At 37.6% G+C, this 139,396-nt stretch overlaps 18 protein-coding genes across 22 annotated transcripts; 2 read left to right on the top strand and 16 right to left on the bottom strand.

The window, feature by feature from the left end:
• The first annotated feature begins 1,307 nt into the window (after nt 1-1,307).
• On the top strand, nt 1,308-10,613 carry LOC116291432 (uncharacterized). 4 transcript variants are annotated; one of them, XR_016119021.1, is made up of 6 exons: nt 1,563-1,916; nt 3,253-3,322; nt 7,969-8,486; nt 9,981-10,098; nt 10,194-10,302; nt 10,377-10,613. XR_016119021.1 is itself a non-coding variant. In XM_031698604.2 (2 exons), exons 1-2 carry the CDS (start codon nt 1,867-1,869, stop codon nt 2,855-2,857), a joined length of 876 nt encoding a protein of 291 aa, XP_031554464.2. In that variant the 5' UTR covers nt 1,308-1,866; the 3' UTR covers nt 2,858-3,178. The 4 variants fall into 4 exon arrangements, 1 of the variants encoding a protein (XP_031554464.2); XR_016119022.1 differs by lacking the exon at nt 9,981-10,098 and having other exon boundaries at nt 1,564-1,916; nt 10,377-10,612; XR_016119023.1 differs by lacking the exons at nt 9,981-10,098; nt 10,194-10,302; nt 10,377-10,613 and adding an exon at nt 8,797-9,273 and having other exon boundaries at nt 1,567-1,916.
• LOC116291434 (uncharacterized) lies at nt 3,235-7,554 on the bottom strand. Its single transcript, XM_031698606.2, has one exon. The coding sequence runs from the start codon at nt 7,552-7,554 to the stop codon at nt 3,235-3,237; it is 4,320 nt and encodes a 1,439-aa protein (XP_031554466.2).
• A 422-nt stretch (nt 10,614-11,035) lies between the features above and the next one.
• On the bottom strand, nt 11,036-12,148 carry LOC148913863 (uncharacterized). Its single transcript, XM_089025918.1, has 2 exons — nt 11,970-12,148; nt 11,036-11,543 (listed from the first exon to the last, which is right to left on the bottom strand). The coding sequence occupies exons 1-2, from the start codon at nt 12,046-12,048 to the stop codon at nt 11,113-11,115; spliced, it is 510 nt and encodes a 169-aa protein (XP_088882044.1). The 5' UTR covers nt 12,049-12,148; the 3' UTR covers nt 11,036-11,112.
• A 1,688-nt stretch (nt 12,149-13,836) lies between these two features.
• LOC148913862 (hemicentin-2-like) lies at nt 13,837-30,995 on the bottom strand. The gene is made up of 23 exons (XM_089023978.1): nt 30,843-30,995; nt 28,833-29,183; nt 28,206-28,475; nt 27,825-28,097; nt 27,254-27,505; nt 26,878-27,156; nt 26,461-26,727; nt 25,714-26,049; nt 25,536-25,577; nt 25,317-25,415; nt 24,725-24,752; nt 24,566-24,599; nt 24,156-24,489; nt 22,171-22,548; nt 20,988-21,266; nt 20,241-20,519; nt 19,463-19,744; nt 17,222-17,563; nt 16,510-16,551; nt 16,163-16,261; nt 15,935-15,962; nt 15,307-15,346; nt 13,837-14,585 (listed from the first exon to the last, which is right to left on the bottom strand). Exons 1-23 carry the CDS (start codon nt 30,919-30,921, stop codon nt 14,235-14,237), a joined length of 4,764 nt encoding a protein of 1,587 aa, XP_088880104.1. The 5' UTR covers nt 30,922-30,995; the 3' UTR covers nt 13,837-14,234.
• A 7,987-nt stretch (nt 30,996-38,982) lies between these two features.
• LOC148913861 (igLON family member 5-like) lies at nt 38,983-41,872 on the bottom strand. The gene is made up of 4 exons (XM_089025886.1): nt 41,305-41,872; nt 40,477-40,860; nt 39,199-39,468; nt 38,983-39,123 (listed from the first exon to the last, which is right to left on the bottom strand). Exons 1-4 carry the CDS (start codon nt 41,384-41,386, stop codon nt 39,014-39,016), a joined length of 846 nt encoding a protein of 281 aa, XP_088882012.1. The 5' UTR covers nt 41,387-41,872; the 3' UTR covers nt 38,983-39,013.
• A 1,312-nt stretch (nt 41,873-43,184) lies between these two features.
• LOC148913860 (neural cell adhesion molecule 2-like) lies at nt 43,185-53,214 on the bottom strand. Its single transcript, XM_089025804.1, has 11 exons — nt 53,036-53,214; nt 52,239-52,616; nt 50,640-50,918; nt 49,886-50,167; nt 49,029-49,307; nt 46,590-46,931; nt 45,630-45,671; nt 45,282-45,380; nt 45,054-45,081; nt 44,421-44,460; nt 43,185-43,775 (listed from the first exon to the last, which is right to left on the bottom strand). Exons 1-11 carry the CDS (start codon nt 53,115-53,117, stop codon nt 43,362-43,364), a joined length of 2,265 nt encoding a protein of 754 aa, XP_088881930.1. The 5' UTR covers nt 53,118-53,214; the 3' UTR covers nt 43,185-43,361.
• A 697-nt stretch (nt 53,215-53,911) lies between these two features.
• On the bottom strand, nt 53,912-73,179 carry LOC116306908 (uncharacterized). Its single transcript, XM_089040944.1, has 24 exons — nt 73,001-73,179; nt 72,182-72,565; nt 71,502-71,771; nt 71,148-71,426; nt 70,782-71,048; nt 70,089-70,424; nt 69,840-69,875; nt 69,622-69,720; nt 69,481-69,511; nt 69,278-69,317; nt 66,373-66,712; nt 65,304-65,477; nt 63,981-64,331; nt 63,409-63,678; nt 62,071-62,343; nt 61,464-61,715; nt 61,085-61,363; nt 60,674-60,940; nt 59,932-60,267; nt 59,753-59,794; nt 59,534-59,632; nt 54,771-54,798; nt 54,618-54,651; nt 53,912-54,540 (listed from the first exon to the last, which is right to left on the bottom strand). The coding sequence occupies exons 1-24, from the start codon at nt 73,080-73,082 to the stop codon at nt 54,187-54,189; spliced, it is 4,923 nt and encodes a 1,640-aa protein (XP_088897070.1). The 5' UTR covers nt 73,083-73,179; the 3' UTR covers nt 53,912-54,186.
• A 2,335-nt stretch (nt 73,180-75,514) lies between these two features.
• Nucleotides 75,515-80,931, bottom strand: LOC148913859 (protogenin A-like). The gene is made up of 8 exons (XM_089040881.1): nt 80,634-80,931; nt 80,253-80,525; nt 78,703-79,044; nt 77,950-77,991; nt 77,602-77,700; nt 77,374-77,401; nt 76,753-76,792; nt 75,515-76,091 (listed from the first exon to the last, which is right to left on the bottom strand). Exons 1-8 carry the CDS (start codon nt 80,929-80,931, stop codon nt 75,678-75,680), a joined length of 1,536 nt encoding a protein of 511 aa, XP_088897007.1. The 3' UTR covers nt 75,515-75,677.
• A 152-nt stretch (nt 80,932-81,083) lies between these two features.
• Nucleotides 81,084-83,374, bottom strand: LOC148913858 (uncharacterized). The gene is made up of 2 exons (XM_089025919.1): nt 83,031-83,374; nt 81,084-81,623 (listed from the first exon to the last, which is right to left on the bottom strand). The coding sequence occupies exons 1-2, from the start codon at nt 83,107-83,109 to the stop codon at nt 81,214-81,216; spliced, it is 489 nt and encodes a 162-aa protein (XP_088882045.1). The 5' UTR covers nt 83,110-83,374; the 3' UTR covers nt 81,084-81,213.
• Nucleotides 83,375-83,787: 413 nt separating this feature from the next.
• On the bottom strand, nt 83,788-91,608 carry LOC116306903 (neural cell adhesion molecule 2). The gene is made up of 13 exons (XM_089025800.1): nt 91,363-91,608; nt 89,579-89,929; nt 88,709-88,978; nt 87,769-88,041; nt 87,279-87,530; nt 86,917-87,198; nt 86,505-86,771; nt 85,865-86,200; nt 85,684-85,725; nt 85,468-85,566; nt 84,985-85,012; nt 84,837-84,867; nt 83,788-84,759 (listed from the first exon to the last, which is right to left on the bottom strand). The coding sequence occupies exons 1-13, from the start codon at nt 91,439-91,441 to the stop codon at nt 84,406-84,408; spliced, it is 2,664 nt and encodes an 887-aa protein (XP_088881926.1). The 5' UTR covers nt 91,442-91,608; the 3' UTR covers nt 83,788-84,405.
• A 926-nt stretch (nt 91,609-92,534) lies between these two features.
• On the bottom strand, nt 92,535-101,614 carry LOC148913857 (uncharacterized). Its single transcript, XM_089040837.1, has 15 exons — nt 101,495-101,614; nt 101,138-101,416; nt 100,726-100,992; nt 99,942-100,277; nt 99,761-99,802; nt 99,545-99,643; nt 99,063-99,090; nt 98,903-98,936; nt 98,437-98,788; nt 94,269-94,604; nt 93,746-93,781; nt 93,527-93,628; nt 93,385-93,415; nt 93,178-93,217; nt 92,535-93,087 (listed from the first exon to the last, which is right to left on the bottom strand). Exons 1-13 carry the CDS (start codon nt 101,508-101,510, stop codon nt 93,390-93,392), a joined length of 1,953 nt encoding a protein of 650 aa, XP_088896963.1. The 5' UTR covers nt 101,511-101,614; the 3' UTR covers nt 92,535-93,087; nt 93,178-93,217; nt 93,385-93,389.
• On the bottom strand, nt 94,997-97,596 carry LOC116306907 (igLON family member 5-like). The gene is made up of 5 exons (XM_089025866.1): nt 97,400-97,596; nt 96,343-96,723; nt 95,658-95,927; nt 95,302-95,580; nt 94,997-95,137 (listed from the first exon to the last, which is right to left on the bottom strand). Exons 1-5 carry the CDS (start codon nt 97,473-97,475, stop codon nt 95,061-95,063), a joined length of 1,083 nt encoding a protein of 360 aa, XP_088881992.1. The 5' UTR covers nt 97,476-97,596; the 3' UTR covers nt 94,997-95,060.
• Nucleotides 101,603-103,156, bottom strand: LOC148913856 (uncharacterized). Its single transcript, XM_089025914.1, has 3 exons — nt 102,988-103,156; nt 102,178-102,561; nt 101,603-101,764 (listed from the first exon to the last, which is right to left on the bottom strand). Exons 1-3 carry the CDS (start codon nt 103,079-103,081, stop codon nt 101,619-101,621), a joined length of 624 nt encoding a protein of 207 aa, XP_088882040.1. The 5' UTR covers nt 103,082-103,156; the 3' UTR covers nt 101,603-101,618.
• Nucleotides 103,157-103,709: 553 nt separating this feature from the next.
• Nucleotides 103,710-104,288, top strand: LOC116306906 (uncharacterized). Its single transcript, XM_031717041.2, has 2 exons — nt 103,710-104,104; nt 104,216-104,288. The coding sequence occupies exons 1-2, from the start codon at nt 103,710-103,712 to the stop codon at nt 104,286-104,288; spliced, it is 468 nt and encodes a 155-aa protein (XP_031572901.2).
• On the bottom strand, nt 104,110-109,394 carry LOC116306910 (neural cell adhesion molecule 2). 2 transcript variants are annotated; one of them, XM_031717045.2, is made up of 11 exons: nt 109,226-109,394; nt 108,038-108,412; nt 107,649-107,918; nt 107,295-107,573; nt 106,929-107,195; nt 106,241-106,576; nt 105,999-106,034; nt 105,780-105,878; nt 105,649-105,679; nt 105,442-105,481; nt 104,110-105,352 (listed from the first exon to the last, which is right to left on the bottom strand). In XM_031717045.2, exons 1-11 carry the CDS (start codon nt 109,302-109,304, stop codon nt 105,011-105,013), a joined length of 2,154 nt encoding a protein of 717 aa, XP_031572905.2. In that variant the 5' UTR covers nt 109,305-109,394; the 3' UTR covers nt 104,110-105,010. The 2 variants fall into 2 exon arrangements, with proteins under 2 accessions (XP_031572905.2, XP_031572906.2); XM_031717046.2 differs by lacking the exon at nt 105,442-105,481 and having other exon boundaries at nt 105,194-105,352.
• A 1,012-nt stretch (nt 109,395-110,406) lies between these two features.
• On the bottom strand, nt 110,407-113,803 carry LOC116306909 (tachykinin-like peptides receptor 86C). Its single transcript, XM_031717044.1, has 2 exons — nt 113,728-113,803; nt 110,407-111,769 (listed from the first exon to the last, which is right to left on the bottom strand). The coding sequence occupies exon 2, from the start codon at nt 111,761-111,763 to the stop codon at nt 110,798-110,800; it is 966 nt and encodes a 321-aa protein (XP_031572904.1). The 5' UTR covers nt 111,764-111,769; nt 113,728-113,803; the 3' UTR covers nt 110,407-110,797.
• Nucleotides 113,804-115,815: 2,012 nt separating this feature from the next.
• LOC116306905 (pyroglutamylated RF-amide peptide receptor-like) lies at nt 115,816-116,802 on the bottom strand. Its single transcript, XM_031717039.1, has one exon. It carries the CDS (start codon nt 116,800-116,802, stop codon nt 115,816-115,818), a length of 987 nt encoding a protein of 328 aa, XP_031572899.1.
• A 7,551-nt stretch (nt 116,803-124,353) lies between these two features.
• LOC116306904 (pyroglutamylated RF-amide peptide receptor-like) lies at nt 124,354-125,427 on the bottom strand. Its single transcript, XM_031717038.2, has one exon. The coding sequence runs from the start codon at nt 125,425-125,427 to the stop codon at nt 124,474-124,476; it is 954 nt and encodes a 317-aa protein (XP_031572898.2). The 3' UTR covers nt 124,354-124,473.
• Between the last annotated feature and the right edge of the window lie 13,969 nt (nt 125,428-139,396).

The raw sequence follows: 139,396 nt of genomic DNA, 5'->3' as shown, positions 1-139,396 counted from the left end.
ACCGAGGTTCGAATTTCAAGTGAATATTATCTTTTACATCTGCTTGTAGTTGATTGTTGATATGATCAATTAGGCTAGTTATTGTTTTATAATATCCCTTGGAAAGAATTACGGTGTCTGCTAACCCTGTTGGTAATTGGTAATATAAACGCTCCGAACTTTCTGTAATATTGTAGAACGTTCTTGGCCAAATGATACTTTGTAAACCAACTTCGTAATCACCTTCCAAGATGATAGGTTCTGGAAGATGAACGGTATAGCTAGTCAAAGTATTATCGCTATAGAGATCAAGGGAAGCGTTAGAGGGTAAGAGCAGGAAAAACTGAGGTTCATCCATGTTAGCGATGTAAAGAAAAATGACAACAAGTTTGAAACACAAATAATTTTATTGATCTTTTACAAGTTGAAGTTCATTACCATACACAGTACCTTCGATTTCTTCCCCGTTTAAATCTTTGATTTTGTAAACGGGGGGTTTTCTCGCGATACGCTTTGAAATGACAAAAATTTCTTTCGTAAATGTGGTAGTGTACCCTTTTTCAAAGGTTCCTTTCAGTTTAGAAAGCCGAACCTTATCTCCGACATGAAACTTAAACTTAATTGGACCATCAATGAGATCCTTATCATAGAGAATGTGCCAGATATGATCTTCGTTCTCTTGAGAGACCAGACTGGGCTTAGTCTTAATGGAAGTGTGATAAGTGTTGTTGTAGCTATGAAAAATGTCCTGCAAGACATCAGTGTACTTTAAAGTATTCTTATGAGTAAAATACTTGTACAATTTTGCTTTCGCAGTTTCGATCACGCGCTCCGCGATAGCACTTTTCGTCTCGTTACCGGTAGTAAAAAAGTGAATGTCATTTTTTTCTAAGAAGTTCTGAAAGCGTTTGTTTAAGAATTCTTTTCCATGGTCAGTCTGTAGTTTTTCTGGCTTCCTTCCTTTCTTGAATATTTTTTCAAACCCTTGAATGATACATTCGCCTGTCTTCGCCTTCAGAGGTTCCCCCCATGCAAATTTCGATAGGACATCAATGGCAACTAATATGTATCTGTTCCCACCATTATATTTTTTAATTTTCTGAATATCAATAAGGTCAGCTTGCCACTGTTCATCGACTCGCCCCACAATGATTCGATTCCTTTTGAATTTTTTACGTGTTCTTCGGTGCAAGGTGTACGTTTCCTGGGAAGTAAGCCAATCATACACTTGTTTCCTCGATATTTTGTCTCCGCTTTTTTCTCTGACAGCACGATAAAAATTTTCGGGCGCAGTGAAACTTGCTGGTTGTTTTGGATCGTAGTACAGTTTCTCTAGATACTTTTGAATCTTGTTTTTCGCCATCCACAGAACTTATAATAATTGTACTTGAACAACAACCTACCACACATCTGATTTGTTTTAGGAATTTTTTTAGTTTAATAACCGGCAACGAAGAAAAGCACCCCATTATTATTGATGATCACGAAAGAATGAGTGTAATTTGATTGGAAATCATTGTTTTATACTATATTATTTTCGTTGTTGGGTTACCTGTGATAGCTCGCATTGTTGTTATGACAATACTGTAATTTGAGAGTACGCTGGTGTTGATATTAGCAAACACATCTACAAGTTGGCTTTCTTGGTCAGTTTTAAGTGTACTTTCAGTGTTAAGGAGCAATATTCTATACTACAACGTATAGTATTCACTTTTATTGAGATTTTGGGATAGTGGATTGATTCTGGATGAGAAAATAAGGGAAAATTGTACTTTGTTTGCACGAAAGAAAAAAAAAAGATAAGTATCCAACTGTTTTTGGTTTGTAAGCGTATATTGAAACTTTCCTAATTTTCACAAATTATTTGATCTAGTTCCCAGAGAAAAAATGGCTCGATATGTGTCAACCAAGAAAAGAAACTTTGTCAATTGCATAAGGTAAGTCTGAAAGATGTACATTTCATGTCTGATTTGAACCATACCTTCAAGAGATAAAAAAAATGGCGGGCTTGATGATCATTCTTCTTTCTTGTCTTCTTGTTGATGTTCGCAGTATTACCAACTGCAGTTATATCAAGGAATTTGAATTAATCGACTGTTCATCAAAAGGTCTAGTTTCGGTACCTCATTTTAAAGGATTCCAAAAAAGAGCAAGATCGCTGACTCTGAAAAATAACTTCATCACGGATGTAAATATCTCACGTATTAAGACACAACTACCGCTTATTCGCCAAATCAATCTTCATAAGAATCCTCTTCGCTGTACAAATAACATCTGTAACTTTGTGATTCTCAAAACTGATTGTGATTGTCCTCATCCGGCCATCTTTCCTACGATATTTTCACAGCCATCCTCAACTACGACTTATAGATTCAAACCTGTGAAAACTACTAAAACTGTTGAATCCTCCTTGACTACGAGTGAGAGATTCAAGTCTACAAAGACTACCACTTCAGTTTTGTCCACTGCCGAATCCTCGATTACGAGTGGTAGATTCAAGTCTACGAAGACTACTACTTCGGTTTTGTCCACTGTCGAATCCGTGACTACGAATGGTAGATTCAATCATACGAGGAATACTACTGCAGTCTCGTCCACTGTTGCGTCAACTAATGCATCAACTCGCATTCGAATTTCAAGTGACACTCTCTACTTTATCATATTTTTTCCATCTCTCGGATCAGTTTTACTTATAATGCTGATATACACACTAATTATTAAATTTCGTAGAAACACTGCTCTTGATGAAGTAATAGAACTTAATCAGATAGATAATCCAATGATCAACATCGATGATGAAGACGATGAAGTAACAGTTTATGAACATCCTCTTATCGCACATAATAGTGAAAACACTCAAAATGTGTCACGTATATAAATCAAACTAATTAGATGTTTTCGTCAGTATGGGAGTATCTTGGTGTTGTAAAGTTTCGTACAATTCTCAGCTGAGACCAGATTGGTTTTTGGAAAAAAAATAAAAAAATCACCAATTCACACGCAACAAAACTTTGAAATACCAAATATGAATCAACTGATCACACGTTGAGTTTTAAAATTGCACGTTTATTCATAATCACAAATTTTTTCTACGTTCTAAAATGTACAATCAACAGCTATTAAGATAAATGCTTAGACGAACAACTTGTGTTAAATATAAGAATAGGATATAGAATAATATGATTAAAAAAAGAAATGTTAAAAAAAAAAAAACGTTCATACTATTTACTACAAAGTTCCACAGTTGAAAAAGGTTCACATTTGGTTTTCTAGTGCTCTGTAGAAGGAAGGATCTTCGAAGTGATGATTGTCATCATCTGCAATGAAATCTATGTCTTCATGGGTAAGTTCATCTTCGCTTTCTTCTGATTCGGATGTAACCATCAAATCAATATCAACATCATTCTCGTCTTCTTTACCCGCCTCTCCACTGGTATAAGGAAATAGTTCCCCTAGAGTATCCTTGGGTACAATGTAGTGTTCAGAGTATAATTTTACGTCAGAGAAATCAAAATTCTCATGCGTGATTTGACCTCTGTTGACAGCTAAGCTATCATCACGAGGAGTCCATTTATATCCAAACGGTAAAGAATATTCACCAGCGTTCATGATAATCCTCTTGTCGTAAACGAGCTGGTACTTTTTCTCCTCTCTTTTATTCACGATTCTTCGGGTGATCGGTTCGCGTGTAATCTTGTTTTCGTTAACAAGAGTGATGACATGATTTAAGTTCATGTTTTGCACCATGCGTCTCATAGATTCCATATTAAGTTCTTTTGAATTTTCATAATTCAAAAAAAATCCTTTGACCTTCACTACACATGTTCCATCTGATACTTTGTAAGCGTAATTCTTAGGTCCACAGCAAACAAATTCTTGTATAAAATGTTCTTGGCCATGGTCTTTCGCTATCTCGTCAGTCAAACCACCAAGATAATCGCTGAGCTCAATGCTTGGGTCACCATGTCGTTCAACTAGGATGATCGAGTCAGTATCACAATAAAGTATTTGTTCTTTGTACCTATCGAGTAAACTATACAACTCTAACCTGGCCCATGATGTGGTAAAAATCGCAAGAAAAATATTTGTTACTGGACTTTCACGTTCGTATTCTTTTTTTTTCTGAAAAACTAATTCTACGACTTCGTCACTTATTAGATGCATATCATGCACGTCATGATCATCACCATTCAGGATATCGTAAAACCTCTTTGCATCGTGTATCAACTCCGATTCTATGCGATCTGTGTTCATCCCAAACCTCCCCCAAAGAGAATTAAGGCATAGTTTTGAAATCGCTCTTAAACCAGGGTTAGTCTGAATTTTTTCAGGTCGTAATCGTACACCTTCGTGCTCGAAGTAACTTTGTATATAGCGCGCTCTATCATCTTGCGTGACCACCCAAGAAGGATAATTTGAGCTTTCTTGTTTAGACCGTAAAAACGTATTCACATAGTCAGTGAACAAATCAGAAGAGGTTTCAGGAAAATGCCAAATCTCCTTTATCTCTAGGATTTGATATCCTTTCTCAATAGCTTTGTTTATCTCGGGAGTAGTCCAAGTTCCCCAAAAACTCCTTTCTTCTCTGGAATGTGAGCACTCATTTAAATGAGCAATGGCACATTCCTTACACAAGGGAAAATATAGCTTTCCATCTATCCTAACTGGCAATACCGGAAAATACAATCCTTCGGGAGCTAGAACCTTACACTTGACAAGACCAAAGTAGGATTCGATGTTTTCAAAGTCTTTGGTAAGAATGACAGGGTGACTCACCGGATATTTTTTTGTCTTTTGCACAAATGGATACAGTGAGGTTACATCAGCATATCGAATTTTTTCACCCGAAGTACACGAATAAAATAATTTAAATCCATTAGTACGACCACCGAAAAACGAGTCTTTAGGATAAAGGTTACCTACGAGCTCGTGTGTGCTTATGAAATGTCGAAAGGCATGGGATTGACTTGTTAGTGTCTTAAAGTCACACTCCCAAATAAAGCGAACTTCATACCCTAATTGACGGAGACGCTGTTCTCTTTTCAAAGTTTGTTCATAGATATCTAGATTGTTCACATTAGATCGAAAAGGATTGGGAGAAGTAGGATCACAGCATTTGTTGTGCGAATGGAAAACACACCCATAATATTCGTATACGATCTTATTAATGGGATCATATCCGTCAACCAAGTATTTTTTCCCATGTTCGTCGTCATGAATAACATGTTCGCCTGAGTTTTCTGCATGCTCGATTTCAGTTTTGGTAATATATGCTACGAATTCTAGCCATTGAATCGAATCTTTGGAATACAACTTATTGATTCCTCGATAGAGATGTTTTGGTACTATCGCAATCGTATTTGGTTTTAAGAACTTATGCCTGTAAATACCCATGACGGTAGCGGCAATGGTGACATATTGAAAAGGATCCGTTTCAGTTTCCTCAAGGAAAATCGAACGAAAACGAAGGCAGCTTTCTCTAAGAATATTGACATCTTGTTCGCAGTACTTCAAGATTTCTCGTTTGAAATCGAAGACGTAACCACTTTCACGCATCGAATTATGCCAATCAATAAGTCTCTCTCGCTTCTCAGGGAGTAAGCTATCCGGCGCATAATATTTTAAATCAGGGATTGGTCCTACATACTCAAAATTCTCAGCTCTATTGAAAAGATGAGGAAAAGTACCTTTGGAAAATTCACTCGTGTTCAGCCCAAAGGTCTTAGCTAGCTTATCTAACCCCATGCCGAACCAATTGATGGAATCTATAATCCTGATGTTGTAATCACGAACAAGGAGTTGCATGATCTTTTGTCCGTTACGAATTATGCTTAAATCAGCAGTAGGTCGATTCCGTAATAACCATCGTAGTACAAAGATGCTATCAAAGGACTTTGCATTATGAGCTATAGCTGTGTAATCTTTGTGATTTTCCTCGAAAAGAAAATTACAAAATTCGTCCAGTGCATCATACCCTTCAAAAACGAAAGTTTCGCCTTGGAAATTTTGAGAAACTGCAAAGTTGACAACGTGCTCATTACTCGACTGATCTGTTTCGAAAACAAAAAATAAGAGTCTCTCAGACGGTTGTTTTGGGTCTTGTGTCTGCATAAAACATTTGTGATCCAGTAAAACCATGTCTTTACAAATAGGACAACGGTATTCCCCACAACGATGTTGGAATTTTCGTTCAGAAGCAACCGTGCTGTTACATTGTTTGCAACGAAAACTTTTCTCACACTTTGACCTGAATTTCTTTCCGTTCTTTGTGCGGTCTTTTTTGTGTGCATCAAAACAGCCTTGAGAACGACAAAACTTATTGCAATCCTTACATTCTACGGAAGCCAAAGACCTAACGCAGGTTCTATGTTCGCAAACTCGGCACACATCGTTACAAGGATGTCGCTTTGCATCGTTGTAGTATTTATTACAAGTATTGCAATGAAAACGCTTACCAAAAAAAGCCGGCAGTTTCTTCGGATTAATAAGATCGAAATGACCCTCGTTAAAATACAATATGATTTGGTTGTCGCTCTCTTTTCCCTCAAAAATGATAGAATTATTCGAAGGAAAACTGATGACCTTTATTTGAAAGTTGGGTAAGACTTGTTGGAACTTTTGTATTTCTTCAAGCCCACATGGCCCTACTGGCACCCCTGCTTCTTCGTGTAGTTCTAATTCTAAAGCTAACCTCCTCTGAATTGGTCGCGCGTGTTTAATTCGACGAGCTCTGTGATCGTTAAGAGCCATCGCTTTACCAGTTACTATGGCACGAGCTGCACAAAGATGATCTTTGTTACGAATCGTTATTATGCTTTTTTTCAGTTTTGTGTGTTTCCGATAGTTAAGTACCTTGTACGACTTACCCCGGCCCGTAGGTGATTTAAGAGCAACAATGTCAATCGTAAAACTTTCATCCAATCTTAACCCCTCGTCCGACTGCAACACTTTAGCAATTTCTGACAGTATCAAAGAAGGGGATTGTTCTTTAACACTAACAAGACGACTGCTTAGAGGTTTCTTCAACTCTGATGAAGTAACCATGACACGCATGCGATCTCTAGTTGGATTGTCAAGCTTACATTTTTCTTTAACTTCAGAAATAGCTTTCTCGAACAAATTGTCTAACGCATTCATACAATCTTTCAAAAGGTTATCTGACCTATTTACATGACTAACCTTAGAAGTATATGCACATGCATGGGCCCCATATTTCTGAACATGTTTTTCCGAAACTAGTTTTAGTTCGTAAGACAGATTATTCGTTTGATTATTTTCTTGGGCAGTGACTTCGGGAGATGAAGCATTATGCAAGTCTTGATACGTTTGCCTTTCTTCGTGTTCATCAGAGGAGCGTGAGGGATGGAAACGTTCTGCGGAACCGATTCCATCAGCGACGTAGCTTAACAGTTTTGCTGTCTTCTTTTGGAGACGGATGACCTTCTGGAGATCAGGATTCGTCCTTTCTAACTCTCGATTTGTTCTTTTCAACAATTTTGCAGTCTTTTTCTGTGTTTTTCTTAATGTGATAGGATCGATGGGACGTTTCTTATTAATGTGTTTAGTCTTCCCCATCTTAGTCGTATGTGAGTAGTAGCAAGGCGTAGCCACAAATCTATACTTGGTTCGAAAGCACTCGAGTCATGTGTTAGCAAGTGCGAAACATCAATCACTTTCTTATTATTCATGAGTCATTATCCCCCTCCCACATTTCATTCTTTACCCACGTCTCAAACGTATTATCTATTGGCTCAAATCTTTCTCGATCTATCATCCTCATAATAAAAATACATACAGAACATGTTTGAACTTACAAAATTTTTATTGAAAAAAATCAAAGTCGTAAGCAAATCATGCAATTTACAAACTTATCAATAAGAAAGTTTAGAGATGCACTTCATTTGTTCATTTTTTGTGATGGTTCGTTGTCATGATTCATTTTCTTCTTCTTCACATATTCCTTATTCAAACTGACTTTGGTTTTCTTAGGTCTTGGTGGCTCAAGTACTTCATCATCATCATCAGTCATGGTGGCCTTATCTGCAGTAGCAACGGACCACTTCGCCTTCCTCTTCTCTAGGTTTTGCAATGTAGCAAAACTTGGAGATTGATCGCCCCATTGGAAAAAGCTACAGTTCTCCCTTTCTCCACACTTGAAAAACGGCTTCCCTGGATTCTTTTGACTCTTCGAGATCCAAAGGGTAGCAGGCATGAGATGATCGCATATTACTATCTGTAATATTTTGTATTCATCGAGTAGCTTTCCTTCTATGTTTGTGAGGTAGTCGTTCATGTCTCGTGCAGGTGTGAAAAAGCCACAACCAGCTTTTTTACATTTTATATATTGCTCTCCTTTCCTGCTTGTAAACAATTCCAAGCCAGAGGACTCAGGGCAAAAACATTTGTATTTTTCCAAAGACACCATGTTGATGAATAAGTAAAGATAGAAGCTTTAAAATTCGTGAACACTAGATGGAGTGAAAATCGTTGGAGTGAGGGCAATGAAAGTGAGTACGCGTACTTATAAGATTGAAGTCACGTGTTCTTGATGGGTGCGGTAAATGTAACATGATCCTGAAACCATGTGGAAGGATGGTGTGTGTGTGTGTGGGGGGGGGGGGGGGGGGTGGGGGTGAATTGAAGTATTGAATCGCTGTTGTTAACAAACCAACGAAAGAATGTTGATCCTATTGTAAAAAAAAAATCAAACACATTGATTGGATTAATAAAAAAAATGTCACTCTAGCTGTTGGAAAATTCACTGTGATACGAACAAAAAAAAAAAGTGCTCAAAACATGTTGGTACTTTTCATACAGTCTCTCAGGGAATCAAGAATGTGCTTACATAGATGAAGAAAAAAACCCAAACCTTAGGGAATAAAAAACGTTACTTAGATATGTGAGTATCGGAAGAAAAAAAACCAAGCACACTAGAGTCAACATACCCACGCAATGACGCACAACACACAAAAGAGCAAAACAGCTGTACCTATAAGAATGCAACGGAAAAAAGGGTAATTACCTAAGGATATGGGTAGTAGGGTGTAATGAAGGATGAGGGGTGAGGAAAATCGTACTTCTTACTATTCTTTTCAATAGAATTGTGCGCTTGTTTTTACCTAGAAATCGTAATGAACAGAATTGCGCATACAATATTAAGTGTATAACTGACGTTGTGTTGGATACGAAAACAAAAACAAAACACAAAAAACTATATTTGTGTATATAGCAACTCAAAAAGTAAACTATGTACGTCTCTTACTCTGTAAAGGCACGTAATTAGAAAATGGAATGGAATGCGCAAAAAAAAAAAAGGCCTATTACACATGTAATGCCGGTTTTTTTAGATTTTCACACTTTTTTTCTTTCTTCTAATTTCATTGTAAAAAGAAGATAAGGGTAAGGCGTATGGGTTTTCTTAAAACAAAAACTATTGGCGTCATCGTAACTTAGAAATGTAAACCTCAGTACGAAGAAATTGAAAAAAAGTGTCACTTAGTGATAGGTTTGTGTGTGTGTGTGAGAGACCGAGTTTGCGTAATGAAAAACAAAAGCTGAAGGATATTTCATATGGAAAGGGTGAATGTGAAAAAACACCTTGTACGCACAACATTTCTTAGGTTTCCTCACATGTTTCAGATTAATTTCGTTTTCTTCATGCTTCGAATTCGTGAGAAAAAATGTGAATCGTGATACGAAAACTATTAGAGTCATGGTAACTTAGAAATGTAAACTTGAAGGAAAGGAAATTAAAAAAGTGTCCAAACTGATGTCAGTTACACATTGTGGTGGGTGGGAGGGATATTTGGTTAAAAGAATCCCATTATAAGATACCACGTTAAGTGTACCCTCTCGGACAGTTGCAAAAAGATGTCTTCGAGCACACGTCCATCGTGTAAGTGATCTCAAAGTATCATCTCTCTTATCGTCAAAACTCTTTTTTTTCTTCCTCACTTGTCACCTACTTCAACTCACATGTATTCCCTTATCGTTTCCCACAGCGTGTGCTACACCACTTTGTGGCAAGGATATAAAAATATCCTTAGGGCCCTGTGGGCACATGCTTTGCCATGCATGTGCTCACAGAGCATTCGACATGGACAAATGTCCAATATGTCTGTAAGTTATTGTCACTTTTTTTCTTTTGCTTACCAGTAGATAGAAAAACTCAAAAGTAACATAACCTTTTTTTTCTTTTTCTTTTTCTTTTGTAGTAGTGAAATAGCCGTGGTAAGTCTCGTTATGGGGTCTATGATGGACCCAAAGCTTCTCGACGCCATTCATATGGCGTCCGAAATCGTCTTCAACAACAACAAAAAAAAGGTAAGCATATCTAATTTTCCATCATGGATCTTAACAATTGATCTAATCACTCTTCTTGTCAACTTGCGTTTCAGTGAAAACAAGATCCATATCAAATTTCAAAGGCTAGATGCTCTTGCTCCACAAGAAGTGTACCGAAAAAAACATCACCGTCTTGCAAATTGCAGTTCATCCAAGAATGCAAAGACTATACAAACTTTTAAAACTTTGACTAAGAAACTCTAGTCTCGTTCCCTCCTACTTTTTTTTTCTTAAAAAAAAAATCAAATAAAGCAATCTCAAATTAAACCTGTGCACTGATAAACGTAACTTGTATTATAGCCCTAAGAAATGAAAACGTCTTCTAAATAAAACTCTTTCAAAATATTTCATTGTCTCTTTTATTCTGCAGTGTCTTGGTAAAGGGAGGGAAAAAACATCAAACCTATATTTTTTTCAAGAGCGATAAAACGAAAAAAGAAAACTATTCTTTTTGCGCGCCAAAAAAAAATTATGAATAAATTAACCTTTTCGATAATTCATACAGAAATTAAAAATTCACCACCAAAGTGATAGGGGAGGGGGGAGGGTCCAAAGCTGCAGGTATAGTAGTGGTACGTTACAAAGATTAGGTTTAAATAAGCTCCAGCATATTAGCACAATGGGCAACCCAGTGCACGCTCCAAGAGCGTCTTGTTTATTTTCAGTCTGTCACTTATATTTTGAATTAAATAGCAACCAAAACAGTACAATCTTGTTTTTTGTTTACTTTAATATTTAAAACTGGTCCATGCCTATGGCAGAAAGACAACAGCCTGAGAAACTAAATGCTTAGTTGTTCAATACATGCAAATGGTGGTTTAAAGACTGGAAAATACCTGTCACTACTAGCTGTACTTGGTGTTTAATAGGATCCTTTGCTTTAAGCACCAGATTACATTGATATATTCCGTTATCAGCAGTAGTCACACTAGTAATGACCAGAGTAGCAGTGGACTCTCTGCTTACTCGATCAGGGTTCAGTAATCTTGGTGGACATGTTGCTCTATTGATGACAAGACTCCAGTTGTTGGTGAACCTGTCATCAGCACCGATTGTACTAAAATTGCGATGCTTCTGACTGTAGAAATACCATTGTGGAGATTCAATACTAAACTCTTGCTCTCTGTTGTCCACATGGTAGTCCCACACAAACCTGGCTGTTCCTCCACTAGATACGTACAACACACTGGGAGGGAAATGAGTGAAGCGAGCTGTTGTGTCTACAAAACAGCAACTTTTATTTAATATTGTTACTTGATTATGAAAATGAACTTAAATATTTCCCTTAAGTTTGAATCATTCGAAAGAAATTTGTTTTTCGTTTTATTTGGGCAAAATCAAGTTGATTATATTGTCTCAATATAATATAACTTCCGGGCTGAACTTAAGTCGACACAACGTTCGTCGATTACGAGTGAAGACATTGCAGTGTGACTTCCTTGAACTTTTTGAACGACAATGTTACAATGTTATGGTATCAGAATCGAACCGTTTTCATTGATAAACTGGATTTATTTTAATGATCATCAAATATTGATCATCAAATATTGATCGCTGTAAATTTGTAGAAATTAGGAATCACTGAAGAATGATTGAAGAATAACAACAACATGAATAAGTAAATCATAATTTAGTAATAGACTTACCTACGTGAGGAAGTAAATACAATCCACCGATGAAACCAAGAATGTAATAAGAAATGATAGATACCTGTCCAACACTCATCGTGGGGAAGAATTTGACATTCAGAAAACTAACACTTTGAAGATATGGTGGCTTGTTTTATACGAAATCCCAAAAGATGGCGTTCAGTATCAGCAAGTGTTCTGCTTCAAAAGCAAAATTTAATTATGCACATTCGTTTCTCGTGGTTGACCTTTTGTACTTCACTACACCGTTTGTCTGTTTTACTGGGTAACGCAAGCGCACTAGAAGACCTAAACTAGGATTGAATTTTTATAGTATTTGCCTATTAATAGCGCAGCGCACTGATTCTAAAAATAGCTTAAAGATTCGGACAAACATTGCATTCTGTTTAACCGCTACGAGAATTATACGAACCGATTTTATTATTTTTGATTAAAGTTACAATAATAACCCATGTAAACTAAGATCAACTGCGATCGGCTGTGAAAATTATCTGCTGAAAGTAAACTTGTAAGTTTGTTTGTCCGAATTTCGCCTTTGTCTTCGTTTTGATGACGTCACGGTTGCGCTGCGCTATTAAATCAAAATATTGTTATTCTTGTTTACTTATTTTGTCAGCTGTTTTCCTTTACTGCAAAATCGTTGTTTAACCCCAAATAAATTAACGTACTCTAGTAATTTAAAGGCCGTTCCATTTAAACTTTTCTTTGTTTATTTGTTGATATAACGTAACAAATAATCAAGTATCAAGAGTCAATATTCCTTATTCGAGTTGTTATTAGATTTAAAATGATACTTATGGTACTTATTTTCAATATTTCTGTACATATAAGGCCGTTGAATGCTTATTCTGACCATCTGAGGATCACGGCATGTCTGTCAACGATGTTTATGTCAGCGTAGAACAAGACGACGAAGATGACAAAGAAACCGTAACTAAGAAACCACTACCGGAAGATCCCTATGACGAAGCGACGAAGCTTTGACTTACTCAACGAGCAAAGTCACTGAGAAAGAATAGAGCCTTAAAATGTCGGTTCGTTTGTCTGAATAGATGTAAAAAATACTTGTTTTTGTGTGAAAATTAAAAAGTGATTGCAGAAATGTGGCATATGTTTGAGATGCAAACGAAGAACTCTGCAAAAGCTAGAAAATAGTAATATGAGATAAAATAAAACATGTACGCTGAGCTAAAGGAGCAGAGAAAGTAAGGATAAATGTTACGTTCAATCTTAATTATTCTTCGTTTGCACGTTACGTCATCGCGGTCATGTTGGTACCATTTAACAAAAGATTTCTCATTAGCATCCATTGTTAACGGTACCACAATGGCCGCCATGTTTTTGTCTTTTAACTGCAGCCCATCAATTGTTTATTCTATGTCATTAAAGTGCCTATCACCCTTCTGACAATATTTACAGTATTGATTCTACATGGGGTAAGATGTTGAATAGCACTAAAAATGGTATAGTTTAAGTGCAGCTTCTTGAAGTTTTAAAGGTTTTTCCATGCCATATGTTAATGCTGTGACGTTTGAGGAGTAATCATTTAATATACAAAACCTTACTGGCACAGATAACTTAAATTTAAAAAATCCGTCATTGTTTTCCCCATTGCTCTTATAGAAATGATTGCAAGTTCGTTTTCACATAGAAGCCGATATTTTGAATTACAAGGAACAACAAATAACCATAAATGACTCCATAGCTCTTCCATCATTTAAAAACAACAAGACTACAAAACATTATCGGCTGCATGTCAAATGTGCGCTTGGCTTGTCCGAATGTCAATCCCATGATGTAATGTTGTGACGTCATCTGTGGAAAACGCTATAGAGGTTTTGCACCATCACGTGTCCACGTCCATCATTCAGCTTGGACTGCCTGTCGTTAGTATTATATTGTTCCTGTCATCTAATATGGCTGCCGTCACGTGATGGTGCAAAACTTCTATTACAGCGACCATGACTATCACGAACATGAATCTTTATAGAGTCATTGAAGTGTGTACATCGATGTCATGTGCAGTGAGGTTTGACGCTGACCTTCATGAGGCTCTAAGTCTTCATCTAAACTTTGGTGCAACTTAAGACTCTGATAAAATCATCATCATTAATATTCTTTATTGAAAGACACATGTCTTATCATATAATGATACAGGGGAATTGAAAAAGGGGGCTGTCGGGGCCGGTGGAGGAAGTAAAAGTTCGATTAGGTGCTTATGTATTATAATTAATGCTTCAATACTGCAATACAGTAGTATGTCTATATAATGGACTGGTCATTCCTGTTGTTATCTAGCTGATGCATATTATTATAGGTCTTCAGGTCTTGGTAATCTGTAGGGTTTTGCCTGACACCAAGTGGCTGGTACGTAGTGTCTGGTATGTTCTTGGCAAGCTGAGCATCAGGTAGTTTAAACTGTGGACGGTGAAGGGATTCGTAAGCTGGACCTTGACCTTGATGCGATGAACCAGCTGTGTCAGAATGCGTGAGTGCTTGATAATGACTGGGTGTTTCTGTGGAGGGGCTGCTGTAGCCATCTACTCTGGATATTTCGATTGGATGATTATCACGATTAATTCTTATGGGCTCGTATTCTGCAGGTGGGGAGGTCTGTTGAAGATTTTGTGATACCGAAATGTGTGAAGCTTTGTTTTCTTCCATTTCTAGGGTGTTGTGTGAAAAAAAATCATTTTTGCGAATTCATTCAGTGAGAAGAAACAATTAAAGTCCGACCCGTTATAATTAAACTGTGGCATTTTCTCAGCAACCCAGCTTGTCTCGCATGCTTGAAAATGTAGTTACAAGTCGCCGAGGTGAGGTGTTACACTTCTACTCGATCTTAGCAACTTGCAACATTTTTGGTTCTTCGGGAATAAATGAGAAATGTGCGCATGCGCTCTTGAAAAATATGCCTTAAAGTTACGAGAAAAAGTTGTTGGAGCGATGATACAATTTGCAATACGTTGCCAGTTGCTGCAATCCGTTGCGAAAAATAGGACTGAACTCTACTTCTTGTAACGCTACGCGCAACAATACAACTTCGAGACAACCCTTTTACATTGTGCAATTCTGCAGCAACTTGCGTAACGAGACAAGGCAAACGACAATACGAGACAAGTTGCCAAGTTGCTGGAAAAATTGCAAAGTGCAACAGGGCCTTTAGCATCGATTGTTGTTGAGTGATGACCAAAGCACCAATATTTGGTTTGTTTGGAACTAATGATTTTCAATAGTACGCTTTTTAGTATTAGAATCAATTCAATGGATTCTTTTATGATTAGCATTGATGGTTGAAAGAGGTAAACTATGATGATTATCAACAAACACTCACGTCATAAACTGGATCTTCAACTGATTTGTTCCTGGTGACTCTTGAAATTAAAAAAAAATAATGAAGAAAAATGAAAGGATTAATTTTTCGTTTACACCTGACGTCATAGTCGCCATCTTGGTTGAATTTAACCAAATAATTGTCAATCAATTATTTTTGTTGCATCATCCAACATGGCCGCCGTGTCTTTTGTTATTTCACTCTTATGGGGATGATTGAAAACCAGCAATAGAACATTTTGTAATGGACAAAATTCCCTTGGGCGTATTGTTTTGCCAACTTAATGTCACTTGTCATTCCCTTGAGAACTGATAAGATTATTTGTCTGAGTTCTATTCATATTCATTTGTCATATCATGTGCAACCATTAAACAAAGAAATGATATTCTAGGGAATGACATGTGGTCTGTGATGGGAAAACATTATATTCACCATTTTCCATACTTTGTTTCACTGGCCAAACACAAAGTGCTCAAGCGAGGCGCCAAGGTACTTTCAAAGGATTATTCGAATTTGAACCTTGCAACCTCGACTGAATGCTTTGTGTTTGACCAGTGAACCGATGAATGGAAAATGGAGAATCAGAGGCATATTACTGACAGCAATGTAGTTAAATTCAACTAATCACCTTTTTGTATTGGTATTTCCGGTTTGCTCTTTTCAAGAGACATTATATGCAAAGGAAACGAAAAAAGAGTGTTAGAATTTCTGTCTAAGTTATTGTTAAATGATAAGATCTAACTGCATTTTTATGTTTAATAATTTCGTTTGATAGAGCTACTAACAAATAAACAGAGATTGCTATACTTATATAAGTAAGGATAATCATAAAAGAAGAAAAAGATCTAGAATATACCTTTTCTTTTAATGTTCCTCCAAATGTAAAGAAGCAAGAGGACGATAACAACCAAAGACACCGCTAGGAAAGATGCACAGACAGCTAATGCAGTGGAGCCTTGAGTAAAAAAGAAAAATGCTTTCCATGAATTAATAATCTATTAGCATAAAACGTATACAACGTTGTCACCCGGCAAAGAAAAAAAATTAGGGTAAAACAAAGAGGATGCAAAATAATAAGGGTGCTAGATACAAAACAAAGAAAATCTTCAACAATACGTCAAAAATTGTCAATTCTCTTTTGTCTTGAGTGTAAAGAAATCATCCCTTTTATGAATTTGTTTTAGGAAAAATAATTTTACTTACTGCATTTTTCTTGCTCGTCTGATTTATTCTTCGATTGCTCGCCTGTTAATTAATTGAAAAAAATTCTTAAATAAAAATAAAGATTTTTAAAATTTCCTTTTACTTTTTTAATTTATACATTTAAAATAATTATAGAATTTGAGGCTGAATAGTAAAAATGACGATTTGTTTACTCATTGATAATTGATAACTAGTGTTATGATATTAATAAATAAATTATATCAAATTATCACGAAGCATTACGTACTCCACTTTGTTTTTACCACTGCAACTTTTTGTTTAGTCCTCGACCCCGAATGGGCTATTGACTCATAGGCCATGAGGGCGAGAAGACTACAATAGCAGATATCGGAGTTACACCCTGTTGCCTTCAAACAATTGTTTCAAGTCGAGGCATTTGGGTCAATACAATAAATCTATATAAATTGACCCAAAAGTAACAATTATCCGAAGGCAATAGAGTTCAAATATGTAGATGCAAACAAGTTTTCAATTGGAGTTAAATTCAATGTCTTGGTTTTCAAAGCCGGCCGCACTTTTCGCTAAGAGTAGGATACAAATTATAGCCTAGTAGTAGCTTGTTCTATCTCGTATACGACTGAGCATCTTGCCCGGCCTTTCGATTTCCGAGTTCAATGTACGTGTTCTCATTACTTCAATTAATCAAATGTAAAATAAAGTAAAATCCATCCCATGTCAATACCTCACTTACCAATACCTGTAGTAGTTGCCTGGGTTGCTGTGGTAACCTGTTTTGGCAAAATATACGCTACATTACCCTTGTCATCTCCTTTTTCACTTTCTCCAAACTCGTTCGTTGCCGTGACAATAAACCAGTATGTCTGACCAGGCTCCAGATCCTTAACGTGTATAACATACGTCAAGTTGGACAAGTCACGTACGACATGTATACTTGTCCAGGGTTTTTCTATACCTTGCTTCTGGTAGATGTTATAATTTTTTATTTCAGCGCCATTTTCATCAGGTTTTGTCCAATACAATGTTATAGTAGCTTTACTTTTGATAAGACGAAGACTGGGCAAAGGTGGTGGACCTAAATGATGAAAGCACAAAATATCTGACTTTTATGTAAGGATTATATAATAAACGCGCAAGTGTTTTGTCCAATATAGAGTCCCGTGCAACAGACCCCTTGCATGTGACATGGAAGCATCTCAATCTGGGGGACTAATACAAAAGAATTCCAATCTTCTGAGAATTGGAACCTATTGTTTTCTCCCTCAGATTGAGCTGCATTTCAAAGTGCTGCAAGGGGTCTATAGATAGAAAGCCATAAGGGCGGAGCCCGAGGGGGATCCCATAGGACACTAGCGTTCATCAACTTAGAATATGATCACACCCACGAGACCGATTATCAATGAATTTGTTTGTCACTTTGATCGCTCCTCACGCGGGAAATATGAACTTTGAATAGCAGTAATGATACGACATATTTGTAAGCTTTGGAATAACAGAAATTAAAATAAGATTTACATAGTCAGTTGTCAAACATGACTGAAGAGACACAAGGGCGTAAGGTTTCTCTCAAGTTCAGTATAACTTCAGGACTGAATTGTAAGTACACTATTCAATAATGTACAAAGTCTGATACAATTTTAACATAGATATATATTTATTTCGAATTATAGTTTGACTATAGATGTAAGAGCGAAGGTGAAAGACAACCAGTTCAAGAATGAAGTAAGTGAGTATGTCCATTTGTCTTCTTATCGAATGTCATGTGGACATTGCCGGTAAGAAAGCTTAGCTTAGTAATACGTCAAAGAATGCGAATTACTGTTTGAATGCAAAAGGCAAACCGTGGTCCAGAATCAACTTAAAGAAATGCCTTCAAAAGTTTACATTTCGACCCTTACGTATAAACGAGACAATGCAATGTACGACCCTTCTCAAAAGTATCGGCCGTATCTTTTTCTCGATGGAATTTGTGGCATTTCTGCGATACACTTGAGTTAATTGTGTTAATTTATGTATTGTATGTGTGACATGCGCAGCCGACTTTGACGCCGGCCATCTTGGATATTCTTGGTTTGCAATCAATCTCAAGAGAGCACAATAACAAAAGGGATGTCCGCCATGTTGGAAGATATAACAAAAGAATTCATTGGAAAATCTTTTGTCAAACTCTTCCAACATGGCGGCTATGACGTCTATTGCAAACGAAGAATATGTGCTTTTCCAAAAATTGCTTGATTTCCTACTTAATACACTATAATTTCTTTTGCATTTCATGCTAGCTTATCATTCAAGACACTTTTAAGTATTGATCAGGGTCAATTCATTTCCTTGTATGAGTTATCTGAAAATGTGTGAAAGTATCCATACGCGTAGAATGTTTCTAAATATTGGGTCAAATATCGTAAATCTCGCTACCCTCGAAAAGTATCTGTTTGTTTCTGTTGATTCGCAAAGCACCAAAACCCAAGCAAATAAGCTTACTGGCTATCTAAACATACTTAGGAAGTAATGAATGCTAAATGCCCGAAACATGGCATGAACATGGCGCGGACACGGTAACGCCAAGGTCACGGCATGGCCAGACCGATCGCATTGCGCGCGATAAAAATCTCCAAATCAAAATTCTAGAAAACATCGCGGTCACGTCAAGGCTCGTATACGGCACTGACTTTTCACAAACTGCTCTAGTACAAAATAGCACCAATGAAACAATTGAAACCAAAAGAAATAGATGTTTTTAGTGCTATTTAGTTTTGGTGCTATTTAAAGGATATACGGTTTACACTCTATTATGAAAGCAATTTATGACGTATTACAACATCCTATAGATGTCAGTCAGTTCTACTGTTCAGTGCGTGAACTAGACGCAAGAACTGTCTAAGGGATAAGGTCGAAGTGTACGAGTTAAATAATGCCTCCAAACCCTTGTAATCTTGGTCAAGAAATTGTGTAACCTAATTGTATTTATTCTTACCTCTTTTCTTTGTGGTAAAGCTGATGATTGATGCATTTCCATAATCAACAACATTCCTTGTGTATACCCTGACTTCAAACCTTGTATTCTTAGTCAGACCAGTGAACTCGTGCTCCGTGCTTCGTGTTACATTCTTTTCTTGTGGTGGGTTTGTGTTGATTTGTACTTTGTAATCAATAACAGGACTTCCACCATCATAGCCTGGTTTGGTCCACCTTACAGTCACTGATGATGCTTGGATATCCTGGTCTAGTATCGTGACATTAGGGACACCTGGTGGGACTGAAGGGTATTTATTGTGCATTAATACGATGGGAAGGTTCACTATCTTTAATAAGCCATTTGAAGGAAATAATCACATGACTGTTTCTGGATGGCGAAAAAAATTGGACTTCCTTTATTTAGATAACTTTTGCTGGATTGCTAATGTCGTATCCAAAACCTTTTCAAAAATTTTTTTTTTCCCTTATAAGATACTTTCGATTTCGAGATACGAGGCATTTTACGGTTTGTTTGACATCCAGCAGAGTCTTTCCCAAAGGAATTTTGATCGAGGCTGAATTGATTCGTTATCAAAGTGATATCAAGCTTCAGCGGGGAAAAATCACAACAAAACTGAAGAATTAGGTGCTTTTTTTCTGTTGTCTTCCGTTGTGTTGTCCCTTCCCCTAAAATTTGGACTGGATCCACCCTTGGATATATCAATACATCGGTCGAAATAAAGGGATCTGTGCCGTACTAATATTTTAACGAATTCATTTAAATACAGCGTACTTACACAACTGAGTTACAATGATAACATGTTCAACACTGCCAGCGACGTTTGTCGTTTTACATTTATACAATCCATAGTCTGCACCATCTATCGTTGTTATTACCACTTGACTTCCTTTAGCGATAGCTGTGACACCTGTTGTTATTTGTTGATCACTGGGCTTGTACCACGTGATATCTGGTGCGGGTAATCCATCGCTGACAACACACTTGAGGGTCACCTGTCTGCCATTCCAAGAAGTACTATCACTGCTAGAAAGCTCTTTTGAAATCGTCGGCTTGTCTAAGAAAATACATAAAGAATAAATTGAGAATTAAAGATACATAATTTTAAAAGCGAAAAATTTTTCTTGTCTGACAAACTATCAATCCTTGTGGAATTTAATATAGAACTGACGTGAAGAATATTCGTTAATGCGACCGTTAATGGACAGAGTTTACCAAATTAAGACAAATTAATGCATTGCTGTGCATTGGAGTACGAATTACAGAATCATCTTATAGATGTGCTCAGTCCTGTTCCTGTTAACGACATTTTTGGTTAGCTCTTTACGTGAACACTTCAATAGAGCAACGATATCCGTCATTCTTGAATGCTTTTTTACAAGAAGGATGTGTCTATTTCATAAAAGTAAGATAAAATATATATAAAGTGAGGAAAATTCAGTTTCAGGAGTTTTGCAACTTTTGCCCTTTTGCAAATTCTAGACATTATAATATCATCTTTTTTCTCATTATTCCATATACTCACAGTAGACTGTTACACTTGTCCTTGAAGTGGTTGCATCTTCGTTTGGATTGTTCTTGGCCTGGCACTCATATACCCCAGCATGGTATCGGTTAATGTTGTCTATCTGCAGTACAGCACTTCCTGATCCTTGGCTCATGGTAACAATACTACCATCTGTGACATTCACCCACGTGATGTTCGGTGTTGGTGGACCAATAGCTGTGCAGTTTATCTTTAGATTATCTCCCTCGATAATCTGGTATGTGTTGCTTGGGCGACTTGGTAAGAATGCAGGTCGTACTGAAACGTAGAAGATGAAGTGTTAAATTCATAAAAGAAGTATGTTCCTTTTTATATTTCGTTCTTGTTTGTTCTACAAGAAAGTACAGGTATCTCAGATACGCTGGACATACAGTGCATGGGAACAAGGCTGATGCTTTTTATACTTGCTTCTAACCTATTTTTTTTAAATATAAATATATATTTTTAACCTGATTTATTTTTAACAATGTCTGAACATTAATTCACAAGAAATGTTTTTTTGCATAGCAAATTATAGTCACGTGAGCCGTCATTGTCTTGCAATGAACTTTAATTTGAAACGGTATGATGAACAAAATCAAGCTGACTCGTAAAGGCATAATAATAAAAGAAGATCACGTGACCTTCTGCTAGTAAGTTTCCCACTTTATTATATCTGTAGCAAATGTGATGAGTTAGAGTCATACGAGACCCTTTGAGGGCGATATAAGGCCTATTGAAAATGCGTCTTGAAAATACTATAATTTATTGGTTGCCGCGTGAATAAAATATCCGGCCTTAACCCTGCATATTTCCAAATAAACATTAGAAAAAAAGAGCGATAAGCATACCTCACGTGACTATCAATATTGTATAGCATGTCAGGCTAAATATATATATTAGATTGGTCTTCATTTACCCGTGAAATAAAGTGTACAAATTAGAGTGTGATAGTCACTAAAATAAAATAGAAAACAGTGGAAGTAAAGTGTGATAAAGAGCGTTTCACGGGTTAATGAAACCACTCTATAAACCATCCTTGTTGAACAGTATTGTGAGACACTATTATGATTTTTCTAGATAGCAATTTTGTATATAGTTAACGCATTAACATAACGCACCTGAGGAACTAAATGTTTTGCTAAATATATGCAAGAGGTTTAAAGACTGAAAAAATATATACCTGTAACTACAAGTTCTGCTTGGCGTTTTTTCGGTCCGCCTGAAACAAGGTTCAGCACACATTGATATATCCCGTTATCAGCAGTAGTCACACTAGTAATGACCAGAGTAGCATTGGACTCTCTGCTTACTCGATCAGGGTTCAGTAATCTTGATGGACATGTTCCTCGGCTGATGACAAAACTCCAGCTTTTGTACAAGTCATCATGACCGATTTTCCTATCAGTATTTCCATGATCTATGAAGTACCATATTGGTGATTCACTTTTAAACTCGTTCAATCTGTTGTCCACATGGTAGTCCCACACAAACCTGGCTGTTCCTCCACTAGATACGTACAACACACTGGGAGGGAACTGAGTGAAGCGAGCTGTTGTGTCTACAAAACAGCAACTTTTATTTAATATTGTTACTTGATTATTTAAATGAACTTAAATATGCCCATTAGATTGGAATCATTCAAAAGAAATTCGTTTTTATTTAGGCAAAATAAAGCTGATTATATTGTCTCCATATAATATGCCTTCCGGGCTGAACTTGACATCACTAGTCAACGTTCGACGATTAAGAGTGTGGACATTGCAGCGTGACTGCCTTGAACTTTTTGAACGACAATGTTTTCAATTCTGTATCAGAAATCGTTAGGGTTTCCATTGCTAAACTGGATTTATCTTTACTAATCATCAAAACTTTGGTTGACTAATTTCAAATATTGATCACTGAAATTTCACTAAGAATCAATGAATAATGTATAAAAACAACATGAATAAGTAAATCACAATTTAGTAATAGACTTACCTACGTGAGGAAGTAAATACAATCCCACGATGAAACCAAGAATGTAATAAGAAATGATAGGCACTTGACCAACACTCATCATGAGGAAGAATTTGACATTCAGAAAACTGACACTTTAAAAATATGGTGGACTGTTTTATTTGAAATCAGAACAGACGGTGATCAGTATCAGCAAGTCTTGCTGCTTCAAAGCAAAATTTAATTATTCACATGAACACGTTTGTCGTGGTTGACCTTTTGTACTTCACTACAGCGTTTGTCTGTTTTACTGGGTAACGCAAGGGCACTAGAAGAACTAAACTTTGATTGGATTGTTATAGTATTTGCAGATTAATTAAATCAAAATATTGTTATACTTGTTTACTTATTTTGTTCGTTGTGTTCCTTTAATGCAAAATTGTTGTTTAACTCTAAAATAAACGTATTCTAGTAATTTAACGGCCATTACATACTTGACTCTGTAAGTACCAACAAAAACGGGTTCATTATAAAATGGCTGATAAATATTGGCTTATGGAAACTGTTGCGACGTATAATATTTTGCCACGGGCTTCCTGTGGAAGTGCTGTTTGGTAGGGCCCGGGGGGAAGTCGAAGTGAGGAGTAGAGAGAGTACTGGAGTTGACTGTTATTAATGGCAGGAGATCGAGACTGAAGTTATGTTTTGAGTTTGGTAGAAGTTAGATTTACATTTTTATGCCTATAATGTTTCATCCACAGCGAATCGTGTATTCGTGTAAACTAGCAAAATGACCCTCGAACTACGTTTGAATAAAACTTTGAAAAAACACACGCATATCGACATCGACCGATTCCAGAGGTAGAACCTTCGAAAAAGCCTACAGAAACCTTACATTTATGTATTGTTGATGATTGTCTTTGTATTAAGCCTTTCTTTGTTTATTTGTTGATATGACGTGGCAAATGCTTACGTTTCAAGAACATATATCCTTATTTATGTTGTATTTTAAGACGTAATTTGATTTACAATTATTTTTAATATTTCTGCTCATGTTTGTAGACTCACTGCTATTAGCCTGCAGTGATTGATAGGTTAAGCAAAGGGTATGTTTACTGGTTCCAGATGATTCAAGGCTAGCACTCTTCACTTCCCTTTATAAATTCTTTCATTTCACCTTAACCTGAATATTCATTAACTCATATTATTGTCATATGGCCGACTCCCTGCTATTAGTCTGCAGTGATTGATAGGTAGAGTGTTGGTTTCTCATATTTAGGGGTTCATATGGCTGTTGCTCGTTATTATCATCAAGCCGCACATTGGGTTCCACGGATCTTGTTCGAAGTGGCTCGTACACTGGTCTTTGGACACCTTGTTCAGAGGTATTTGGGAGATTGAGTCCCTCATAATGTTTGGGATGATTAGGAGGAATTTCTTCTTGAGGACTTGCAATCTCATTTAGCTGTTGTATCGTTTCATATTCTGGTCCTGTATTACTAGGCGGCTGTGGAAGTGATGTTGTAACAGCGGATACCACTTTCTTATCCATCTCAAGTTCGTTCTTAAAGAAAGAAGAAGTCTCTAAATCAATGACAATATGAATAAATATATAGTGTTAAGGAAATGGTTTCACTTACAGAGTAGATTTCCTCATCCGCTGCTTTTTTGGTTCTGAAAATAAACAAAAAATAAAGAGGAACGATATATCATTTTGTATAAACTTAGACAATAATATATATGAGCATAAACATGTTTATAATTTTCTTATCCATGATGTTTTATTTATTATGTTTTACCTTTGGTTATGTTGCTTTTGTTTTCTACCTGAATGACAATAAATGTAATGTTAATGAAGAAAGCATAATTATATAGCATGTGCATGTTACGTCATAGCCGCCATCTTGGTTGGCGATAACAAAGCATTTCTCATTAGCTTCTCTTGTTAGATCAACCAACAAGATAGCGACTGTTTCATTGTTATTCATAGCTCAAGGGACTTTACATCATATGGTTGCACGCACTATATATAGCAAGTGAGAAGACTGAGAAGAGAAGCCCAGAACGGATACTTTCATTTTTTTCCGTTTAGAATTAAGCTGTTTATTTTGATATTATGTTGTTAAAAAGATAAAGTGAAATTCGCTGAAGTTTATTGCATTAGTATGTGACAGATAACAACTTTGCAACATTAATCAAGTTGCATTGTGCTTGGATCCGGACGGTTCTTGGTAAGTGTTTTGAATAATACAACACTGACAAACCAAACCCATTCCCCCATTCCCAGGAAATGGGAGAAGAACATTATTTGGCCATTTCTCATAGAAAAAAGATATCCTAAAGTACCTATAGTTAACTACTATTGCAAAGACCAGTTTGACGCACACTTACAAGGTAATCTGTCTTTTTTTCTCGACCACAGAAATTGCAGTAAATTCAAACCAAGAGAGAGAATGAGAATTGCAATAATGACACCAAGAACAGTGGTGACTGGTAAGAAAAAAGTCAAAATTTCAATAATAAACAACAAATGACTAAATAAGTTATATAACTGTGAGTTGAGTTATTCTTGTTGAATTGCATCGTATTGTTATCATTCTTAGGACTTACTGTACTTCGAACCTCCCATCGTACAGCTGTTGACTGATTTACCTAATAAGTAAAACAGTTTAAAAATAATTCAAAAAATTCTTTATGAGATCGTCGAAATGCAAATTTCTTTAACCCGACCATACCTCGCCCAGAAAGAAATATACTGTACTATAAAATACTAAGGCCATGTACATACCACTGGCATATGCAGTCTTATCTGCTGTAGTATTTACAGTCTTAACATTACGTTCATCCATTATACTTTCTCCATATTTGTTCCACGCAGTAACTGTAAACTTGTATGTCTTTCCATATTTAATTGTCGTTCCCACGATGTATTCCAATAAAAGAGAATCTTTGACATTCTCTATCTTATTCCAGTCAGATTGTTCGTTTTCTTCTTTCATGTAGATAGTGTAACGTGATATCGTTGCTCCATTGTCATCAGGTTTTGTCCACGTTAAAAGAACTTTTCTTTTAGATTCGGCTTCTATGAGTAGGGAAGTCAACAGTTCTGGAATGCCTGGTCTGCCTTAATTAAGAGCGACGTAAGGTAATCAGCAGTTATTTATTAAAATCATTTGCTAGTAAAATTACGGTTACCTCAAAATTGACATATAAACAGTCAATCTAGCTATGAGCGAATGGAAATCTAGTATGGCGTAGCTGTAGTGCAGTTGCTGTAGTGCAGTTTCTGAAGTGCAGTTGCTGTAATGCAGTTGCTGTAATGCAGTTGCGGTAATGAAGTTGTCCCCAGTGCATTTAACTTCCATGCCATATCAATCCAGGTCTCCCTCGGTACGAACCCAGCACTCGGTATCACAAGTGAGTAGACTATGTTAAGCCTCTTCCCTAATTTAAATGTTTTTTCCCTACACATATCAAGCAAAGCTTCACTCCATACATGGTATGATCAATTCCATATTTGATAGGTTTTACTTACCTGTTTTCTTGGTAGTGATTATCTTGGTCGATGACACTCCATAACCAATATCGTTCTTAGCATATACTGTAACCCTATACTGACTGTCCTTCTTCAAGCCTGTTAGTACGGTATATGTGTCAATTGTCCTTACAAAGATGTGGGAATCAGATTCCAGTAAGTAACCAGTGACAGCTCTTCCACCATCATCAGCAGGTTTGGTCCATCTCACATTTACGGATGATGCTTCAATCTCGGTTATCGTTATTGTAACAGGACCTGGAATAACTGGATGAGCAAACACTTCTTCAGTAACAGCTTAATGCCGTATAGGAAAATATAATTACTATCCTGAAGTTATTATGGTCGAGCCCTAAGTTGGATAATTTGCTGTTAATGGTATAATAGCTTTTCATGCATGACCTAATCTATACTTACACAGCTGGGTAACATTGATGACGTGTTCATCACTTCCCAGGATGTTTGTTGCCCGACACTTGTACTGTCCATAGTCCCCTTGGTCAGCAGTTGTCAATACTGTTACCTCGCTAACCCCGGGTACAATGTTGACACCTGTAGTGATCTGCTGATTTGTTGGTTTGTACCATGATATTCTTGGTGCAGGTAAAGCAGTTGCTAAGCATCTCAGACGAATGCTGTTGCCATTCCATGACGTTGAACTTAAAGAAGACTTTGATAAATCTATCGCCGGTTTGTCTGCATTTGATTAGAATCAAAGAAAGATATAAGTTTAAGTGATTTATACAGATCTTATTTAGTTCAACAGAAAAGCCTACATAGTATTTGTACCTACACTGCACAGTAACTTGTATTCTGGCCACTGCTTCTCTTCCTATCCCGTTACTAGCTATACACGTGTATGTCCCTGCATGTGATCTGCTGACTGACGGAATGTTGTAGACATTCCCATTGTGGACAGATGCTGTTGGTGTCTTCCATTTGATTGTTGGTGGTGGGTTTCCATCTGCATCACATTTTATACTCAGGGAGTCAGTCTCATCCACGGTTTGGTTAAGTAACTTTTCCAACATGATCGAAGGCTGGTCTGTCATGAATGAAGCATATGTTACAATCATAACCCGATTAGCAAGGGGATCACCGACAAGACAATGGACGTCATTTGTGAAAAGTACGCAGTAATAGGTGAGTGGAGGTAAGTGGAAAACATTGATAGAACAATACTTTAAGAGTGATTACCGTCTTTTCGATGAAATCAACATATTTCGCATTAACTCCTCGTCCTCTAAGGGGAGTCGATTAATACATACGAAAAATGAACTTAAAATAATTCAAATGTATCGAGAGATGATATATACACTGAGGAATTCCAATGAACTGAAATCCCGCAGCATAGGTATACTTACATTTTACTATGGCAGTTGCAGTTGCACTGTCATTGTGTTCCCTGCTGTCATAAGTGCTCTTTGCTGTACATATGTACTTGCCAGCATCTGTTTTGATAGCATCAGGTATTCTAAGTGTTCCCCCAGCTACTGTGTGACCATCTTTGATGACACCGTCAGCCTTTGTCCATGATATGGAAGGTGGTGGATAACCATCTGCTGTACAGCTGAGTACGATCTCATCACCTTGTACAACTGTGATACTTGGAGGAATGGTACTGCTTTGAGGAGGATCTACAATTACGTTTTTTTATGTAAATTTTTGATGAGCGCATAACAATAAAACAATAACAACAATAAACAAACCAAGAGCACTGAAATAACTGCATTGTTCATACTTACAATATACAGACACAACAGTCTGTGCAGTGATTAGATTCTCATTAGGGTTGTTGCTGGCCTGACACTCATACGTCCCATTCTGATCTCTTCTAATGTTTGGTATCCTCAGTGTAGCATTTCCTGTGCCTGTACTTTTGGTCACGTGACCTATTATCTGTACCCATTTGACGTTGGGTGTTGGTGGACCAACAGCAGTGCAAGGCACACTCAAATCTTGACCCTCTGCTATATTCTTTGCCAGTGGTGGCTGTGGCTGGAACTTGGGGGTTACTTTTGAACACAATGTTATAGAAGACATGATGTTAGTGTAAGCAAGTTGAATAGACAATAGTCTGCACTAACAGGTGACCTAAGCTCACTTAAGACAGCCAGTTCTTCAAAATGAACATCAAAATAAAAAAAGAGACCCTCTTGATATGTAAAAAGGCAGATCTATTTTGTCTTATAAACTTGAACTTTTAAGAACGAAATTAATTGATGATTATGATAAAAGAGAACTTAAGTAATCCCATCCTTTTTATTAAATCTTCCATCCTTCCCCTTGTAATGCTGCCCAACCACTCTCCTTTCAATCCGGCCTTAAGAATAATATAATTGCATATAAAAATTTGAGCAGAGGGTGCTTACCTGCCACAGTCAGACTCATTTCATACCTCTTATTAACACTTCCTTCTAGAATTAGCACAGCATATTCCTTGGTATCACTGATACTAAGGTTTGTTATTTTGAACCAAGCACGACCAGCAGGCAAGTCTCCCACGTAATAAACTCTTCCTTTATAACTCGATGCAGCTGGGGTATCCAAGGCAGCGCTATAGACAGCAACGTTGGCCCATTTATTGACGTATATGAACTGTGGATTTATTCCCAGGTTATCTGCCGGATCCACCAATCCCCATCTCACTTCATCAATACTTCCACTTGTTCTGTTCCACATGAAGACGACATCTTGACCAACATTTCGTATGATGCCATGTGCTATATTAAAAACCAAGTACGTTAATGATGGCTTGGTTGGGGGAAAAAGGTTCCAAGGATAATACAAGATGGCTCAAAGCTCGGTGGGAATCAGACTAAATATTTATGTTTGACTAAATTAATGCTGAGTGTGATGCATATTACTCCAGTTTCAAGTTCTCTGTTGCTCAGGGTTAGCCTTGATTTTGTGCAAAATATACATTTCTTCCACGGAAGGTCCGTGGAATTTTAAAGTGCTTGATGTATTGTTGAAGTTGTGCATTCTTTACTTTACCTTATTGGTATTGATGGTTTTACGGCGGCCATGTTGGAGGAACTTAACAAAAGAATTGTCAATGAATTCTTTTGTTATATACTGCAACATGGCCGCTGTGTCTTTTATTATTTGATTCCCTTGGGAATGGTTGAAAACTATCAATTTGTGAATATTTAGACATATTTAGGCAAATGAGTCTGTAATCAAGGAACACAGCACTGAGTAATTTGGAAGTCAAAAATGGTCTTTTACGCAATATGTGCACACTCTGTTGAATCAGTCAGATGTATAAATGTATAAATAAAGTAGATCCTTATCTCCCGTCCGAGGTAAAACCAATACCGCAAATACAGAGGTAAGGCAAATGCTCATTATTGGCGTTTAGAAAACTTTTAAGTTACATTTTTTAATGGGTGGTTTTCAAGGTGTCTCGAACCAAATCCATCGCGAACTTTGCGACCTTTTGAATTCGCCTTTATTCTCTCTATTCCATGTTGATTGTTATGGCTTTTTTACTTATAGCAAGTTTGACTCGAATTATGATGATGTAGCAAACGTTTGAGTGCGCTCGTTAATTTATCCGCTAAATTTATCCATATCAAACTTTCCACATAGAAAAGTTGTCGTTCCGCTCGAGCTGTTTCTTTTACCATATATGGAATGTACTTACCATATTAGGAAATTGGAATATAATTTTCTTTACTAAATAGGCGAATTTCTTGCTCAAAACTGCTCAAATTTACAGTAAATCGAGTGAAAACATCACTAACTAGTCAGCCATCTTGGTTTTGGCCGAAAAAAGACTGGAAATTGTGTAGGGGAGGGGAGCGTGGTTTGTCACCACAGGAAGCCCGCGAATGACAACGATTGTTTGATATGTACTTTCATCCTGTCCATATGGAAGTCTACTGATGATCATTGTGGTCTATCAAACATATTTTTGTCATCATTACTTATACCGTGTTGGTCAAGTGGTACCGATGTTAGACCACAAAGCACCAGCTAACTAACCGACTTAACATAGCACTATATATAAGTCAACTAAATGGTTCTAATGTACACGATGACCGCAACTATGTAAGTTGACTCAAAAATTGAACTTTTGGTTCCATGAGATTCCAACAAACAAATATCCTTGTTATGCAGACTCAAACTACAAGTTAAATTGAACGTGAATATAACATACCCTTTGTTAAACAGTCACACTTCAGATTTGCACGTAAATTCATTATAAAGTAATAGATGCTAAAACAATTTTTCAAATATTTTCAAGCTTTTATAAAGCTGACTAAAGGCTAAAGGTAGCAGAATTGCAATGTTTAAATTGAGTATTAGTTCTAAGGTATGTTGTGATGTAAAGGAAATCCATCGGATTGATTAAAAGAATAAACACATTGACTAACCTTCAGGAGAAAGTAAAATCAATACCCTGAAAACACAGGAAATAAGAATGTACACGATTGGGAATTGTAAAGCTTCCATCTTGTAAACTCGTTATAAGATCTCTGGAAAACGAAGAAATGCCCTGTAAAAAAGCGAGCGAGAGAGAAGTTCTATATTCTGATCATTACTTGGCTATAGTTGACCTTTTATGCTTGATCACTTTATGTAGATTATATTTGGTAACGCAAACATGAGAGTTAACACAGGTAGCCCAAAATATATTTTTTATCGAAGATTTTCCTCAGCTTTTCCTTTCGTTCTTGACTTTGATTTTATTGGTTTTCTTTCTTATTTGGTTCTTTTTCCCTGTTTTTTGTCTTAGATTTTTCCTCCTTCCCTTTCCTTTTCTTCTTCTTTTCTTTGTTTCATTCTTTTTTTTCTTAGATAAAAACTGGGTAAACTTGAAAAGTGAAATCTTCCTTTACAGCAATAGTTATTTCACTTCTTTATCGATAAAGGAGCACTAATGCTGAAGACTGCCTCTAAAACGTAAGAAAAAGCTGTAAATGATTGTTTGAAATCTATCTGATCCTCAGAAGAAGAAAAAGTAACATCGTGAAGTTTTCTTAGTTAAATGAGGTAACAGACAAACAACGACACAGCCATCGACGCGGTTATCTGAGCCACGTAAAGTTATATCTATGGGATGGGAGGGAGGGGGAAGAAGTGATGGCTGCCTGTTATAAAAATGCAAATCTAGTTCACATCCATACATTGTTGTTGTCATTTTTTGTTTTACATTCTTTCTCTTTGCATTAATAATTGTTTTGCTTTTTTTAAACACTAACAAAACTAACAAAACTAACAAAAACTAAAAAAAGCACCAACAACAATGCTTTTATTCATAACATAATAATATATTTATATATCTAGCGAAAGCTGTGGTGTATTTGTGTTTTATTATGTACGATCGTCATATATAATTACATTTCAATCAATGCAAATCTAACATTTCCTCCCTTCTTAGTTATGAATCACTGTGATAGAAAAAATAATTCAATAATAATGTCTCTGAATGTTCATATCTCTTATGACTGTCCTAATATTGTTCATACATATAACGTTTTGGTGGGCTTCTGTGCCTTGTTGGGTATCGATGTCCTTTGCCTTGTCCTTCTTGCGTCATGTTGCTCTTAGCGGGGGTAACTTTCTTGCTTGTCTGGGTTGTGCTGACTGATGGCTGTTCTACTGCTGATGGGCAGACATCTTCTGCTGGTCTTGGTTGAGGGTCGCTTTGATTTTCATCATGCTTCCTTTCTTGGATTTGGTCTGTGTGCCTTCTCCAATAACTTCCAGCTTCTGTTTTGACTTCATACGTCAATGGTCCTAGTTGTGTGTTGATGGTTCCATTAACCCACTTGTCTTGTCCTCTGTAGTCTCGAACTGTCACTGGCTGTCCATCATCAAACAAGCGTATAGGTGTTTTCTTCTCAAGTGCTTTCTTCATTTGTTTCTGCTGCACTGTGCTTTTTACATCTGGCTTCATCAAATCCAGACGTGAACGTATGTTTCGACCAAGGAACATTTTGGCTGGTGTTTCGTTAGTGGTAGCATGAGGTGTGTTGCGGTACATCAGTAGGAAATTTGCTATCTTCTTGTTTAAAGAGGCTGATTCTGATTTCATTGCCTTCATACTCTGTTTGAAGGTTTGCACGAATCTTTCTGCTTGTCCATTCGTTGCAGGATGGAACGGTGCTGATCTAAAATGGTGAATCCCATTGCTCTTCATGAATGTTTGAAATTCCTCTGACGTGAATTGCGGTCCGTTGTCAGAAACGAGCTGCTGTGGTACGCCGTTTCTTGCGAATACTGAGCGTAGTACCTCAATAGTGCTTGTTGCTGTGATCTCGTTCATTGGAAACACCTCTGGCCATTTAGAGTGTGCGTCGACTATAATCAAAAACTGTTTGTTTATAAATGGTCCAGCAAAATCGATATGGATGCATTCCCAAGGTGAACTTGGCCATTCCCAGGGGTGGATGGGTACCTTTGTTGGGTTGTTTCGTACTTTGTTACAACCAGAGCAGGTTTTGGTTATCTGTTCAATTTCGGAGTCGATTCCTGGCCACCAGATGTGACTTCTAGCGAGGGCTTTCATTTTCACTACGCCTAGGTGAGTTGAATGGATGACCTCCAATACTTGTTTCCTTAGGGTGTCTGGAATGATTACTCGTATTCCCCACATGAGACATCCCTGATACGTTGTGATTTCGTCTCGACGATTGTAGTACGCCAGTAGTAACTTGTCGTCTGGCTTAGTTGACCATCCAGACATGGTCTGTTCATAGACTCTACTTAAGGTCTTGTCTCTTGTTGTCTCTCGTCTGATTGTTGCGCTTGTCACTGGTAACTGTTCAAACTGACTTAAGTGAAAAATGTCAACAGCTTCTTCCTTTTGATCCTCTGGGGTTACTTCGAACGGTAGTCTTGAAAGGGCGTCAGCGTTAGTGTGTCGCTTAGTGTTCCTATACTCTATGTCGTAAGTATAGCCTGATAGAAACATAGCGTATCGCTGTAGTCTTGTAGCTGTGGTCACTGGTATGCCTTTGGTTGGGCTGAAGATGGTTACTAGTGGTTGATGATCCGTAACCAACGTAAACTGTCTTCCGTAAAGGTAGGTGTGGAATCGTTTGATTCCAAAGATGATTGCTAATGCTTCTTTGTCAATTTGAGAGTAGTTTTTCTCTGCTTTCGTTAAGGTGCGAGAAGCGAATGCTATTGGTCTTTCTTGTCCATCGATGATATGGGACAGAACTGCGCCGACTCCATATGGTGACGCGTCGCATGCTAAGCGGATAGGCTTCTTGGAATCATGATGACACAATACCAAATCTGACGTGACCATCTCTTTTACCTTCTCGAAGGCTTTGTCACATGCTTTCGTCCACTGCCATGCTTTACCTTGTTCTAGTAGCTGGTGGAGTGGTCTCATTACCGAGGCTAGGTCTGGTAGAAATCTGTGATAATAATTTACGAGGCCAATGAATGCGCGAAGCTGAGTGACATTCTTTGGTGCTGGAGTATCACGCACTGCTTTAATCTTTTCCTCTGTCTTGTGTATGCCGTGCTTGCCTATCTTGTGTCCACAGTATTCGATCTCATCTTGGAAGAACTGGCATTTTTCTAGGTTGACCTTGAGTTGGTACTGTTGCAGACGGCTCAACACACTATCCAGATTGTTAAAATGTTCGGTATTGTCCTTACCAGTTATTATCATGTCATCTAGGATGCATTGGACTGATGGTATTCCTTGCAGAATCTGTTCCATAGTCCTCTGCCATATTGCTGGCGCAGAAGCGATTCCAAACAACATCCGGTTGAACTGGTATAGACCCTTGTGCGTATTCACAGTTAAATACTTCTTTGAGTTTTCTTCCATCTCCATGTGTAGGTAGGCTTGCCTCAAATCGATCTTTGTGAACTTTTCTCCATCTGCTAACGATGCGAACACATCTTCTATCCTGGGTAACGGGTACTGGTCCACTGCAAGCTGGGAATTAACTGTGAGCTTAAAGTCTCCGCAGATTCTTACTCTTCCGTTTTTCTTGAGTACGGGAACTATGGGTGTGGCCCATTCGCTTGTTGCCACCTTGGATATTATTCCCATTTTCTCTAGCTCGTCTAATTCTCGCTCCACCTTTGGTCTCAAGGCATATGGTAGTTGTCTGGCTTTCAGAAATACTGGTTGCGGTTCCTCTTTGAACTTTAATGTCGCCTTGATGTCCTTCACTTTCCCAATTCCTTCTTCAAAGACTGTTGGATATTTGTTTAAGATATTGTCTAGTGCGTTGTTGGTACTTGCAGGTTCCTTATTCAGTGTTAACACGTTGTTTATCTCTTTCCATTCTAACTGTATCGCTGCTAACCAATCTCGGCCAAACAGTGCTGCTGTGCCTCTCTCGACTAGATATAATTCGAGGTTTTTCTCTTGATTGTTGTACTTTACCTTGACGCGTGTGATTCCTAACGGATGAATTTTCTCTCCTGAGTAGGTTTTTAAAACAACTTTTGTGGGCTCAATTTTAGCCTTGCCGACTTGCTTCTCAAATTCATCTTTAGACATAACTGAAACTGCTGATCCTGTGTCAAGCTCCATTGATACTTTCTTTCCATTAATATTTAATGGTAGTTGAATAGGCTTAGTTTTCTTCTCTTTTATCGAATTAATGTCTAAGCTTCCTACGGGAAGTTCATTGTCGCTGTCCGACTCGTCTTCGCTATCGGCATTGTTATCGAGGGCGTGTACATTCCGGCGTGTATGGCGGCGTGTTTGTTGTCTGCGTTTAGCTAAACATGCTTTCTCGATATGTCCTTTCTTCTTGCAAAAATAACATGTAGCTTCTTTATGTTTACATGAATTAGATGAATGACCTGGTTTATCACATCTAAAACACGTATTATCTCTTGGTTTAAGCTGATTTTCGGTTGGTTTTCTAGGCTTTGCTTTAGCTATCTTGTTTACACCAACTTCTTTGTGCTTACCTTGTAATTCAATGGCGTCTTTCGCGGCCATTTCCATTGCTACGGATATTGCGATAGCTTTTTCCAGTGGTAACGTAGATTCTGAAAGCAATATTTTCTGTATTCCGGTATTACGGATTCCACATACTAATCTATCTCTGAGTGTGTCGTTCAGGTTATCGAAGTTGCAGTGAATCGCCAACTTCCTTAGTTGTGCTACATAGTCGTTTATAGTTTCTCCTTCGTCTTGCATTCTTGTATGAAATCGGAAACGTTGAGTGATTACAGACGGTTTAGGCGATAGTTGTCTCTCCAAAAGGTGTACGATGGTATTATACTCAAGCTCAGAAGGCTTTTCTGGAGCTGCTAAATTCCGTAAGAGATTATAAGTTTTACTTCCAAGTAGCGTAAGAAGCGCGGGAACTTTCTTCTCTGTTTTGATCTCGTTGACTGTAAAATATTGTTCCAAACGCTCGATGTAGGCACTCCATGTTTCTGTAGCTTCGTCGAATGGTTCTATTCTTCCAATAAAGGCCATTTTTGTTTGTGAAAACCAAGGAAATCTCACATTATTTCAAGAAGAAGTCCTCCGAATTTTTACAATGTGGCCATCCTCGTCGCCAGTAATTGTGGTGTATTTGTGTTTTATTATGTACGATCGTCATATATAATTACATGTCAATCAATGCAAATCTAACAAAAGCTATTAATTTAATTTTTTTATGAAGTATTCTTACTTCTTACTTTAGTGTTTTCCCAATCCACAATAACTATTACGGTTAATCATACCGTATACAGTTTTACTATTCCAGATGTCTCAAGGCTAACACTCTTGAACACTTTCGTTTATAAATGATAATACCATTTTACGTTAACCTGAATATTCTTGAACTCATATTATTGTCATATGGCCGACTCACTGCTATTAGTCTGCAGGGATTGATAGGTAGAGTCTTGGTTTCCAATATTCAGGGGTTCATATTGATGTTGTTCATTATCTTTACGCTGCAGATTGGGTTTCGAAGATCTTGTACCAAGGGGCTCGTACACGGGTCCTTGGGCACCTTGAATAGACGTGTTTGGCATCAGATTGAGTCCTTGATAATTACTGGTATCACTAGAAGAGCCTGCCTCGTTAGGATTTGATTGATGGATGGTTTCATATTCTGGTCCGGTTTTGACAGCCTGTGGAACACGCGATGTCGTAACTGCCGATGTTACCTTTTCTTCCAATTCCAAGTCGTTCTGAAAAAAATTGAAATGAAAGATTAAATACACAACACTTAGAGAAAGGTTTGGAATTTGTTGTAATGTTTAACACGACGATGACTCACATCATAACTTTCCCTAGTAACAGCTTTCTTCTGTGTTTGTCTTCATTAATCAGCGAAAGAGAATGAGATTAATACAGTTTTATACTCACAAAACAATCCGCAAACTATTCCCCAAACAAAAACAACATCAACAACGAAAATAAGCAAGTAAATATAACAACCAGCTTATTGTTGCACATCAATTCATTCACTATTTCTTATAGTACCTGTTATTATGCGCTTGGCTTTCTTTTTTACCTATTTTAATAACAAGGGATAAAAACAGATATTAGGCGCCATCATGAGCAGCACTAGCTTGGTCTGGGTTCAAGATCAATTTATAAATGATAATACTTTATCAAACGTACTGCTTAGTTGGACCCTTCTCCTTAGATATACAATTTGTAGTAGGTTGAAAACAAGAGAGAGAACAAGAATGCCAAGAATGACTCCTATGGCTGTTGCAGCTGTGAAGATATTGAGAGAAGTTAGAAATGGCTAAAAAGCAAAAGCACTTTTTAAAATTGTATCGTTTTTCCACGAAGAAAAAGTTTTTTCTGTTACTTACAATACTTTGATCCTTCTTCAGTACGATAACTCATTGCTATTACGAGAGAGAACAGAAAAGATTTGTAAAGTGATCGTAAAAAGGCAACGGCAGAAACTCCGTCGTCTTTTCTAAATAGTGACCTTTCCACATATTTAAAGCAGAAGCAAAAGCAAAAAAGAAAAAAAAAAAAAAAAAAATCGTAATGGATATTATATTTTATTATATAGTTAGGATAATACGAGGAGCTGATTGGTCAAAACACTTTGCTTTGTTAGCGAACGGAGCACAGTACTGACGCCATCCGCGCGCGCGAAGTGCTACTACATCCTGATGCGACCGTCATTCATCTTGCGTAAATAAATTCAATACTGAAATGAAATTAGTAACTATATAATAAAAAGAATAGAACAGCTTTTCCGTGCTCCGTTCAGTAATAAAACACTTAGGAAGCGCCGTAGGCACTCAAGAAGTGTGAGGAGAACTCGCCTACGGCCACTTCGTGCGTGCTTTAGTACTGAACGGAGCACGGAAAAAGCTCTTTTATTTGTTAAATACAGACCATTAGTAGCCGTTGCTTCGTCTGCTGTAGTATTTATAGTCTTGGCACTTCCTTCATCCTTCCCACTTTCTCCATATTTGTTCCATGCAGTTACCATAAACATGTATGTTTTTCCATAGACAATGTTCTTTGTTAATCTATGGCCAACTTGATGTGGATCGTTGACGTCAACATATTTTATCCAATCAGCTTTATGTTTCACTTCCTTGATATAGATGGTATAGCGCGTTATGTTACCACCATTGTCATCTGGTTTTGTCCACCTCAAGAAGACTGAGAGCTTGGATTCTTTGCCATTGAGAATAGTTGATATCAGGTGAGGGATTGAAGGCTTGCCTACGAGAAAATAACAATATGGAAAATTGAATTTCAACTTAATGGTAATAACATTTATGGCAGTCGGGCTGCAATACCTATCACTCGGTATGTTGATTGGCTGGAATTTCAAAATGCTGCACTTGCTGTAATGTTGCAGCTATGTTCACACTATGAAATTTGTTGCGCGCAATGTTGCAAGAGTAAAACGCGCTTCAATTCAGATTCGTTGCATGCGATGTTGCGTGTAATAAGTTGCAGGGGAAGACACATGCTGCATCATTCCTGTTGCTTGCAATGTTGTGTGCATTGTTGTGTGCAATGTTGCACCGTGTGTCAGCACCTTTATCATAAATTTGCTAACTAGTAGTAGCATCATTTGGATATATTTACCGATTCTCTTTGTTCTGATAACTTTTGAAGACACCACTCCATATCCAACAATATTCCTGGCACAGACCTTGACAGTGTACTGTGTGTTTGCTTTCAGTCCCGTTATCACAGCATGGGTATTCACTGTGATCACTGGGGGCTTGATACTGACTTCCAATAAGTAACCAGTGACAACGAGTCCACCATCATCAGCAGGTGTGGTCCATCTAATAGTTATAGATGATGCTTCAAGCTCAGTTATTTCTATAACAAGAGGACCTGGAGGAACTAGATAAAAAAGATGATTGCTAATGAACTCGCAAGCCCGGACTAAGGACTAAGCAAGACATTTACTACTGCAATAGTAAATATATTTTACGAGATTAACTTACACAGTTGAGTAACATTGATGACGTGTTCATCACTTCCCACAATGTTTGTTGCGCGACACTTGTACTGTCCATAGTCCCCTTGGTCAGCAGTTGTAAGTACTGTTACCTCACTACCCCTGGGTAAAATGTTGACACCTGTAGTGATCTGTTGATTTGTTGGTTTGTACCATTATATCCGTGGTGCAGGTAAACCAATTGCTAAACATCTCAGATGAATACTGTTGCCATTCCATGACTTTAAAGTCATAGAAGACTCTGATGTGTCGATTCCAGGTAGATCTAACAGTTCAGAAAAAAAGGAGAAATTTAAGATTACTGACATTTACTTTGTTAAATAAGGAATTCTATACTTACAGTATACCACTACCATAGTCTGTGCAGTGACTGGATTCTCATTTGGGTTGTTGGTGGCCTGACACTCGTACGTCCCATTCTGATCTCTTCTAATGTTTGGTATCCTCAGTGTAGCACTTCCTGTTCCTGTACTCTTGACCACGTGACCTGCTATCTGTAACCACGTGATGTTGGGTGTTGGTGGACCAATAGCAGTACAAGGCACACTCAAATCTTGTCCCTCTGCTATGTTCTTTGTAATCGTTGGCTGTGGCTGGAACGTGGGAGTTACTTTTGAACAAAATGTCACAAAGTATATTATAATGATGACCATGGCACACAGTCAACCTAAAGACATTTCCTTTGGTTTTCTTAAAAAAAACTTAAATTGATGAGAAAATATGAGGAACATTAAACATAAAAATCAATTTCTAAATATTGTAAATAACTTTGGTTTGCATCATTGTAATGACCATGCATGTTACACAGTCGTGCTATAAACAAAAACCAAGCACAAGTTAGCGAAAAACACATCTTTGAAAAGCCTGTTTCTTTCTTAGAAAGTACGGCGGCTTCACTTTTGGTCAGCAGCTTTCTAAATTTATTGGTTCCGCAAGTAAAAAGTACCTAGGGCCTTTTTTTGAAGCAAACGCCCGCGTAAAAACGGACAGCGGAGTGCCCTATTTACGCAAGCATATTACAATTTTTTGTGATGCCGGCTTTAAAATGCCTGCTATTACTCATCATCATTTTCACAATCTATTTAAATCTCGATAAAACCCTTCCGAAAAATGCGTTCTTTATTATTGCTTCGCCATGATGAATCAAGCACAAGTAACGCTCGGGGCATACGCATTGGTTACATGGTCACACCGCTGACGAGTGGCAAATTCCACATATTCTTGGCCATGAAACGAGTCTTTGTCAGGTCAAAGGTTACTATGTAATTCAAGATGGAGAGAATATAATAACTTAGTGGCGTCAGTAACGCAACGTTGTTTTCTCCGTCTACCGAGTTTTTAGTGTTCCTAAAATGTTCCAAAGTACCCTCTCCCCCAAATAGCGGTACATAACAAAAGATTAGATGTTGAATAAGCTTCAGCATACCAGCACATTGGGCAACCCAGTGCACGCTCCAAGAGCGTCTTGTTCATTTTCAGTCTGTCACTGATATTTAAATTATTTAGCGACCAGTACAGTACAATCTTGTTTTTTGTTTACTTTAATATTTAAAACTTGAAGCTAAATGCTTAGTTGTTCAATATATGCAAATGTTGGCTTAAAGCCTGTAAAAAATACCTGTCACGACGAGTTGCACTTGATGTGCAATAGGGTTGCCTCCTTTAAACACCAGACTACATATATATATTCCATTATCAGCAGTAGTCACACTAGTAATGACCAGAGTGGCAATGGACTCTCTGCTTACTCGATCAGGGTTCAGTAATCTTGATGGACATGTTGCTCTATTGATGACAAAACTCCAGTTGTTGGTGTACTTGTCATCAGCACCGATTATACTAAAATTGCGATGCTTCTGACTGTAGAAAGACCATTGTGGAGATTCAATACTAAACTCTTGCTCTCTGTTGTCCACATGGTAGTCCCACACAAACCTGGCTATTCCTCCACTAGATACGTACAACACACTGGGAGGGAAATGAGTGAAGCGAGCTGTTGTGTCTACAAAACAGCAACTTTTATTCAATATTGTTACTTGGTTATGAAAATGAACTAAAATATGTCCATTAGATTTGAATCATTTGAAAGAAATTTGTTTTTCGTTTTATTTGGGCAAAATAAAGCTGATTATATTGTCTCGATATAATATGCCTTCCGGGCTGAACTTAACATCAGTCTACACAACTTTCGTCAATTCACTTTAGACATAGTAGTGTGTGACTACCTTGAACTTTTTGAACGACAATGTTTACAATGTTATGTATCAGAAATCGTTAGGGTTTTCATTGATAAACTGGTTTTATCTTACTAATCATCGAAACTTGGATTGACCACCTTCAAATATTGATCGCTGTAAATCTGTAGAACTTTATAGGAATCACTGAAGAATTAATGAAGAATGAAAACAACATAAATAAGTAAATCATAATTTAGTACTAGACTTACCTACGTGAGGAAGTAAAAACAATCCACCGATGAAGCCAAGAATGTAACAAGAAATGATAGATACCTGTCCAACACTCATCATGAGGAGGAATTTGACATTCAGAAAACTAACGCTTCGAAGATATGGTGGACTGTTTTATACGAAATCCCAAAAGATGGTGTTCAGTATCAGCAAGTCTCGCTGCTTCAAAGTAAAATTCAATTATGCACAAGAACACGTTTGTCGTGGTTGACCTTTTGTACTTCACTACAGCGTTTGTCCGTTCGACAGGGTAACGCAAGCGCACTAGAAGACCTAAACTAGGATTGGATTTTTATAGTATTTGCCGATTAATCAAATCAAAATATAATATTGTTATACTTGTTGACTTATTTTGTCACCTGTTTTCCTTTACTGCAAAATTGTTGTTTAACTCCAAATAGATCAACGTATGCTAGTAATTTAAAGGCCGTTCCATTTAAACTTTTCTTTGTTCATTTGTTGATATAACGTAACAAATAATCAAGTATCAAGAGTCAATATTCCTTATTCGAGTTGTTATTAGATTTAAAATGATACTTATGGTACTTATGGTACTTATTTTCAATATTTCTGTACATATATAAGGCCGTTGAATGATTATTGTGACCTGAGTATTCTCAAGCCCATTACCCGAATTACCATCTGAGGATCAATGTTTATGTCAGCGTTAAACAAGAAGACAAAGATGACAAAGAAATCGTAACTAAGCAACCACTACCGGAAGATCTCTATGACGAAGCGACGAAGCTCTGACTTACTCAACGAGCAAAGTCACTGAGAAAGAATAGAGCCTTAAAATGTCGGTTCGTTTGTCTGAATAGATGTAAAAAATACTTGTTTTTGTGTGAAAATTAAAAAGTGATTGCAGAAATGTGGCATATGTTTGAGATGCAAACGAAGAACTCTGCAAAAGCTAGAAAATAGCAATATGAGATAAAATAAAACATGTACGCTGAGCTAAAGGAGCAGAGAAAGTAAGGATAAATGTTACGTTCAATCTTAATTATTCTTCGTTTGCACGTTACGTCATCGCGGTCATGTTGGTACCATTTAACAAAAGATTTCTCATTAGCATCCATTGTTAACGGTACCACAATGGCCGCCATGTTTTTGTCTTTTAACTGCAGCCCATCAATTGTTTATTCTATGTCATTAAAGTGCCTATCACCCTTCTGACAATATTTACAGTATTGATTCTACATGGGGTAAGATGTTGAATAGCACTAAAAATGGTATAGTTTAAGTGCAGCTTCTTGAAGTTTTAAAGGTTTTTCCATGCCATATGTTAATGCTGTGACGTTTGAGGAGTAATCATTTAATATACAAAACCTTACTGGCACAGATAACTTAAATTTAAAAAATCCGTCATTGTTTTCCCCATTGCTCTTATAGAAATGATTGCAAGTTCGTTTTCACATAGAAGCCGATATTTTGAATTACAAGGAACAACAAATAAGCATAAATGCCTTCATAGCTCTTCCATCATTTGAAAACAACAAGACTACAAAACATTATCGGCTGCATGTCAAATGTGCGCTTGGCTTGTCCAAATGTCGATCCCATGATGTAATGTTGTGACGTCATCTGTGGAAAACGCTATAGAGGTTTTGCACCATCACGTGTCCACGTCCATCATTCAGCTTGGACTGCCTGTCGTTAGTATTATATTGTTCCTGTCATCTAATATGACTGCCGTCACGTGATGGTGCAAAACTTCTATTACAGCGGCCATGACTATCACGAATCTTTATACAGTCATTGAAGTGTGTACATCGATGTCATGTGCAGTGAGGTTTGACGCTGACCTTCATGGGGCTCTAAGTCTTCATCTAAACTTTGGTGCAACATAAGACTCTGATAAAGTCATCCTCATTAATATTCTTTATTGAGCTTTATTGAAAGACACATGTCTCGTCATATAATGATACAGGGGAATTGAAAAAGGGGACTGTCGGGGCCGGTGGAGGAAGTAAAAGTTCGATTAGGTGCTTATGTATTATAATTAATGCTTCAATACTGCAATACAGTAGTATGTCTATATAATAGACTGGTCATTCCTGTTGTTATCTAGCTGATGCATATTATTATAGGTCTTCAGGTCTTGGTAATCTGTAGGGTTTTGCCTGACACCAAGTGGCTGGTACGTAGTGTCTGGTACGTTCTTGGCAAGCTGAGCATCAGGTTGTTTGAACTGTGGACGGTGAAGGGATTCGTAAGTTGGACCTTGACCTTGATGCGATGAACCAGCTGTGTCAGAATGCGTGAGTGCTTGATAATGACTCGGCGCTTTTGTGGAGGGGCTGCTGTAGCCATCTACTCTGGACATTTCTATTGGATGATTATCACAATGCATTCTTATGGGCTCGTATTCTGCAAGTGGGGAGGTCTGTTGAAGATTTTGAGATACCGAAATGTGTGAAGCTTTGTTTTCTTCCATTTCTAGGGTGTTCTGTGAAAAAAAAAAACATTTTTTTTGCGAATTCATTCAGTGAGAAGAAACAGTCCGACCTGTTATAATTATACTGTGCCATTTTCTCAGCAGCGCAGCTTGTCTCGCATGCTTAAAAATATAGTTACAAGTCGCCGAGGTGAGGTGTTACATTACTACTCGATCTTAGCAACTTGCAACATTTGTGGCTCTTTGGAAAGAAATCAGAAATGTTCGCATGCGCTCTTGAAAAATATGCTTTAAAATTGCGAGAAAAAGTTGTTGGAGCGATGATACACTTTGCAATAGCGTTGGCAGTTGCTGCAATCCGTTGCGAAAAGTAGGCTGAATTCTACTTCTTATAACGCTACGCGAAACAATACAACTTCGAGACAACCCTTTTACATTGTGCAATTCTGCAGCAACTTGCATAACGAGACAAGGCTAACGCCGTTGCGAGTTGCTGGAAAATTGCAAAGTGCAACAGGGCCTTTAGCATCGATTATTGTTGAGTGATGACAAAGCACCAATATTTGGTTTGTCTGGAACTAATGATTTGCACTTGAAGTACGCTTTTTAGTATTAGAATCAATTCAATGGATTCTTTTATGATTAGCATTGATGGTTGAAAAAGGTAAACTATGATGATTATCAACAAACACTTACGTCATAAACTGGATCTTCAACTGATTTGTTTCTGGTGACTCTTGAAATTTAAAAATTAATGAAGAAAAATGAAAGGATCAATTATTCGTTTAAACATGACGTCATAGCCGCCATTTATGTTGAGTTTAACCAAACAATTGTCAATTATTTATTTTTGTATCATCCAACATGGCCGCCGTGTCTTTTGTTGTTTCACTCTTATGGGGATGATTGAAAACCAGCAATAGAACATTTTGTAATGGACAAAATTCCCTTGGGCGAAATGTTTTGCCAACTTAATGTCACTTGTCATTCCCTTGAGAACTGATAAGATTCTTTGTTTGTGTTGTATTCATATTCATTTGTCATCTCATGTGCAACCATTAAACAAAGAAATGATATTCTAGGGAATGATACGTGGTCTGTGATGGGAAAACGTTATATTCACCATTTTCCATACATCGGTTCACTGGTCAAACACAAAGCGCTCAAGCGAGGCGCCAAGGTACTTTCAAAGGATTATTCGAATTTGAACCTTGCAACCTCGACTGAATGTATGCTTTGTGTTTGACCAGTGAACCGATGTATGGAAAATGGAGAATCAGAGGCATATTACTGACATAGATAACAATGTAGTTAAATTCAACTAATCACCTTTTTGTATTGGTATTTTCGGTTTGCTCTTTTCAAGAGACATTATATGCAAAGGAAACGAAAAAAGAGTGTTAGAATTTCTGTCTAAGTTATTGTTAAATGATACGATCTAACTGCATTTTCATGTTTAATAATTTCGTTCGATAGAGCAACTAACAAATAAACAGAGATTGCTATACTTATATAAGCAAGGATAATCATAAAAGAAGAAAAAGATCTAGAATATACCTGTCCTTTTAATGTTCCTCCATATGTAAAGAAGCAAGAGGACAATAACTACCAAAAACACCGCTAGGAAAGATGCACAGACAGCTAATGCAGTGGAGCCTTGAGTAAAAAAGAAAAATGCTTTACATGAATTAATAATCTATTAGCATAAAACGTATACAACGTTGTCACCCGGCAAAGAAAAAAAATTAGGGTAAGGCAAAGAGGATCCAAAAATAATAAGGGTGCTAGATACAAAACAAAGAAAATCTTGAACAATACATCAAAAATTGTCAATTCTTTTTTGTCTTGAGTGTAAAGAAATCGTCCCTTTAATGAATTTGTTTTAGGAAAAATAATATTACTTACTGCATTTTTCTTGCTCGTCTGATTTATTCATCGATTGCCCGCCTGTTAATTAATTTAAAATAAATATCATAAATAAACGTATTAACACATGGATTTTTTTTAAATATCCTTGTAGTACTTTTTTAAATTCATACATTTAAACTGCTAATTATTAGTAAAAATGACGATTTGTTTACACATCGAGTTATAATTGATAACTAGTGTTATGATGTTAATGAATGCAATTATTTAACAATTATTCACCGAAGGCGAAGTGATTATCGGGGAATATTTACCCAGACGCGAGTCTTTGAGCGACGAGGTAAATATTCTCCGATATTCACTGAGGCTGAGGCAAATAATTGTTAAATACACAGGTGATTCTTTGCAAAAAAACCGGTAACAGCAACAAAGCGGCTGGCAGCCATTTTGGATTATCGCTAGCCTGCGTGGTCAGGCTCTTCGCTCGCTTTCGAAAAGCGAGCGAAGAGCCAGAACACGCAGGCTAGATTATCGCTGGATGTGATTATCGTGTGATAGTGTGGGTTTCTCGATCAATCAGCGCGCGAGATTTTCAATAATCACCTGTGTATTTATACTAAATCAAATTATCACAAAGCATTATGTACTACACTTTGTATTTACCAATGTTTCGTTTAACTCATTAGCAATTAGTGCTTAAGCCCAAATGGGCTATTGACTCATAGGCCATGAGCGCAAGAGGACTAGTTGTTTTAGCCGGCACTTTTCGCTAAGAGTAGAATATAACTTATAGAATAGTAGTAGCTCATCCAATCGGAACGCAGCATTGATGATAGACCGCTATTAGTTGGACTAATTTCTTGTAGTAGCTTGTTGTATGCTGTAAGAAGCATCTTGCCCAGTCTTTCGATTTCTAAGTTCAATGTACGTGTTCTCATTATTTCAATTAATCAAATATAAAAAAAAGAAAAATCCATCCCATGTCAATACCTCACTTACCAATACCTGTAGTAGTTGCCTGGGTTGCTGGGGTAACCGGGTTCGGCAAAATATACGCTTTCTGACCCTTGTCATCTCCTATTCCACTTTCTCCAAACTCGTTGGTTGCCGTGACAATAAACCAGTATGTCTGACCAGGCTCCAGATCCTTCACGTGTATAACATGCGTCAAGTTGGTCAAGTCACGGACGACATGAATACGTGCCCAAGTTTTTTCTACACCCTGTTTCTGGTAGATGGTATACTCTTTTATTTCACCGCCATTTTCATCAGGTTTTGTCCAGGCCAATGTTATAGTAGATTTACTTTTGATAAGATGAAGACTGGGCAAAGGTGGTGGACCTAAATGATGAAAGCACAAAATACCTGACTTGTAAGGATTATATAATAAACGCAAGTGTTCTGTCGGATACAGAGTCCCGTGCAACAGACCCCTTGCATGTGACATGAAAGCATCTCAATCTGGGGGACTAAAACAAAAGAATTCCAATCTTCTGAGAATTAGAACCTATTGTTTTCTCACTCAGATTGAGCTGCATTCCAAAGTGCTGCAAGGGGTCTATAGATAGAAAGCCATAAGGGCGGAGCCCGAGAGGGGTCCCATAGGGCACTAGCGTTCATTAGCTTAGAGTATGATCACACCCACGAGACCGATTATCAATGAATTTGTTTGTCACTTTGATCGCTCCTCACGCGGGAAATATGAACTTTGAATAGCAGTAATGATACGACATATTTTGTAAGCTTTGGAATAACAGAAATTAAAATAAGATTTACATAGTCAGTTGTCAAACATGACTGAAGAGACACAAGGGCGTAAGGTTTCTCTCAAGTTCAGTATAACTTCAGGACTGAATTGTAAGTACACTATTCAATAATGTACAAAGTCTGATACAATTTTAACATAGATATATATTTATTTCGAATTATAGTTTGACTATGGATGTAAGAGCGAAAGTGAAAGACAACCAGTTCAAGAATGAAGTAAGTGAGTATGTCCATTTGTCTTCTTATCGAATGTCATGTGGACATTGCCGGTAAGAAAGCTTAGCTTAGTAATACGTCAAAGAATGCGAATTACTGTTTGAATGCAAAAGGCAAACCGTGGTCCAGAATCGACTTAAAGAAATGACTTCAAAAGTTTACATTTTGACCCTTACGTGTAAACAAGACAATGCAATGGACCCTTCTCAAAAGTATCGGCCATATATCTTTCTCGGTGGAATTTGTGGCATTTCTGCGATACAATTAGGTTAATTGTGTTAATTTATGTATTGTATGTGTGACATGCGCAGCAGACTTTGACGCCGGCCATCTTGGATTATATTCTTGGTTTGCAATCAATCCCAAGAGAGCACAATAACAAATGGGATGTCCGCCATGTTGGAAGATATAACAAAAGAATTCATTGAAAAATCTTTTGTCAAATTCTTCCAACATGGCGGCTATGACGTCTATTGCAAACGAAGAATATGTGCTTTTCCAAAAAGGAGACTTGTCTTGCTTGATTTCCTACTTAATACACTATAATTTCTTTTGCATTTCATGCTAGCTTATCATTCAAGACACTTTTAAGAATTGATCAGGGTCAATTCATTCCTTGTATGAGCTATCTGAAAATGTGTGAAAGCATCCATGCGCGTTGAATTTTTCTAAATATTGGGCCAAATATCGTAAAAAATGAAAGATCGCTACCCTCGAAAAGTATCTATTTGTTTCTGTTGATTTGTAAAGCACAAAACCCAAGCAAATAAGCTTACTGGCTGTCTAAGTATACTTTGGAAATAATAAATGATAAATCGGCCCGAAACATGGCATGAACACGGCACGGACACGGTAATGCCAAGGTCACGGCATGGCCAGACCGATCACATTGCGCGCGAAAAAAAATCCCCCAATCAAAATTCTAGAAAACATCGCGGTCACGTCAAGGCTCGTATGCGGCACTGGCTATCTAAATGTATTTTGGAAATAATGAATGCTAAATGCCCGAAACATGGCATGAACACGGCGCGGACACGGTAACGCCAAGGTCACGGCATGGACAGACCGATCGCATTGCGCGCGATAAAAATCCCCAAATCAAAATTCTAGAAAACATCGCGGTCACGTCAAGGCTCGTATACGGCACTGACTTTTCACAAACTGCTCTAGTACAAAATAGCACCAATGAAACAATTGAAAACAAATAAATAGATGTTTTTAGTGCTATTTAGTTTTTGTGCTATTTAAAGGATATGCGGTTTACACTCTATTATGAAAGCAATGTATGACGTACTACAACATCCTATAGATGTCAGTCAGTTCTACTGTTCAGTGCGTGAACTAGACGCAAGAACTGTCTAAGGGATAAGGTCGAAGTGTATGAGTTAAATAATGCCTCCAAAACCTTGTAATCTTGGTCTAGAAATTGTTTAACCTAATTGTATTTATTCTTACCTCTTTTCTTTGTGGTAAAGCTGACGATCGATGCATTTCCATAACCAACAACATTCCTTGCGTAGACTCTGACTTCATACCTTGTATTCTTAGTCAGACCAGTAAACTCGTGCTCAGTGTTTGATGTGTTCTGTTCTTGTGGTGGGTTTGTGTTGATTTTCACTTTGTAATCAACAACAGGACTTCCACCATCATAACCAGGTTTGGTCCACCTTACAGTTACTGATGATGCTTGGATATCCTGGCCTAGTATCGTGGCATTAGGGACACCTGGTGGGACTGAAGGGTATTTATTGTGCATTATTACGATGGGGAGGTTCACTATCTTTAATAATTAAGCCATTTGCATGAAATAATCACATGACTGTTTCTGGGTGGCGAAAAAATTTGGACTTCCTTTATTTAAATAACTTTTGCCGGATTACTAATGTCGTATCCAAAACCTTTTCAAACATTTTTTTTTCCTTATAAGATACTTTCGATTTCAAGATACGAGGCATTTTACGGCTTGTTTGCCATCCAGCAGAGTCTTTCCCAAAGGAACTTTGAGGCTGAATTGATTCGTTATCAAAGTGATATCAAGGGCGGATCCAGGGGGGGGGGGGCAAAGGGGGGCTGAAGCCTCCCTTCAGCGGAAAAAAATCACAACTAAAATGAAGAATTAGGTGCTTTTTTCTATTGTTTTCCGTTGTGTTAACGGAAGAAACTCAATTAGCCCCTCCTAAACTCAATTAGCACCCCCCACCCCTAAGATTTTGGCTGGATCCGCCCTTGGATATATCAATACAACGGTCGAAATAAAGGGATCTGAGCCATACTAATATTATAACAAATTCATTTAAATACAGCGTACGTACACAATTGAGTCACAATTATAACATGTTCAGCACTGCCTGCGACGTTTTTTGCTCTACATTTATACGATCCATAGTCTGCCTCATCTTTCGTTGTTATCACCACGTGACTACCTTTACCAATAGCTGTGACACCAGTTGTTATTTTCTGACCACTGGGCTTGTACCATGTGATATCTGGTGTGGGTATTCCATCACTGACAATACACTTGAGGGTCACCTGTCTGCCATCCCAGGAAGTATCACTATCACTGCTAGACAGCCCTTTTGAAATCGTTGGCTTATCTAAGAAAATACATAAAAAAATAAATTGAGAATTGAAAATACAAAATTGTAAAAGTAACACATTTTTATTTCTGACAAACTATCAATTCCGTTGTGGAATTTAATATAGAACTGGTGTGAAGAATATTCGTTATTGCGACCGTTAATGGACAGAGTTAACCAAATTAAGACAAATTAATGCATTGCTGTGCATTGGAGTACGAGTTACAGAATCATTTTATTGATGTGTTCAGTCCTGTTGCCGTAAACAACATTTTTGGTTAGCTCTTTACGTGAACACTTTAATAGAGCAACGATATCCGTCATTCTTGAATGCTTTTTGACAAGAATGATGCAGTGTCTATTTCATAAGACTAAGAATAAATATATATATAAAGTGAGGAATATTCAGTTTCAGGAGTTTTGCAACTTTTGCACTTTACCAAATTCTAGAAATTATGATATCTTTTTTCTCATTATTCCATATACTCACAGTAGACTGTTACACTTGTCCTTGTAATGGTTGCATCCTCATTTGGGTTGTTCTTAGCCTGGCACTCATATACTCCAGCATGGTATCGTTTTATGTTATCTATATACAGTACAGCACTTCCTGATCCTTGGCTCTTGACAACAACACGACCATCTGTGATATTCACCCACGTGATGTTCGGTATTGGTGGACCAATAGCTGTGCAGTTTATTTTTAAATTCTGTCCCTCGATAATTTGGTATGTGTCGTTTGGGTGGCTTGGTAAGAATGTAGGACGTACTGAAACATAGAAGATGAAATATAGAAGTATTAAATTTATAAAAGAAGTTTGTTCATTTTTATATTTCGTTCTTGCTTGTTATACTTGCTTATAACCTATATTTAAATTGATAATAAAAATAGATATTTTTGACCTGATTTACTGATAGCAAATTATAGTCACGTGAGCCGTTATTTTCTTGCAATGAACTTTAATTTGAAACGGTATGATGATCATAATCAAGCTGACTCGTAAAGGCATAATAATAATAGAAGATCACGTGACCTTCTGCTAGTAAGTTTCCCACTTTATTATATCTGTAGCAAATGTGATGAGTTACAGTCGTACGAGATCCTTTAAGGGCGATATAATGCCTATTGAAAATGTGTCTTGAAAATACTATAATCTATTGGTTGCCGTGAATAAACTATACGGCCTTAACCCTACATATTTCCAAATAGACATTAGTAAAAAAGAGCGATAAGCATACCTCATGTGACTATCAATATTGTATAACATGTCCGGCTAAGTACTGTTTAATAAACGAGCAGGAGTGTTTTATCGGGTATAAAACACGAGGCGTAGCCGAGTGGTTTTAGACCCGATAAGACACGATCTGCGAGTTTATTAAACGGCTTAAAAAACTCCAGATGTATGTTCTCATACTGTACCGAATTCTTTACGAAATGAACCAAGTTTGATAGAGAAAATCCAAGTTAAAGTTTATGCAAATGAAGACGAATCTATATCAGATATAAAACCTCCTTCATGGTCATGATTTCTATTGTGTTTTCTTCATGAATTATTAATGAGTTTTTAAATATATATATTAGAATGATCTTCATTTACCCGTGAAATAAAGTGTACAAATTAGAGTGTGATAATCACTAAAATAAAATAGAAAACAGTGTAAGTAATGTATGTAAAGCGCGTTTCACGGGTTAATGAAACACTCTATAAACCATCCTCGTTGAACAGTATTGTGAGACACTATTATGATTGCTCTAGATAGCAATTTCGTATATAGTTAACGTATTAACATACTTGATAAGTCAATTTCTTTTTAATTCTGTCACTGATATTTGAATGCCGAATTAGCGACCAATACAGTAGATCCACTTTTCCCTCCAGACTCAGTGAACACAATTTTTTTGATTGGATTTCCTGTGTCCACAGGGATCCCAATCAAAACACTCGTCTTTACTGAGTCTGGAGGGGACTTGGTTTTTGTTTACTTTAACCTTTAAAGCTGATCCAGGCTTAAGGCAAAAAGACAGAACCTGAGGAACTAAATGTTTTGCTCAATTTGTGCAAGAGGTTTAAAACTGAAAAAAATATACCTGTCACGAAGAGTTCCGCTTGGTGTTCAATAGGCTTTCCTGCTTTTAGCTGCAGCCTACATTTATATATCCCGTTATCAGCAGTAGTCACATCAGTAATGACCAGAGTAGCAGTGGACTCTCTGCTTACTCGAACAGGGTTAAGTAATCTTGCTGGACATGTGTTATTGTTGATGACAAAACTCCAGTTGTTGGTGTATTTGTCATCACTACCGATTCTCCATTCATTACCTCCCTTCTTATAAGACCATACAGGTGAGTTCGATTGGAACTCTAGTCTTCTATCATCCACATGGTAGTCCCACAAAAACCTGGCTGTTCCTCCACTAGATACGTACAGCACACTGGGAGGGAAATGAGTGAAGCGAGCTGTTGTGTCTACAAAACAGCAACTTTTATTTAATATTGTTACTTGATTATGAAAATGAACTAAAATGTGTCCCTTAGATTTGAATCATTCGAAAGAAATTTGTTTTTCGTTTAAATTATATTGTCTCGATATAATATGCCCTCCGGGCCGAACTTAACATCAGTGGACACAACTTTAGTCGATTACCAGTGTAGTGACATTGCAGTGTGACTGCCTTGAACTTTTTGAACGACAATGTTTACAATGTTATCGTATCAGAATCGAACCGTGTTCATTGATTAACTCGATTTATTCTAATAATCATCAAAACTTTGATTGAACACCTTCAAATATTGATCGCTGTTCTTTCAGTTTAGAAATTAGGAATCACTGAAGAATGTATAAAATCAACATAAATAAGTAATTTACAATTTAGTAATAGACTTACCTACGTGAGGAAGTAAATACAATCCACCGATGAAACCAAGAATGTAATAAGAAATGATAGGCACTTGACCAACACTCATCATGAGAAAGAATTTGACATTCGGAAATCTAGCACTTTAAAAATATAATGGACTGTTTTATATGAAATCAGAACAGATGGTGATCAGTATCAGCAAGTCTTGCTGCTTAAGCAAAATTTAATTATGCACATGAACACGTTTGTCGTGGTTGACCTTTTGTACTTCGTTCCACCGCTTGTCTGTTTTAGTGGGTAACGCAAGGGCACTAGAAGAACTAAACTAGGATTGGATTTTTATAGTATTTGCAGATTAATTAAATCAAAATATTGTTATACTTGTTTATTTATTTCGTCCGTTGAGTTCCTTTACTGCAAAATTGTTGTTTGTTTAACTCTAAAATAAACTTATTCTAGTAATTTAACGGCCATTCCATACTTGACTCTGTAAGTACCAACAAAAACGGGTTCATTATAAAATGGCTGATAAATATTAGCTTATGGAAACTGTTGCGACGTATAATATTTTGCCACGGGCTTCCTGTGGAAGTGCTGTTTGGTAGGGCCCGGGGGGAAGTCGAAGTGAGGAATAGAGAGGGTACTGGAGTTGACTGTTATTAATGGCAGGAGATCGAGACTGAAGTTATGTTTTGAGTTTGGTAGAAGTTAGATTTATATCTTTATGCCTATAATGTTTCATCCACAGCGAATCGTGTATTCGTGTAAACTAGCAAAATGACCCTCAAACTACGTTTGAATTTTGAACTTTGAAAAAACGCACGCAAATCGACATCGACCGTTTCCCGAGGTAGATCCTTCGAAAAAGCCTACAGAAAACTTACATTTATGTATTGTTTATGATTGTCTTTGTATTAAACTTTTCGTTGTTTATTTATTTCAAGAACATATATCCTTATATATGTTGTATTTTAAGACGTAATTTGATTTACAATTATTTTCAATATTTCAGCTCATGTCTGTATGGCAGACTCACTGCTATTAGCCTGCAGGGATAGATAGGTTAATCAAAGAGTATGTTTACTGATTCCAGATGTTTCAAGGCTAGCACTCTTCACTTCCCTTTATAAATTCTTTCATTTCACGTTAACCTGAATATTCTTGAACTCATATTATTGTCATATGGCCGACTCCCTGCTATTAGTCTGCAGGGATTGATAAGTAGAGTCTTGGTTTCTTATATTCAGGGGTTCATATGGCTGTTGCTCGTTATTATCATCAAGTCGCACATTGGGTTCCACGGATTTTGTTCGAAGTGGCTCGTACACTGGTCTTTGGACACCTTGTTCAGAGGTATTTGGGAGATTGAGTCCCTCATAATGTTTGGGATGATTAGAAGGAATTTCTTCTTGAGGACTTGCAATCTCATTTAGCTGTTGTATGGTTTCATATTCTGGTCCTGTATTGCTAGGCGGCTGTGGACGTGATGTTGTAACGGCGGATACCACCTTCTTATCCATCTCAAGTTCGTTCTTAAAGAAAGAAGAAGTCTCTAAATCAATGGTAATATGAATAAATATATAGTGTTAAGGAAATGGCATCCACTTACAGAGTAGATCTCCTCATCAGCCGCTTTTTTGGTTCTAGAATTAAACAAAAAGAGGAACAATATATCATTTTTATAAACTTAGACAATAATATATATGAGCATAAACATGTTTATAATTTTCTTATCCATGATGTTTTATTTATAAAGTTTTACCTTTGGTTATCTTGCTTTCCTTTTAGACCTGAATGACAACAAATTCAATGTTAATGAAGAAAACGCAATTATACAGCATGTGCATGTTACTTCATCTTAAGCTCACACTAGTTTTTAGCTAGTTATCTCTTCTTATTACTTCATCTTAGTTGACGATAACAAAGCATTCCTCATTAACTTCTCTTGTTAGATCAACCAACATGGCGGCTGTTTGATTGGTATCCTCCTATCCTTGGGGTGCATGTTAAATCACAGCCGCTATGACGGTTGACGATAATAAAGCATTCCTCATTAACTTCTCTTTTAAGATCAACCAACGAGATGGCGGCTGTTTCATTGTTATTTATATCTCAAGGGATTTTAAATCACATGGTTGCACACACTCTATCAAGTGAGAAGAAGAAGGAGAAGCCCAAAACGATACCTTCATTTTTTTCTGTTTAGGATTAAGCTGTTTATTTTGATATTATGTTGTTAAAAAGATAAAGTGAAATTCGCAGAAGTTCATTGCATTAGTATGTGACACATAACAACTTTGCAATATTAATAAAGTTGCATCGTGCTGGGATCCGGACGGTTCCTGGTAAGTGTTGGGAATAATACAACACTAATCAACCTCATTCCCCCATTCCCAGGAAATGGGAGAAGAACACTGTAGTGACAATCGACACCCAACTGTTGTTCAGAATTATTGTTTGAATAACTTTAGTTAAAAGTTATTATTGATATATATTTCGGGATACCTGTGTCGCGCCGCTGACACTTATGATCAGCGGTCTTGCTCTCCAAGCCGCCATGTTTAGTTGACTCGTGTAAGCATGAGGTTTATGTTGATTAAAGCCTTACAACACGGCAATTGTCTTATGTTACTTCACTACAATTTAATCAACATAAACCATGGATAAAGTTCTACGGCCTGAGAGATTCCATGCAGATCCAAGCTCGGCTGGAGCATCAAAATCGTGGATTCACTGGCGTCGAACTTTCGAAAACTTTCTCGCCGTTTTGACTGAAGAAGGCCTCGATAAATTTAGAGTTCTTACCAATTTTATCTCGCCTACAGTGTTCGAATATGTGGAAGAATGTACCGACTACGAGTCTGCGATCGAAACTCTTCAGAATATTTATGTTAAACCGACCAACGAAATCTACGCGAGACACCTACTGGCTACTAGACGTCAGCAGACGGGTGAAAGCCTGGACGAGTATCTACAGGCTCTGAAAACTCTCAGCAAGGAATGTAACTTCCAACCAGTCAACGCTACCAAGTATTGTGAGGAATACATACGGGATGCCTTCATTTCGGGATTGCATTCTAACCAGATCCGTCAAAGGTTGCTAGAAAACAAAACCTTGGATTTGAAAACCATGTTTGACCAAGCCAGGGCACTCGACTCTGCTATGCGCAGCTCAGAAAGTTACTTTGCCCCTCAACCTGTCACTGCTGTAGCAGCAGCACCAGAAATAGTCCCTCGGAATCCAACTCAAGTCGACTCCCCTCAGTCAGGTTCCACACTCGCAGCGACTGATCCAACGTGTTTCTTCTGTGGAAATTCTAGACACCCTCGTTCTAAGTGTCCGGCTAGAGATGCAACTTGCAATAAATGCCAAAAGAAGGGACACTTTGCTAAAGCCTGTCGAGGAAAAGCCTCTAAACCCAGCGAAGTTTCAGCTGCTCTCTGGTCACCTACTCTTGCCACTGTAGGAACTCCTCCAGCTCTTAAAAGGTCAACTGCTACTGTTGTTGTCAACAAGGACTGGAGAGTGCAAGCACTCTTCGATAGTGGTAGCAGTGAGAGCTACATACATCCAAGCCTAGTTGAAGTAGCAGCTATCTCTGTTAACCCTGCGATCAGCCAGGTCTCCATGGCAACGTCCTCGTTAAGCACAAAGACCCAGGGCTCTTGTTCTGTAACTATTAACTACCAAGGACAAACTTATAAGGACTTTCGTCTGTCAATTATGCCAGGACTATGCTCGGATCTGATTTTAGGACTCGATTTCCAGTCTCAACATGATAGTGTCACGTTCAAGTATGGTGGGACAAAACCACCGCTGTCTGTATGCAGTCTCACCACACTGAACATTGAGCCACCATCGCCATTTGCAAACCTCACGGCTGACTGCCATCCGATCGCTACGAGGTCTCGGCGATACAGCAAGGATGACCTGACCTTCATTGGCCATGAAGTAGATCGGCTGCTTAAGGAAGGCATTATTGAGCCAAGCCAGTCCCCTTGGCGGGCCCAAGTAGTTGTCACAAAAGATGAGAACCACAAGAAGCGCCTGGCGATTGATTACTCGCAAACAATCAATCGATTCACCCAGCTTGATGCATTTCCCCTGCCACGGATCAGCGATATAGTCAACGAAATAGCTCAGTACAAGGTCTTCAGTACCCTTGACCTCCAAAGTGCATACCATCAAATACCCCTAAAAGAAGATGACAAGCTTTACACTGCCTTTGAAGCTAAAGGAGGACTTTATCAGTTCACTCGGCTTCCTTTCGGTGTAACCAATGGCGTAGCGTGCTTCCAAAGAGAGATGGTAACGTTTGTTGAAGATAATCACCTCAAAGCTGTTTTTCCATATATCGACAACATAACCATCTGTGGAAGAGACCAAGTTGACCATGATGCCAATTTAAAGGCATTCCAAGAAGCTGCTCAAAAGGCCAACCTTAAGTTCAACGACAGCAAAAGCGTCTTCTCTACTCAACGATTGCCATTACTGGGGTACGTCATCGAAAATGGTTGTATTAGTCCAGACCCCGAAAGGTTAAGGCCACTACTAGAGCTTCCTCTGCCACAAAACTCAAAGTCTCTTAATAGATGTCTGGGACTCTTCTCCTACTATTCTCAATGGGTTCCTAACTTCTCTGACAGGATTAAACCCATTACAAGCTGCAAATCATTTCCCCTATCCTCTGAGGCAGAACGAGCATTTGAAGAGATAAAGAGTATCATCGCCAAAGCTGCTGTCTCCGCCATAGACGAGAGCGTTCCATTTGAGGTGGAGACCGACGCTTCGGATGTGGCCATAGCTGCTACCCTCAACCAAAAGGGCAGGCCGGTAGCCTTTTTCTCACGCACACTTCAAGGTAGTGAACTGAAACACTCAGCTGTAGAGAAAGAGGCGCAGGCAATAGTTGAGTCAGTTAGACACTGGAGACATTTTCTTACTGGGTCTCACTTCACCCTGAAAACTGATCAAAAATCAGTTTCTTACATGTTTAATCAGCGTCATCAAGGGAAGATTAAAAACGACAAAATCATGCGCTGGAGGATGGAACTGAGTTGTTACAGTTTTGACATAGTATATCGACCTGGCAGGGAGAATGTTGCACCTGATACCTTCTCACGAGCAACATGTGCCTCCAGTGCCAATGATTCTCTCTACCAGCTTCATGATGCACTCTGCCACCCTGGGATCACTCGATTTTGGCACTTTATTCGTGCCAAAAACTTGCCTTATTCTCTAGAGGATGTTAAGAGGGCGGTTAACACCTGCTCAATCTGCCGTGAATGTAAACCGGTATTCCACCGCCCAGAATCAGCTCATCTTATAAAGGCCACTCAACCCTTCGAGCGGATCAACATTGACTTTAAAGGACCACTGCCTACCAACAACAAGAACAAATACTTCCTGAATGTTGTTGACGAGTATTCTCGATTTCCGTTTGTTTTCCCTTGTCCTGACGTGTCCACTCCAACCGTCATAAAGTGCCTCACCTCATTGTTTTCACTATTTGGTATGCCTGCCTATGTGCATTCTGACCGGGGGGCTTCGTTTCTGAGTAAAGAGCTACGGGAATTCCTCACTAGCAAGGGTGTAGCTACCAGTCGTACTACCAGTTATAATCCCACATGCAATGGTCAAGTCGAGAAGTACAATGGTACTGTGTGGAAGTCTATCACGGTGTCTCTGAAATCAAAGAATCTTCCGACAGAACAGTGGCAACTGGTCCTACCAGATGTGTTGCACTCAATCCGTTCTCTTCTATGCACAGCAACTAATGAGACTCCCCACGAACGTTTCATGAACTTTTCACGACCTTCGTCTTCAGGCAGTTCGATTCCTTCTTGGTTGGCTGAACCTGGCCCGGTTTATGTAAAGCGTCATGTACGATACAGCAAATTTGATCCTTTGGTTGAAAAGGCAGATGTTCTCCAGGCCAATACCCACTATGCTCACATTCGTTATCCTGATGGTAGAGAAACCACGGTCTCAACGAAACATCTTGCTCCTTATGGTCATGATGTGGAACACGTGGAACCACACAACTCAACCCAGGATCCAATTGCTGAACCCAAGATTCCTAGTGAACTTCCTCAAGACAGAGGTTGTCCTGATGCGAATAAAACTCCAGAACCAGAGCCCATGCTATTGAGAAGATCACAGAGGGAACGTCGCCCTGTGGATAGACTAAATTTATAGGAAGGGGTGAATGTAGTGACAATCGACACCCAACTGTTGTTCAGAATTATTGTTTGAATAACTTTAGTTAAAAGTTATTATTGATATATATTTCGGGATACCTGTGTCGCGCCGCTGACACTTATGATCAGCGGTCTTGCTCTCCAAGCCGCCATGTTTAGTTGACTCGTGTAAGCATGAGGTTTATGTTGATTAAAGCCTTACAACACGGCAATTGTCTTATGTTACTTCACTACAAACACTCAATGGCCATTTCTTATAGAAAAAATTTCCTAAGGTAACTATAGGAAACTACTATTGCAAAGACCAGTTTGAAGCACACTTACAGTGTAATCTGTCTTTTTGTCTCCACCACAGAAATTGCAGTAAATTCAAACCAAGAGAGAGAACGAGAATTGCGATAATGACTCCAAGAACAGCGGTGACTGGTAAGAGAAAAGTCAAAGTTTCAATAATAAACAACAAATGACTAAAGAAGTTATATAACTGTGAGTTGACTTATTCTTGTAGAATGGCATCGTATTGTTATCATTCTTAGAACTTACTGTACTTCGAGCCTCCCATTGGACAGCTGTTGACTGATTTACCTAAGAAGTAAAGCAGTTTAAAAAATAATTCAAAAAATTCTTTATGAGATCATCGAAATGCACATTTCTTTAACCCGGCCATACCTCGCCCAGAAAGAAATATACTGTACTATAAGATACTAAGGCCATGTACATACCACTGGCATATGCAGTCTTATCTGCTGTAGTATTTACAGTCTTAACATTACGTTCATCCTTGATGCTTTCTCCATATTTGTTCCACGCAGTAACTGTAAACTTGTATGTCTTTCCATATTCAATTGTCGTTCCCACGATGTATTCCAGTAGAAGATAATCTCTGACTTCCTCTAACTTATTCCAGTCAGATTGTTTGCTTTCTTCTTTCATGTAGATAGTGTAGCGTGATATCGTTGCTCCATTGTCATCAGGTTTCTTCCACCTTAGAAGAACTTTTCTTTTAGATTCCGTTTCTATGAGTAGGGAAGTCAACAGTTCTGGAATGCCTGGTCTGCCTTAATTCAAAGCGACGTAAGGTAATCAGCAGTTATTTATTAAAATCATTTGCTAGTAAAATTACGGTTACCTCAAAATTGACATATAAACAGTCCATCTAGCTATGGCGGAATGGAAATCTAGTATGGAGTAGCTGTAGTGCAGTTGTTGTAGTGCAGTTTTTGAAGTGCAGTTGCTGTAATGCAGTTGCTGTAATGCAGTTGCGGTAATGAAGTTGCCCCCAGTGCATTTAACTTCCATGCCACATCAATCCAGGTCTCCCTCGGTACGAACCCAGCACTCGGTATCACAAGTGAGTAGACTATGTTAAGCCTCTTCCCTAATTTAAATGTTTTTTCCCTACACATATCAAGCTTCACTCCATACATGGTATGATCAATTCCATATTTGATTGGTTTTACTTACCTGTTTTCTCGGTAGTGATAATCTTGGTCGATGGCACTCCATATCCAATACCATTCTTAGCATATACTGTAACCCTATACTGACTGTCCTTCTTTAAGCCTGTTAGTACGGCGTACGTGTCAATTGTCCTTACAAAGATGTGGGAATCAGATTCCAGTAAGTAACCATTGACAGGACTTCCACCATCATCAGCAGGTTTGGTCCATCTCACATTTGCGGATGATGCTTCAATCTCGGTTATCGTTATTGTAACAGGACCTGGGTCAACTAGATGAGCAAACACTTCTTCAGTAACAGCAGCTCAATGCCGTATAGGAAAATATACTTACTTTTTTGAAGTCATGTCCTCGAGCCCTGCGTTGGATAAAATGCTGGTAATGGTTTTACATGCATAACCTAATCTATACTTACACAGTTGAGTAACATTGATGACGTGTTCATCGCTTCCCAGGATGTTTGTTGCACGACACTTGTACTGTCCATAGTCCCCTTGGTCAGCAGTTGTCAGTACTGTTACCTCACTACCCCCGGGTACACTGTTGATACCTGTAGTGATCTGCTGATTTGTTGGTTTGTACCATGATATTCTTGGTGCAGGTAAACCAGTTGCAAAACATCTTAGACGAATACTGTTGCCATTCCATGACTTTGATCTTAAAGAAGACTTTGATAAATCTATCGCCGGTTTGTCTGAATTTGAAGAAAATCAAAGAGGGATATAAGTCTTAGCGATTTGTACATTCAGATCTCAATAAGTTCAACAGTCAAGGCTATATATAATTTTACCTACACTGCACAGTAACTTGTATACTGGCCATTGCTTCTCTTCCTATCCCGTTACTAGCTGTACACTTGTATGTCCCTGCATGTGATCTGCTGACTGACGGCATGTTGTAGACATTCCCAGTGTGAACAGATCCTACTTGTGTCTTCCATTTGATGGTTGGTGGTGGATAGCCATCTGCATCACATTTTATACTCAGGGAGTCTGTCTCATTCACGGTTTGGTTTAGTAACGTTTCCAACTTGATCGAGGGCTGGTCTGTCATGATTGAAGCATATGTTACAATCATAACCCAAATAGAAAGAGGATGCGACGATATGAGAATGGAGGCCGGATGTCATTTGTGAAAAGTACGGCAGCATTGCAATTCTAGAGGTGAGTGAAATTTTTTTTTAAAAAACAGTGCTTTCAAAATAACAGTGATTAACGTCTTTTTGCTGACATAAATATATTTCATTTTTAATTAATGTATTAATTAACTCATCCTATTCTCCTTCAAGGGGAGTCGATTAATACATACAAAAAATAAATTCAAAATCATTCAAATATCTCAAGAGAGGAAATATGCACTGAGGACGACAAATGAACTGAAATTCAGCATAGGTATACTTACATTTTACAATCACAGTTGCAGTTGCACTGTCAGTTTGTTCCCTGCTGTCATATGTGTTCTTTGCTGTACATATGTACTTGCCAGCATCTGTTTTGATAGCATCAGGTACTCTTAGTGTTCCCCCAGTTACTGTGTGACCATCTTTGATGACACCATCAGCCTTTGTCCATGATATGGATGGTGGTGGATAACCATCTGCTGTACAGCTGAGTAAGATCTCATCACCTTGTACAACTGTGAGACTTGGAGGAGTAACACTGCTTTGAGGAGGATCTACAATTACGTTACATTTAATTCTCATACTCATTAATAATCGGCCAATCAATGGGCTATTTTTTGTGTCACATCATGTTACTTGAAACCTGGTAAAGTCCTGTGAAAGGATTGAATTAATTTTTGTTCAAGTCCTTGGACTGGATCAAAATTAATTCAGTTCAGGGACATATCTGTCCCTTAAGTCTTTTAATCCTAAACAAATAACCTCCCGAATTTCTAATGATTATAAGAAGTCATTTCAAAGCCTCCAAATCGGACTGGACGGGATTTCAAGTCGTCCTTGCAATTGGAACTAATTGCTTAGGCTTGAAATCCCGTCCAGTCCTCATTGTCTGCTTTGAAATATTACGTATCAATTTAGGAAATCGACATCCCTTCCTATGGTCTGTACTCTTATCGAACATGGAATGGCGTCAGCATAAGATCCAAATTCAAGTGGAACCACGAGTACAGCCAGTGATTATTCTAACATTCAGTCGTTAATGAACTTCTATTATACTTTATTATTATTTATTATTATTATATTTTTTAATATTTATTTTATTTTATTTTTTTATTTTTATTTTTTTTCGGACAGGGACCTAAAACCGTAGGCCCTGTCTCTCAACCCTTCCTAACCTACAGTAAAATGGGGAACATAAAAGAACCTGTTGAATTATACGTATAAGATTAGGGGATTATCTCCCAATTCAACAGCCTATCCTAATCTGGAGGCATTAATACTAACTTACTTACAAATCACTCATGATTGTAAGCTGCACGGCTGCTACTAGCGCCTAAATACGTAGCCCGTAAAGTCCTCCACTGGTCATGATTGTGAAGTGCATTGAGACCATGTAAAATGCGCTATATAAGAACCCCGTTATTATTATTATTATTATTATTATTATTATTATTATTATTTTCTCATTCTATAGCAAATTATCGACCGCCGTTAAATTCTTAATAAGTTATAGAGAAACTCCCTGAAAACCACATGTATATTTGTGATGGCCGCATATAACAGTCAGTAACAACAATGAACGTAACTACAGTGGCGAAAAAGTGCTTGTTCATACTTACAATAAACAGACACAACAGTCTGTGTAGTGACTGGATCCTCATTAGGGTTATTGCTGGCCTGACACTCATACGTCCCATTCTGATCTCTTCTAATGTTTGGTATTCTCAGTGTAGCACTTCCTGTTCCTGTACTCTTGGTGACGTCACCTACTATCTGTACCCATTTGACGTTGGGTTTTGGTTGTCCAACAGCAGTGCAAGGCACTCTCAAATCCTGTCCCTCTGATATATTCTTTGTTGGTGGTGGCTGTGGCTGGAACTTGGGAGTTACTTTTAAACAAAATGTTAATTAAAACATCACGTTTATGTAAGCAAGTTTAGTAGGCAATCGAGCTTGCACAAACAGGTCATGTGACCCCACCCATGTTAGGACAACCAGTTCATCAAAATTGACATCGAAATAAAAAGAGATATCCTCCATAGTAAATAGGCAGGTCAGTTTTGGCTCATAAACGTGAAACTTTAAAAACAAAAATTTATGAAGATTACTAAGAAAACTCTCAAAAGTATTTTTTATTTTAAATGAATTTTAATAATTATAAGGAATATTAAAATTAAATGAAGTTGCTTACCAGCCACAGTCAGACTCATTTTATATCTCGTTTCAAGACTTCCTTCCAGGATTACAACAGCATATTCCTTGGTATCACTGATACTAAGGTTTGTTATTTTGAACCAAGCTCGACCAGCAGGCACGTCTCCCACGTAATAAACTCTTCCTTTGTAACTCGATGCAGCTGGGGTATCCAAGTCAGAGCTATAGATAGCAACGTTGGCCCATTTATCCACGTATATGAACTGTGGTTTTACTCCCTGGTTATCTGCCGGATCCACCAATCCCCATCTCACTTCCACTATACTACCACTTGTTCTGTTCCACATGAAGACGACATCTTGACCAACATTTCGTGTGATGCCATGCGCTATAACAAAAGCCAAGCATGTTAATGATGGCTTGGTTGGGGAAAAAGCTTCCAAGAATGGTACAAGATGTGTCAAAGCTCATTGGGAATCAGACTGAATGTTTATGTTTGACTAAATTAATGCTGAGTATGTGCACACTCTGTTGAATCAGTCAGATGTTTAAATGTGTAAGTGAAGGATAACGTGATTATTGGCGTTTAGAAAACTTTTATGTTACATTTTTTATGGGTGGTTTTCAAGGTGTCTCGAACCAAATCCATCGCGAACTTTGCGACCTTTTGAATTCGCCTTTATTCTCTCTCTTCCATGTTGATAGTTATGGCTTTTTTTACTTATAGCAAGTTTGACTTAAATTATGATGATGTAGCAAACGTTTGAGTGCGCTCGTTAATTTATCCGCTAAATTTATCTACTTTCATCCTGTCCGTATGGAAGTCTACCGGGAAGTCTACTGATGATCATTGTGGTCTATTAAACATATTTTTGTCATCATTACTTATACCGTGTTGGTCAAGTGGTACCAATGTTACACCACAAAACACCAGTTGACTTTAACCGACAATACATCGATTACACTGATTGAGCTTAACATAGCCCTATTTATAAGTCAACTTAATGGTTCTAATGTACATCATGACCGCAACTATGCCAGTTGACTCACAAATTGAACTATTGGTTCCATGAGATTCAAACAAACAAATATCCTTGTTATGCAGACTCAAACTACAAGTTAAATTGAACGTGAATGTAACATGTCCTTTGTTAAACAGTCACACTTCAGATTTGCACGTAAATTCATTATAAAGTAATAAAAGCTAAAATATTTTTTAATATTTTCAAGCGTTTATAAGACTGACTAAAGGCTAAAGGTAGCAGAATCGCAATGTTTAAATTGAGTATTAGTTCGAAGGTATGTTGTGTTGTAAAGGAAATACATCGGATTGATTAAAAGAATAAACACATTGACTAACCTTCAGGAGGAAGTAAAATCAATACACTGAAAACACAGGAAATAAGAATGTACACTTTTTGGAGTTGAAAAGATCTCATCTTGTAAACTCGTTGTAAGCTATTTGGAAAACTAAGAAATGCCCTGTAAAAATGCGAGCGATAATGTTTACGTTCTGAGAGAGAAGTTATATATGCTGATCATTACTTGGCTGTAGTTTACCTTTTATGCTTGATCACTTTATGTAGATTATATCTGGTAACGCAAACTTGAGAGATAACACAGGTATCCCAGAATATATTTTTTATCGAAGATTTTCCTCAGCTTTTCCTTTCGTTCTTGACTTGATTTTATTGGTTTTCTTTCTTATTTGGTTCTTTTTCCCTGTTTTTTTGTCTTAGATTTTACCTCCTTTCCTTTCCTTTTCTTCTTCTTTTCTTTCTTTCATTCTTTTTTTTTTTTTTTTTGTTACATAAAAACTGGGTAAACGTGAAAAGTGAAATCTTCCTTTACAGCAATATCTATTTCACTTCTTTATCGATAAAGGAGCACTAATGCTGAAGACTGCCTCTAAAACATAAGAAAAAGCTGTAAATGATTGTTTGAAAAATATCTGATCTTCAGAAAAACAAAAAAAATAACATCGGAAGTTTTCTTAGTTAACTGAGGTCACAGACAAACGACGAAATAGCAGCCATCGACGCGGTTATCTGAGCCACGTTAAGTTATATCTATAGGATGAGATGGAGGGGGAAGAAGTGATGGCTGCCTGTTATAAAAATGCAAATCTAGTTCACATCCATACATTGTTGTTGCCATTTTTTGTTTTATATTCTTTCTCTTTGCATCAATAATTGTTTATTAAGCACTACAAATAATGCTTTTATTCAAATTATAATATATTTTTAGATTTAGCGAAAGCTATTAATTTCATTTCTTACATTAGTTTTTTTCCCAATCCACGGTTAATCAAACAGTATACATTTTTACTATTCCAGATGACTCAAGGCTAACACTCTTGAGCACTTTTGTTTATAAATGATATTACCATATCACGTTAACCTGAATATTCTTGAACTCATATTACTGTCATATGGCCAACTCCCTGCTATTAGTCTGCAGGGACTGATAGGCAGAGTCTTGGTTTCCAATATTCAGGGGTTCGTATTGATGTTGTTCATTATCTTTACGCTGCAGATTGGGTTTCGATGATCTTGTACCAAGGGGCTCGTACACGGGTCCTTGGGCACCTTCAATAGACGCGTTTGGCATCAGATTGAGTCCTTGATAATTACTGGTATCATTAAAAGAGCCTGCCTCGTTAGGATTTGATTGATGGATGGTTTCATATTCTGGTCCTGTTTGGACAGCCTGTGGAGCACGCGATGCCGTAACTGCTGATGTTACCTTTTCTTCCAATTCTAAGTCGTTCTGAAAAAATTGAAATGAAAGATCAAATACATAGCACTTAAGAGGCTATGTCTGTAAGAATCAAACATCCAGCGGCCAAGTTGAAAAAATCGATTTTTTTCATATTTGGTCCAAAGATGTAGAATACCATCCCAATAAACGTACTGATGTTCATTTTGAATAATTTCACTTTTATTTTGAGAAAATCGTGAAAATCGATTTTGGCCGTCGGTGCCCTCATTTCAGCCTAAATCCGAGGTGAAAATGGTAGGTCTGAGAAAGGCGCTCGCGTATAAAAATGAAGCAAACTAGAGAAGATCTGTTTTTGAAATAAAGTAAAGGAAAGATTAATGATTATTTTAAGCTAAAAAATGAATTGGGAAACGCGTTCTAATAAGCGAACACGAACGTTTTGGAAACTACATTTTTCGGGTTCTCAAATATTCAAATTTCACCCTTAGTTTGCAAAGCGCATTTTCATGTGCACCGGGTGTTCGGATTTATCTGAAATTCCAGCCATAATACCTTCGAACGTCAAGCTAAATCATATGTAAAATTCAGCTTGGGTTATTCAATGAGCGCTTTATACGAAACTCTCGAATTCAGAGAAATTTTGCGTTGTTTGAGCTCGGCATCCGACGAAACCTTTTCGAGGCAGACATAAATATATCCTTAATATATTTTCTTGGTGTTCAGTTCTGACATTTGTTTTGATATTATTATTTGTCGATTGAATATTGAGCAATAAATTATATTTTTTTGCTCTTTTTCGACATTACTTTAAAATGCTGTTACTTAAAAATTACAATTTGAAACAAGCATGTAAACACACGCGTCGGCACGATCTATATGACACTTATAAACAAGCCCATATAACTTCAGAGTTCTAAAAAGAGTTACATTTATGTCCAGATTTAGGACATTTAGACTAAAAAACACCGGGAGATCCTACCTAAAAGATAAATTGCTTGATTATTGTTCATACCTAGTACTGAATTTCGGCTTCTTTAGTTTTTGCTCGTCGTATACTTAGACAGTAATGCTATGTTGGTAATCATAGCAAGGGCCGTAGCGAGGGGGGTTGGGGGGGGGGGGGGGGGGGAGGGGGGAGTAGTGGCGATCCAAAAGTTTGACTAAAGAGACTAAAGGCTCGCTACGGCCCTTGCAATGATTATCAACACCCGCTTGACTAGTAAGAACATTAATTTTCTTTTTACTGCCTTCTTATTATTTGGATTTTCATTTATAAAACCGATTATGACAGCAGGAATTTTCAAGAGAACAGATATTCCATTTACGCCATTACTACATTTCACAACTGAACCAGCTAGTATTTTTACGATGAAGTCTGGAGCTGAGGTCCATAAGCAAAATGAAGAGCTGTTAAAATTGATCTTGGGCTTCCTCGAAATGAAATTTATGAATCTAAAGAAAATACGTTGCAAAATTAGACAATTTTCTAATCCTCAGCAAGGAACTTTACGTAAAATGAAGTCACCCGGCCTCTGCTGAAATGCCAGTTGGATTAAAGGTAAATTACGCATTACTGTCTAAGTATTATACGACGAGCAAAAACTATAGAAGCCGAAATTCAGTACTAGGTATGAACAATAATCAAGCAATTTATCTTTTAGGTAGGATCTCCCGGTGTTTTTTAGTCTAAATGTCCTAAATCTGGATATAAATGTAACTCTTTTTAGAACTCTGAAGTTATACGGGCTTGTTTATAAGTGTCATATAGATCGTGCCGGCGCGTGTGTTTACATGCTTGTTTCAAATTGTAATTTTTAATAAGTAACAGCACTTTAAAGTAATGTCGAAAAAGAGCAAAAAAATATAATTTATTGCTCAATATTCAATCGACAATTAATAATATCAAAACAAATGTCAGAACTGAACACCAAGAAAATATATTAAGGATATATTTATGTCTGCCTCGAAAAGGTTTCGTCGGATGCCGAGCTCAAACAACGCAAAATTTCTCTGAATTCGAGAGTTTCGTATAAAGCGCTCATTGAATAACCCAAGCTGAATTTTACATATGATTTAGCTTGACGTTCGAAGGTATTATGGCTGGAATTTCAGATAAATCCGAACACCCGGTGCACATGAAAATGCGCTTTGCAAACTAAGGGTGAAATTTGAATATTTGAGAACCCGAAAAATGTAGTTTCCAAAACGTTCGTGTTCGCTTATTAGAACGCGTTTCCCAATTCATTTTTTAGCTTAAAATAATCATTAATCTTTCCTTTACCTTATTTCAAAAACAGATCTTCTCTAGTTTGCTTCATTTTTATACGCGAGCGCCTTTCTCAGACCTACCATTTTCACCTCGGATTTAGGCTGAAATGAGGGCACCGACGGCCAAAATCGATTTTCACGATTTTCTCAAAATAAAAGTGAAATTATTCAAAATGAACATCAGTACGTTTATTGGGATGGTATTCTACATCTTTGGACCAAATATGAAAAAAATCGATTTTTTCAACTTGGCCACGGATTTTCGATTATGTTTGATTTTTACAGACATTGCCTCTTAAAAAAGGTGCGGAATTTGTTGTAATGTTTAACACAAAGATGACTTACATGATAACTTTCCCCAGCAACAGCTTTCTTCTGTGTTTGTCTTCAGTAATCAGTGAAAGAAAATGAGATTAATAAGGTTTTACACTCACAAAATAATCCGCAAACTATTCCCCAAATAAAAACAACAACAAAGAAAATAGGCAAGTAAATATAACAACCAACTTATTGTAGCACATCAATTCATTCACCATTTCTTATAGTACCTGTTATTATGCGCTTGGCTTTCTTTTTTACCTATTTTAATAACAAAGGATAAAAACAGATATTAGGCGCGATCTTGAGCAGCACTAGCTTGTTCTGGGTTCAAGATCAATATATAAACGATAATGCTTTATCAAACGTACTGCTTAGTTGGGCCCTTCTCCTTAGATATACAATGAGTAGTAGGTTGAAAACAAGAGATAGAACAAGAATGCCAATAATGACTCCCATGGCTGTAGAAGCTGGGAAGAAATTGAGAAAAGTTAGAAATGGCTAAAAAGCAAAAGCACTTTATTTATTTATTGATTTATTTTAAATTATATCGTTTTTCCACGTACAAAATGTTTTTTCTTTTACTTACAATACTTTGATCCTTCTTCAGTACAATAACTCATTGCTATTACGAGAGAGAACAGAAAGAAATTTTAAAGTGATTATAAAAAAGGCTACAGCAGAAACAAATCGCCATTAAATCTTGCTTCTTCGTCTTTTCTAAATAGTGACCTTCTCACATATTTGAAGTAAAAGCGCAAAAAGATTATAATGAATATTATATTATAAACATTTTAGATCTTATTAATTATTTTTATTGATATTTTTTGATACAGACCATTTGAAGCGGTTTCTTCGTCTGCTGTAGTATTTACAGTCTTGGCACTTCCTTCATCCTTCACACTTTCTCCATATTTATTCCATGCAGTAACCATAAACATGTATGTTTTGCCATAAACAATGTCCTTTGTTATTTTATATTCAAGCTGTTTAGAATCAGTGACGTTATCATACTTTGTCCACTCAGCTTTATGTTTCACTTCCCTCATATAGATGGTATAGCGCGTTATGTTACCACCATTGTCATCTGGTTTTGTCCACCTCAAGACGATTGAGAGCTTAGAGTCTTTGCCATTGAGAATAGTTGATATCAGGTGAGGGATTGAAGGTTTGCCTACGAGAAAAAAACAATATGGAAAATTGAATTTCAAGTTAATGGTAATAACATTTATGACAGTCGGGCTGCATTACTTATCACTTGGTATGTTGATTGGCTGGAAATTTTAAAAAGTTGCACCCAATGTTGCAGCTATGTTCACACTATGAAATTTGTTGCGCGCAATGTTGCAAGAGTAAAACGCGCTTCAACTTCAGATTCGTTGTATGCAGTGTTGCGTGTAACAAGTTTCAGGGGACGACACATGCTGCAACAGTCCTGTTGCGTGAAATGTTGCGTGCAATGTTGCACCGCCGAGTGTCCGTACCATCATAAATTTGCTAACTAGTAGCAACATCACTTTGATATATTTACCGATTGTCTTTGTTACGATAACTTTTGAAGACACCGCTCCATATCCAACAATATTCCTGGCACAGACCTTGACAGTGTAGAGTGTGTTTGCTTTCAGTCCTGTTATAACAGAATGGGTATTCACTGTGATCACTGGGGGCTTGGTACTGACTTCCAGTAAGTAACCAGTGACAACGAGTCCACCAACATCAGCAGGTGTGGTCCATCTGACAGTTATAGATGATGCTTCAAGCTCGTTTATTGCTATAAAAAGAGGACTTGGAGGAACTAGATAAAAAAGATGATTGCTAATGAACTAGAAAGCCCGGACTAAGCAAGACTGAAGACATTATATCATTTTAAATATATTTCACGAGCTTAACTTACACAGTTGAGTAACATTGATAACGTGTTCATCACTTCCCAGGATGTTTGTTGCTCGACACTTGTACTGTCCATAGTCCTCTTGGTCAGCAGTTGTCAGTACTGTTACCTCACTACCCCCGGGTAAAATGTTAACACCTGTAGTGATCTGTTGATTTGTTGGTTTGTACCATGATATCCGTGGTGCAGGTAAACCAATTGCTAAACATCTCAGATGAATACTGTTACCATTCCACGACTTTAAAGTCATAGAAGACTCTGATGTGTCGATTCCAGGTAGATCTAAAAGTTCAGAAGAAAAGGAGAAATTTAAGATTACGGACATTTACTTTATTAGATAAGGAATTCTATACTTACAGTATACCACTACCATAGTCTGTGCAGTGACTACATTCTCATTAGGGTTGTTGCTGGCCTGACACTCGTACGTCCTATTCTGATCTCTTCTAATGTTTGGTATCCTCAGCGTAGCACTTCCTGTTCCTGTACTCTTGGTCACATGACCTGCTATCTGTACCCACGTGATGTTAGGTGTTGGTGGACCAACAGCAGTACAAGGCACGCTCAAATCTTGACCCTCTGCTATATTCTTTGTTTGTGGTGGCTGTGGCTGGAACGTGGGAGTTACTTTTAAAGAAAATGTCGTAGAAAACATCACGTTTGTGTAAACAAGTTGAAGAGGCAATATTTTGCACAAACAGGTCATGTGACCCCATCCCCTTAAAAACATTTTGTTTAAAATGTTCCAAAGTACCCCCTCCCCTCAAATAGCTGTACGTTACAAAGATTAGGTTTAAATAAGCTCCAGCATATTAGCACAATGGGCAACCCAGTGTACGCTCCAAGAGCGTCTTGTTTATTTTCAGTCTGTCACTGATATTTTGAATTAAATAGCGACCAAAACAGTACAATCTTGTTTTTTGTTTACTTTAATATTTAAAACTGGTCCATGCCTATGGCAGAAAGACAACAACCTGAGAAAATAAATGCTTAGTTGTTCAATACATGCAAATGGTGGTTTAAAGACTGGAAAATACCTGTCACTACTAGCTGTACTTGGTGTTTAATAGGATCCTTTGCTTTAAGCACCAGATTACATTGATATATTCCGTTATCAGCAGTAGTCACACTAGTAATGACCAGAGTAGCAGTGGACTCTCTGCTTACTCGATCAGGGTTCAGTAATCTTGGTGGACATGTTGCTCTATTGATGACAAAACTCCAGTTGTTGGTGAACCTGTCGTCAGCACCGATTGTACTAAAAGTGCGATGCTTCTGACTGTAGAAAGACCATTGTGGAGATTCAATACTAAACTCTTGCTCTCTGTTGTCCACATGGTAGTCCCACACAAACCTGGCTGTTCCTCCACTAGATACGTACAACACACTGGGAGGGAAGTGAGTGAAGCGAGCTGTTGTGTCTACAAAACAGCAACTTTTATTTAATATTGTTACTTGATTATGAAAATGAACTTAAATATTTCCCTTAAGTTTGAATCATTCGGAAGAAATTTGTTTTTCGTTTTATTTGGGCAAAATCAAGTTGATTATATTGTCTCAATATAATATAACTTCCGGGCTGAACTTAAGTCGACACAACGTTCGTCGATTACGAGTGAAGACATTGCAGTGTGACTTCCTTGAACTTTTTGAACGACAATGTTTACAATGTTATGGTATCAGAATCGAACCGTTTTCATTGATAAACTGGATTTATTTTAATGATCATCAAAACTTTGATTGACCACCTTCAAATATTGATCGCTGTTAATTTGTAGAAATTAGGAATCACTGAAGAATGATTGAAGAATAACAACAACATGAATAAGTAAATCATAATTTAGTAATAGACTTACCTACGTGAGGAAGTAAATACAATGCACCGATGAAACCAAGAATGTAATAAGAAATGATAGGCACTTGACCAACACTCATCATGAGGAAGAATTTGACATTCAGAAAACTAAGACTTTGAAGATATGGTGGATTGTTTTATACGAAATCCCAAAAGATGGCGTTCAGTATCAGCAAGTGTTCTGCTTCAAAAGCAAAATTTAATTATGCACATTCGTTTCTCGTGGTTGACCTTTTGTACTTCACTACAGCGTTTGTCTGTTTTACTGGGTAACGCAAGGGCACTAGAAGACCTAAACTAGGATTGGATTTTTATAGTTTTTCCCCGATTAATTGAATCAAAATATTGTTATACTTGTTGACTTATTTTGTCAGCTGTTTTCCTTTACTGCAAAATTGTTGTTTAACTCCAAATAGATCAACGTATTCTAGTAATTTAAAGGCCTTTCCATTTAAACTTTTCTTTGTTCATTTGTTGATATAACGTAACAAATAATCAAGTATCAAGAGTCAATATTCCTTATTCGAGTTGTTATTAGATTTAAAATGATACTTATGGTACTTAGGGTACTTATTTTCAATATTTCTGTACATATCTAAGGCCGTTGAATGATTATTGTGACCTGAGTATTCTCAAGCCCATTACTCAAATTACCATCTGAGAATCACGCCATGTCTGTCAACAACGTTTATGTCAGTGTTTAACAAGGCGACAAAGATGACAAAGAAACCGTAACTAAGCTACCACTACCGGGAGATCCTTATGACGAAGCGACTAAGCTTTGACTTACTCAACGAGGAAAGTCACTGAGAAAGGAATAGAGGCTTAAAATGTCGGTTCGTTTGTCTGAATAGATGTAAAAAATACTTGTTTTTGTGTGAAAATTAAAAAGTGATTGCAGAAATGTGGCATATGTTTGAGATGCAAACGAAGACCTCTGCAAAAGCTAGAAAATAGTAATATGAGATAAAATAAAACATGTACGCTGAGCTAAAGGAGCAGAGAAAGTAAGGATAGAAAAGAAGGACTGATGAAACATATATTTGAAGCTAAGAGAAAAAACAAAGACTGGTAGAAAGGATCTCTCAAAAAATCTTTGCTTGATTATGAAATTGATTTTGGACAATTTATGGAAAACAAATTAAAAGAATAAGTAAAAAGCATTCAGAACGAAGCAGACTATGCCTACTATGATTTTTTATCCCACAGCATTGAACATACGACCAATCAAATTGCGGTAAAGCCGTTGTATATTCGGCGGTATTCCACGATTTCTTCCCATTAGATATTTAGGCATTAATTAAGTATTTTTTCAATATTGTGACAACAAAATAGCTATACAATGTATACACCCCTTGCATGTGACGTCAAAGCAGCTCGATCTGGGGGACAAAACAAAATAATTCCAATCTCTTGAGAATTAGAACCTATTGTTTTGTCCCCCAGATTGAGCTGCATTCCAAAGTGCTGCAAGGGGTCTAATCTAGGGACACACCATGAAAATATCCCTCCTTTAAATTGTTGTAAACTGGCTGCCATGAAGACTCTTGTGTTTACTAGAGATGACTTACACAAGAGGGTATTTCACGTGGAATTGCATAAAAATTCAGGGATCCCACGTTAAATTACGTTAAATCTTAATTATTCTTCGTTTGCACGTTACGTCATCGCGGCCATGTTGGTACCATTTAACAAAAGATTTCTCATTAGCATCCATTGTTAACGGTACCACAATGGCCGCCATGTTTTTGTCTTTTAACTGCAACCCATCAATTGTTTATTCTATGTCATTAAAGTGCCTATCACCCTTCTGACAATATTCACAGTATTTATTCAACATGGGGTAAGATGTTGAATAGCACTAAAACTTGTATAGTTTAAGTGCAGCTTCTTAAAGTTTTAAAGGTTTTTCCATGCAATATGCTAATGCTGTGACGTTTGAGGAGTAATCATTTAATATACAAAACCTTACTGGCACAGATAAATTAAATTTAAGAAATCCGTCATTGTTTCCCTCATTGCTCTTATAGAAATTATTGCAAGCTATTTTTCACATAGAAGCCGATATTTTGAGTTACAAGGAACAACAAATAACCATAAATGCCTCCATAGCTCTTCCATCATTTAAAAACAACAAGACTACAAAATATTATCGGCTGCATGTCAAATGTGCGCTTGGCTTGTCCGAATTTCGATCCCATGATGTAATGTTGTGACGTCATCCGTAAAACGCTATAGAGGTTTTGCACCATCACGTGCCCACGTCCATCATTCAGCTTGGACTGCCTGTCGTTAGTATTATATTGTTCCTGTCATCTAATATGGCTGCCGTCACGTGATGGTGCAAAACTTCTATTACAGCGGCCATGACTATCACGAACATGAATCTTTATAGATTCATTGAAGTGTGTACATCGATGTCTTGCGCAGTGAGGTTTGAGGACGACCTTCATGAGATTCTAAGTCTTCATCTAAACTTTGGTGCAACTTAAGACTCTGATAAAATCATCCTCATTAATATTCTTTATTGAGCTTTATTGAAAGACGCATGTCTCATCATATAATGATACAGGGGAATTGAAAAAAGGGGGCTGTCGGGGCCGGTGGAGGAAGTAAAAGTTCGATTAGGTGCTTATGTATTATAATTAATGCTTCAATACTGCAATACAGTAGTATGTCTATATAATGGACTGGTCATTCCTGTTGTTTTCTAGCTGATGCATATTATTATAGATCTTCAGGTCTTGGTAATCTGTAGGGTTTTGCCTGACACCAAGTGGATGGTATGTAGTATCTGGTACGTTCTTGGCAAGCTGAGCATCAGGTAGTTTAAACTGTGGACGGTGAAGGGATTCGTAAGTTGGACCTTGACCTTGATGCGATGAACCAGCTTCATCAGAATGCGTGAGTGCTTGATAATGACTGAGTGTTTCTGTGGAGGGGCTGCTGTAGCCATCTACTCTGGATATTTCGATTGGATGATTATCACGATTAATTCTTATGGGCTCGTATTCTGCAGGTGGGGAGGTCTGTTGAAGATTTTGTGATACCGAAATGTGTGAAGCTTTGTTTTCTTCCATTTCTAGGGTGTTCTGTGAAAAAAAAAAAACATTTTTGCGAATTCATTCAGTGAGAAGAAACAATTAAAGTCCGACCCGTTATAATTAAACTGTGGCATTTTCTCAGCAACCCAGCTTGTCTCGCATGCTTGAAAATGTAGTTACAAGTCGCCGAGGTGAGGTGTTACACTTCTACTCGATCTTAGCAACTTGCAACATTTTTGGTTCTTCGGGAATAAATGAGAAATGTGCGCATGCGCTCTTGAAAAATATGCCTTAAAGTTGCGAGAAAAAGTTGTTGGAGCGATGATACACTTTGCAATACGTTGCCAGTTGCTGCAATCCGTTGCGAAAAATAGGACTGAACTCTACTTCTTGTAACGCTACGCTCAACAATACAACTTCGAGACAACCCTTTTACATTGTGCAATTCTGCAGCAACTTGCGTAACGAGACAAGGCAAACGACAATACGAGACAAGTTGCCAAGTTACTGGAAAAATTGCAAAGTGCAACAGGGCCTTTAGCATCGATTGTTGTTGAGTGATGACCAAAGCACCAATATTTGGTTTGTTTGGAACTAATGATTTTCAATAGTACGCTTTTTAGTATTAGAATCAATTCAATGGATTCTTTTATGATTAGCATTGATGGTTGAAAGAGGTAAACTATGATGATTATCAACAAACACATACGTCATAAACTGGATCTTCAACTGCTTTGTTCCTGGTGACTCTTGAAATTTAAAATGAAGAAAAATGAAAGGATCAATTCTTAGTTTACACCTGACGTCATAGCCGCCATCTTGGTTGAATTTAACCAAATAATTGTCAATTAATTATTTTTGTTGCATCATCCAACATGGCTGACGCATCTTTTGTTATTTCACTCTTCTGGGAATGATTGTAAACCAGCAATAGAACATTTTGTAATGGACAAAATTCACTTGGGCGTAATGTTTTGCTGACTTAATGTCACTTGTCATTCCCTTGAGAACTGATAAGATTATTTGTTTGAGTTGTATTCATATTCATTTGTCATCTCATGTGCAACCATTAAACAAAGAAATGATATTCTAGGGAATGACATGTGGTCTGTGATGGGAAAACATTATATTCACCATTTTCCATACTTTGTTTCACTGGCCAAACACAAAGTGCTCAAGCGAGGCGCCAAGGTACTTTCAAAGGATTATTCGAATTTGAACCTTGCAACCTCGACTGAATGCTTTGTGTTTGACCAGTGAACCGATGAATGGAAAATGGAGAATCAGAGGCATATTACTGACAGCAATGTAGTTAAATTCAACTAATCACCTTTTTGTATTGGTATTTCCGGTTTGCTCTTTTCAAGAGACATTATATGCAAAGGAAACGAAAAAAATGTGTTAGAATTTCTGTCTAAGTTATTGTTAAATGATACAATCTAACTGCATTTTTATGTTTAATAATTTCGTTTGATAGAGCAACTAACAAATAAACAGAGATTGCTATACTTATATAAGTAAGGATAATCATAAAAGAAGAAAAAGATCTAGAATATACCTTTTCTTTTAATGTCCCTCCAAATGTAAAGAAGCAAGAGGACGATAACAACCAAAGACACCGCTAGGAAAGCTGCACAGACAGCTAATGCAGTGGAGCCTTGAGTAAAAAAGAAAAATGCTTTCCATGAATTAATAATCTATTAGCATAAAACGTATACAACGTTGTCACCCGGCAAAGAAAAAAACTTAGGGTAAAACAAAGAGGATCCAAAAATAATAAGGGTGCTAGATACAAAACAAAGAAAATCTTCAACAATACATCAAAAATTGTCAATTCTTTTTTGTCTTGAGTGTAAAGAAATCGTTCCTTTAATGAATTTGTTTTAGGAAAAATAATATTACTTACTGCATTTTTCTTGTTCGTCTGATTTATTCCTCGATTGCCCGCCTGTTAATTAATTTTAAAAAACTCTTAAATAAACATAAAGATTTTTTAAAATTTCCTTTTACTTTTTTAATTTATACATTCTAAAAATAATTATAGACTATGAGGCTGAGTAGTAAAAATGACGATTTGTTTACTCATTGATAATTGATAACTAGTGTTATGATATTAATAAATAAATTATATCAAATTATCACGAAGCATTACGTACTCCACTTTGTTTTTACCACTGCAACTTTTTGTTTAGTCCTCGACCCCGAATGGGCTATTGACTCATAGGCCATGAGGGCGAGAAGACTACGATAGCAGAATTAGAGTTACACCCTGTTGCCTTCAAACAATTGTTTTAAGTCGAGGCATTTGGATCAATACAATGAAATGTATAAAAACTGACCCAAAAGTAACCATTGTCTGAAGGCAATAGGGTTTAACTCCGATATCTGCTATTGTTTTAGTCAAATCCAACTAGTCGCTCAAATATATAGATGCAAACAAGTTTTCAATTGTGGTTAAATTCAATGTCTTGGTTTTCAAAGCCGGCACTTTTCGCTAAGAGTAGGATATAACTTATAGCCTAGTAGTAGCATGTTCTATCTTGTACGAAGCATCTTGCCCGGTCTTTCGATTTCCGAGTTCAATGTACGTGTTCTCATTACTTCAATTAATCAAATGTAAAATAAAGTAAAATCCATCCCATGTCAATACCTCACTTACCAATACCTGTAGTAGTTGCTTGGGTTGCTGTGGTAACCGGTTTTGGCAAAATATACGCTTCTTTACCCTTGTCATCTCCTTTTTCACTTTCTCCAAACTCGTTGGTTGCCGTGACAATAAACCAGTATGTCCGACCAGGCTCCAGATCCTTAACGTGTATAACATACGTCAAGTTGGTCAAGTCACGGACGACATGTATACGTGTCCAGGATTTTTCTACACCCTGTTTCTGGTAGATGGTATATTGTTTTATTTCGCCGCCATTTTCATCCGTTTTTGTCCAGTACAATGTAATAGTAGCTTTACTCTTGCTAAGATGAAGACTGGGCAAAGGTGGTGGACCTAAATGATGAAAGCACAAAATACCTGACTTTTATGTAAAGATTATATAATAAACGCGCAAGTGTTCTGTCGGATACAGAGTCCCGTGCAACAGACCCCTTGCATGTGACATGAAAGCATCTCAATCTGGGGGACTAAAACAAAAGAATTCCAATCTTCTGAGAATAAGAACCTATTGTTTTCTCCCTCAGATTGAGCTGCATTCCAAAGTGCTGCAAGGGGTCTATAGATAGAAAGCCATAAGGGCGGAGCCCGAGGGGGATCCCATAGGACACTAGCGTTCATTAGCTTAGAATATGATCACACCCACGAGACCGATTATGAATGAATTTGTTTGTCACTTTGATCGCTCCTCACGCGGGAAATATGAAATTTGAATAGCAGTAATGATACGAAATATTTTGTAAGCTTTGGAATAACAGAAATTAAAATAAGATTTACATAGTCAGTTGTCAAACGTGACTGAAGAGACACAAGGGCGTAAGGTTTCTCTCAAGTTCAGTATAACTTCAGGACTTGAATTGTAAGTGCACTATTCAATAATGTACAAAGTCTGATACAATTTTAACATAGATATATGTTTATTTCGAATTATAGTTTGACTATAGATGTAAGAGCGAAAGTGAAAGACAACCAGTTCAAGAATGAAGTAAGTGAGTATGTCCATTTGTCTTCTTATCGAATGCCATGTGGACATTGCCGGTAAGAAACCTTAGCTTAAGTAATACGTCAAAGAATGTGAATTACTGTTTGAATGCAAATAAGGCAAACCGTGGTCCACAATCGACTTAAAGAAATGACTTCAAAAGTTTACATTTCGACCCTTACGTGTAAACGAGACAATGCAATGGACCCTTCTCAAAAGTATCGGCCATATATCTTTCTCGGTGGAATTTGTGGCATTTCTGCGATACAATCATAACCCGATTAGCAAGGGGATCACCGACAAGACAATGGACGTCATTTGTGAAAAGTACGCAGTAATAGGTGAGTGGAGGTAAGTGGAAAACATTGATAGAACAATACTTTAAGAGTGATTACCGTCTTTTCGATGAAATCAACATATTTCGCATTAACTCCTCGTCCTCTAAGGGGAGTCGATTAATACATACGAAAAATGAACTTAAAATAATTCAAATGTATCGAGAGATGATATATACACTGAGGAATTCCAATGAACTGAAATCCCGCAGCATAGGTATACTTACATTTTACTATGGCAGTTGCAGTTGCACTGTCATTGTGTTCCATGCTGTCATAAGTGCTCTTTGCTGTACATATGTACTTGCCAGCATCTGTTTTGATAGCATCAGGTATTCTAAGTGTTCCCCCAGCTACTGTGTGACCATCTTTGATGACACCGTCAGCCTTTGTCCATGATATGGAAGGTGGTGGATAACCATCTGCTGTACAGCTGAGTACGATCTCATCACCTTGTACAACTGTGATACTTGGAGGAATGGTACTGCTTTGAGGAGGATCTACAATTACGTTTTTTAATGTAAATTTTTGATGAGCGCATAACAATAAAACAATAACAACAATAAACAAACCAAGAGCACTGAAATAACTGCATTGTTCATACTTACAATATACAGACACAACAGTCTGTGCAGTGATTAGATTCTCATTAGGGTTGTTGCTGGCCTGACACTCATACGTCCCATTCTGATCTCTTCTAATGTTTGGTATCCTCAGTGTAGCATTTCCTGTGCCTGTACTTTTGGTCACGTGACCTATTATCTGTACCCATTTGACGTTGGGTGTTGGTGGACCAACAGCAGTGCAAGGCACACTCAAATCTTGACCCTCTGCTATATTCTTTGCCAGTGGTGGCTGTGGCTGGAACTTGGGAGTTACTTTTGAACACAATGTTATAGAAGACATGATGTTAGTGTAAGCAAGTTGAATAGACAATAGTCTGCACTAACAGGTGACCTAAGCTCACTTAAGACAGCCAGTTCTTCAAAATGAACATCAAAATAAAAAAAGAGACCCTTCTGATATGTAAAAAGGCAGATCTATTTTGGCTCATAAACTTGAACTTTTAAGAACGAAAACAATTGATGATTATGATAAAAGAGAACTTAAGTAATCCCATCCTCAAAAGTAATTTTTTTATCAAATCTTCCATCCTTCCCCTTGTAATGCTGCCCAACCACTCTCCTTTCAATCCGGCCTTAAGAATAATATAATTGCATATAAAAATTTGAGCAGAGGGTGCTTACCTGCCACAGTCAGACTCATTTCATACCTCTTATTAACACTTCCTTCTAGAATTAGCACAGCATATTTATTGGTATCACTGATACTAAGGTTTGTTATTTTGAACCAAGCACGACCAGCAGGCAAGTCTCCCACGTAATAAACTCTTCCTTTATAACTCGATGCAGCTGGGGTATCCAAGGCAGCGCTATAGACAGCAACGTTGGCCCATTTATTGACGTATATGAACTGTGGATTTATTCCCAGGTTATCTGCCGGATCCACCAATCCCCATCTCACTTCATCAATACTTCCACTTGTTCTGTTCCACATGAAGACGACATCTTGACCAACATTTCGTATGATGCCATGTGCTATATTAAAAACCAAGTACGTTAATGATGGCTTGGTTGGGGGAAAAAGGTTCCAAGGATAATACAAGATGGCTCAAAGCTCGGTGGGAATCAGACTAAATATTTATGTTTGACTAAATTAATGCTGAGTGTGATGCATATTACTCCAGTTTCAAGTTCTCTGTTGCTCAGGGTTAGCCTTGATTTTGTGCAAAATATACATTTCTTCCACGGAAGGTCCGTGGAATTTTAAAGTGCTTGATGTATTGTTGAAGTTGTGCATTCTTTACTTTACCTTATTGGTATTGATGGTTTTACGGCGGCCATGTTGGAGGAACTTAACAAAAGAATTGTCAATGAATTCTTTTGTTATATACTGCAACATGGCCGCTGTGTCTTTTATTATTTGATTCCCTTGGGAATGGTTGAAAACTATCAATTTGTGAATATTTAGACATATTTAGGCAAATGAGTCTGTAATCAAGGAACACAGCACTGAGTAATTTGGAAGTCAAAAATGGTCTTTTACGCAATATGTGCACACTCTGTTGAATCAGTCAGATGTATAAATGTATAAATAAAGTAGATCCTTATCTCCCGTCCGAGGTAAAACCAATACCGCAAATACAGAGGTAAGGCAAATGCTCATTAGAAAACGTTTAGAAAACCTTAATGTTACATTTTTTAAATGGGTGGTTTTCAAGGTGTCTCGAACCAAATCCATCGCGGACTTTGCGACCTTTTTATTTCCCCTTTATTCTCTCTTTTCCATGTTGATTGTTATGGCTTTTTTTACTATAGCAAGTTTGACTTGAATTATGAAGATGTAGCAAACATTTGAGTGCGCTCGTTAATTTATCCGCTAAATTTATTTACTTTCATCCTGTCCATATGGAAGTCTACTGATGATCATTGAGGTCTCTCAAACATATTTTAATCATCATTACTTATACCGTGTTGGTCAAGTGGTACCGATGTTAGACCACAAAGCACCAGCTAACTAACCGACAATACATTGATTACACTGATTGAGCGTAACATACGTAGCCCTATATATAAGTCAACTTAATGGTTCTAATGTACATCATGACCGCAACTATGCCAGTTGACTCACAAATTGAACTATTGGTTCCATGAGATTCAAACAAACAAATATCCTTGTTATGCAGACTCAAACTACAAAGTACACTGAACGTGAATATAACATATCCTTTGTTAAACAGTCACACTTCAGATTTGCACGTAAATTCATTATAAAGTAATAAAAGCTAAAACAATTTTTCAAATATTTTCAAGCGTTTACAAAACTGACTAAAGGCTAAAGGTAGCAGAATTGCAATGTTTAAATTGAGCATTATAGTTCGAAGGTATGTTGTGATGTAAAGGAAATCCATCGGATTGATTAAAAGAATAAACACATTGACTAACCTTCAGGAGGAAGTAAAATCAATACCCTGAAAACACAGGAAATAAGAATGTACACGATTGGTAATTGTAAAGCTTCCATTTTGTAAAATCGTTGTAAGATCTCTGGAAAACTAAGAAATGCCCCGTAAAAAAGCGAGCGATAATGTTTACGTTCTGAGAGAGAAGTTATAAGTGCTGATCATTACTTGGCTGTAGTTTACCTTTTATGCTTGATCACTTTATGTAGATTATATCTGGTAACGCAAACATGAGAGTTAACACAGGTAGCCCAGAATATATTTTTTATCGAAGATTTTCCTCAGCTTTTCCTTTTGTTCTTGACTTGATTTTATTGGTTTTCTTTCTTATTTGGTTCTTTTTCCCCCGTTTTTTTTTTTTTTTTTTTTTTTTTTTTGTATTAGATTTTCCCTTCTTTCCTTTCCTTTCCTTTTCTTCTTCTTTTCTTTCTTTCATTCTTTTTTTTTTCTTAGGTAAAAACTGGGTAAACTTGAAAAGTGAAATCTTCCTTTACAGCAATAGTTATTTCACTTCTTTATCGATAAAGGAGCACTAATGCTGAAGACTGCAGAAAAAAAAAAAAAGTAACATCGTGAAGTTTTCTTAGTTAACTGAGGTCACAGACAAACAACGACACAGCCATCGACGCGGTTATCTGAGCCACGTTAAGTTATATCTATGGGAGGGAGGGGGAAGAAGTGATGGCTGGCTGTTATAAAAATGTAAATCTAGTTCACATCCATACATTGTTGTTGTCATTTTTTGTTTTATATTCTTTCTCTTTGCATCAATAATTGTTTATTAAGCACTAAAAACAATGCTTTTATTCAAATTATAATATATTTTTAGATTTAGCGAAAGCTATTAATTTTATTTTTTTATGAGGTATTCTTACTTCTTACTTTAGTGTTTTCCCAATCTACAATGACTATTACGGTTAATCAAACAGTATACATTTTTACTATTCCAGATGAATCAAGGCTAACACTCTTGAGCACTTTCGTTTATAAATGATATTACCATTTCACGTTAACCTTAATATTCTTGAACTCATATTATTGTCATATGGCCGACTCCCTGCTATTAGTCTGCAGGGATCGATAGGTAGAGTCTTGGTTTCCAATATTCAAGGATTCATATGAGTGTTGCCCATGGTCATTACGTTTTGAAAAAAGTCTTATTTCACAATTGAAATTTCCCCCCATTTATTGATTATTAAAACTGAATTAATTTTTATCCCCATTTAGTTATAATTTATATACTGTAACATTTTATCCTCTGATGTCACTGTTTGGCAATAAATTAAAGAAAAGTGAATCTGCATGTCCAACGCTTGTTGGCACCTTTTTGTTTAACATTGATGTTTTCTAGCGTGCCTTTATAAGATAATCTCGCTGCTGTTAGTTTGCAGAGATTGATAAGTAGGGTTTTGGTTTCTTATATTCAGGGGTTCATATGGGTGTTGCTCGTTATTATTATCAAGCCGCACATTGCGTTCAACGGATCTCGTTCGAAGTGGTTCGTACACTGGTCTTTGGGCACCTTGTTCAGAAGGATTTGGGAGATTGAGATCCTCATAATGTTTGAGATGATTGGGCGGAATTTCTTCTTGAGGACTTGCAATCTCATTTAGCTGTTGTATGGTTTCATATTCTGGTCCTGTATTGCTAGGCGGATGTGGAACTGATGTTGTGACAGCGGATATCACCTTCTTATTCATCTCAAGTTCGTTCTTAAAGAAAGAAGAAGTCTCTAAATCAATGGCAATATGAATAAATATATAGTGTTAAGTAAATGGCATCCACTTACAGAGTAGATCTCCTCAGCCGCTTTTTTGGTTCTGGAATTAAACAAAAAGAAGAACAATATTTTTAACAAACTTAGGTTATTATATATATATGATGATAAACATGTTTATAATTTTCTTATCCATGATGTTTTATTCATTATGTTTTACCTTTGGCTACCTTGCTTTCGTTTTAGACCTGAATGACAATATAAATGTAATGTTAATGAAGAAATCATAATTATACATAGCATGTGCATGTTACGTCATAGCGGCCTTGTTGATTGACGATAACAAAGCATTCCTCATTAGCTTCTCTTGTTAGATCAACCAACATGGCGGCTGTTTCATTGTTATTCATATCTCAAGGAATTTTGAGTCACGTGGTTGTTAAAAAACAAAGTGAAATCCGGTGAATTTTATTGCATAAGTATGTGACACATAAAAACTTTGCAATATCAATAAAGTTGCATCGTTCTTGGATCCGGACGGTTCCTGGTAAGTGCTGGGAATAATACAACAAAATCCAACCCCATTTCCCCATTGCCAGGAAATGGGAGAAGAACATTATTTGGCCATTTCTCATTGAAAAAAAATATCCTAAGATACCTACAGGTAACTCCTATTGCAATGACCAGTTTGACGCACACTTACAATGTAATCTGTCTTTTTTTCTCCACCACAGAAATTGCAGTAAATTCAAACCAAGAGAGAGAACGAGAATTGCGATAATGACTCCAAGAACAGTAGTGACTGGTAAGAGAAAAGTCAAAATTTTAATAATAAACAACAAATGACTAAATGAGTTATATTGTGGGTTGAGTTATTCTGGTAGAATTGCTTCATATTGTTATCATTCTTAGGACTTACTGTACTTCGAGCCTCCCATTGGACAGCTATTAACTGATTTACCTAAGAAGTTAAACACAGTTTAGAAATCATCCAAAAAAATTCTTTATGAGATCATCGAAAAGCAAATTTCTTTAACCCGACCATACCTCGCTCAGAATGAAATAAACTGTCCTATAAAATACTAAGGTGATGTACATACCACTGGCATATGCAGTCTTATCTGCTGTAGTATTTACAGTCTTAACATTACGTTCATCCTTGATGCTTTCTCCATATTTATTCCACGCAGTAACTGTAAATTTGTACGTCTTTCCATATTTAACTTTCGTTCCCACAATGCATTCCAATAGTAGAGAATCTTTGACATCCTCTATAATATTCCAGTCAGGTTGTTCTTTTTCTTCTTTCATGTAGATAGTGTAACGTGAAATCGTTGCCCCATTGTCATCAGTTTTTTTCCACGTTAAAAGAACTTTTCTTTTAGATTCGGCTTCTATGAGTAGGGAAGTCAACAGTTCTGGAATGTCTGGTCTACCTTAATTAAGAGCGATGTAAAGTAATCAGCAGTTGTTTAATAAAATCATTCGCTGGGAAAAAATTACGCATTTAACTCCCTTGCCACTTCAATCTCGGTCTCTCTCGGTGAACCCGGCACTCGGTATCACAAGTGAGTAGACTATGTATGACTCCTTAAGTTAGATGTTTCGAATATTTCAATCTGTGAAATAAATGTACCATTACTGGGCATCGTTAAAAACTTGAAGGTTTTCTGACTATAGTCCATAATTTTAAAATAAAGTTAATTTATAGTTAGCTAACTAATGATAGGTTTTACGTACCTTTTTTCTTGGTAGTGATCATCTTGGTTGATGACACTCCATAACCAATATCATTCTTAGCATATACTGTAACCCTATACCGACTGTCTTTCTTTAAGCCTGTTAGTACGATGTACGTGTCAATTGTTCTTACAAAGATGTGTGAATCAGTTTCCAGTACGTAAGCAGTGACAGGACTTCCACCATCATCAGCAGGTTTGGTCCATCTCACATTTGCTGATGATGCTTCAATCTCAATTATCGTTAATGTAACAGCACCTGGGGCAACTGAATGAGCAAACAGATCTTCAGTAACAACATCTCAATGCCGTATAGGAAAATATACTTACTTTCCTGAAGTTATTGTACTCGAGCCCTGAGTTGTATAAATTGCTGGTAATGGTTTTACATGCATGACCTAATCTATACTCACCCAGCTGAGTAACATTGATGACGTGATCATCGCTTCCCAGGATGTTTGTTGCCCAACACTTGTACTGCCCATAGTCCCCTTGGTCAGCAGTTGTCTGTACTGTCACCTCACTACCCCCGCCGGGTACAATGTTGACACCTGTAGTGATCTGTTGATTTGTTGGTTTGTACCATGATATTCTTGGTGCAGGTAAACCAGTTGCAAAACATCTTAGACGAATACTGTTGCCATTCCATGACTTCGAACTAAATGAAGACTTTGATAAATCTATCGCCGGTTTGTCTGAATTTGAAGAGAATCAAAGAAAGAGATACAGATCTTATTTAGTTCAACAGTCAAGGCTATATAGTATTTGTACCTACGCTGCACAGTAACTTGTATACTGGCCACTGCTTCTCTTCCTATCCCGTTACTAGCTGTACATGTGTATGTCCCTGCATGTAATGTGCTGATTGACGGGATGTTGTAGATTTTCCCAGGGTAGACAGACCCTGACGGTGTCTTCCATTTGATGGTAGGTGGTGGATAGCCATCTGCATCACACTTGATACTCAGGGAGTCGCTCTCATTCATTGTTCTATTTAGGAACTTGTCGAAGATGATAGAAGCCTGGACTGTCAAGATTTCAGCATAAAACACGTTACAATCATAACCCGAATAGTAAGGGGATCAAAGACAAGGAGATGGATGTCATTTGTGAAAAGTGTGCAGTAGTATGCGAAAGCAGAGGTAATAATAGTATCAAAGAGTCTAAAAATAGCATCAAAGATTCTAAAAATAGCATCAAAGATTCCTGAAATAGCATCAAAGAGTATCGAGTAGCGAGAAATCCCGCAGCATAGGTATACCTACATTTTACTATAACAGTTGCAGTTGCACTGTCAGTGTGTTCCCTGTTGTCATAGGCGTTCTTTGCTGTACATATGTACTGGCCAGCGTCTGTTTTGATAGCATCAGGTATTCTAAATGTTCCCCCAGCTACTGTGTGATCAGCTTTGATGACACCGTCAACCTTCGTCCATGATATGGATGGTGGTGGATAACCATCTGCTGTACAGCTGAGTAAGATTTCATCATCTTGTACAACTGTGATACTTGGAGGAGTAACACTGCTTTGAGGACGATCTACAATTACATTTAATTCTCATACTCATTAATAATCGGCCAATCAATGGGCTATTTTTTGTGTCACATGATGTTATTTGAAACCTTGTAAAGTTCTGTGAAAGGATTGAATTAGTTTTGTTCAATTCCTTTGACTGGATCAAAATTAAATCAGTTCAGGGACATATCTGTCCCTTAAGTCTTTCAATCCTAAACAAATAACCTCCCGAACTATTAATGATTATTAGAAGTCATTTTAAAGCCTCCAAATTGGACTGGACGGGATATCAAGTCGTCCTTGCAATTGGAACTAATTGCTTAGGCTTAAAATTCCGTCCAGTCCTCATTGTCGGCTTTGAAATATTACGTATCAATTTAGCAAATCGAGATCCCTTTCTATGGTCTGTACTCTTATCGAACATGGAATGGCGTCCACATAAGATCCAAACTCAAGTGGAAACACGAGTACAGCCAGTGATTACTCTAACATTCAGTCGTTAATGAACTTCTGTTATATTTTCTCTTTGTATAGCAAATTATCCACCTTTAATTTCTTAATACGTTTTATAGAGAAACTCCCTGAAAACCACATGTATATTTGTGATGGCCGCATATTACATAAGACAGTAACAACCATAACGTAACAACGTAACAACAGAGGCGGAAGAAAATGCTTGTTCATACTTACAATATACAGACACAACAGTCTGTGCATTGACTGGATTCTCATTTGGGTTGTTGCTGGCCTGACACTCGTACGTCCCATTCTGATCTCTTCTAATGTTTGGTATGCTCAGTGTAGCACTTCCTGTTCCTGTACTTTTGATCACGTGACCTGCTATCTGTACCCAATTGACGTTGGGTGTTGGTGGACCAACAGCAGTGCAAGGCACGCTCAAATCTTGACCCTCTGCTATATTCTTTGCCAGTGGTGGCTGTGGCTGGAACTTGGGAGTTACTTTTGAATAAAATGTCATAGAAAACATGATGTTAGTGTAAGTTGAATAGATAATAGTCTGAACTAACAGGTGACCTAAGCTCACTTAAGACAACCAGTTCTTCAAAATGAATATCAAAATAAAAAAGAGACCCTTCATATAAGTAAATAGGCAGATCATTTTTTGCTCATAAACTTGAGGTTTTAAGAACGAAAACGATTCATGATTATGATAAAAGCAAACTTACGTAATCCTACCCTCAAATTTTTTTAAAAAATTAAATGATTATTATTTAAGGGGAATTTGAAAATCTAGGATGGACCATTTTTGCAATTGTCGTAACCTGACATTTCCTAGTGTAGTGAATCACCATGATACGTCAAAATGAACAAAAAATGAATACAATTATCCTGAAAAATGCTCTGTTAATGCGAGGTTGAATAACTCCATTTTCACAAGCTAGGGAAACGTAACATTATGAATCCTATTCGAGATGTTAATTTCTAGAAAAGAGACATAGTCTTCCATCCTTTCCCTTGTAAAGCTGCCCAACCACTCTCCTTTCCATCCGGCTTTAAGAATAATATAATTGCATATATATTTGAGCAGAGGGTACTTACCTGCCACAGTCAGACTCATTTCGTATCTCGTATTAGTACTTCCTTCTAGAATTACCACAGCATATTTATTGGTATCACTGATACTAAGGTTTGGTATTTTGAACCAAGCACGACCAGCAGGCAAGTCTCCCACGTAATGAACTCTTCCTTTATAACTCGATGCAGCTGGGGTATCCAAGGCAGCGCTATAGACAGCAACGTTGGCCCATTTATTGACGTATATGAATTGTGGATTTATTCCTAGGTTATCTGCTGGATCCACCAATCCCCATCTTACTTCATCAATACTTCCACTTGTTCTGTTCCACATAAAGACGACATCTTGACCAACATTTCGTACGATGCCATGTGCTATATTAAAAACCAAGTACGTTAATGATGGCTTGGTTGGGGGGAAAAGGTTCCAAGGATGGTACAAGATGTGTCAAAGCTCAGTGGGAATCAGACTGAGTATTTATGTTTGACTAAATTAATGCTGTGTATTGCAAATTACTCCATTTTCGAGTTCTCGGTTGCTCAGTGTTATCCTCGGTTTTGTGCAGAATATTCATTTCTTTCATAGAAGGTCCGTGGAATTTCAAAGTGTTTGATGTATTGTTGAAATTGTGCATTCTTTACTTTACCTTTGTTATTTGTGAATATTTAGACATATTTAGGCAAATGAGTCTGTAATCAAGGAACACAGCACTGAATAATTTGGAAGTCAAAAATGGTCTATTGCGCACTATGTGCACACTCTGTTGAATCAGTCAGATGTATAAATGTATAGGTAAAGAATAACGTGATCTCTTTCTTGGGCTAATAGATCCCTTCTTTCCCGTCCGAAGTAAGCCAATACCGCGAAAATACAGAGGTAAGGCAAATGCTCATTATTGGCGTTTAGAAAACTTGTTTTTGTTCAAGGTGTCTCAAACCGAATCCATCGCGAACTTTGCGACTTTTTGAATTCTTGGTTTGCAATATACGTCATAGCCGCCATGTTGGAAGAATTTGACAAAAGGTCTAAAATTTTCAATGAATTCTTTTGTTATATCTTCCAACATGGCGGACATCCCTTTTGTTATTGTGTTCTCTTGGGATTGATTGCAAACCAAGAATTTGCCTTAGTTCTCTTTCTTCCATGTTGATCGTTATGGCTTTTTTTTACTTATAACAAGTTTGACGTGAATTATGATGATGTAGCAAACATTTGAGTGCGCTTGCTAGTTTATCAGCTAAATGTATCTACTTTTCTCGTGTCCATATGAAAGTCTACTGTTGATCATTGTGGTCTATCAAACATATTTTGTTCATCATTACTTATACCGTGTTGGTCAAGTGGTACCGATGTTAGACCACAAAACACCAGCTAACTCTAACAGACAATACATTGATCACACTGATTGAGGTTAACATAGCTCGATATATATTAGTCAACTAAATGGTTCTAATGTACATCATGACCGCAAGTGTATGCCAGTTGACTCACAAACTGAACCATTGCATGATTCCATGAGATTCAAACCAAAATATCCTTCTCACCCGGACTCAAATTACAAGTTAAATAGAACGTGAATATAGCATATCCTTTGTTAAACATTCATACTTCAGATTTGCACGTAAATTCATTATATAGTAATAAAAGCTAAAACTATTTTTCTAATATTTTCAAGAGTTTATAAAACTGACTAAAGGCTAAAGGTAGTAGAATTTTAATGTTTAAATTGAGCATTATAGTTCGAAGGTATGTTGTGATGTAAAGGGAATCCATCGGATTGATTAAAAGAATAAACACATTGACTAACCTTCAGGCGGAAGTAAAATTAATACACTGAAAACACTGGAAATAAGAATGTACATGATTGGTAATCGTAAAGCTCCCATCTTGTAAGCTCGTTGTAAGCTCTCTGGAAAACGATAAAATGCCCCGTAAAAAAGCGAGCGATAATGTTTACGTTCTGAGATTGAAGTTATATATGCTGATCATTACTTGGCTGTAGATGACCTTTAATGTTTGATCACTTTATGTAGATTATATCTGGTAACGCAAACATGAGAGTTAACACAGGTAGCCCAAAATATATTTATTATCGATCGAAGCTTTTCCTCAGCTTTTACTTTTGTTCTTGACTTGATTTTATTGGTTTTCTTTCTTAATTGGTTCTTTTTTTTTCTTTCCCTTCCTTTTCCTCATTTTTCTTTTTCTTTTAAAAAATCTGGTAAAAACTAGGTAAAAACTGGGTAAACTTGAAAAGTGAAAGTCTTCCTTTACAGCAAATAGTTATTTCACTTCTTAAAGGAGCACTAATGCTGAAGACTGCATTTAAAATATAAGAAAAAGCTGTTAATGATTGTTTGAAAAATATCTGATCTTCAGAAAAACAAAAAAGTAATCTCCTGAAGTTTTCTTAGTTAACTGAGGTCACAGACAAACAACGATACAGCAGCCATCGACGCGGTTATCTGAGCCACATAAATATATTTATATATTTAGCGAAAGCTATTAATTTTATTTTTTATGAGGTATTCTTACTTCATACATTAGTTTTTTCCCAATCCACAATGACTATTACGGTTAATCAAACAGTATACATTTTTCACTCTTCCAGATGGCTCTAAGTCTAACAATCTTGAACACTTTCGTTTATAAACGATAATACAATTTTACATTAACCTGAATATTCTTGAACTCATATTATGTCATATGGCAGACTCCCTGCTATTAGTCTGCAGGGATTGATAGGTAGAGTCTTGTATTACAGCAAATAGTTATTTCACTTCTTAAAGGAGCACTAATGCTGAAGACTGCCTTTAAAATATAAGAAAAAGCTGTTAATGATTGTTTGAAAAATATCTGATCTTCAGAAAAACAAAAAAGTAATCTCCTGAAGTTTTCTTAGTTAACTGAGGTCACAGACAAACAACGACACAGCCAACATCGACGCGGTTATCTGAGCCACATAAATATATTTATATATTTAGCGAAAGCTATTAATTTTATTTTTTATGAGGTATTCTTACTTCATACATTAGTTTTTTCCCAATCCACAATGACTATTACGGTTAATCAAACAGTATACATTTTTCACTATTCCAAATGACGCAAGGCTAACACTCTTGAACACTTTCGTTTATAAATGATAATAACATTTCACGTTAACCTGAATATTCTTGAACTTATATTATTGTCATATGGCAGACTCCCTGCTATTAGTCTGCAGGGATTGATAGGTAGAGTCTTGTTTTCCAATATTCAGGGGTTCATATTGGTGTTGTTCATTATCATTACGCTGCAAATTAGGTTTCGATGATCTTGTACCAAGGGGCTCGTACACAGGTCCTTGGGAACCTTGAATAGACGTGTTTGGCATCCGATTAAGTCCTTGATAATTACTGGCATCGTCAGAAGAGCCAGCCTCGTTAGGATTTAATTGTTTGATGGTTTCATATTCTGGTCCTGTTTTGACAGCCTGTGGAACACGCGATGCCTTAACTGCTGATGTTACCTTTTCTTCCAATTCCAAGTCGTTCTGAAAACAAATTGAAAGGAAAGATCAAATACAAAACGCTTAAAAAAAGGTTTGGAATTTGTTGTAATATTTAACACAAGGATGACTTACATGATAACTTTCCCCAGCAACAGCTTTCTTCTGTGTATGTCTTCATTAATCAGCGAGAGAAAATGAGGTTAATACAGTTTTATACTCACAAAATAATCCGCAAATTATTCCCCAAACAACTACTACAACGACAAAAATAAGCAAGTATTTAAATATAACAACCAACGTATTGTTGCACATCAATTCATTCACTATTTCTTATAGTACCTTTTTTAATGCGCTTGGCTTTCTTTTTTACCTATTTTAATAACAAGGGATAAAAACCAGATATTAGGCGCCATCATGAGCAGCACTACCTTGGTCTGGGTTCAAGATCAATTAATAAACGATAATACTTTATCAAACGTACTGCTTCGTTGGACCCTTCTCCTTAGGTATACAATTAGTACGAGAAGGTTAAGAACAAGAGATAGAACAAGAATGCCAATAATGACTCCCATGGCTGTTGCAGCTGGGAAGAAATTGAGAAAAGTTAGAAATAGTTAAAAAGTATAAGCGCTTTATTTATTTATTTTTTTTTTATTATATCGTTTTTCCACGTAGAACATGTTTTATTTCTGTTACTTACAATACTTTGATCCTTCTTCAGTACAATAACTCATTACTATTACAAGAGACAACAGAAAACATTTGTAAAGTGATTATAAAAAGGCTACAGCAGAAACAAAGCGCCCTTTAATCTTGCTTCTTTGTCTTTTCTAAATAATGACCTTCTCACATATTTGAAGCAAAAGCATAAAAAATAATAATAATAAGAGCACGCTGATCATGATTGGTCGAACAACTGTGCTTTATTAGTAACGCAGTACAGTACTGAACACAGTACTGCGAAGTGCTCCTACATCCTGATGCGACCGTCTTTCTTATTGCATAAATAAATTCAATACTGAAATAAAATTAGTAACTTTATAATAAAAGAATAGAACAGTTTTTCCATGCTTCGTTCAGCAATAAAGCACTTAAGAAGTGTGAGAAGAACTCGACTGAGGCTCTTGCTTCTCCTTACACTATATTCGTGCATATGCCACTTTCTGCGTGCTTTATTACTGAACGGAGCACGGAAAAAGCTCTTTTGTATGTTAAATACAGACCATTAGTGGCAGTTGCTTCGTCTGCTGTAGTATTTACAGTCTTGGTACTTCCTTCATCCTTCACACTTTCTCCATATTTGTTCCATGCAGTAACCATAAACATGTATGTTTTACCATAAACAATGTTATCTGTTACTCTATAGCCATCTTGATGTTGATCATTGACGTCTTTATATTTTATCCAATCAGCTTTATGTTTCACTTCCTTGATATAGATGGTATAGCGCGTTATGTTACCACCATTGTCATCTGGTTTTGTCCACCTCAAGACGACGGAGAGCTTAGAGTATTTGCCATTGAGAATAGTTGATATCAGGTGAGGAATTGAAGGCTTGCCTTCAAAATTGAATTCCAAGTTAATGGTAACATTTATGGAAATCGGACTACATTACCTATCACTATTGAATGGCTGGAAATTTCAAAATGTTGCACGCAATGTTGCAGCTATGTTCACACTATGAAATTTGTTGCGCGCAATGTTGCAAGAGTAAAACGCGCTTCAACTTCAGATTCGTTGTATGCAATGTTGCGTGTAACAAGTTTCAGGGGACGACACATGCTGCAACAGTCCTGTTACGTGAAATGTTGTGTGCAATGTTGCACCGTGTGTCCGTACCATCATAAATTTGCTAACTAGTAGCAGCATCACTTGGATATATTTACCGATTGTCTTTGTTACGATTACTTTTGAAGACACCGCTCCATATCCAACAATATTCCTGGCACAGACCTTGACAGTGTAGAGTGTGTTTGCTTTATGCCTGGTTATAACAGAATGGGTATTCATTATGATCACTGGGGGTTTGGTACTGACTTCCAGTAAGTAACCAGTGACAGCGAGTCCACCAACATCAGCAGGTGTTTTCCATCTAACAGTTATAGATGATGCGTCAAGCTCGGTTATTTCTATAACAAGAGGACTTGGAGGAACTAGATAAAAAGATGATATGATTGCTAATGAACTGGAAAGCCCGGACTAAGCAAGACTGAAGACATTATAACATTGTAAATATATTTCACGAGCTTAACTTACACAGTTGAGTAACATTGATGACGTGTTCATCACTTCCCAGGATGTTTGTTGCTCGACACGTGTACTGTCCATAGTCCCCTTGGTTAGCTGTTGTCAGTACTGTTACCTCACTACCCTCGAGCACAATGTTGACACCTGAAGTGATCTGTTGATTTGTTGGTTTGTACCATGATATCCGTGGTGCAGGTAAACCAGTTGCTAAACATCTGAGTCGAATACTGTTACCATTCCATGAATTTAAAGTCATAGAAGACTCTGATGTGTCGATTTCAGGTAGATCTAATAGTTCAGAAGGGAAGGAGGAACTTAAGATTACGGGCATTTATGGATCATTAAATAAGAAATTCTATACTTACAGTATACCACTACCATAGTCTGTGCAGTGACTGGATTCTCATTAGGGTTGTTCTTGGCCTGACACTCATACGTCCTATTCTGATCTCTTCTAATGTTTGGTATCCTCAGTGTAGCACTCCCTGTTCCTGTACTCTTGGTCACGTGACCTGCTATCTGCACCCACGTGATGTTAGGTATTGGTGGACCAACAGCAGTGCAAGGCACACTCAAATCTTGACCCTCTGCTATATTCTTTGTTTGTGGTGGCTGTGGCTGGAACGTGGGAGTTACTTTTAAAGAAAATGTCGTAGAAAACATCACGTTTGTGTAAGCAGGTTGAAGAGGCAATAGGTTGTACAAACAGGTCATGTGACCCCATCCCCTTAAAAACATTTTGTTCAAAATGTTCTAAAGTACCCCCTCCTCTCAAATAGCGGTTCGTTACAAAGATTTGGTTTAAATAAGCTCCAGCATACCAGCACATTGGGCAACCCATGTGCACGCTCCAAGAGAATCTTAGTGTATATTTTCAGTCTGTCACTGATATTTGAATTATATAGCGACCAATACAGTACATTCTTGTTGTTTGTTTACTGTAATGTTTTAAATTGTCCAGATTTATGGCAGAAAGACAACAACCTGAGAAACTAAATGCTTAGTCGTTCAATATATGCAAATGTTGGCTTAAAGACTATAAAAAAATACCTGTCACAACTAATTGTACTTGATGGTCAATAGGGTCTCCTGCTTTAGGTATCAGACTACATTTATATATCCCACTATCAGCAGTTGTGACATCAGTAATGACCAGAGTAGCATTGGACTCTCTGCTTACTCGATCAGGGTTCAATAATCGTGCTGGACATGTTGCCCTATTGATGACAAAACTCCAGTTGTTGGTGTACTTGTCATCACTACCGATTCTGCTTTCATTACTTCCCTTCTTATAAGACCATACTGGTGAGTTCGATTGAAACTCTAGTCTTCTATCATCCACATGGTAGTCCCACACAAACCTGGCTGTAGTTCCTCCACTAGATACGTACAACACGCTGGGAGGGAAATGAGTGAAGCGAGCTGTTGTGTCTAGAAAACAGCAACTTTCATGTAATATTATTACTTGCATTTGACAATGAAATTATGTCTCTAATTTCGTTTTATTTGTGCAAAATAAATATACTTTCCGTGTTAATGATGGCGACGTCAGGTAAGGTATTTGAGTGGTTTTGTTGTAATACTAAATGCTGGCCATTTTGAAAATACAAATTTAAAATAGCTTTCATGTAAACCATGAGTAAAATAATGATGCTTTTTAAATACCGTATCTATGAACCAGTTCAATTTTGCACATTTAATTGAGCCTTAATAGACGTCACACTCATTAGCATATTGGAAGTATAAACCTTCATAACTTAGAAACGCTTCACTCAAATCAAGAAATATTTTACCATTCAACTATTTACTTCATGTAGAATCAGTACTGAAAGTATTGTCGAAGGGTTCTTATGCTCTTTAACTTCAGACGACACAACGTTTCTCGATTATGAGTGTAGACATTGCAGTGTGACACAATGTTTTCAAAGTTATGTATCAGAAATCGTTAGGGTTTTCATTGATAAACTGGATTTATCTCGCTAATCATCAAAACTTTGATTGACCACCGTCAAATATTGATCGCTGTAAATTTGTAGAAATTAGGAATCGCTGAAGAATGTATAAAAACAACATAAATAAGTAATATATAATTTAGTAATAGACTTACCTACGTGAGGAAGTAAATACAATGCACCGATGTAACCAAGAATGTAATAAGAAATTATCTGTCCAACACTCATCATGAGGGAGAAATTGACATTCAGAAAACTAACACTTTGAAGATATGGTGGACTATTTTATATGAAATCAGAACAGATGGTGTTCAGTATCAGCAAGTCTTGCTGCTGTAAAAGCAAAATTTAATTATGCACATGAACACGTTTGTCGTGGTTGACCTTTTGTACTTCATTCCACCGCTTGTCTGTTTTACTGGGTAACGCAAGGGCACTAGAAGAACTAAACTTGGATTGGATTTTTATAGTTGTTCCCCGATTAATTAAATCAAAATACTGTTATACTTGTTTACTTATTTTGTTCGTTGTGTTCCTTTGCTGCACTAAATCGTTGTTTAACTCCAAATAAATTAGCGTATGTATGGAAGACTCACTGCTAACTAGCCCGCAGATTTTTTTGTGGATACCAAAATGCTAGCGTCCACACCCAGCGTACTCGAATCGTTTTCGAATCGTTATCACTGTGCTCACGTATCCGGAAATTTCTTGATCCGTCCTGATGACTAGCGCCTAGTCCCTTTGACGGATAGTTTTTCTTACTGAGCATGCGCAAAATCGTGAGGATACGACCGTCCACACGTATCCGTATTCGGAGCGCATTCGAAAATTTCCATTCCGTAGACCATTTTCGAAATTTCCCGGATACGGATACAAAAAATTCGGATACGTGTGGACGAGGCCTTAGTCTGAAGGGATCGATAGATAAAGTGTTGGTTTCCAATATTCAAGGGTTCATATGAGTGTTGCTCATGGTCATTACGTTTTGTAAAGAGTTTTATTTCACAATTGAAATTTCCCCCCATTTATTGATTATTAAAACTGAATTAATTTTTATCCCCATTTAGTTATAATTTATATACTGTAACATTTTATCCTCTGATTACTGTTTGGCAATAAAGAAACGTGAATCTGCTCTCCAACGCTTGTTGACACCTTTTTGTTTAACATTAATGTTTTCTAGCGTGCCTTTATAAGATAATCTCGCTGCTATTAGTCTGCAGGGACTGATAAGTAGGGTTTTGGTTTCTTATATTCAGGGGTTCATATGGGTGTTGCTCGTTATTATTATCAAGCCGCACATTGCGCTCCACGGATCTCGTTCGAAGTGGTTCGTACACTGGTCTTTGGACACCTTGTTCAGAAGGATTTGGGAGATTGAGATCCTCATAATGTTTGAGATGATTGGGCGGAATTTCTTCTTGAGGACTTGCAATCTCATTTAGCTGTTGTATGGTTTCATATTCTGGTCCTGTATTGATAGGCGGATGTGGAAGTGATGTTGTGACAGCGGATATCACCTTCTTATCCATCTCAAGTTCGTTCTTAAAGAAAAAAGAAGTCTCATAATCAATGGCAACATGAATAAATATATAGATATTAATAAATATTAGATATTTATATAAATATATAGTGTTAAGTAAATGGCATTCACTTACGGAGTAGATCTCCTCATCAGCTGCTTTTTTGGTTCTGAAAATAAGCAAAAAATAAAGAGGAACAATGTATCATTTTTATAAACTTAGATTATTATATATATGTGTGCATAAACATGTTTATAGTTTTCTTATCCAAGACGTTTTATTTATTATGTTCTACCTTTGGTTACCTTGCTTTCGTTTTAGACCTGAATGGTGATACAAATGTAATGTTAATGAAGAAAACATAATTATACATAGCATGTGCATGTTACGTCATAGCCGCCATGTTGATTGACGATAACAAAGCATTCCTCATTAGCTTCTCTTGTTAGATCAACCAACATGGCGGCTGTTTCATTGTTATTCATATCTCAAGGAATTTTGAGTCACGTGGTTGTTAAAAAACAAAGTGAAATTCGGTGAAGTTTATTGCATAAGTATGTGACACATAAAAACTTTGCAATATTAATGAAGTTGCATCGTTCTTGGATCCGGACGGTTCCTGGTAAGTGCTGGGAATAATACAACAAAAACCAACCCAATTTCCCCATTCCCAGGAAATGGGAGTAAGAACATTATTAGGCCATTTCTCATTAAAAAAATATCCTATGGTACCTACAGGTAACTCATATTGCAATGACCAGTTTGACGCACACTTACAATGTAATCTGTCTTTTTTTCTCCACCACAGAAATTGCAGTAAATTCAAACCAAGAGAGAGAACGAGAATTGCGATAATGACTCCAAGAACAGTAGTGACTTGTAAGAGAAATATCAAAGTTTCAATAATAAACAACAAATGACTAAATAAGTTATATTGTGGGTTGAGTTATCCTTGTAGAGTTGCATTGTATTGTTATCATTCTTAGGACTTACTGTACTTCGAGCCTACCATTGGACAGCTATTAACTGATTTACCTAAGAAGTTAAACAGTTTAGAAATCATTCAAAAAAATTCTTTATGAGATCATCGAAAAGCAAATTTCTTTAACCCGACCATACCTTGCCCAGAAAGAAACATACTGTACTATAAAATGCTAAGCGGCCATGTACATACCAGTGGCATATGCAGTCTTATCTGCTGTAGTATTTACAGTCTTAACATTACGTTCATCCTTGATGCTTTCTCCATATTTATTCCAGGCAGTAACTGTAAACTTGTACGTCTTTCCATATTTAACTTTCGTTCCCACAATGCATTCCAATAGTAGAGAATCTTTGACATGCTCTATCTTATTCCAGTCAGATTGTTCATTTTCTTCTTTCATGTAGATAGTGTAGCGTGATATCGTTGCCCCATTGTCATCAGGTTTTTTCCACGTTAAAAGAACTTTTCTTTTAGATTCGGCTTCTATGAGTAGGGAAGTCAACAGTTCTGGAATGTCTGGTCTACCTTAATTAAGAGCAATGTAAGGTAATCAGCAGTTGTTTAATAAAATCATTCGCTCGGAAAACAAAGGTTACCTATAAGCATGTAAATCGATCTATGGCGGAATGAGAATCTAGGATGGCGTAGCTGTAGTGCAGTTGCACTATATGCAGTTGCTGTAGTGACGTCCCCCCCCCCCCCCCCCCAAGTGCAGTTAACTCCCATGCCACAGCAATCCTGGTCTCCCTCGGTCCGAACCCAGCACTCGGTATCACAAATGAGTAAACTACGTTAGGCTTCTTCCTTAATTTAAATGTTTCCATACACAAAAGCTCAACAGTGCCCTAACTGTTATCAGCCCGGGCGTTGTTTCAGGGCATCGATAAAAAGTTGAAGGTTTTCTACCCATAGGCCATATTTTTAAAACATGACTTCAAACTTAGTTAGCTAACAAATGATTGGTTTTACGTACCTGTTTTCTTGGTAGTGATCATCTTGGTCGATGACACTCCATAACCAATATCATTCTTAGCATATACTGTAACCCTATACCGACTGTCCTTCTTTAAGCCTGTTATTATGGTATATGTGTCAATTGTCCTTACAAAGATGTGTGAATCAGTTTCCAGTAAGTAACCAGTGACAGGACTTCCACCATCATCAGCAGGTTTGGTCCATCTCACATTTGCTGATGATGCTTCAATCTCGGTTATCGTTAATGTAACAGCACCTGGAGGAACTGAATGAGCATACAGATCTTCAGTAACAACATCTCAGTGCCGTATAGAAAAATAAAATTACTTTCCAGAAGTTTTGGTACTCGATCCCTAGGTTGGATAAATTGCTGGTAATGGTTTTACATGCATGATCTAATCTATACTTACACAGTTGAGTGACATTGATGACGTGCTCAGCACTTCCCAGGATGTTTGTTGCACGACACTTGTAATGTCCATAGTCCCCTTGGTCAGTAGTTTTCAGGACTGTTATCTCACTACCCCCGGGTACAATGTTGACACCTGTAGTGATCTGTTGATTTGTTGGTTTGTACCATGATATCCGTGGTGCAGGTAAACCAGTTGTAAAACATCCCAGACGAATACTGTTGCCATTCCATGACTTTAAAGTCATAGAAGACTCTGATGTGTCGATTTCGGGTAGATCTAATAGTTCAGAAGGGAAGGAGGAATTTTAAAATTATGGGCATTTATACTTCATTAAATAAAGAATTATATACTAACAGTATACCACTACCATAGTCTGTGCAGTGACTGGATTCTCATCAGGGTTGTTCCTGGCCTGACACTCGTACGTCCCATTCTGATCTCTTCTAATGTTTGGTATCCTCAGTGTAGCATTTCCTGTTCATCTGATCTTGGTCACGTCACCTATTACCTGTACCCACGTGATGTTAGGTGTTGGTGGACCAAAAGCAGTGCAAGGCACACTCAAATCTTGACCCTCTGCTATGTTCTTTGTCAGTGGTGGCTGTGGCTGGAACTTGGGAGTTACTTTTAAACAAAACGTCACAAATAACATCACGTTTATGTGAGCAAGTTGAAGAGGTAATAGTTTTCACAAACAGGTAATGTGACCCCATCCCGCTACAAAAATTGTTCAAAATGTTCCAAAGTAACCCCTCCCTCCAAATAGCGGTACGTTACAAAGATTAAGTTTAAATAAGCTCCAGCATACCAGCACATTGGGCAACCCAGTGCACTTTCCAAGATCGCCCGTGTTTATTTTCAGTCTGTCACTGATATTTGAATTAGATATCAACCAATACAGTACAATCTTGTTTTTATTATTATTTACTTTAATATTCAAAACTGTTCCAGGCTTTTGACAGAAAGACAACAATCTGAGAAAATAAATGTTTAGCTGTTCAATATATGCAAATGGTGGTTTAAAGACTGGAAAATACCTCTCACTACTAGCTGTACTTGGTGTTTAATAGGATCCTTTGCTTTAAGCACCAGATTACATTGATATATTCCGTTATCAGCAGTAGTCACACTAGTAATGACCAGAGTAGCAGTGGACTCTCTGCTTACTCGATCAGGGTTCAGTAATCTTGGTGGACATGTTGCTCTATTGATGACAAAACTCCAGTTTTTGGTGAACCTGTCATCAGCACCGATTGTACTAAAAGTGTTATACTTCTGGTTGTAGAAAGACCATTGTGGAGATTCAGTGCTAAACTCTTGCTCTCTGTTGTCCACATGGTAGTCCCACACAAACCTGACTGTTCCTCCACTAGATACGTACAACACACTGGGAGGGAAATGAGTGAAGCGAGCTGTTGTGTCTACAAAACAGCAACTTGTATTTAATATAGTTACTTGATTATGAAAATGAACTTAAATATGTCCCTTAGATTAGAATCATTATTAAAAAAACATTTGTTCGTTTTATTTGGGCAAAGTAAAGCTGATTATATTGTCTCGATAAAATATGCTTTGAGGACTGAATTTAACATCAGTCGACACCACGTTCGACGATTATGAGTGTAGACACTATGCAGCGTGACTGCCTTGGACTTTTTGAACAATGATTTCAATTTTCAGAAATCGTTAGGATTTCCAATGATAAACTGGATTTATTCACTTATCATCAAAACTTTGATTGATCACCGTCAAATATTAATCGCTGCAAATTTGTAGAAATTAGGAATCACTGAAGAATGTATAAAAACTACATAAATAAGGAAATCACAATTTAGCAATAGACTTACCTACGTGAGGAAGTAAATACAATGCACCGATGTAACCAAGAATGTAATAAGAAATTATCTGTCCAACACTCATCGTGACGAAGAATTTTGACATCCAGAAAACTAAAACTTTGAAGATATGGTGGACTGTTTTATATGAAATCAGAACAGATGGTGTTCAGTATCAGCAAGTCTTGCTGCATCAAATGCAAAATTTAATTATGCACATTTGTTTCTCGCGGTTGACCTTTTGTACTTCACTACAGCGTTTGTCTGTTTTAATGGGTAACGCAAGGGCACTAGAAGAACTAAACGTGGATTGGATTTTTATAGTATTTGCCGATTAATTAAATCAAAATATTGTTATACTTGTTTACTTATTTTGTTCGTTGTGTTCTTTTACTGCAAAATTGTTGTTTAAGTAATAGATACAATATGAGCGGGAGACCTTTATGGGCATTTAAAACGGCGAGCCGCAGGCGAGCCGTTTTAAAGCCCATAAAGGTCGGACGCGAATATTTTATCTTACTTGTGAAATGAATTAATAATTCATGAGTTTTGAATTGTTATTAACAAATGAGGACTTAGTTGATTGTATGACGAAATTGAATAGCATATTATTCATTGATAATAACAAAATTCTTTCATGGCTTAGTTGCCGGAATGAGTTCTCCCAAAGGAGTTTCGAAATATTGAACACTGAATTTAGCAGTTCATTTTCATAGAGAGGTTGTAGTAGAAACATGGCTGATCGGTTTCGCTCTCCAAAGAGTAAAGAAGAAGAGTCCAGTCTAGTGTCGGAAGCTACTCCAAAAGCTACTCAATACAACACTAAATGGGGCATAAAAGTTTTCGAGGAATGGCAGCAACAACGGCCAAATAAATTAGCAATGTTAGAACACGTTGGAGTGGCCGGTCTCAAAGGTGATGACGTTCAAGATCTGACCGATTATTTGGAACACATGTTGCCAAATACCTTAAACTTTTGGTTGTGTAAGTTCGTTGGCGAATTGGCCAAGAAAAATGGAGAGCGTTATCCACCTAAAACGCTTTATTTGTTAATTTGTGCGATTAACCGACATTTAAGTGAGACGAGAGGAGAGAATGCATTGAACGTTCTCAATAAAGCTGACAAGAGGCAAGTAACTTTATTGGGTGTTTTAAATGAATTGCCTTAAATTGCATTTTATATTTAGGTGGAAAAATATTTATTTCATGGTTTTAATAAACTTATTCTTTTATTATAAAGGTTCGCGTCGTTTCGCAAAGTATTAGACGCAGAGATTTTGATTGGAAATTTGACTTGTCAGATGATGTATTAGCCAGTATTCCAATGCCAGAGGATTCGTTGAGCAGTAATATTAATAATTTTTGTGCAATTTCAGTATTTAACAACTGCAATATCAACTTTGGGTGCGCGAATAAGTAATATCTATAATATTGGCATGTATTCATGTACAAACTTATTGATTAATAAACCTTGTAGAATTCCAAAGGACGCGACTCTTTATAAAAGTTAAGCATACTAATTAGGCGGGTTAGAGATCTTTATAAAAGTTAATCATATTATTAAGCATACTATTTACAATTCATCAACCCCAGCTTTTCCCTGCTGACTATTCAACCCTCCCCGTGCTTTAAGTTTCACACGTCCTGTATCGAGGATTACAAACCATCCACGTGACCTAAATCCAGGTCTTTCACTGGGTAATTACCTCATGAATTATTAATGAATTTTACAATTGTTGATATGACGTAACAAATAATCAAGTATCAAGAGTCAATATTCCTTATTCGAGTTGCTATTTAGATGTAAAATGATTATGATAATTTTTTCAATATTTCTGTACATATATAAGGCCGTTGAATGCTTATTGTGACCTGAGTATTCTCTTGCACATGTCTGCAGGGATTGATAGGTTAATCAAACAGTATACATTTTTACTATTCCAGATGATTCAAAGCTAACACTCTTGAACACTTTCGTTTATAAATGATAATACCATTTCACGTTAACATGAATATTCTTGAACTTATATTATTGTCACATGGCCGACTCCCTGCTATTAGTCTGCAGGGATTGATAGGTAGAGTCTTGTTTTACAATATTCAGGGGTTCATATTGATGATGTTCATTATCATTACGCAGCAAATTGGGTTTCGATGATCTTGTACCAAGGGGCTCGTACACGGGTCCTTGGGCACCTTGGATAGACGTGTTTGGCATCAGATTGAGTCCTTGATAATTACTGATATCATTAGAACAGCCTGCCTCGTTAGGATTTAATTGATGGATGGTTTCATATTCTGGTCCTGTTTTGACAAGCTGTGCAACACGTGATGCCGTAACTGCTAATGTTACCTTTTCTTCCAATTCCAAGTCGTTCTGGAAAAAATTGAAATGAAAGACCAAATACACAACGCTTAAAAAAAGGTTTGGAATTTGTTGTAATGTTTAACACAAGGATGACTTACATGATAACTTTCCCCAGCCACAATTTTCTTCTGTGTTTTTCTTCATTAATCAGTGAGAGAAAATGAGAATAATACATTTTTACACTCACAAAACAATCCGCAAACTATTCCCCAAACAAAAGCAACAGCAACAATAAAAAATGAGCAAGTAAATAAAACAACCAACTTATTATTGCACATCAATTCATTCACTATTTCTTATAGTACCTGTTAATATGCGCTTGGCTTTCTTTTTTACCTATTTTAATAACAAGAGATAAAAACAGATGTTAGGCGCCAGCACTAGCTTGGTCTGGGTTCGGATCAATTAATAAACGATAATACTTTATCAAACGTACTGCTTTGTTGGACCCTTCTCCTTAGGTATACAGTTTGTAGTAGGTTGAAAACAAGAGATAGAACGAGAATGCCAATAATAACTCCCATGGCTGTAGAAGCTGGGAAGAAAATGAGAAAAGTTAGAAATGGCTAAAAAGAAAAATCACTTTATTTATTTATTTATTTATTTAAATTATATCGTTTTTCCACGTAGAACATGTTTTATTTCTGTTACTTACAAGACTTTGATCCTTCTTCAGTACAATAACTCATTGCTATTACAAGAGACAACAGAAAACATTTGTAAAGTTATTGTAAAAAGGCTACAGCAGAAACAAAGTACCCTTCAATCTTGCCTTTTAGTCTTTTCAAAATAATGTCCCACTCATGAAGTAATAGCGGAATCGTAAAGATAGTAAATATTTTATTATGAACATTTTAGATTAGATTTGTTATTTTTATTAATATTTCTTATACGAACCACACGAAGAAGTTGCTTCGTCTCCTGTAGTATTTACAGTCTTAGCACTTCCTTCGTCCTTCACACTTTCTCCATATTTATTCCATGCAGTAACCATGAACATGTATGTTTTTCCATAAACAATGTTATCTGTTACTCTATAGCCAACTTGATGTGGATCGTTGACGTCTTCATATTTTATCCAATCAGCTTTATGTTTCACTTCCTTGATATAGATGGTATAGCGCGTTATATTACCACCATTGTCATCTGGTTTTGTCCACCTCAAGACGACTGAGAGCTTCGATTCTTTGCCATTGAGAATAGTTGATATCAGGTGAGGGATTGAAGGTTTGCCTACGAGAAAATAAAAATATGGAAAATTGAATTCCAAGTTAATGATAACATTTATGGCACTCGGACTACATTGCCTATCACTTGGTATATTGATTGGCTGAAAATTTCAAAATGTTGCACGCAATGTTGCAGCTATGTTCACACTATGAAATTTGTTGCGCACAATGTTGCAAGAGTAGAGCGCACTTCAACTTCAGTTTTGTTGCATACAATGTTGCGTGTAACAAGTATCAGGGGTAGACACACGCTGCAACATTCCTGTTGCGTGAAATGTTGCGTGCAATGTCGAACTGTGTCCGTACCTTTATCATGTATTGGCTAACTAGTGTCAGCAACACTTGGGTATATTTACCGATTCTCTTTGTCTTGATAACTTTTGAAGACACCACTCCATATCCAACAATATTCCTAGCACAGACCTTGACAGTGTAGAGTGTGTTTGCTTTCAGTCCAGTTATAACAGCATTGGTATTTACTGTGATCACTGGGGGCTTGGTACTGACTTCCAGTAAGTAACCAGTGACAACGAGTCCACCAACATCAGCAGGTGTGGTCCATCTAATAGTTATAGATGATGCTTCAAGCTCGTTTATTGCTATAAAAAGAGGACTTGGAGGAACTAGATAAAAAAGATGATTGCAAATAACCTCGAAAGCCCGGACTAAGCAAGACTGAAGACATTATATCATTTTAAATATATTTTACGAGCTTAACTTACACAGTTGAGTAACATTGATAACGTGTTCATCACTTCCCAGGATGTTTGTTGCTCGACACTTGTACTGTCCATAGTCCCCTTGGTCAGCAGTTGTCAGTACTGTTACCTCACTACCCTCGAGCACAATGTTGACACCTGAAGTGATCTGTTGATTTGTTGGTTTGTACCATGATATCCGTGGTGCAGGTAAACCAGTTGCTAAACATCTGAGTCGAATACTGTTACCATTCCACGACTTGAAAGGAAAAGAAGACTCTGATGTGTCGATTCCAGGTAGATCTAATAGTTCAGAAGGGAAGGAGGAATTTAAGATTACGGACATTTACTTTATTAAATAAGGAATCCTATACTTACAGTATACCACTACCATAGTCTGTGCAGTGACTGGTCTCTCATTAGGGTTGTTCCTGGCCTGGCACTCATACGTCCCATTCTGGTCTCTTTTAATGTTTGGTATCCTCAGTGTAGCACTTCCTGTTCCTGTACTCTTGGTCTTGTGACCTACTATCTGTACCCACGTGATGTTAGGGGTGGGTGGACCAATAGCAGTGCAAGACACACTCAGTTCTTGTTCTTCTGCTATGTTCTTAGTTGATGGTGGTTGTGGATTGAACTGAGGAGGAACTGCAAAATACAAGAGTATTATTGCTTCCATGCACTTATTGATTTTGCTTGTTTGTCCTTTCAAACAACTTATGAAAACAATAACTAATAACAAACATTTCTTCAGTTATTTTACTTACCAGCAACCGTCAAATATATCGAGTATTGAAGTGACTCACTCTGACCTGGTTCTCGTATTGCTGTAACATACTTGTTCGTATCCTGGAGGGTGAGGTTCGTTATCTTGAACCAAGCATGTCCTGCGCTCAAATCACCAACCCAGCTCACTCTTCCCTTGTACATTACAGCTGTGCTGTCCAAATCGTTACTAAGAACTGGACCATTTGTCCTAGTGCTTATGGATATAAACTGTGGTGTAATAGTCTTATTGTCAGGACCAAGCAAACCCCATTTTGCTGATAAAATGCTGTTACCATTTGTGGTGTTCCACATGAAGACTACATCTTGCCTGACATTCTGCACCAGATTAGCTGGTGCTTTTATATCACACATCACTAGAAAAAATGGCGTACATTCAAGTAAGTTGTTTTTTTAACCTCGTAAGTTATAAATTATTTTAAAAATACATATACACAAATATTTCTTTTCTCAATTTTTCCGTAAACTCGCCTAGTATTTATATAAAATATATCTATATCATTTTTAAAATTCATTTTGAAGCAAAGGCTTGGCTTATTATATTCAATTTCGTACGTGCTGATGATCTCATCTATTAGACACTATCAGGTCCTATCATACATATAGAAATAAGTAGTGTTTATAAACGAGCAGAAGTGTTTTATCAGGATTTAAAAACACGAGGGGTAGCCGATTGTTTTTAGACCTGATAAACACGATCTGCAAGTTTATTGAACGGCTTCAAAAAGTGATGATGTATGTTCTCATATTGTACTGCATTCTTTACGAAATGAACCATGCTTGATAGAGAAAATCAAAGTTAAAGTTTATGCAAATGAAGATGAATCTAAATCAGATATAAAACCTCCTTCACGGTCATGATTTCTATTGTGTTTCCTTCATGAATTATTAATGAGTTTTTAAATTATAATTAATGATCATTGATACTAGAAGTGATTATATTCATAGCATGATCTGCAACTCGTTCAGCTCACACTGGTAATCTTACTAAGCTTGCTCGTTTATCATTCAATGTTTTGTGACATATTGTGATGTCAAATTTAAATAGATAAGGTGTACAAGAAAACTTTTTTCTGGACACCAAATTTGCTATTCGATCTTATATTCAGGATTTGATTTTAGGGAAATAATTATTTCAATCATAGAATATAATAACAAGATTCTCCTACCTTCGGGAGGAAGTAGATGCAATACGATCAAAAACCAGAGAGTGTGAGTATACACGATTCGCAGCTGTAAAGCTATCATGATTATCTTGCTGTCAGTCTGTGTTGAAATATCTCGTTTGGCGAATTTCCTGAAGAGAAAGTTATAACCGAGCGATGGTGTTTGCCATCATTAAACCAATACATGCCTGTGGTTGACCTTTTATGCTTGATCACTTTATGTATATTTCATTAATGGTAATGGTTTCGTTACTGGTAACGCAGACATGAGGCATGTAGACCACAGGTAGACCATGACATTAATTTTCAATACGCTTCCCCTACTCTTTATTTGATTATTTCTAGATCTTGATAAGCAGTATTTTATTTAGTTGTTATTTTTGAGATTGCTTTCCTTTCTTTTCTCTTTTTTTATATAAATTCTTCTTCTATTTTAGGCAAGAACGAAGATTACGGTAACACTTCCGCATACGAAAGGTGACATCTTCCTTACTCTAGCTATTTCATTTCTTATAATACTATGGTAGAAGTATCACTGTTACTGAAGCCGCAATGAAATTGAAAAGATGGGGAATACAAACCGACGTTCGTATGAAATATATCTCATTTTGATAAAAACTTCCCTTGAAAACTTTAGAATTCACTCAGTGAAATTAAAGAAAACCATATCACGTGAAATGAATTCTATTTCACGTGTAATAGTTTTCTCTAAGATTCATGTAAACAGTGCAACTTTATTTATAGACAAGAGGTAAGGAAAAAAGCTTACTGATATTTCCTTTGCTTGGATTTCAAAAGATTTAGTATAGTAGTAATAAATATGCGTTCGGTTCAAAAGATTTAGTTAATTTCGTGGTTTAGAACCTCGTATCATGAAAGGAAGAAAAAAGTTATCGATAAGGCTGTGTTCCTAATTTATGGCAGAGGGGGGGAGGGGCGGTGAAATTGAAGGGGGATTGGGAAAATGTTGGTAGGAAAAACGGGGGATTGGCAAATCTTTATCAGAATAATGTGGGGATGCACAATTTTTGGAAGAAGCTACAAGCCTTGCTCATTGGGGATCGTATTTTTTGCATGACTTTAAGGGGGAGTGTTAAGAATTATTCTGGACATTTCAAATTTTCACCTGTCCCCCCATTAGTATGCGCGTTATCCATGCTATGCCGCTGTTTACTTTACAATGATGCACTAAATATTTCTTTAATATGATCATCGTTATAATCTTATTATACGCTGTCCTGTCATTCGTTAAACCGGCGTTGATAGCCGGGGTTAATAGTAAATTACTGAAATAAAGCTGTACCTTTTAGGGTTTGAAATCAGGTTGGTTTTAAGAGCCTTTTTAATTTATGCGTTCCTTTTAGGGGCCATTTTAAAAATCGACCGCCGATCACCCCTACTACCTGAACAAAGGGAGTACCCCCCCGGGGTATTGTGATTGGAGAATGTTCACATATGATGCCGATTCTGTATCTTGGCTGCTTAACTTTGTAGATGGGTTCTCAGTTGGTTAGTCAGTATTGTAGGGGGTCTCAGTATTTGATCTGACTATAAAACATCGAGTTACTGCTCCATTCAGTCGTTATGAGCTGCAGCAGATAATGAAATATTGACGTCTACGAACACCTTGTTAGTGTCTGTGCAGCAAAAAATTCTCTTAAAATGGCGTCGGAATTTTCCACTTTGTAATGTATAAATGAACGGATTAATGGCTGAGTTGCATACCATTAATATTATAAAACTGAGATGGATGCTCTTAAAGCTACTGTTCGTATTCCCACTAAAGATTAAAAGATGGATAATGAAGTCAGGAAGGCAGAATAGAGCATATACAACACTGACAATGACCACCATCTTGGTTACTCTCTTCCTTGACTTTAACACGGCTAGTTGTGTACCTTGTACTTGGTGTTGCTTGAACCAAAGAGAGTAGATGACTCTGCTGTACAGAACAAGCATAATGGCGATTGGGATGATCCCTACAATAACTGACCAAGATATCAAATATGTTGCCTCGAACCATGGGTGCTCTTTAGGCCAGAGAGAACCACAAGTTTTATCATTTGTTTTGTAGATTTTAGTTAAAAATAAAGGAACGTTTAGCACTAATGCAATAGTCCAACACAGTACCACTATTGCTCTAGACTTCTTTTTACTCATATTTCTGTTGGAAGCAAACGGATGGAGAACAGCTTCGTATCTCTCACAACAGATCGTAACAAGAGAAAAGGAAGAAGCAACGGCTCCTACCCAAGAAAAATTTCCACCCGTCAAAAAACTACACATCATTTTTCCTGCAAATCCATCAGGATGAATGTAAAACTGATTCAAAATGAAACGTGGTGCAAGGAATACTCCTACCATGATGTCAGCTACAGCAAGGTTGACGAGGAGGTAGTTGATTGGTGATTTCATGGATTTATTGGTCAGAATGATCAGTATGACCAGGGTGTTCCCGATCAGGTCCACCACTATTAGAGCGGACAATGTTACTGTAACGCCTGTGTTGACAGCTGTGTTGTTGGTATTCAAACTTGACATAATTGCCTGAAAAAAGAAGACCCGAAACCTCCATAAGCTGCTTGAGCCAAATATAAACAAATTGAAGACAGCTGGGAAGAATAGCTCCTATCGCAGTTGTGCACGTCAATCCGACAAACCAGGTGCATTTCTATGAGCGTGTCTTCAAACTAATGTTCATACATCCAAAAAGCTATATAGTGTTTGATCAAAGTTAGAAAGACGACAAAATACTTTGTATAACAAAGTAAATTTCTTAGCAAATTATCAGAGACTCGACCCGATAGTATCGTTTTGATGCTACGCTCATCACAATACCGCTTGTTTGTTGGGGTGGCGTGCTCAATTACGATAACAGCTATTGAAGAGTAAGGAAATTTGAATACGAAAAATATATACATACTGTATAACTAATTGGTCTTCGTGCAATGTTTTCCCATTATAGACTATATTTTTTCTCTGTTTAACGGTTTCGCACGAAAAAAAATATTTACAATTAAAACAAATAATATTGTTCTTAAGTAAATGACAGGTGTTCCGAAATGGTGAAACATTGCAAATTACTAGGACGATTCTAATGACGATTTGGAGCCAGGCCAATAAGCCCAACTCGTGTAAATCTTTATTAAATTTAGTCTGTGTTTCCACATGTTTCAATTCGATTCTGAAATGACTCTTTTGAAGTATGTTTGAAGCATTTCATAACAAACTCATTATTAATTAATATGATGATTAATTTTTGTAACCCACGAAAAAAGTTAAAGCTGTATAAATAGAAGAAAGAAAGAAAGAAAGAAAGAAAGAAAGAAAGAAAGAAAGAAAGAAAGAAACAGACAAAGAAAGAAAGAAACAGACAAAGAAAGAAAGAAAGGAAGGAAGGAAGAAAGAAAGAAGGAAAGAAAGAAAGAAGGAAAGAAAGAAGAAGAAGGAAAGAAAGAAAAGATTTTTGATGTTCAAGGTCTATCTGAAGTGATTAAAACCATTTCTAAGGTTCAATCTGTTTAAAAAAACTGTTTTGACGCTTAAGTTCAGGTTATTTATTCTCCAGCCAATCAGAACATGTGCTTGTGAAAATTCATTATATGAAACACAAGTATATATTACTTCTTTTAAATAATAATAAGGTTACAATACCACGCAGGTAGAAAATTAAAAGTTTCAATGCATAATTCAGGAAAAAGCAAAATATATGTAGATGCATTTTTGGTTGTATAGGAAAAAAGCTAAAGATTAAAATTTGTCAAAAAATATTTTAAAAATTAACGTTTGCAAAAAATATGGTATATAAAACTCAGTTTATATATTTAGTTGAAATTTGGCTTGCTTATTTTATGAAAATGGCATAATGATAATAAATATACATCAAAAATGTAAAGCTTACATTTCTAAGTTTAAAAACTAATACCGAAATATTATTGTGGAAATGTTAAGAATGAAAAAATATTTTAACAGCATTACTCGATACAATTTTCATTTCATCTTAACATCTAAAATGATATATTACTAGCTTTATAAACCGCTATATTTACACCTATTTTCAAAATTACGCGACCGGCGCTGACTCTTCTCGTTTTCTGTGTTTTGGCTGCCGTCAATCAAATATGACAACGGCTTGCTCTTGTGAAATCCTTGCTTTGTAAATTCTGAAACGAAGCAATCTTGTCTTTCTTTCAGTAATATTCAAACGGTTGAAACTTTAAGATCATTTTGGGATTTTTTTAACAAATCGTCCGAAGTTTGATTGACGGCAGCTAAACACAAGAAGATCGGGTAATTTTGAAAATAAGTGTAACATCTATTCTGCACTGAAAAGAAAACTAAGGATGAATTTCAAAAAGAGCGGTTTTATTTGAAGATAATTTACTTCAGAAATATAGTACCATAAATTGTATATATATATTGACGGATTATGGTAATTTTTGCTAATTTTATCTGGTACAAAACTTGAATTTGGAGTGACTAAAGTGAATTTCCTTCATACTTACGTCTTTGTCGATTGTCTGTCTTCGGTTGCTTCGCTAATCTTGGAGGCGATTCAAACTATCTTAGCTTAGTTTACTTCCGTTAAGTAGGATCTGCTAAAGATTAGCTCTTCACTAAAACAATGGAAAAGAAACCATTCAAAATTGAGTTTTTAGCCCTTAAACATTCACAACATCACTAATTGCTTTTATTTTATCGAAGTAAGTTTGGACTGCGCATCTACATTCTATAAATATATTTACCAGCTGTCCTAACGGTAATTTTGTATTGAAGCCAAAAATTGGCAATTTAAAAACAACATGGATTTTGTTGATTTTCATCGAGAAAGAAATCTTAATCGAATGACAATGTTTGAAGTTCTTGTAATAAGATTTTGTGAAATTAATACCTAAAATGATTGTCTAGTGAAGGATAACTGATTAGAAAACCATGACATTTCACAATGTATTCGGAGTTGTATTGAAAGGAGATAAAAGATGGTTGGTTCAACATGAGTGTGGACATGTAGGGAATGAAACTGAGGAAAAATATTATTGTGCAATTATGAATGCAAGCAAGAGAGGGGAAAAGAAAGGCAAACAGACAGTGGGCTTGGGGAAAAAAAAAAAATAGAAAAAAATCAACACGAACAAAAACGAGGACAAGGACAAGACTGCATTTAAATTGCCCACGTTTTTGCTTGATCTTAGCTTCTTAGTATAATCTCAAAGGTTTTGTCTTCACCACAAAATATATTTTAACAGGTAAAGACTGAGAATTCTGTCTATTGGAGCACATCTTTCTCGGAAAAAGAACACAACAAAAACAAACAAAAAAACAAACAAACACACAATCAAACAGGGAATAAACACCTTATATTTCATTTTTTAACTTATATTTCAGCATTACTTTAGTTTCCTTTTGCTTGTCTATTTTTTTATTTATTTTATTCATAATTTAGTGATGTGAAATGAAATGAGCTAATTTTTTTTTCATAGACCAATGGTAAGTTTTTTGACTATTTGGTTCTTTTGGGGGGAAGATTTTGTCGTTGTCGTTGTTTTTTTCTTGTTTTTTTTTTTGTTTTTTTTTTGTTTGTTGTTTGTTTGTTTGCTTCCTTTTTGTTTTGTTTTGTTTTTGTTTTTGTTTTTGTTTCGTTTTTCGGTAAAAAAGCGATTAAAAGATGGACAATGACACGGTTAAATTGATAGGAAATAGTCCAAGGAAATGCAAGAATAAGTCTAAATTCTTTCAGCTGATTGAAGTCCCACGAGCCTACATTGATAGACAAACACTGCATGTGCTATTAACCAGGGTATTCTATTGCAATTGCTATAAGTAAGCTGAATGAATCTCACGAACCTCATGAAAGTTTAACACTGCCCGTCATTTGCTCTTTTATTTTCCTAATATAAAGGGTTTCAAGAATGATTTAGACAAGGATTTCTATAATGGATTTTCGTTCCAGTTTTATTCATGGTTTTCAATGTTAAAAATGACAATTTGAAAGAAATCTTTTATATTAGTCTATTTCTTAAAATAAGATTAAACAAAAATAAAAGTTACATGAGATAATTTTTTCTTGTTCTTCTTCTTTATTTCTTTGCTGTTGCTGTTGCTGTTGCTGTTGCTGTTGCTGTTGCTGTTGCTGTTGCTGTTGCTGTTGCTGTTGCTGTTGCTGTTGCTGTTGCTGTTGCTGTTGCTGTTGCTGTTGCTGTTGCTGTTGCTGTTGCTGTTGCTGTTGCTGTTGCTGTTGCTGTTGCTGTTGCTGTTGCTGTTGCTGTTGCTGTTGCTGTTGCTGTTGCTGTTGCTGTTGCTGTTGCTGTTGCTGTTGCTGTTGCTGTTGCTGTTGCTGTTGCTGTTGCTGTTGCTGTTGCTGTTGCTGTTGCTGTTGCTGTTGCTGTTGCTGTTGCTGTTGCTGTTGCTGTTGCTGTTGCTGTTGCTGTTGCTGTTGCTGTGCTGTTGCTGTTGCTGTTGCTGTTGCTGTTGCTGTTGCTGTTGCTGTTGCTGTTGCTGTTGCTGTTGCTGTTGCTGTTGCTGTTGCTGTTGCTGTTGCTGTTGCTGTTGCTGTTGCTGTTCTCGCTCACTTCCATCATCTCTCTTTTCCGTCATTATGGTCTAGTAACGTTTGGTGTTGGAGGCAACTGCGTATTTTTTTGTCTCCCAGCATCAGCTTGTGACACACGATTCCGTCGTTTACTTCCACACACTAGCTTCTTCAAACAGCGTCTAAACGTTTCGCTCTGGAAAGTATAGATAAAAGGGTTGATGGCTGAGTTGAAGGTAACCAGGACAAGGCTGCTTATGCGAGAGACTTGTGCGAAGCTCATTCCTTTTCCAAAGTTATGGATGAGGCCAATGAAGTTGAAAGGAGGCCAGCAGAAAGCATAGACAATGCTCACGGTGACCATCATCTGGGTAGCTCTCTTTCTGGATTTCAGTATCGCCAGCTGGGTGCCGTTTGAGGCGTTGGTGTGCTTAAACCAAAGCCTGTGGATGACTCTACTGTAGAGGGCAAGCATAATAAAGACAGGAACCAATCCAAAAGTGATCACCCAGAATATGATGTTCGCCTTAGCTACACGGTCGTTGGGCCAGACGTAGATGCAGGAGTCGTTTTTGACGTTATACTCTACTGACAGGAATAAGGGAACGCAAACCAGAACGGCCAAAATCCAGCAAGCTGGGACAATCCGCTTGACTCTCGGTATCGTTAGCTTGTACCTTGTAGAATAGGGGTACACAACAGAAATATACCTCTCGAACGAGATGATGATTAGAGTTGCCACCGAGGCAACACCACCAATCCATGCAACGTTTCCTCCGGTTAGGAATTTGCACAAAAGCTTCCCTATCAGGCCGTCAGGATGGGTAAAAAAATGGCTCAGGATTACACGCGGTGACATGAAGGCTCCCAACGTCATGTCGGCAACAGCAAGGTTGATCAGGAGGTAGTTCATTGGTGATTTCATGGATTTATTGGTCAGAATGATCAGTATGACCAGGGTGTTTCCGATCAGGTCCGTTACAACTAGAAAGGTGAAGGCGGTAGTGACCCCATACTGGGCAGCTTTGTTATCGGCATACAGACCGGACATGGTAGATCTAAAACGCAAAATATATATCAATCGCAAAATGCCACATTGCATGTATTTTTCAAGATATAGCAAACCTTCGTGAGTTGGCTGTGCTCTGACTTAGATCAGCCCAAAGAGGCCCTTTTTTAGTTCAATCTGTGAGTTAGCCATGTCCTGACTGACTTAGCTATAGACCAGCCCAGAAATTGTTTCTGGGTTCAATCTGTGAGTTAGCCGTGCCCTGACTTAGATCAGGCAAAAGGTTGTTTCAGAGTTCTATCTGTGAGTTAGCCGTGCACTGACTTAGATCAGGCAAGAGGTTGTTTCAGGGTTCAATCTGTGAGTTAGCCGTACCCAGGGAATTTAAACCTTTTGATTCTCCAATCAGGGATCAAATTGATTCTACTCTAAACTTTTTGCATCAATCTCAAACGTTATGAAGCACGGCTTTTAAGTCGCCATTCAATGGTCACTTTTATCACACCCTAACCGCCTCATGATCTGTTGTGCTGGAGGTCGTGGATTCAAGCCTCTGCAGCCAGATCAACACTCAGGGCCTTAAATAAATATCTGAGTATTAGGTGCTTTCACTGTTTATCCTTTAAAAATATCTGCAAATGGTTAGACCTCGCCGTGGCTTGGACGACCACGGAAAATGGCGGTCCCGTCTCACAAGTTTTGTCAGTGCTAAGTTGGCATCTGTCACGTGTCAACCCCTCTAAATAAAGACGAACAACGTTTTTATTATCATCCTAAACCTTTATTTTGAATCTAAATTGTTACATAACTTATCATGACGTTTGAGTCGTCATTAAATGGTCACGTTGATCCCATTCTAAAACTAAGCCCAAGCTTTGTTCAAAAAGTTACATAACACGGCTTTTGACACGACATTCAATTCATGTTCCCGATTCCCCTCAGGCCGCGTACAAGCTCAACAAATTAGCTAGAATCAAAATATTTAAAAAAATTTAAACTCTGAACGCGAAAAATTTATAATGAATTATTTACCGTCCTGTAAAAATAAAATAAAATTGCCTCTAAAACAGATACAGTGTGGTTGTTTTGGAAACAAAATATTCTAATTAAAGATTCGGATTGCGTATTATCAAGATTTTAATTTCTCTAGGAAAACTGCTGCAACGGTAATTGGCGTTTTGTCCGATTCGGAACCATGGTAGTCGCTTTTATCGCATTCTCAACCTTTGCTTGAATCTAAAAAATTATGTAACTAGGATTTTTAGTCACCCATTAAATGGTTAATTTGATCGCATTTTAACTCTCAAATTTTGCATGGGATTTTATATTCTTAACAATTATTCATCACAGGCGAAGTGAATATCGGTGAATGTAATTCCCATAATTCCCACGTATGTAAAAGCGAGAGACCGTAGTAATGACAGTTAATTAAGGTTTTTTTTTTGTAAAACTCCTCGGGGATTTTGCTCCTGTACGCTATAACCAGGTGTCCGTATTATTGGGTTATCAGCAAGGCAACATTTGCTGTACTAAGGTGGAACCAAACTAACTCAGAGCAAATTTTATACAGTTTTATTCTCGCTCGCTTCGCAAAACTATTGCGTCAATTTAACTGATTTTTTCATATAATGTGCTTGGATTATCCTAGATTCTAACAGTGTATTTTATTCCAAGATTTTAAAAGTGTTTAGCTTAATTACGGCCGAAAATCAAACTGTGCTATTTTTAGTTTTTGACTTTTTTCTCCTCATCAGTCCTCAGGTACGCTTTTTCTGAAACTTTCAGAATCTTATCACCTAGTACTAATGCAGCCTTGGATAGGAAGTCTTTGGCAGAAAAGAAAAGTTTTATTATGACGCCGCTTGAAAATTCGATCAAAAATTTGAAGCATATTAAACATCGCGCTGTAGAGATTACCACTGAATAGATTGCCTTGAATTTTTCACATATCTATTTCCAAGTACTGCGGATGAGCCTTACCAAAATTCAGCGTCAAATATTAAAAATGCATCGAATTTTTTTTTTTTTTTTTTTTACTAGTTGTCGTTGTAAATAGTTAATGGAACGGAATGGTTTGGAAACTCCATAGAACAAAGCTATTGTTTTGCGTGTGAGGTTGAACCGTACCATCACGTGGTACTGACCCTGCACAATGGACCAAAGCAACTATGGCTGAAAATACTCGTTTCCTTATCATTTTCATGTATGAACATTTTGAAAGTGAAAACTACTATTTAAATATTTACCTCTCCGCTCGAACACTCGTGTCTCTGTAAATATTCCCCGATATTCGGGGCTTCGCCTTCGGCGAATAATTGTTAATGAAAACGTTTTTTCGGGCTTCCTGGGTGGAAATTCTTTATCGCAGGTGACGTTGTGAATTTTTATTCTAAAAGGTTGGATTTCCGTTTCTTTATGTTCATAGGCTTATTGATACGCCTCTGCTTATAACATGCACCGAAATTCATCGTTATCTTCAGCATTGATTCTACATAAGGTGAATTATCGCGCAACCTCTCCTCAACACACAACATTGCGTTCAGGGTTTGTTACAAAAAAGAAATATCGTGCAACGTAAATTCCTGCAATCACTCACGCAAATATCTAATAGCCCATCCCAGTATTCACCAAATAAAATAATATTACTCCATGATAAAAATTTTAATTTTTGGGGTTTTTTTCCCATGGATTTAGTAGTTGAGCTCTGAGCACAAAAAATGAAGGTTGAATTTGAAGCTATTAGGTTTTAAAATGTTTGTCTTGTTGTTACTGATTTTTCTAAAAGACTGCTACTATTTTTGCCAGAATATTAAGAACGCCCAAACATTACGTTTAACTCGCACATCTCACATTTCCCACGACAACGTTTTTGAAAACGATATGTATATATTAACGATATTACCTAATAAAGTTGCAACGTTAAACAGATGAAAAGTTGTCTTTGCTAGGGAGATTGCCGCAAAAGGTAAAGAGAAATGCAGAATTAACGCGAAGAAAATGCGTTGATGTCTTCCTAAGGCGAGAAGGCAAAACGCGATGCTTAACCATGTCTATTCATAATTACAAAAAATCGGAGTTTAAATTCTTGAAACACTTGTATAGGCCTATTTCGATTTCTTAATGGTACTTCTTACCTTTAGAGAGCCAGTACTTGAGTCATGAAGCATACAAAGCAGTTTTTCATGTTTCACAGATGGCTTGCATTTATATAGCAACTAGGTGCAAAACGCTTCTTCCTGCTAACGTCAGCTTCAAAACAAAACAAAACAAAACTCTTCCTACCAAAGAATGAAACCTTTTATAAACACTGTGTTGCTTGAATGTCTTTTTTTAATTATTTATTTATTTTTTTGCCTTTGTTCTTATGTTTTTAGATTGATTCGTTTTGGAGGTTGTTTTTCAAGCTTTGTTTAATCTGTATTGTTGCATTAACCATCTGCTTAGCAGGTAATATCGATTATCGTTTAGTCATTTTTAGTTAGATATAATGTTCGGCCGTTTTAAAATTTTACTAAACTACTTAGAAATCACTCAAGCAAATCCTGCGATCTGATTGGTTCCCTGCAACAATGACTGCATCATTTTGAGCCAATTACAAGAGAGATGTCATTTTCTAGCCAATCATGTCTTTATAAAAAAGAACTTCAAAATTGATATAACTAAGTGTTCATTAAATTTCTTCGTGTCTTGCAATATTCTTCACCTTTCCTCTGTCACATTGATGAATAAATTATGTAATATATGTTAATTCTTGGTTTTCTTCTTCGTCATCATGAATTTCAAAAGCGTAAATTCGCATTATAATAAAATAAAAGCTTCATAATCTTGTTATTCGGTCAAAACTTCATATTCTGGCCAAGTTTCGAGGCTATAAAGCATTTCGTTGCGGAACTAGAGGCGAGTAAACATGACGCAATTTTTGGTTAAAATGTATGGAGCGGCCATCTTGTGAAGGTAATACCATTGGCAAGAATTCTTAGAAATAACATTAAATAGTAAAAATCCACTAAAATTGTATTTCATCTATATATAGAAAATATTTTCTGGCAAAAAGAAATTTTATGTTTTCATATGTATATTTTATATATTATTTTGTATATTATTTTCTGTGAACAATAAGTTCACGTGTATAGCTTAATTCTTACGTAATACCATAGGATATCCGGTGGGTTATAGGGGAATGCAACGTGGCTCACCCCCCATCTGTCATACGTAAGCGTACACGTGACTTTCAATAGGCGTCCATTCAACGCTGGCAGTCAACGAGACAACATCTAAACCTTTTGCCCACCGCCTCCCCTTGCTCCACCGCTTTGGCGTTTTTAGCCCCCTATCTTTACTGGGCCAATTAAATAATTAGTGAAAAATTGTAAATAGTACATTTTAGTTATATAGATTTATTAAAACGACTATGTTTATTTGCCCATAGCCAATTTGATCCAATACTGGAGTAGTTGTTCATTATGACGACTGACCCCGTAAACGAGGTGCAGGTAAAGCAGCATGGCCCACACATTGTTTCTGGTTAATTTAGTCAATGCCCAAGTGAAAATACAAAGAGAGAGATTATCACATCTTAATAGCTTAATATCGTTTTTATTCACGAATTTCCATATCAAATCGCGAACGAGCGAGTCTGCGAGCGAGTGAAAGACATGAAATGGAAAACGATAAAATATATCATATTTTGTTTATTACACATTTAGGGTCGATAAAATGAAAAAATTTCCAGTTTCCAGCTAACCGTTTTGTTTACAGTTTTATTGTATCACTTCACTGAAGTGGTTTTTATTCACGGCTTAATCACACGGATATCAACCCTAAATGTGTGATACATCTATTTAGTATAATTTTAGAATATAAAGATTCTCGAGCTATGATTGGTCGAGCAACCGGTGATTCTGAGACGATTATGAGATTTTCCAAAGTTTTCCAGGTCGGAAGTAATAGTAACACGTTTTTTATCCTGAATTTTAAGTGATCCCTGATTTTCAAGTCTATTCTTCGTTTGCACGTTACGTCATCGCGGCCATGTTGGTACCATTTAACGAAAGATTTCTCATTAGCATCCATTGTTAACGGTAGCACAATGGCCGCCATGTTTTTGTATTTTAACTCTCTTGGGAATGTTGCAATGTTCCGACAATTAGGCTCAGTGATTATGGTGATCTCGAAGACTCGAGGCTCGGTAAATATTCCACACCGATAATCACTTCGCCTTCGTGGAATAGTTGTTAATGGTCGTTAACTAGAGCGCATGCAGTAAATCCATACATGCGCTCTAGCACGAAAATCGTCCAAATTTGAATTCAGCTGAATCTTTACTGGAATAACCCTTAAAGGTCTAATAATTATTGGTTAAGGTTTTTTCCTCATATTCGGAAGGGAAGTATTATATTTTTGAGAATTTTTATAGGAGTCTGTGAAATCCTACACAACATTAAACATCTCTCCATACATTTCTTTCTATTTCGTAATCAAAATATCCGCTAGTTTTATGCTCAGTAGAGCGAATGCAGTAAAATCATGAAATAAAAACAAAGTTGATACTGACAAATAATAGCTATTTAATGACTCAGGCCCCATCCACACTATGCCGGATAAATTTGAATCCGAATTTTTATTTATTCGGTTAGGCCTACCGTCCACACTAGTCCGGGCGAATCCGGAGCAATTCTTCACCGAAAACGATTTTTTTCGAATACGGTCTCCAGAATGGAACAATTTGAAAACGCGGGCTAGCCGTATTAGCTTGGGCGAAGAACATTTCGTATCCGAAATTTTTCGAATACGATGATGTCATGATTGTCATGGGAACATGGCGGGAAGGCTAAAAATTAGACCGCTGGCTCAATTTCAGCTTCGATGCGCATGCTCAGATGTGCAATTAAGCGTTTTTGCCGCCTCTGATCGGACTAGTGTGGACGCGAAACATTTTATCCGTTTTCATGTGTGGACATAAAACGTTTTTTTCGGTTTCGGTGTGAAAGTTGCGGATCCAAATTTATCCGGCATAGTGTGGACGGGGCCTGATAGTTGCTATTACTCAACCAGAACATTCGCTACACAAAAGACACTAATGGTCTCTTGAGTATTTGTCTTTGTGTATTGTGACAGCGACTATTAGTCACTAAATGACTACTATTTGTCAGTATCAACTTTGCTTTTATTTCATGGTTTTAATGCATGCGCTCTATTGAAGAAAAAATGCCATTAAATGATTCTAGCCACAACAAGTTATGTACGTTAAGTCCCTCAGTGCACTTACGGGCTTAAAAGAAATAAAGTAAAACATAAAGTTTATTTACAAAGAAATGTATTGAGCAATGTTTAGTGTTGAGTGTATGACGTCAAAGACACCTATAGAAATTCGTAAAAACATAATACTTTCCATTAATATAAAGAAAAAAATTTAACCCGTGATTATTAGACCCTTAAAGATTGTTCCATCGAAGTTTCAGCGATTTAAATTTCGGACGATTTACGCGCTGGTTTACCTTTGAATATATATATATATATTCCCTTTATATATTTATATATAATTTTCATCATAAACTTTCTCTTTGTATGTATATTATGATAGTTTAATGGTTTTTCTTATATCTCTTTGTATGTATATACACCTAATTGAAAAAACGTTGTCGGGTTCGAGAAGGTCATATCATCAAAGCTAAGACCGAAGGGGAGCAGGGGAAGACAAACACTATGCTAGTTTCATGCGTATTGCAGTTTTCCCTTCCTGTGTACATTTTATGCATCATGGCTTTGGCATGTTGTTAATCTATTTCGACCGACTTTGCTCTACTGTGCATTTTTACATGTCTATATTCAAATATAATACACATTTCGGAGTACACAAAATCCTTTTCGGTCTTAGCTTCAATGATATGACCTTCTCGAAGTACCCTACTACGTTTTTTCAATTAGGTGTATATATTTTATTGTTATTATTTGTATAGATTTATGTAGTACAGGGCCCCTCTGGATACCAGCTTTTAACTGAATGTTTGGGCCACCCTGTTTGGATAAAGGTTCCATAATCATAACCAATTATTTAAACAGAATATCACATTCACTGCGCTCACTCGTAAGAAATCACCTCAACACTCGGATATTAGAAAATTAGTATTTCCGCGCAGCCATGCAATATTCTCTATTTACTACCATTATATGGTTGAAAAGTAATCCGTGAAGCTTCAGGTCATGTTTGCCGAATAGCATTTAAACGACCGTTAATCAAAAACTCAAATAAGATACGAGGCAATATCTTCAGTAAGATTCTAGTCTGAATTAAATACAGACGGAGAGACGGACAGACGGACACACGGACACACGGACACACGGACCGACGGACCGACGGACCGACGGACCGACGGACCGACGGACCGACGGACCGACGGACCGACGGACCGACGGACCGACGGACCGACGGACCGACGGACCGACGGACCGACGGACCGACGGACCGACGGACCGACGGACAGACGGACAGACGGACAGACGGACAGACGGACAGACGGACAGACGGACAGACGGACAGACGGACAGACGGACAGACGGACAGACGGACAGACGGACAGACGGACAGACGGACAGACGGACAGACGGACAGACGGACAGACGGACAGACGGACAGACGTACAGACGGACAGACGGACAGACGGACAGACGGACAGACGGACAGACGGACAGACGGACATATCTTAACGTCATTTATTTCGCTTGGTCACGAGCTGTAATCCCCACTTCATTTTGACGCACTTTGTAGCAGAACACGATCTTAACCAAATGGCGTCGAAACGCCTGGCTTTGCAAGCTGTAGACAAAAGGATTGAAGGTTGAATTGAATGCTGTCAAAACTAGACTCACGATGAAGGAGACATCATATTCTTGTTCTTCGCTAGCATGACCGATAAGATACATGATGAGATTTGGAAGCATGCAAGCAGCATAGACAATACTAACAATAACTGCTATCTTAGTCACTCTCTTTCTTGACCTTAAGACTGCTTGCTGCGTGACTTGTTCTCGATTAATGCGCTTGAACCAAAGAATGTAGATAACCTTGGAGTACAGAACCAGCATAACGACTATAGGGAACACTCCTGTGAAGAAGAACCAAGCTGAGCTGTAAAAAACGGCGAGCAACGGCTGATTCTCTGGCCACCGTTCTTTGCATATATTCTTTTCTTTGTCAAACTCTCTGATAAAGAACAATGGCATGTTGAATATGAGGGCGCAGATCCAGCAGCCGGTAGCTATCCGTTTGACTTTCATCAATGGCAGTCTTTGCTTTGCAGACAAAGGATGTGCAATAGCAAAGTACCGTTCAATTGAGATGGCAACCAGTGAAAAGGACGAGGCAACGAGAGCTACCCAAGATATGTTACCGCCTGTCAACGTGTTACAAAGAAATTTTCCTGCAAGACCTTCGGGATGGGTAAAGAAATGATTCAAGATAAATATTGGTGCGAGAAACACCCCTACCATGATGTCTGCTACAGCAAGGTTGACGAGGAGATAGTTCATTGGTGATTTCATGGATTTATTGGTCAGAATGATCAGTATAACCAGGGTATTCCCTATTAAGCCAGCCACTACTAGGATAGATAAAGACACAGCAATGCCAACTTGGGAAGCTTTGTTATCAGCATACGAGTCAGACATTATTGATCTAAATGATTGTGAGCAAATGTAAATGTTACTGAAATATAAATTGCGAAGCAGCACAGCACAGCACAGCACAGCACAGCACAGCACAGCACAGCACAGCACAGCACAGCACAGCACAGCACAGCACAGCACAGCACAGCACAGCACAGCAGCGGTTAAAATTCATTCCCACCTGGTTATTGCACCACTCCTCCTCCCCACCCCCCCCCCCCCCCCTTTTTGAGGTGAGGTGTCATGATGCCTGTGAAAATTGACCAGTGAAAAATAAAAACCTGTCCACCATTGCAATGAAAATATAAAACTCATTTAGTTATTGCGTTATCGTTATCAACCTTTTATAGACATCTTTTTTTTCAATTGCTGGCTCAATTTACTTGATTAATTTGATATTTCGAGCTCATGATTCGATGATTGTATCTTTACATCTTTTTTCAAAAATGTCTTATTCATTAAGGTTGTTTTTCCCTATCGTTATCACACGCGGGCGTCTACACGTTTATAACTCAAAATGTGACATACACTTATTTCAATAAAGTTATTCACCAGAAAAGCTACAAAGCTGAGACCGGCAAGGATTATGGGTAGATACATTTTACATGTTTCAACCGCTTCATAACTGTTGATGGACTTGAGATCTTCTACCAGTTACAAGCTCACCTCCTGTTAGCATCCTCAACTGCTGCAGTTTGTGTCAAAAGCTTTACTTATTGTATATGAAATATTTACCATGATTCTCAGCGATCACAGCTTTCTAGGTTTTTGTTGACTAACTTTATTGAAATAAGTATATTTCGTCGTCAAAATTAAAGATCCTTAAATGCATCATTTTTTTAAAGAACAACTCACAGTTAAAATGCAATAGCTACGAGATTTTTTGTTAGCTCTCTTCCAGATATCGGATGACATGATATTCAATGCGAAAACGGTTATTATGCAGTCAAAAATAGCGTTAACGATTACAAAATAACTTTTATGCAATAACTTTTCTATTTGTTTATATTTCGAAATAAATTTCCTGCGAAAATAATCTTCAAAATTCCATGTTAATTAATTGAATTTCAATTGACGAAGAGCTACTCTGTAGCAATGCTATAGCTATCTACTTATTTATTTTATTATTGCTATTCATTTCATAAATATAGAGGATATTACATGGGCGCGCGGAGATACGAAATTTATCTTCAAGCGTTGAAAAGATCTCTCACGAGTGAGCGTAGCGAACGAGCTAGTGAGAGATTTTCAACACGAAAAGATAAATTTCGTAACTCGAAGCGCCCATGTAATATTCTGTTTATCATATAATTATCCATAAAATCGACTTAAGAAGCTTTTTATTATTATAAAAAGTTTTTTTTTTAACTAATAGCTTAAATACACATGGTAACAATATTTTCACAATTGAAAATGACATGTTATTTTCACACTTGAAAATATCAGTTTTTCGAATGGAGAAATATAGATATTTTATGGATAATTATATGATAAATATCTTCCTATATCGTGAGCATCATTTCTTTCTTTTCAAAACGGTCTAAAAATTGTAATGATAAAAAGGTAAATTATACACCGTGAAAAGATGAAAAAACTTACTGACGTTTCGGACGCTAGTCCTTCGTCGGAGTAAACGAGCCTAAAAATTGGTTCAGAAACTTATAAGATAATCAGCTTATTTTTGCCATTTTTTCGATCCTATCCCTTACCATACGAGTACAAAAACAACACAAACTCTTTAACAGTAAAATACTTGTTACCTGTTAAGTAAAGTTTTTTCTTTTCTTTTCTTCTGTTCTTTTTGCTTGCACTTCAGGCCTTCGTAGAAAAAGATGCTTTAAGTTTTCTTTCTAGAGCTGAGATCAAGCAGACTATAGATCACAGTTTACAAAATCCACCTTGTCTGCGTTTACTCGTCCACAAAACTATTTCTCTAGCTCATTAATTATGAAGTGTTTTCTTACATAACTACTTATAAGTATATCTATATCACTTTGACCATCAACATTTTCAATAAAAAGTGTGAAATCGTTATTTTCAATAAAGATATTTAAAAAACATTATATACGATAAGATCGGTTGCTTTTCACTTATTAAATTTTAGAAAATAAAGTTTGATCTTGTTTTTGTTATTATGCAATATTCACAGATAAAACACCTGTCTCCAATATTAATACAGTAACTGCTAGTGGGCCTGCTGTGAAAGAAGCTAGCTTGTTGCAGTTTATTACGATACACTTTTTTTGTTTTTTGTTTTGCTTTGTTTGCTTCTTTTTATGAATCCTTATTTTGTGATTGATATTTTATTTATGTATATATTTTTGGTTTTCATTGTATAAGATACAATATCAATACAGTAACTGCTAGTGGGTCTGCTGTAAAAGAAGCTAGCTTGTTGCAGTTTATTACGATACACTTTTTTTGTTTTTTGTTTTGCTTTGTTTGCTTCTTTTTATGAATCCTTATTTCGTGATTAATATTTTATTCATGTATATATGTTTTGATTTTCTTTCTTTCTTTTTTTTTTTTTTTTTTTTTTTTTTTTTTTTTTTTTTGTCTTGTGATGTTTTTACTTTGATTAAATTTTTTTCTCTCTCCTTTTTATTCTTTGTGTTTATTTTGTGTTTTATTCCTTCCTTTTTCCTCCAATCTTTTATTATTATTATTATTATTATTATTATTATTATTATTATTATATATATATATATTTTTTTTTTTTTTTTTTTTTTTTTTTTTTTTTTGAGTAATTGAAATAACCAGGACCATACTTCCAGACATCGAGTGCTGAACCGTCGTATGGACTTACGGCTAAGCCGGAGATTTCGACCCCGACACCGCTATCCCGGGAGGAATTACAGACTGATCAGGAAGCTCGGCCGAAGCCTAAGGGTGAGGTTAGTCGGCCCCTAGACCGTAGATGATTAACCCCTTTTTGTTTTAGCTTCGCACCAGTGTCCCAAGATGTGCAAAAGGGACAGCATGGTGGTCTTTAGCAAGGGGGGGTCCTACATGGGACTCTTATCACTGAGGACTAACCTTCCATGGTCATTCTTTTCCATGTGGGATGCGTTTTGATAAACTAGCTAACCGTGAAGTATATTGGCGCGCAAACTCAGTTGGATCGAAACTAGAAACTGAGATCATGCTTTTTATTTTTTTCAAGACACTTCTTTGACATGCAGTGGCATCTTACTGTGTGAACACTCCACTGACCATGGACACTTCAAGTTGTTGTTTTTTTCTAATTTTTCGAATCATCCAATCACAACTAGATTCTTAACGAGGTTCCAACATTTTTTGGTGCAATTCCAGAGTCTCTTGAGTTATTGTTGCCTTTAAGTTTTTGAAAATTTACAATATAAAGTGTATCAATTATTTTATAACAGCCACTTCGTCAAAGAACAATACCGGTATTTTTTGTTTTATTTCTGAAAATTATTGAAAGTTTGCACTTTGTGCGGCAGTCTAGAAGTTCATTAGTTCACACAGCGTGATCGAGCTAAAATTAAAACATCTAAAGATTTTCTGCCGCTTGTCATGATTGGACGGCGCTTAAAATTTTTTTGATTCCTTCGTTTCTACCGACAGCTGTGAATGGATAGTTATGAAAAAATGTCAAAATAAACTTGAAGTGTTCATGGTTCGAGTGTCCGCACTGTAACATTCAATGAAAGGACAAGGTATATTATACGCTTAATGTCTGGTCGCGAGGGAAATAGTTAGCGAAGCCGAGAGAAACATCGAGACTCGAGGGAAAACAATTTAAACTAACTAATTTCCCGAGGGACCAGACATTAAGTGTTTTGTTATATAGCAATTGAAAAATATTGAGAAGTCAATTTACGAAATAAGAACTTTATTCAGCAAGCTAAATACACAAAAACTGACTATGATTTTACAAATACAACTCACATACGGTTCTGTATTTCTCTACCAAAAAGCAAGGAGAGCAGCAGCAGCAGTTTTAGTCGCTTTTTTATAAATTTCCGAATCCTTTTTCTCAAGAGTCTGTAATTTCTCTGTAGAAACACTGGAAAATCTCTATTGTTTCGCTTCGAGCTCCATTTGTACTGAAAATTCAAGCAAAATATCTGCTCCCGCTCTGTTGTTTTTGATTGGTGCAAAATATCACGCCATCAGCGATTTTCACGTTCTGATCACGTGCACTTGTTTATTTTCACGATTCTTTATTGTCACGTGCAACTTATTTCCCGGTCTGGATACATTTAGGCTTTACTAGTGTCACGTGGTCATCTTTCAACCAATGAGAGTGTTCGTATATCGGAAGATTTCGTAGCTATATAACAAATCTGATTTATTTACATTTTGTGTAGAATTAAAAATTGTATATAATTCTCGTCGTTTGTTTTTTTAGTCATTTTTCTTTGCATCTGCGAGCTCAAGTCCAAAAACGTTGCACTTTTGGACGAAAGACTTTAGTAGTATAGGGGATGGGGGTTCCAGCGCAACGACAACCGGAGGATTACCCGTCTAAAGTACCCACCTCGATTCGTACCGCGATTACCCGCATCCCGCGTCTATGTAAGATATGTTAGTCTATATATGGAGTGCGAAGATTGTAAAGAGTTTGTTTTTGACTTCTGTATAAAGTGCTTAAAACCCAAGTTTGTACCTACTAAGTCAAATAAGTATATTTGTTGTGGTAAGAAAATGCAAATAGAAGACGACACGTCAGCACAATGTTACGAGTGTGGTAAGAATATTCGTAATGCTGTACCAAATGCCACCAGAGAGCAGTATTACGCTAATGGAGGCCGTAAGAAGACCCCATACAAAAGAATAAAATACTTCAGAGACTGGATGAGTTACATACAAGGTCATCAGCCAGTATATTTAGATAACGAAGTAATGGAAAGAATTATAGGCCACTTAGAAGAGCCAACGCCACAAAGCCTGCGGAAAACGCTAGAAAAATTAAAGCTAGGGAAGTATTACAAAGCTATTCCCTATCTTTTGTCTGAAATTACCGGTAAGTCTATTCCTGAGGTTTCTGATATGAGCAGAGCCGAGTGGATGTTTTGTCAGCTGAATAAGGATATTCCTTATTACCCTGATGTAATCTATGAAATATTTTACAAAATTGACCCCAACCACCCCCTGTTAGGATGGATTCCGAGAAAATAAAAATGCAAAACTGGCGTTTATTTTGCCAGAAACCCCACTGGGGAATGCATCGCGCAGAACGCCAAGCTATCCCCAGTGGGGTTTTTTGCATTTTGGGCTTACGGGGCTTATTTCATCCCGCGCCAGAGGCCCTCTAGTACATACACATATATCTTTCTTACGACCCACCAGAGGGTGAACTCCGGACAGCGTCCCGAGACACCCCCTGACTTTTCCAATCGCGAAACCCCCCATCGCGGGGTTGAATCGCACTTTCTACCCCTCCCCCCACGGTTGCTGTGAGTGGGGGAGGCTTTTTTTCACTCACAGCAACCGGTCCAAATGCGTCTACAGCGAGGCTCGAACTCGGGACTTTAGGCCTCCCCAGCCCCAAAGTCCACGATCACAAGCGAACGCCAGACACATCTGGACGCTTATGTATGTGAAAATTATTATATTTATGTCTTACACTCTAATTTGCATATTTTCTAGACTGACGTTCGATATGTAAATAGAATCCCGTCACGCTCTTTTCGAAGCAGATGTTTACTGAGCAAGCTTTCTTTGAAGCTCTTCTTTCGCTTCTTGGTAGATCTTTTTGCGAGATTCCTCGGAAAGATCTTTTACGACTGTTTTTTTATTTCTTATGTCCGACTTTAATTTCTCGTACTTTTCCTCTTCGGCCAGAATAAGCGAGAATTCTACGTCGTCTATCTTTCTGTCACGCAAAGCCTTTGAGACAAGGTCGGTAATAGTATTTACTTTAGCCCTAGACAGAGCTATTGTCGTGTCATGCTTGGATATTTTGCTTGACAACTGTTTCATAATGCCCGTAGCAACAGCCGAAATAATACCACAGGCTGCCCCAACGCCGGCCAAAGGAACTCCAACAATTATTCCCGGTCCAGTAAGCGAAGTAGCAACGCCGGAGCCCGTTAACACAACAGATATGGACCCTGAAGTTATCGAAATCTTATGTAGCGTACTCCGGGCTCTGACGTACTTTTTTCTAACTTTTTCATAGTGTTTTGTCTGCCCTTCCAAGTAAGCCAGGATTAAGTTCGCTTTATTCAGACGAAAGTTTTCAGCGTTTAATTCGTTAGGTTCCTTAGGAAGTTCAGGATAGAGTGGAGGTGCTGATGGTATAACATCCATTATATATAATGTACGACGCTTTTGGGAATGATATACAGGAGCAGCCACATCACGACAACCGGGATTACTGGAACTGGAGGGCCTTTAGGAAGATGTTTCCGTACGCGGGTGCTAGTAAGTTCGAAAGAAGGCCCGATGGGATTTACTATAACGGCGAAAGAATGTATAGTAATGAGGATTTGAAACCTACGCTGGTTAATCAGATAGACAATCAGTTGAAGAATCCTGGTTACGTTAAACCAAAACCCACGCCTACGGTATCTGTGCAGCATCCCACGGTAACGCAAGGTTGGTCAAAGGAATTATTGCTTGGTACCAGTACTTATCCGATACCCGCAGTTTCATTTGATAAACACCCAAGCCTGGACTTAACGTTGAACATGCGGGTCTCTAACAACCATTCCTTTCCGTTAAAGGTGCGAGATATCTTCAAAGAAGTTCCCATTGTTCATACCACCGCTAAGGAATTTCATGAATGGTTAAGTGGTCCTAACATGCGTTATTGGCCGCAGCAACTAAACTTTGCAGTTTGGTGTACCACTAGCGGCTGTGGTGTAAGCGCGAACTTGATGAAGAATTCAATATTTATGTTTCATTTTCACTTCACGGTTAGAAGAATACTGCATGAGATGGGCGTTACTGCATTGCCGGGAGATACCACGTTTTATCCAAGAGATAATAAATACAGCGTGCCGGCTTATGACAGACTTTGTAAGGAGTTTGACGTTGTAGGGAAGGATTTCCGATGCACTGCCGGCGCTAACAATGGTCTGGGGCATATTTGGGCTTATTGGGGGATTGGTGGACACGAGCTAAGTGATAAGGAAGTTCATGCGTTGAATCTACGATGGAACACTGGGTATCACAAAGAAACTCACGACAGTAGCACCTTCTTTGAACCAAACGCTAAGACCACTAAGGAAGTTAGAGACGGACCTTTGTTCAAAGACGAGGGCGGTAAGTATGCAGGGGCTAATCCACTGATTATCAAAATTACCAACGACGAGCAAACAAAGCAATATCTTAATTTCATACCCCCAGAAGGTAAAGGACTAACCAAAGCCGGCCTTGCCCGTTTAAACCGCAGCATAGAAGCTTACGTGTATTCTATCCTTGGAGCCCAAGTAAACACCCGATCCAGCATAATCGGAAATACGGGCGCCGCAGAAGAGACGCGAGCCGAAGCCTTGATCTTATTTGAAAGTTCAATCTTGGAGGGCGACATTAGCAAGGGCGTACAGCGTTACCAACTAGCTATACAAAATTCTAAGACAAGGTTGGACTATGCAGTAGCCCCGGGTTGTTGGTTAATGCCTAGTAATTTATCTATAAATGCTGGTTCTGTAGTAGGATACAACAACAAACTGCAGCGAGCTACTAAGGATATGAAGTTTGGGGTGAACGACGTGAACTCTGACACTCTTAGGAACATTCCTCACTTCGTAGAGAAACCAAAAAAGTCACACGAAGCGAAGCTACCCGTAGTTAAGAAACCATCAAAGAAGGCCCTGCCTGCGATACCTGAGGAATATGACCATAACTTACTAAAAGCCGGTCTAGCAGCTGCAAGCATTGGTCTGAGTTATTATATATGGCGATGAACAACCCCTACATGGCTGGAGTAGATTGTGTCTATACGACTTACACAGGCGAGAAAAAATACACCCAGGCATCTTGGGTTGATGTTACGGGTATGTCAGTGAATTTGAACTACTCGGGAAAGAAGTTAATCCTTTGTAGTATTTGCATTGGCACGAGAAGCCATGCCAACGTAGGATTTCGTTTCTGCGACGACAATGGAATACTGCAGCCCATGCGCGTAAAAGATAATAACAGGGAGCCTGCGCATTTCTCCGTAGAGCCCAACCCAGCCAGCACTGAGAATTTATCGGTTTGGACTTTCCACATGGTGGCCGATTGCCATGGGAAGGTAAAGCTGCAGATAAGAGTAGACGATACGGGAAAGGTTACGGTAAATAGCATAGAAAATCAAAGGGATACAGCCTATAATCACAAGACCATTAGCACTCTTACGGTGCTTAGCCTTTAAATATATGAACCCACACGTAAAAGAAGATTGGTTTTTTCATTACCTGAAGGAATATTGGCATCAGGGTGATGAATGGATAGACATTTGCACGTGGGTTAGAGTTGGAGGGTTGGGGTTAATCATATGCACCACTAACGTTAGCGCATTTAATAGCGCTAACGTTAGGTTTAGGATTATTGACGAGAATAACCAACCATTATTACCTTACAGAAAAAAAGATAATAATAGGAACTTAGCTCATTTTACGTATGAAGCCCCCAGAAGTTTAGAAAATATGGCGCCAGTAACGTTTCACATGATAGTCAATTGTCAATATGCAAAGCTTCAATTTTGTCCAGACGACATGATACGTTCGGGGTACCCTGGTATCGCTATGATTAATCGAGCTCATCACAAAAATGCTACTTGGAGTTATAAGACCATTAGCACCATGACTGCCATACCCTTGATACCAAAGTATCAAGGCGGTGTGAATACTATCTTTACTTATCCCCAGTCGAGGTCGCCTAGGATTCCCGACGACGATAAGCCCCCAGTAATACATAAGGATAAGATTAACCCTTCATCTTTTTCAGGAGTACCACCCCAATAGCTACTACCAAGATCCAAACGTTATTCCCCACGAACTTTAATAGTTCTCCGCCGGCCCTAAGTGCCAAGGAAACGACCGAACCCAGCAGCCCAGGCAAACCGGCTGCCATCTTTTTTCCTAATTCCGTCAGTCCATTGCCTAATTTTTTTACGCCTGCGCCTGTAGCCTTAAGCGCAGAAAAGATCACACCTACTACGCTCGAAATAGCGACCGCGAATGCCAGTGGAATACCATACTTCAAAAGGGCTCTTTTTACCTTTTCCTTGGTGGTAAGCCCCAATTCTCTTTCCAGGTTTTCCTTTTGCGCATGTAATTCTGCAAGGCGCTCCTGAAGGGTTTCTACTTCCTTTTGAGCAGCTTCCCTTTCCTCTTCGGGGCGAGTTTGATCTGCAACTATTTCCTGCTGCCGCTCTATTTGTCCCTCCAGGTCTTCGATAGCCTGATCTCTTTGTCGGATTTGTTCTTCCTTAGCGTTGATTTCGGCAACCAACTGCCGCCGTTCCTCTAAAGAGGTAGCTATGGTGGTACGTAAGTTCCTAGCTTCTTCCTTGTTTATGTCTAGGTCTTGCAAGACAAGTTCAAAGGCCTTTTGAGCTTGGTCCCTATCGCGTAGGGCTTTGTTTCTTTGTTCTCTCATTTCCATTATTCTTTGGTTCTTGTCGTCAACTTCTCTCTTTTGAGCATCAAGGAGTAGTCGGTTTTGTCGCATATAATCTGCTTCCCTTTCTTCCAACGTTTCTTGTAGTCCCTCAACGCGCTTTTCTAGCGCGACCTTTTCATTCAGGGTTTCCAACCTTTCTAACATGCTTCTAGTGGCACGCTGGAAGCCTTTTAATCTTGAGACGTCACCCCTAACTTCACCATCTTTATCAAAGAGGGGTTGTGGTTTCGTCCAGCGGTCTTTGTCAGGATATCTCAGGTCCTGGACGCTTATGAGGACTTTGTTTCCGCGTTCTGTGAGCCTTACGTCGTCAGCATCGAAACGGGAATAACGCTCATTTAGCTCTTGCATTGCCCACTCTACAGTTTCCCGCGCGGTTGCTCCGCCCATGTTTTGAAGCTCCAAGTATTCAGGGATGGGTTTGCCGTGGTGTCTTGATTGCCACATGCGATTTAAGGCGGCCTTGGCGCTTTTCCATCTACTACCATATTTATCGTGTAAGGCTGCGTCGTAGATTAAGGGGTCGGTTTCCAGGCCTTTAGTCCATGCGTCGTATTCTTCGTCGTTAATATCGACTTGACCTTCTTCGGTAAGGGGATCAAAATCTGTTCCTTCTACTTCCATTATATATGATAAGCTCAAAGTTAAACCCCAATATATTACCTAAGCAGGTTGGCGGACTGAAAGCAGAACGCACCTTTCACCGGGTTACATTCACGCCTTCTAGCGCAAAGCCTGGAGAAACCTTGTACGTAGGCGTGCCCCGCCTAACGGATAACCTAGTGTTAGTTCCTGGTACCTTGGCGTTAAGGTTTGATTTGACGGTGCAACCTAACGCCGCAGATGAAAGGATTATTGTTAACAATCTTGGTCGCAACATCGTCTCAAAGATGCGAGTAAAGTTTGCCGGGGAATCCCTCTTAGACTTAAACAACTATGACCTTTACACCACTTACAAAGATCTGTGGTTGACTGCATTCGAAAGGGCACAAAAGATAGAGCAGGGTATTGGTAGCACAATCTTACGTAAGGTTAGGACTCCTACCAAGACACAACCTACTGACGGCAGCGGAGAAACCGCAGTGGCAGATGCAAAGGCCATTAAAACAGCCTATGGTACTAAATACGTAATACCATTGGACTTTGAGGCTATTACCAGCCACGGAGTTTATTATCCTAGACAGTTGAGTGAGTTGCAGTTTGAAGTGACCTTAGCCAACATAACTAACATCATTGGTGGGTTAAGCACTGCGTTGTCGGGAAGTATTCCTCCATATGCCATTACCAACCTGGAATTGCAGTATGAAACCATACATTCCGAAGATCTAGCACGCAGCGCTGGCATGGAATACAGCTCCGGAAAGGCTTTCTTGTATGACCACGCGGTAATGTACAAAACCTTTAGTTTCCTGGATAAGACAGACGCGGTAATTACTCAGAGCATTAATTTACCACGTCGTAGTCTTACAGGGCTGATGTTGGTATTTATCAAACCTTATGAAGCCGGTAAGCGCGACTCTGAAGCCTTTCATAACCCCAACATCACCAACGTCGGGATTAGCATCAATGGAGTTCCAAATAAGGTGTATTCACAGGGAATGAAGCCCTCAGACATCTACAGGGAAATAAAAAGAAAGTTTGGGGATCAAGTTGCACCCGGCGAGTTCTTTACCGATAAGTATGCACTGTGGATTGACATGCGAACCACCAACGACGAGGATTTACATGGGCAGGGATTGCGTCTGGTAAATACCCAGGACGGCATTACCCTGGAAATCAAGCGAGATCCAAACACTAGTGCAGGTGACTCAGACAAGATCAACGCATACGTCTTCGTTGTCTCTGACGCGCAACTGACTGTAGAAATGAATCAGCTAAAGAGTGTTGCATATTAATGCGCTGCGCTCCCTCATCCAAGAAAGGATAAAAATATCTCTTACGTATATAATGCTTCGCGTATTCAAAAACAACAACACCAAACTGCAATGCATAGTGCAAGGCGATAAACTTTATTTCAAAGCGAAGGAGGTGGCTTTGGCGTTGGGTTACGTTAACTCTAGGGACGCAGCTAGAGCACACGTCTCAGAGGAAAACAAGGTAACTTTAAGGTCTATAAAGGGTGTCAATCTGACTGACACCCTTAATGCGCAACCACATACCGTTTACATCACTGAAATGGGTCTTTATGAGTTAATATTCGGATCTGAAAAGTCCGTAGCTAAGGAGTTCAGAAAATGGGTGTTAGGCGATGTTCTCCCTACCCTCAGGAAAACAGGTAAGTATGAAATAGAGCGGCGCTTTGACAGTCCTAATAAGTTAATATTCAAAATAGAAAATGAAGTTGACCTGCATAAGAAGGTCGTAAACTACATACGTCGATTCCACCCTATCCTACTGCTGGCACCAGGTCTTGGAGAACTACAGGACTCAGCTAGCAAAAGGATAGTATGTTGGCAGAAAGGTTACCAGGCAGGTCAGCCTGACATCTTAGTTCTCAATGCACATAAAAAATATAATGGGTTATGCTTGGAGTTGAAGACACCTAAGGGTAACGGCGTATTATCCTCAAAACAAGAGGCATTACTCGCACAATACGAAGCAAATGGTTACCTAACTATGGTGTGCAATGATTACGACCTTATATGTAGGGAGATCGACGCCTATGCTGCCGGTATTCGCATCCCTTGTCCTTGGTGTGTTAAGTCCTTCAAATCCCAAAATACTTTACATACACACCAAAGAATGTTTCATAGATATAATGATAGTTGAACAGACACACTGGCGTGAATTAGTCCAAGGCATTTCATACAGAATAAAAAATTATGTTGTGTTCGAAGACATTAGCCGTTTAAGGTTGGTCTTGGAACACGACGGTAAAGAGTGCACACTGTGGGCACCGGACTGCGTGCGGTATGTCCTTCAAGGTGAGGAATTCACACACATACGCAGCTATGGTAAGGTCAGCGGTCGATGGAAGTTCGACGTTGAAAGGAAGGTAGATGCTAATCCTCTGTGCGATTAGAAGTCATCCTCATGGGCGGTTAAGTATTGGTCTGCTACGGCGGACCTCATTTTTTCTGTTATCTGGTAAGCGGATACGGTAATTAAGACGCCTCCTACGAATGCTGCGATTTGAGGAATCATATATCTTTCTCATTTTTCCAAGCCTTTCGTACCGCCAGGTAATGGTCTAAAGGACGTGGTCCGTCGTATAGACAGCACCAAATATGTTGTCCGCTCCGTTGACAACCGCAGCGATCGCAAATAGCCTCCCAGTGTTCCCTGTCCTCCCATTTAACGCCCTCAACGTCGTCAAAGCCTACAAAGGTTTGGTCAATTTCCTTCTTACGCTTTGTCAGCGCCCGGGAGGTTTCAAGGGGGCAACAGCGTTCGGCTATGTCACCGTGGGTTTCGCAGGCAATACCTTCTAGGTGGTAACGGCGGCAGCGGTACTTATGCCAGTTCTCTTCAAAGAAGGGCTCATCACAGCGGCGGCAGTAGTTATTTAGACAGACTTTGTTGTCGCGGTGATATTGTAAGGCTTGGAGGGTGGACAGCTTTTGACCGCAGTCACCGCAAAGGGTGCTTATGGGACGGTATCGCAGTCGCTCCATATACATACCTTACAGATCCTCTTTGTGAACTAAAGTTCTTTGTGTTTTAGGATCTGTGGGACACCAATGCCCAACAAAGGATCCTTCGGGGAATACCTTATTACAATGAGGACAGGTGTATTTTTTCTCCTCACGAATTATGCAGTCGGCAGGTAGTTCACATGTAATGCAGTCCATATATTGAAAGGGTAACTAGAATTCCTTCCAGGCTCCTGCGCCTTAACTTTGATGTAAGGAGATCTTAATAATATCTTATTATTCTTTCTTAGGATACGTTACGTAAAGACTTATTTTAGGGTCCTTCATATTATCCTCTTTTTATTTATTATATTAAGTAATGTTAATAAGATATCATTAAAGAATAATAAGGTATCATTAAACCTAAAGGCCCTAAGAATATTAGCCTAATAACATTCAAAACATTAAGAAATAATGACATTAAAACTAAAGGCCTTAAGAGACCCTACCCTATCAGCAACAACGAAGTAGGATCATTAATAAGGCATAAAGAACACCCTACTATAATGACGTGCAACGATTGCAACAAACGATTCAGTTCCTTACAGCGACTTAACTATCACACCGAAAACAAGGTCTGCTTTAAGCAACGCGCAGCAACGACATGCGAACATTGCAATAAGACCTTTACGACCAGCCAAGCTCGTTCCTACCACGTCAAAAACAAGGTCTGCTTTAAGCAACGCGCGACAGAAACGACATGCGAACATTGTAATAAGACCTTTGCTACCGCGCAAGCTTGTTCCTACCACGTCAAA

The sequence above is a fragment of the Actinia tenebrosa genome, unplaced genomic scaffold, assembly GCF_029948245.1.
Source record: "Actinia tenebrosa isolate PJP-AT-01 unplaced genomic scaffold, QUT_ActTen_1.0 PGA_scaffold0__85_contigs__length_37466705, whole genome shotgun sequence".
Classification (NCBI taxonomy): Eukaryota; Metazoa; Cnidaria; class Anthozoa; order Actiniaria; family Actiniidae; genus Actinia; species Actinia tenebrosa.
The sequence above is the reverse complement of the archived record's forward strand: the minus strand, read 5'-3'. Positions and strand labels throughout refer to the sequence as shown.

Excerpts from the sequence above, each read along its gene's own strand:
- LOC116291432 (XM_031698604.2), top strand. The coding sequence starts at position 1,867 with ATGGCTCGATATGTGTCAACCAAGAAAAGAAACTTTGTCAATTGCATA. Across the intron at positions 1,917-2,031 it reads AACTTTGTCAATTGCATAAG|TATTACCAACTGCAGTTATA; the intron begins GTAAGTCTGAAA and ends TGATGTTCGCAG.
- LOC116291434 (XM_031698606.2), bottom strand. The coding sequence starts at position 7,554 with ATGGGGAAGACTAAACACATTAATAAGAAACGTCCCATCGATCCTATC.
- LOC148913863 (XM_089025918.1), bottom strand. The coding sequence starts at position 12,048 with ATGAGTGTTGGACAGGTATCTATCATTTCTTATTACATTCTTGGTTTC. Across the intron at positions 11,544-11,969 it reads GTATTTACTTCCTCACGTAG|ACACAACAGCTCGCTTCACT; the intron begins GTAAGTCTATTA and ends GCTGTTTTGTAG.
- LOC148913862 (XM_089023978.1), bottom strand. The coding sequence starts at position 30,921 with ATGGAAGCTTTACAATTCCCAATCGTGTACATTCTTATTTCCTGTGTT. Across the intron at positions 27,157-27,253 it reads AATACAAGTTACTGTGCAGT|ACAAACCGGCGATAGATTTA; the intron begins GTAGGTACAAAT and ends AATCAAATGCAG. Across the intron at positions 15,347-15,934 it reads GGAAATACCAATACAAAAAG|AGTCACCAGGAACAAATCAG; the intron begins GTGATTAGTTGA and ends TTTAATTTCAAG.
- LOC148913861 (XM_089025886.1), bottom strand. The coding sequence starts at position 41,386 with ATGATGAGTGTTGGACAGGTATCTATCATTTCTTGTTACATTCTTGGC. Across the intron at positions 40,861-41,304 it reads GTTTTTACTTCCTCACGTAG|ACACAACAGCTCGCTTCACT; the intron begins GTAAGTCTAGTA and ends GCTGTTTTGTAG. Across the intron at positions 39,124-39,198 it reads GACTATGGTAGTGGTATACT|ATCTACCTGGAATCGACACA; the intron begins GTAAGTATAGAA and ends CTGAACTGTTAG.
- LOC148913860 (XM_089025804.1), bottom strand. The coding sequence starts at position 53,117 with ATGATGAGTGTTGGTCAAGTGCCTATCATTTCTTATTACATTCTTGGT. Across the intron at positions 49,308-49,885 it reads TATAATTGTGACTCAATTGT|TCCCACCAGGTGTCCCTAAT; the intron begins GTACGTACGCTG and ends AATACCCTTCAG. Across the intron at positions 45,381-45,629 it reads AGACGAGCAAGAAAAATGCA|GCTCCACTGCATTAGCTGTC; the intron begins GTAAGTAATATT and ends TTTTTACTCAAG.
- LOC116306908 (XM_089040944.1), bottom strand. The coding sequence starts at position 73,082 with ATGATGAGTGTTGGTCAAGTGCCTATCATTTCTTATTACATTCTTGGT. Across the intron at positions 70,425-70,781 it reads TATCGTAACAAAGACAATCG|GCAAACCTTCAATCCCTCAC; the intron begins GTAAATATATCA and ends TTTTTCTCGTAG. Across the intron at positions 60,941-61,084 it reads CATCAATGTTACTCAACTGT|TTGACCCAGGTCCTGTTACA; the intron begins GTAAGTATAGAT and ends TTGCTCATCTAG.
- LOC148913859 (XM_089040881.1), bottom strand. The coding sequence starts at position 80,931 with ATGTCTTCTATAACATTGTGTTCAAAAGTAACTCCCAAGTTCCAGCCA. Across the intron at positions 80,526-80,633 it reads GACTGTTGTGTCTGTATATT|ATCCTCCTCAAAGCAGTACC; the intron begins GTAAGTATGAAC and ends ACGTAATTGTAG. Across the intron at positions 77,402-77,601 it reads GAGGGACATTAAAAGAAAAG|AGCAAACCGGAAATACCAAT; the intron begins GTATATTCTAGA and ends TCTCTTGAAAAG.
- LOC148913858 (XM_089025919.1), bottom strand. The coding sequence starts at position 83,109 with ATGGAAGCTTTACAATTACCAATCGTGTACATTCTTATTTCCTGTGTT. Across the intron at positions 81,624-83,030 it reads GATTTTACTTCCTCCTGAAG|CACATGGCATCATACGAAAT; the intron begins GTTAGTCAATGT and ends TTTTTAATATAG.
- LOC116306903 (XM_089025800.1), bottom strand. The coding sequence starts at position 91,441 with ATGGGAGCTTTACGATTACCAATCATGTACATTCTTATTTCCAGTGTT. Across the intron at positions 88,042-88,708 it reads GACTGTTGTGTCTGTATATT|ATCGTCCTCAAAGCAGTGTT; the intron begins GTAAGTATGAAC and ends ATGTAATTGTAG. Across the intron at positions 84,868-84,984 it reads CGAAAGCAAGGTAGCCAAAG|AACCAAAAAAGCGGCTGAGG; the intron begins GTAAAACATAAT and ends GTTTAATTCCAG.
- LOC116306907 (XM_089025866.1), bottom strand. The coding sequence starts at position 97,475 with ATGATGAGTGTTGGACAGATAATTTCTTATTACATTCTTGGTTACATC. Across the intron at positions 96,724-97,399 it reads GTATTTACTTCCTCACGTAG|ACACAACAGCTCGCTTCACT; the intron begins GTAAGTCTATTA and ends GCTGTTTTCTAG. Across the intron at positions 95,581-95,657 it reads GACTATGGTAGTGGTATACT|ATCTACCTGAAATCGACACA; the intron begins GTAAGTATAGAA and ends CTGAACTATTAG.
- LOC148913857 (XM_089040837.1), bottom strand. Across the intron at positions 99,091-99,544 it reads AAAAAAAGACAGATTACATT|GTCTAAAACGAAAGCAAGGT; the intron begins GTAAGTGTGCGT and ends ATCACCATTCAG. Across the intron at positions 98,937-99,062 it reads CGAAAGCAAGGTAACCAAAG|AACCAAAAAAGCAGCTGATG; the intron begins GTAGAACATAAT and ends GCTTATTTTCAG.
- LOC148913856 (XM_089025914.1), bottom strand. The coding sequence starts at position 103,081 with ATGTCAAAATTCTTCGTCACGATGAGTGTTGGACAGATAATTTCTTAT. Across the intron at positions 102,562-102,987 it reads GTATTTACTTCCTCACGTAG|ACACAACAGCTCGCTTCACT; the intron begins GTAAGTCTATTG and ends GCTGTTTTGTAG. Across the intron at positions 101,765-102,177 it reads AGTACAGCTAGTAGTGAGAG|TAACTCCCAAGTTCCAGCCA; the intron begins GTATTTTCCAGT and ends TTTGTTTAAAAG.
- LOC116306906 (XM_031717041.2), top strand. The coding sequence starts at position 103,710 with ATGGCTGATCGGTTTCGCTCTCCAAAGAGTAAAGAAGAAGAGTCCAGT. Across the intron at positions 104,105-104,215 it reads CTCAATAAAGCTGACAAGAG|GTTCGCGTCGTTTCGCAAAG; the intron begins GCAAGTAACTTT and ends TTTATTATAAAG.
- LOC116306910 (XM_031717045.2), bottom strand. The coding sequence starts at position 109,304 with ATGATAGCTTTACAGCTGCGAATCGTGTATACTCACACTCTCTGGTTT. Across the intron at positions 105,680-105,779 it reads GAGAAGGGTCCAACAAAGCA|GTAAAAAAGAAAGCCAAGCG; the intron begins GTACGTTTGATA and ends TTATTAAAATAG. Across the intron at positions 105,482-105,648 it reads AGCCAAGCGCATATTAACAG|AAAAACACAGAAGAAAATTG; the intron begins GTACTATAAGAA and ends TGATTAATGAAG.
- LOC116306909 (XM_031717044.1), bottom strand. The coding sequence starts at position 111,763 with ATGTCAAGTTTGAATACCAACAACACAGCTGTCAACACAGGCGTTACA.
- LOC116306905 (XM_031717039.1), bottom strand. The coding sequence starts at position 116,802 with ATGTCCGGTCTGTATGCCGATAACAAAGCTGCCCAGTATGGGGTCACT.
- LOC116306904 (XM_031717038.2), bottom strand. The coding sequence starts at position 125,427 with ATGTCTGACTCGTATGCTGATAACAAAGCTTCCCAAGTTGGCATTGCT.